General features: G+C 41.5%; 2 protein-coding genes and 2 pseudogenes across 5 annotated transcripts; 3 read left to right on the top strand and 1 right to left on the bottom strand.

The window, feature by feature from the left end:
* Nucleotides 1-25,686: 25,686 nt before the first annotated feature.
* BLOC1S6 (biogenesis of lysosomal organelles complex 1 subunit 6) lies at nt 25,687-64,115 on the bottom strand. 3 transcript variants are annotated; one of them, XM_087821723.1, is made up of 6 exons: nt 41,892-42,096; nt 41,642-41,665; nt 38,758-38,899; nt 30,521-30,608; nt 28,783-28,869; nt 25,687-28,371 (listed from the first exon to the last, which is right to left on the bottom strand). In XM_087821723.1, the coding sequence occupies exons 1-6, from the start codon at nt 41,971-41,973 to the stop codon at nt 28,252-28,254; spliced, it is 543 nt and encodes a 180-aa protein (XP_087677849.1). In that variant the 5' UTR covers nt 41,974-42,096; the 3' UTR covers nt 25,687-28,251. The 3 variants fall into 3 exon arrangements, with proteins under 3 accessions (XP_087677849.1, XP_016066792.1, XP_087677852.1); XM_016211306.2 differs by lacking the exons at nt 41,642-41,665; nt 41,892-42,096 and adding an exon at nt 64,082-64,115; XM_087821726.1 differs by lacking the exon at nt 41,642-41,665 and having other exon boundaries at nt 41,892-42,094.
* LOC107535752 (large ribosomal subunit protein uL15 pseudogene) lies at nt 48,732-49,179 on the top strand (annotated as a pseudogene).
* A 1,318-nt stretch (nt 64,116-65,433) lies between the features above and the next one.
* On the top strand, nt 65,434-66,842 carry LOC107536122 (large ribosomal subunit protein uL3m pseudogene; annotated as a pseudogene).
* A 22,895-nt stretch (nt 66,843-89,737) lies between these two features.
* On the top strand, nt 89,738-113,594 carry SLC30A4 (solute carrier family 30 member 4). 2 transcript variants are annotated; one of them, XM_016211331.2, is made up of 7 exons: nt 89,738-90,371; nt 97,644-97,790; nt 108,098-108,251; nt 109,660-109,861; nt 110,555-110,660; nt 111,452-111,586; nt 112,194-113,594. In XM_016211331.2, exons 1-7 carry the CDS (start codon nt 89,981-89,983, stop codon nt 112,346-112,348), a joined length of 1,290 nt encoding a protein of 429 aa, XP_016066817.1. In that variant the 5' UTR covers nt 89,738-89,980; the 3' UTR covers nt 112,349-113,594. The 2 variants fall into 2 exon arrangements, with proteins under 2 accessions (XP_016066817.1, XP_016066823.1); XM_016211337.2 differs by having other exon boundaries at nt 112,390-113,594.
* Nucleotides 113,595-144,179: the final 30,585 nt, after the last annotated feature.

Below are 144,179 nucleotides of genomic sequence, written 5' to 3' on the forward strand. Positions count from 1 at the left end.
CCCACTCCTAGCTTCTGTGAGGAGAGGCAGGCTGGAGACTGAATTCTATAAAAACTCCTGAACAACTAGATTCTGAAAGCTTCCAGGTTGGTGAACACATTGATGTACACACAGGGTGGGTGTCATCAAACACCTCTGGAGCTGTCTGTCCCACCCCACCCCCCAAACCTTGCCCTCTGCATTTCTTCCATTAGACCACTCCAGAGTTGCATTCTTTATAGTAAACTGGTTCATTAGTAAAGTGTTTTCCTGAGTTCCATGTGTCATTCTAGCAACTTATCAAACTTGAGGGGGTATCCTGGGAACCCCCAAATTCATAGTCAGCCAGGAAGAAGTGTGGGTCACCTGGGACCCCATTTGCAGCTGGCATCTATAATAGGGGCAGTGTTGTGGGACTGAGCCCTTTAACCTGTGGGGTCTGAAATAACTTTGGTAGTTAACATCAGAATTGAACTGAGTTGTTGGACACCAGTTGGTGTCAGAGAACTGGTTGATGTATAAAAACCCATACATTTGGTGTCAGAGGTGGTGTTTGAAAACATCACTCCGGAAACTAGGGAGTTCTGATATTGACCTAAACCAGATCAAAAAAATTGAAGAAAGCAACAATCACACAATCTTAACCAGAAGTTAAAAAAGACAAGGGCCAAACTTGACCCTGAAATCAACAAAAAAGAAACAAAAAACCTGTCAACAAAATAACTAAGGAGCATAAATTTAATATGATTTCCTAGTCTCCTTCGAAGGTAGCTTGAAACATATCTACTTGTTAGGTTAAGAAATAAGAATTAACTACCAAAGATACAGAAGAATGCAGCCACTTTACCTCTACATTCTTACAAAGTGAAATATACACACACTTTTTTAAAAAATTTGCCCGGCCGGGTGTGGCTCAGCGGTTGAGCATCAACCTAGGATCCAGGCGATTGGGGTTCAATTCCCGGTCAGGGCACAGGCCTGGGTTGCGGCTCAATCCCCAGTAGGGGGCATGCAGGAGGCAGCCGATCAATGACTCTCTCATCATTGATGTTTCTCTCTCTCTCCCTCTCCTTTGCTCTCTCTGAAATCAATAAAAATATATCTTTTAAAAAAATCAATAAATAAGACAAAAGTAAATTTCCTTTAACAAGAGGCACATACAACACATTTTATAATTAAATAATGTCATGCTTTTAAGTTAGATAAAAATTCAATTCATCCTGTCAATTGAGTGCTCCCTTCAAAGGATCAAAATAAATGCTGTGCTATAGCTGTAGTCTAACTGGAGAAGTAAAAGCCCTGCTGATTGAAAGATGAGGCAGCCTGCTGGGCGGCTCCTACTTACATCACTGGCCAACAGCTCCAGGCCCCGGTCTAGACAAGTCTTTGGGACTCCACAGCTTTCCACAGCCGGCCCTTCCCAGATAGTATAGATCCCCTGGGTCAAAGGCTCCCTAATTTTTTTTTTTTCCCCAGCTGTCACACCAACTTCATTTATTTATTTGGAATTATTTTATTTTTTTCAAACTTTATTGAGGTGGATGTGATTAAAAAAACTCTTTACTGTGTACAACATGATGTTTTGATATACGTATATATTCAGAAATGTTTACCACAATCAAGCTAATTAACATACCCATCACCTCACATAGCTACTTTTTTTTTTGAAAAAAAATTAAGATTTACTCTCCTAGCAAATTTCAAGTATACAATAAATACAGTACTGTTAACCACAGTGACTATACTATATGTTAGATCTCCAGAAACTATTCATCCTGCAATATCTGAAAATTTGTACATTATGACCAACATCTCCTCATTTCCCATACCACTTAGCCCCTGGTAACCACCATTCTACTCTCTGCTTTAAAGAGTTGAGCTTTTAAAGACCCTACATATGAGATCATATAGTATTTGTCTTTCTGTGTTTGGCTTACTTCACTTAATATAATCCTCTAGATTCATCCATGTTGTCACAAATGACAAGATTTCCTTCTTTTTAAAGGCTGGATAATATTCTACTGTGTGTATCTATCACCTTTTCTTTTATGAATTCATCTGTTGATCGGCACACTTAGATTGTTTTCATATGTTGGCTGTTTGAAACAATGCTGCAGTGAATATGAGAGTGCAGATACGTCTTTGAGATAGCTATTTTATTTCCTTTGGATATATACCCAGAAGTGGGATTGCTGGATCATATGGTAGTTCTAGTTTTAGTTTTTTGAGGAATATCTATACTGTTTTCTGTAGTGGCTGCACCAATTTACATTCCTACCAACAGTGAAAAGAGTTCCCTTTTGTTCACATTCTTGCCAATACTTATTTTAAGGGCTCCCTAATCTTAAGTCATGTCACACACTACCCACTGGGTGTCAGCTAGGACACCTGGCTTAGTTCAAATAGAGCTGGCCTCTAAGCAAGGATTATTCAGAGCCTTCTTAACGAAAGCTCCATCAGCCAGCAAGGAGTCAGCCTTTCAGCTATTTCTGCTCTTGAGAAAACAGTGGGTCTTTGTATGATACACAGTCATTTTATCCCAGTCCTACACCAACCTGGGCCCTCTTTGCTCTGGATTTTAATAACCACAAGTCTATCCTTTAACATACTATTTTTGTAGGAAACTTCCCAAATCAAACAGGAAAACAGCCAACAAACAGCCTCCCCATTCTTCCTATGCTGTTCCTCCCACCCAACCTCCTTGCCACCTGGCTTCCCTGGGCCAAACTTACTTGGAGCTTTTATGTCCCGATGGTCTGGATCCCTGTGGGATCCAGTCTCTGAGACAGCAGTGAGCCTGGTCTACACAGCATGGGTGTCCAGGTAGTGAGACTCCTGCAAGGCTCCTTCTCCTCCTCTAGTTCGTCACCCTTGGGGTTTCCAGGCCTATCTAATTAAATCAGCCCTATACTGATTTAAGATTAGGGAGCCTTTAACATAAGTATTGGCAAGTATCAACAGCAGTGGCTCTTAACCAAATTACCTTCAGAAGACAGAATTTGTAGAAAAAGGCAGGGAGAAACTGTCATAATAATAATAGCTAGTAAGGGAATGTTCACATCTTCATTTTACAGATGAGAAAATGGAGGCTTAGTGTAAGGTTAGAGAACTTGCCTAAGGTCACATCACTCATTTAGCAGCAGAGTTAATTTCAAATGGACCCCTCTATTGAGATCTCATAATGTTAGACCCCAGAGATAATTCCAGGAAAATGCCTACCAACTGAATTTTATTTCCATTTAAAGTAGCTTGATTAAGCCCCATGGAGTGGGGTGGAAGGGAGTATGTGGTATTAAATTTTAGCCTACTAAGTAAATTGAAAAGAAGAACATCTGGGGTGAAGGGAGTGTGGGGGCAAGGTACAATTATATCGATATAATTTTTTAAATACATACTGGAATTCTTACAGTTGAAACTGAGGCAAGTTGTAAGAAACTAAGAAAATCCCTGGCAAGTGGAATGAGGAAACTGAGACAAGCAGCTGAACAAACAGAAAGAGTGAGCAATTAGCAGCCAACTAAGAATCTATCCTTCCCTGACCAAAGATATCTAAGAGTTGGTAGTTTAAATGACCTTAGTCAGGGAGATAGATAGCAAAAAAAATCAGTTAAAGTCAGACTAACCCAAGATAGAGGTGAAACTAACCGGAGAACAAGCCCCCACTGGACACACATAAATTCCCAAGGATAGCTGACGACACCCACAACTCACTGGTAAGTTGGCCCCTGTCCACCCAGACCAGTGCTTTTTGCTTTTCTCACAGCAGCACCTGGCCCCTTTCTTTTTCTCTACCTGAATAAAACTCGCTTTGTTCTCACTCTGATTCAGCCTTGAAATCTTTCCTGGGCAAATCAAGAACCCGGAGGTGACCTGACATGCGAAAAGTCCTGGACCAGGCCTGGGCAGGGCCATCCCTGGACATGGAAAAGGTCTGGGAACAAAATGATTTGTCATTTGCTTCATAATACTACAGGAGGTGAAAATTGGTGGGGAGTGTAGATGGCACACAACTGACCATGAGTTGGTAATTTGAAGCCAACCGATATATGGGCATTCCTTTGGGTAGTCTGTCTACTGTTGCATGTACTGGAAAGTTTCCATAATAAAACAATGAATGAATGAAACAAAAATCAAAAAACGGTGTCAGAGTGGATACTGGCTTTGCTCTTTAGTCACTGAAATGTTAACGTCTGGGCATATTCCAAGTGAAATACAACTAATAGTAACACAATTATAATGACTTCCCTCTCACGTACATAGAGCTTTACAATTCACAGAACCCACACCAGAGCCCACACTGGAGTATTGATAACACTTTACAAATGGGGAAACTGAGGCTAGGAGAAGAAAGGTGATCTTCCAAAGGTTACACAATGAGTCAGCAGCCCAAATGCCCTTTGGAGCAGCAATGCACGCATTAGCAGGAGCTAGCAATTCAGAGGTGAAAAAGCTCCCAGGCTGGACCTTCTCCCAGCTCCTGATCTCCAGACGGCCTCTTTGCTGGGCCAGGCAGGACAGAAGAGTCCTTCTACACCAAGTGGCCCCACTAGCCATCTCCCAGAGAGGCAGGCTTCTAGGCAGAGGCAGGTCTAGGTTTTATGAGCACTGAAGCCTATACAATTTAGGGGCCCAAAATTAAAATTAGAAAATCAGATATAATAGTTAATATTAATTCTGAATGAGAAAATAAATCACAGTAAATATCTGAAGCCTTGGGGATTTGGGACTCTTTCTTCTGAGATCTCTTTTAGGCAATCTATCAGAAATACAAGCATAGAAATGCTTCCTGGTTACCACCTGGCTACCTCTCCCCTGCTGGAACACACCAGAACTCCATACACCCACAGGAGCCTGTACAAGAGGGAGGCCCTGAAAGAAACTAAATTTGCTTCTGAGTAAATCCACCTCTAGTACCTACAGCTCTCCTCTAGAGCACTCTGCCCACCCCTCTGGGACTAGCTGAACTAGTGGGTCCCTCCTTCTACCAATCCCAAGCTTTGCCAAACCCCCTCCCACTCCTGTCCAGCATAACATGGCTACTTTGGACAGTCTGAAGCTAGGTCCTGATTCCTATTGTAAAACTAGCTCATCATGGCCCACACTAGACTCCCATGTTCCAGGCCCCAGCTAGGTGCTTGAGGTAAAAATATCATCCCAATTTTACAACTGAAGAAAAGTCAGGCTGCAGGAGACCAGTTATATCCTCAAGGCCACACAGCCAATAAAGGACAAAACTGAGATAGATTCACCTGGAAGGGATGGAAGAGAGGGAGGGAGGGAACCAAAGCAAACATCACTTTCCCTGTTATATGGAGGACACACCTGCGAAATGACTCACATAATTATGGAGGCTGACAAGTCTTAAGCCAGCAGTCAAGCTAGAACAGCACCAATGGCGTGGTTTCAGTCCAAAGGTCAGCAGGTTCACATCCCAAGAAGAGCTGATATTTCAGTTCAATAGAAAAGGCAGGAGAAGAAAACCGATGTTCCAGCTCAAGGCAGTCAGGCCTAAAGAATTCATGGGAGGGTCTGCCTTTTTGTTCCATTCAGACTGTCAACTGACTGGATGAAGCTACACACGGTGGGGAGGGCAATCTGCTTTATGCAGACTACCAATCCCTCCAGAAACACCCTCATAGACACGCCAGAATATTGTTTGACCAAATGTCTGGGCAAACCAAGCTCAGTCAATTGACAAAAAAAAATTAACCAACATATCCTCTGACTTAAGCTATAAAAAGACAGGTCCAAATCTGGAAAAATCTCAGGAAAGAAACTGTTACTATGACTAATTCATACCACTTTGGGTGCCAAGAAAATGCCAAAGCATTGCTCCATAAATTCTATGGTTCCTTAACACGATCTCATCTTAGTCTGAAGTACATGCAAGTATGCAGTGAGATTCGTGGCATTTTTAATGGCACTGAATTAGACAATCGTTTTTTAGTTTTTAATTTTCGGTATTTTATGATTGACATTTTGGGGTTTTGTTAGTCCTAACAAAACTTCCATTCCCATGCAAATCAAAACTACAATGAGATACCACCTCACACCTGTTAGAATGACTATTATCCACAAGACAAGTAATAACAAGCATTGCAGAAGGTATGGAGTAAAGGGAGCCCTCGTTCACTGCTGGTGGGAATGTAGACTGGTACAGCCTCTATGGAAAACAGTATGGAAGTTCCTCAAAAAAATTAACAATAGTTGCCATATGACCCCGCAAGCTGCCTTCTGGAAATCTACATGAAAGTTTTGTAAACATTTATTCACAAAGATATATGCACCCCTATGTTCATTGCAGCATTATTCACGGTGGGCAAGACATGGTAACAACCAAAGTATCCTGCGATAGAGGGCTGGATAAAGAAGATGTGGTGCATGCACACAATGGAATCCTATCAGCCATAAGAAAACATGAAGTACTGCCATCTGTGGCAACATGGAAAGATCCTGAGAATATCCATATGATCGAAATAAGTCAGACAGAAAAAGTAAAGATCCATATTTCACTCATAGGTGGGATATAAAACTGAAAAGCAGCAAATGAACAAACAAACAAAGAAAAGCTCACAGACATTGACAACAGTACAATGAACACCAGAGGAAAAGGTAGGGGGGAGTAAAGGGTAAAGGGGGTCAAATATATGCCGACAGAAGGAGATTTGACTTGGGTGGTAAACATACAATGCAATATACGGACGATGGATTATAGAATTACACACTTGAAATCTATATAATTTTATAAATAAATATCACCCCAATAAAGTTAATTTTTTAAAAAATTTCTAAATAGAAGTTTAAAAAAAGCTGCCCCTCCCAGAACTAGCTAACTCCTAAAGACAGTAAACCACTTGTCTGGGAGCACATCTTTGATAAGTAAACCAGCCAACCCAGAGCCCATACGGGAGCCGCCTCCTCCATCTGGCCTTTACACACCAGAGGTCAATGTTCCTCTGCCCTAATCATCCCGGGCCAGACATCAGACAACGAGGGCAGCCCCCACCGCCACCCCAGAGCCCATGAAAATTATTCAAACTAGCCAATCCCAAACCTGGTCAGCCTGTTCCTCCTGCCTCACAGAAACCACAGATAGGTTTTTGTCCTTGCTTTCCCAAGTTCTCCTCCTCCTGACCAGCCTGGGTGCCTCCCCAGGTGGCCCTACATGGTGCCCCATGCGTTCTGTTCCCAGGTAGCTGTGAGGAAAAGCATCCTCCCTCGTGGCAGTCATCTCCTGGTGTGTTGGCCTCACCACGCCTGATTAAAACAAATCCCAGGTACATTTTAATACACCTACCTTAAAATGCATTCACTGACTGTTCAGATGGAAGATTTTACATGTTTAACATTTTTTTGCCCTGCTCTTCTCCTTACACATCCACTGAACTGTCAGGCGGCATTTTAAAAGCAATTTAATTACATATGCGTGTAGGATGTTATAATTACGTGGGTGAATGGGCCAAATTCTTGCAACCAAATAACACAGCTACAGTATGATTTTTAATGAAATTACTCTGAAAGAATGCAGCACCTTGCCTCCCTTGGTCACACTCGATCACCTGCTGTGCTGAAACTTCAGCTTCTCCACCAAGGGAAGTTCTCACCTTGATAAAGGGAAGTGTCACCAGCCAGGAGTGCTCAGAAAGGGGTTTGCGGAAAGTATCTTCTACAGGATATAAATATATGTGCAAATTCAGGTCTGTGCCTATACTGACCTCATCTCAATAATAGAGTGGCTAAATGTGCGGAACCAAAAATCAGGAAACATACTCTAAGCTACATTTTTATTTACAAATTTACTCCCTACACAGATGCAGATTACATTACGGTTAGTTACACTGCCCCTCCCAGGACTAGCTAACTTCTAAACATTTATTCACAAAGATATATGCTAAATGTGTAAGGATATCATTACGGAAAGGGCAGTTACAGGCAACCCGCAGGGCCACAATTCTACTATATGTAAGACTGTTTCCACAGTGCTCACTGAGTATCTACTACATACAAGGACCCGCGCTGATGCACAGAAATTTCCCACCCCCGTCCTGGCCCCATTCCCAGTCTATTAGGATTAGGTGCTAAGGGAAGGACAGCAGAGCTTCTCCGCTACTAATAACGGAGGTCAAGAGTAAGATGAGCCAAATTCAGGGGAAAGTTCTTCTAACATTAGAAGGTCTAATTTAAATATGAGAATGTTAAGGGTTTTTAGATGTTTGCACGTCGTTCTCTTTCTAGCTTGAGAGAAAATGTGTCCTAGAGCTTTTTCCTCCGCAATAGTTTTTTAAATAAATAAAATTCTACCTCCATTCACGTGTACACATCTGACATAAAAAGGTATTCAATAAATCCATCGATCTATTCATTTATGGTCTGAAAGTTTGTGTCCCCCCAAAAGTCATATGCTGAAATCCTAACCCCCAAAGGTGACGGGATTAGTAGGTGGGGCCTCTGGGAGGTGAGTAGGCCATGAGGATGGCGCCCTCATGAATGGAAGGTGTACTGTGTAAGGAGGGTCCAGAGAGATCCTGAGCCCGTTGTACTATGTGAGGACACAGGAAAGGCACCCGCTATCCACTGGGAAGCAGGCCCTCACCCAACCATGCTGGCACCTTGATCTTGGACTCCCAGCCTCCAGAATTGTGAGAAATAAACTTGTTTTTAAGCCACCCCATCTGTGGTATTTGTTCTAGCAGCCCCAAACTATAATTACTGAGATCCTTCACTGTGCTGGGTGCTGTGCTAGGTACTGGAGGAGGAAAAAAGCACAGTGCCAACTGTTTCCCAGAGATCCTTGCTGATAGGGCGGGAAGGCCCAGGGTAGGTTTGGGCAATGAAGTTCAACCAGATTTGACTGATGTTGTGAATAGACAAGAAGGAAATATCACAGACCAATTAGAAAGGGTCATGCTCTGGAACTGAAGCTCTATATTGAAAACTAAAGTGTTGATGCCCAGCCGGGTGTGGCTCAGCGGTTCAGCATCAACCTAGGATCCAGGCGATCAGGGTTTGATTCCCGGTCAGGGCACATGCCCAGGTTGCGGGCTGCAGCCGATCAATGACTCTCTCATCATTGATGTTTCTATCTCTCTCTCTCCCTCTCCTTTCCTCTCTCTGAAATCAATAAAGATATATTTAAAAAAAAAAAAAAAGAAAACTCAAAGTGTTGAGAAGTAATAGAACAGAGGGCAGCTTTGAGAAAATGAATCAAGTGTGAGGGAGCCAGTTAGGAGACTAAGGCAGTGGCCCAGGTGGAGTGGTTAGGACCTGGTTAGGTGCTGGCATTAGAAATACAAATAAAGATTCAGATAAGACAGAGGTAGGAAAAAGACAACGATTGGATGAGATGTAGGAAGGGCCCTTGGGAGGAAGTCAGTCAAAAGGTGACATCCAAGCAGCTGAAGAAATAGGAATTGTGTGGGCAGAAGCAGGACAGTGAAGGCCAGAGCCTGTCTGGGTTAGTTTGGGATGGTTAGGTTTAAGGTTTGAGAAGTAGAATCACCGAGAATGAGGATCACATAACTGCAGTCAAGGAGGAAGGCAGCCTAAGGCAGATGTCCACTGGGAAGAGGGAGAAATAAGACTGAAAAGGCTTAAGCAAGCAAAGTTTTGGTTTCAGGGCTTAATCGCAGATAATCATAATCCCACCAAGGGGCCACAAAGTAGCCACCTGCAGGCCAAATGCACACCAGGGCTATGCTTTGTTGGGTTCACGGTGTTCTCTTAAATTTTGAATTAGTGCCAACATTAAAAATTTTGGGTACCTCACCAAAAAAATTGCAGATTTGTGGCTTTTCTGACAACAATGGGCCCACATTTTCACGTCGACACTTGGCCAGAGCTGAGTAGTCACTGCCCACCTGGATCCTGCACGAGGATCTTGTTCACCCCAGCCCTACTTGGCCTGTCATTTATGTCACCTGCTCTGCCCTGGCACCCAGTTTGAGCTTGTGGACCCTACTAATGGCAGTGAGAGTCCCTGGCAGTTCTTAACAAAGCAGATGTCTTGGCAGACACCCTGGGGAAAGTTGCGAGTATGAACTGGAGCAATTCAGTTGAGTCGAGCATTTTTGAGTGTTTACTGTGTGCCACGCATTGTGCAAGGCAGGCACTGCCGGGCCTGTGATGAATGAGAAGAGCCTGTCTATTGTGTAATGGGAACAACCAGGAGCATGGTCTATTAAGTGGCTGTTTCAGAAATTCAGTCACCAGTGAGGGCTTAAGAGTAGACAACGAGAACAGAGACAAAGGTGTGAATACAAAACACATGCTGAAGGAATTTCTGTGACAAATTAACTCTAGGAGATAAAGAAGGAAAAATGTAAACTCTGACTTTGTTCCAGTGGGTATAATGGAGAGGCTGTAAGCAACGGTATTGGATTACTAAAGTGCAGTAAAGGTCCAAAGCTGGGTGGGAGGAGGGCCTGAAATGGAATGAGTGGCCTGTGAAGGAGTTATGCAGGCTGCACCCTTCCTCTTGGCACACCTCTTAAGTAATGGCAGTGCTATCACTGCCTGTGTGTTCAGGAACTGGATTGCTATTTTGTTAACAAATAAAGAAAATGAAGCTCTAGCCCGGTGGCTCAGGTGGCTGAGTGTTGTCCCATGCACCAGAAGGTTGCAGGTTCAATTCCCAGTCAGGGCACATGCCTAGGTTGCAGGCTTGATCCCCGGTCGGAGTATGTATGGGAAGCAAGTGGTCAATGTTTCTCTTTCACATCGATGTGTTTCTCTCCCTTTCCCTCTCCCTCCCTCTCTCCCTCCCTCTCTCTCCCCCCCCCTTCCTTTCTCTAAAATCAATAAACATATCCTCAGATGAGAATTTAAAAAAAAAAGGAAGGAAGGGGAACTTAAGAAAGAAAATGAAGCAATCTTCATTTAGTCCTGCAGAGTTCCAAGTTGGAACTCGACCTCCAAAGCTGTTTAAATATTATTAAGTAATTGTTTAAATAGTAAGTTGTGAAGCAAGGCTTTGGTAGTGGACCAGGAGCAAATCACCCAGGAAACAGAAACAATCCTATACAGCTCCCTGATGATTCAGGCTTTAGAGCCACACTGAGGTTCTTTAGTTCCCTAAAGGCAAAATGTAGGACTTTTCTTTAAAGTGTCACTGATTAAGGGTTGCTAATAAGGACTTGGCAATGAAACAGTGGCTTCCTTTGCTGCTAAGAAATTTCCTACAAGTGTCCCTAGCCTACACTCATTCTACAATCAGAAAGCCTTATAATGAGGAGGCACTGACAATTTCACTAAGCCATAAATTTGCTAAGCAGAAAATACAAATTATATTTACAGAAGGAAAATTCTTACATTGTGGCTCCAGAAGCAGTCAACTGGATTATTGCAAATGAAAGTTAAAGGTTTTGACTGAATTATATGCCTTGTTTTTCTGCTTGCTTTACCCAGTGGGAGCTTAACCACTCACATTCTAGTGTATAAAATCATCACAGTTTAGTTCCCCTTCAAATCCATCATTCACAGTTGGCCTCTACTCAAGTATACTGAAGGTTTCCTTTCAAGGTCTGCATATGCTTGTGTGTGCCCATCCCCAGATTATACACCACCACAAACTGCAGAGGGAGACCTGATGTGGAATTCATTTGCTCCCAGTCACATAGCAGGGATCAGCTTGGGCTTTGTCTCCGGAATGTGTTCAATGGTCACAATGAAATCACTCATCAGAATCAGGAGTGCTCGGTGGGATTCCCACTCAGAGCCTCAGATACAAGAATTCTCTAAAGGGTGGGACTTCATTATAAACAGGACTAGCCAACTAGTCAGGCATATTCCTTGAAATTCAGCATGTGAGGTCCTAACACAATGAGAAAAGACTTTTAATTATAAGGTATACATCTGGTGTTTGAAAATGATTGAAGAGATGCCACACTCAATCCTTTAAAGGTTAGGACAGAATGAGGTGTTGGCTAGGTAACAGGTGTGCCAGGTTTCCTAAGCACATGTCTTCCCCTTGTCTAACTAGTTCCCCATCCTGGTGAAGCTTTGTCTCAGGGTGTGGCAGGAATCAGGAGACCCAGGTTCATACCCCAGGTAGTGCCAAGTAAGGCTTGTCCATAACTGTTCAGGGGTATCCTTCCTTCATCAATAAAGGATTGGATTGAATGACTTCAAATGTCTCTTCCTTTTCTAAAACTCTGTGATCCTCTAAATGAGCAGAAAAGGGAACTAGAGGTTCACAAGCAGGTACTCAAATGGGAATACTTGTTCTACTAACAGACTGATCAGAGCTGTGAATCACTGCAGGGAAGAACGGCAAAGGTTCATAACCAGGCCTGCCCCCCCGTGTCTCTTCCTCTTCTTATACAGACACCAGTCATATTGGATTTGGGCCCCACCCTTATGATCTCATTTAACTTTAATTACCGTTTTAGGCCCTATCTCCAAACAGTCACATTCTAAGGTAATGGGGGTTAGGGCTTCAGCATATGAATTTTGAGGGGACACAATTTAGTCCATAACCAGTATTTGCCCTCCCAAAGTTATAAACATAGATAGCCCCCATGTGTTCTAAATTTCCTGTTCTTTACCAGGTTCTCTCTCCATCTTCCTGCCCTAGTGTAGCACTTTTACAATGTAAATCACAGGGATGACTAGCTGGACCTACTTTCCTTCTTCATTGCCATTCACATTTGTTGGATTACACAGACTTTTAAGGTTGGAAATTAAAAAGCAACTAATTGGCTTCAGGCTTCATCTGGGCAGCTTCTAGCAATTTACCCTCACCTATCCCATTTACCAAATCTTCAGGGTCAACAAGGAGTTATGTAGTAGGTGGTAGGGCAGGGAAAGGTGAAAGAAAAAGAAATGTGCATCTCTACCCAGAAATGTTTCATCATGGGTATGTCTCCATTCCACATAAGACATTTCCTGTGTTACAACATCTGGTATTAATAAGCCTAGACACAAGCGAGATGGAAGAGAAACTGTTCTGAAAGGACTCATTTTTATGTTGTCTGGCAGGACACCAGCCACAGACTCTTACACACAGACAGACCCATGAGCCCTAGTTGACACTGCAAGCACTTCAGCTCCAGATGTACTGTTTACACATTTGTTCAGTCAGGTGAAAAAAAAAAAAAAAAAAAAAAGCCCAAATCTTAAACTAAAACTACCAGCTCTCCCCTTGATGAATTTTGGTTTTTCAGATGTAGCCACAAGCAACCCTCTCCAATCCACATATTTATTCAAAAAATATTTATTGAGTGCATTCCATGTACCAGAATTGGAGATACAACGGTGATGGCCATGAGCCTGCAGTCCAGTGAAGGAGACAAGTTCTAATAAACAGTACTTACTTCACCTCTCTGTTAAAGGTGCAGTGCTGGGCACCTTAAATACGTGGTAAAGTGTGATTAGCTCCACTGTACAATGAAGGAGCAAAGCACAAAGAAGTTCAAAAGCCGAGGTCATACTGCTAGTCAATGCAAGTGTCCAGACCAGACCCATGTTACCTAACCCCCTGAGCAGTGCCCTTTCCACTACCAGGGAATCTTAACTTGGGGCCCATGAACTTGGATGGGGGGAAAAGAACCTTTACATCTTTATTTTCCACTAATCTCTAACTAAAATTTAACACTTTCTTCAGTTTTATATATATATATGTGTGTGTACACACACACACACACACATATATTACACACACCCCAATTATGTATATATACACAACAAACCACAGCTATTATTAGTTATGCCTATGACTTTGCAGTAGAAATCACAGGTGTTTTCTTATATTACAGGTGTTGCCTATATCTTGAAATACTGTTTATGCTCATAACTACTTAAAAATTATGGTAGCTATTAGATCCACTGCTACATCTTATTTAATGAATTATTTTAAAGGCATATATATTACTACATAATAAATTCTTTTAATATTGCCTTTACAATTCTGTGTCTTTTGCTTTATACCTTTAAAAGCATTGTCCTAAGAAGGGGTCCTTCGTCTTCCCAGACATGCCAAAGGGGTACACGGCACAAAAATGGGTCAGAACCCAGCTTATAGCAATGGGCAGCCCATACAAATCCAGCGCCTCTGCTCACTGTGTCTTTGAGCAAGAAGGGGGGGGGTGCGGGGGTTTATAACAGAGAGACGTAAACAGGAAAGAAAAGCCGCAACTCCTCCAGAGGCCCTTTCTCTCCTTTGCACCCACTCAGTCGCGCACTTGCCCTAGCTGCTGGGGCAGCTGCCGCCCACTCAGGGAGCGCCATCCGTCCCACGCGCCGTGCCGGCGGGTAAGTGTGTCCCTGCTGTGGGCAAGCGGGCAGGCGGGCTGACGTCAACCTCTGGCCCGCTGAGGCAGGGCACCCACCGCGCCGCCAGGTGCTGAGGGACCCAGCAAGAGGCGGCAGGTGCCCGAAACCCCCACACCCCACGACGGGACTCCGGCTTGTACCCGCCCCTAGCCGCGCAAGCCCTCCGAGCCCCAGGGCCCGACTCCCCCAGAAAAGAGCGCGAGCCCCAAGACCCGGGCTCCCGGCAGCAGAGAGCTGCGCGGACCGGGCGGGGAAGAAAAGTGTGAAGCGCGATGAAACGCGGGGCACAGGTCCGCGGAGCCCCAGCTGCGAGAGCGGAGTCGGGCCCGCAACCAGCCTCGGGGGTGCTTTCCGTCCCCGCCGGGCCCCCCGCCCCCGGCCCAGCGCCGGAGATCGGAGCCGGCGCCTCTTACCGGCGGCGAGCGGAGCCTCCGGCCACAGCGTCGGCGCTGCGAAAGCTGCGGCTCCCCGCCCGGGCTCGTGGCCTGGCCCCCGGCCCCGCCCGCTCGCCCGCCCGGCCCCCGGGGCGGAGGCTGGAGGCGGGGAGAACGAGGTTCCCCGCAGGAAAGGTGCCGAAAGGTCCCGCCGCTGCCCCGCCCGGCCCCGCAGCCCCGGCCCCGAGACCCAGCGCAGCCAGCGCCCGGGCTTTGTGAGCGCACAGAGGCGGGCAGAGGCGCCGCCCGCGGGCACACTCGCCCGGCCCCGGCCGCGCCCGGAGCGCCGCCCCGCGCCCTTGGCGGGACTGCAGAGGGCGCGGAGAACACCTGTCGCTTCCCACCGCGCCCTCCGGGAGGCCCCGAGCTGGGCAACTGGGAGGGGCAAAGGGGAGGCGGGCCGTGGGAAGAGGCCCTGCTGTTTGTGTCGGGGCCTCCACGGCGTCCCGCGCTCCTCGCCTGTTCCCACGACCGCTCAGGGAGACCGCGGTTCCCGCACGTCACAGATTAGACGGCCGGGGCTCTGCGAAGCGCGACGACTCGCCTTGGCAAGCGCGGGGTAAGGCTGGGTCCGGTGACTTTCAGCCGCTGCCCTTCATAGTGCTGCGTCCTACTTTCCTGGCTGGACTTGCAACTGGCTGCTCTTTCCAGCGGGTACAAAGTGTAAGTAAGTGGTTCTCCACAATATCAGATCCAACAGCCCCTTTTAATAATAAATACAGGGTGCCCCAAAAATCTTACTGCAACTTCGGATATGTTACAAGCTTTCCCCCAAAAAAGGCCTTGAAAGTATAATTATTTACATTCTTTTACATTTATTTTGTTTTGTGACATTTGAATAATTTTTTTAAAAATTTGTTACATTCAGCATTTTCTATCTTCAGTCAAAGGAACTAATTGCATCTATGATAAAATCACTATGAACACTCTAGCTACAAGTGCAGACTGTAGATTTTCACTGGCTACTCAGTTCCACCTACAGCACTGCTTCTGTTACATGATTTTCTGAAATGGAGAACAACTCTGGGAAAGCAGCTCTGAACAGAAAAAGGAACCCTCATTCACTGCTGGTGGGGATGTAAACAGGTACAGCCACTATGGAAAACAGTATGGAGGTTCCTCAAAGAATTAGCAATAGAGTTACCATATGACCCAGCAACCCCCTTCTTTTCTGGATATCTACTGGACAAATTTGAAGTTTTATTCACAAAGATATATGGCCAAGGCATGGAAACAACCAGTGTCCTTCAATAGAGGACTGGATAAAGAAGATGTGGTGCTTGTATACAATGGAATTCTACTCAGTCATAAGAAAAGATGAAATACTGCCATTTGTGACAACATGAATGGATCTTGAGAATATTAAGCTAAGTGAAGTAAGTCAGGAAAAGTCAAGAATCATATGATTTCACTCATATGTGGGATATAAAACTGAAACTTATAGACACAGACAACAGTATGGTGGTTACCAGAGGGAAAGGGGATGGGGGGGGGTAAAGGGTAAAGAGGATTATATACATGGTGATGGAAGGAGACCTGACTTTGGGTGGTGAACACACAATGCAATATACAGATGATGTATCACAGAATTGCACACTTGAAACCTATATCATTTTATTAACCAACATCACCCTAATCAATTTAATTTTAAAATTTTCTTAAAATAGCAAAAAATATATATGAAATTATGGTAGAAAAAAAGCAACTCTGAACAAAATAAGTATAATCTTCATTTTTCCAATAGATGAATTCCTGGAAATTTCACCCTATGCAAAATTGCATATATGTAATTATCTCAGCAAGAATGCAATTTATTTTACAAAAATATATATATTTTTTCATACTTGAATGTTGTGGCCAGAGGTGGAGACACCAGGAATCATGCAGGACTCATGACGATTGTTGTGTGGCACTGTCCACACCAGACAGGATGTTGGCATCCCTGGCTCCCACCATCTAAACGCCAACAGATTATGTTCCAATCATCTTAACAATAAAAAATGCCCCACCCCGCATCCCGGTCGTACAACCCCCCCCATCCCGGTTAAGAAGCCCTGGCTTACATGGGAAGACTGCAGGCAGGAGAATCACAGGAGACATGCGGCTTGCTGGATGGTTTGAAGTTGGTGGGGATGGAAGCAGATTCAGTTAAGAAACATGCCCTGAGCAGATCTCATATGTATTCATTCTGTTACCTCACCTAAGACCCCTCCTTCTCCTTTGAAGAGCAGGGACTGCAACATCAGCCAGCCTCCAAGGGAGCTGAGAGTTGACTCTCTCACTCATGCAGTGTTCTTTCATCTGATGGACATTCCCTGAGTCCCTGCCTGCTATGTATCAAGCAAGCCCTGTGCCTGCTACATGGTCATATACTGCTGACAAAATCAGACTTGGTCCCTACCCATGAAGGGCTTGCAAAGTTGTAAAAGTGTGCATGGGGAGACAGGAAACTAGGAGAAAGAATGGGAAGAGGGAGTGATGGGAGGAGTTGGCATGAAGAGGAACACACCCCAATTCAACAACATCCTAGAGAATGAAAAGCAAGCCAGCAGAGCTCTGGGCAGATGCACAGGCTAGTGAGCAAGAAGGCCCGGCAACAGGAACTGGGCGAGAATAGGGAATGAAATAGAGAAAGCGACCCTCTGAAAAACAGAAGGGCAGGTCCAGGAGGAAAAGCATGCCAAAGAAGCTGTTCCTGCAGGCATGCAACTTTTTTTTTAAGATTCTTTATTGATTTTTGAGAGAGAGGAAGGGAAAGGGAGAGAGAGAAACATCGATGTGAGAAAGAAACATAAATCGGCTGCCTCCTGCATACCCCCCACTTGGGATCAAGTCCTCAACCCAGGCATGTGCCCTGACGGGGAACTGAAATGGCAACCCTTCAGTGCACAGGGATGGTGCCCAACCAACTGAGCCACACAGCCAGGGCAGGTACACAACTTTAAATAGGACCCTATTTTGCCAAATCAGCAAGCCCCATCCCTATCCCTTCCCTGTAGCAAATTCTTCCCTGGGTAGGTAGAGGCGCAGCTCACCCCCGAGCCCTAGCAAACCCTCCCTAGCTCAGAGCAGCCCAGCCAAAGTGACACCAGCTTCTAAGGAGCTGCTGTGAGGCTTGTGGGGGAGCTGGAGATGGGTTCCTTCTACAGAGACCAAGCAGCACACAGTGTTCCTGCCAGACCACCAAGCAGTCCCAGAACCTCAGAGGGGGTGGGCAGACAGAGCAGTATTATGCCAGGTTTTTTCAAAGCAGTCCCCACACCTCCCAAATGTGCCATTTTTCCCACAGCCATCCTACACATCAAATAATAACAAAAATCGCTATTGGGCTACAGAGTAGCTAGAGTTTCCTCATCTGTTACATACAAGTTGGTTTTTAGACCAGAAGCACTAATGTACAGTGGTACCTCAGTTTTCAAACGTCTCCTTTGACAAACATTTCCATTTACAAATGCCATAAACCCAGAAGTGCGTGCTTCGGCTTGAACATGCCTTGGAAGTCGAACATGCCCCATGGCTTCCACCGAGGGCAGGATCCTGAGGCCCAGCTGTTGGCTGTGGATCCCTCAGTTTTCAAATGTTTCAGAACTCGAACGGTCTTCCGGAAAGGATTGCATTCGAAAACCGAGGGACGACTGTATATGGAGGTGCTTCACAAACTACAAAGGCTCTATATCAATCAGGGTTCTTGGTTGCAAGCAATAAATCAGCTCTGGATAACTTATATAGAAAAGAGACATTAAAGGCTCCCAGGGGTTCATTGAACCATCAAAATGATGGAGCAATGATGGCAGGAAAAGTGGAAAGAAATCAGAACAGCTCTGCAGAATCCAAAAGCAGAAAACACGACATCATCTTTTAGCAGAAGCCTGGCCACCTGCAGGATATTCCCATTGCCTTCACAAATGACTCTTGAAGGAGCAACAAAAATATAAAGGGAGTGAGAATTCAGGTCCTCGGTGGGAGTGTCCATTGACCAAACCTATGCCAAAGGCCAGCATCATGGCCGTCAGATCAGGGAGAGAACATACTGGGTCCCTCTGACTTCCACCAGGACGCCTGTGATGCCATTCCCTCCAATGGGGAAAAGGGTGGAATATCAGGCAGCTAAAACAAAAGCAAGATGTCTACTGTACACTGCAAAACTATAAGAACTTACTTTATATATAGTTTTCTACATGCACAAGCAAGGTAATATAATAACGAAAACTCTCAGTCCTACAGCAACAAAGAGCTCTGCTAAACACATGTATAAATATTAAGAGTGCCGAAAAGAGAGGGTGTGGCAGCCAGGCTCAGACTCTCTATCCAGAGGGGTCTCCTAGGAAGCAGGAAAAATCCTGAATCTGTAATCAAGTCTTTTTTCAGAAACTTAGTCTCAAACTTTTTGCCTAAATTTCCTCATCTATAAAAGAGATAAAATCTGTCCTCCTACCCCAAGGATGTGCTGAAAGAATAAACACTATGTCTTTCGGGCCACGAATACCTCAGAATATGTGTGGAATGATGAAGACCAAAGGTTATCTTTGTGTTGTACACTACCACTCTCAAAGAGAAAGTATTAACAGGCCTCAGTTAACTGCATCAGGAAAATGGGCATTTTTTTGGTAAGTACCTACCTCACAGGATCCTTATGAAAATTAAGTGAGTTAATACAAATTGATTGGTACTATACCTGGCATTGAGTAAGTACTCAGTAAATGGCAGGTAATAAGTGGTCATTACTAAAGTAACTACAGAATTATAGTTATTGTTGTTATCTAATGTTCAGGCAGCTGTTATACTAGATACTGAAGAGAAAGAAGTTCAATAAGTCTGCCAGACAAATGGAACAGTATGAATACTGGACCTGGTATATGAATATTTCATCCAGTTTCTCAAAGGTGGGAGCTGAGATGTGAAAAGCTAACTACTTCCTGTACAGGCAGATGTACTGCACTGCAAAGTGCCCCTTAGACATAAAACTGAACCTGAGAGTGGGAGCAATACTCCCGAGATGAAGCAAAAAGGGAGGGAGGACCCAATGTATCCTCCAGGGCAAATAAATGCTGCAGGTGTTCCTGGTGGTGCAAATGCACCACCAGGCTGTCCTGGGAAATGCTCCTGCCCAGAAGCCCAGCTATGCAACTTCATAGCCTCCCCGCGCCCCCTTCTGGATAGACTTTTCCTGTGTTTTCAAAACATGAATAGAAAAGAGACAAATGAACTAGTAGAACTGCCACCTGCTCCAGGGGTCAGGAAGGCCTTAAATCCCCACATTGTCCCCAACTCCTGAGTTTTTCATTGAATACTAGCCCTTCAGGTGTTTATCAAGTGTGTTATAAATTTACTGGATTTTTAACAGTCTTTCGAGGCAGTCTGTTTTAGCTCATTTTTGGTGCTTATTTCCTGTCGAGGAACCATGCTGTTGAACCCAACACACTTTTACTGGGTGAAAGACATAGTGCTAAGCCCTGGGAACAAGAAGATGGACAAGACATACCTGCCCTCAGTGGGTTTATACTGTTCTTGGAGAGACAGTTTGTCACATTATACATCACTTTATTAAAGGGAGTAATAAGTGCCCGACTGGTGTGTCTCAGTGGTTGAAAGTCTACCCATGAACCTGGAGGTCACAGTTTGATTCGCAGTCAGGGCACATTGCCCAGGTTTCAGGCTAGATCCCCAGTAGGAGGCACGTAGGAGGCAGCCGATCTATGACTCTCTCTCATCACTGATGCTTCTATCTCTCTCTCCCTCTCCCTTCCTCTCTCTGAAATCAATAAAAACATATTTTTAAAAAAATAAAATAAAGGGAGTAATAAGAAAAGGAACATAAAATACCAAAGGAACAGAGATTGGGAATGATGGGGCTTGCTGCTAGGATAAAGCAAGTGTGGGAAGGAGTATCTTGAAGGACCCAACACTGACAAAGAACCAACCATCAGCCCTTCCCACCCAGCTCTTGCTCTGGGTGGTGCAGTACAAAATGGGACCAAGGATCCCAAGGTCATGACCTACTCCCACACCCCTCCACTTGGATGCTCTGCTCTATGGGACTCCATACCTGTGAACCCAGATAGAAATGTTGGCAGAGGTTCTGCGGGCAGGAAAAGCAGAAAATACTCATTTACAGTCGGCCTCATGGTTATGTGACTCTCCTACCTCCTGTCCTAATAGAGTCTGAAAGAGCTGGACTTCTTAGATAACCAAGAGAATATCACTCTGATCCATTACACTGCTGATATAAAGCTGATTGGACAGGATGAGTAAGGGGGCTAGTATACTACAGGTCTAAGTAAAATGCATGCACTATACATGATGGGAATTCAACCCTATGAAGAGTCAGAAACAGGCCATTTCATTTACTATCGAGACCTCTGAAATTTTTCTGTTTGCCAGTTGACTCTTCTTTAGCTTTTCCCTGGACTTTTCCTTTTGAAATTCATAAAGGATTGAGCCTGATAAGGTTAAGCAGGCAGAAAATACCCAGACTTTAGAATTACCCGGCTCTTCCAAGACAGGTAGAAGAATGGCTCATTTTGTGACTTGTGAGAGCATAAAAACCACCTCTCATGGCACATATCCTGAGGTGGGTCTTTTGATCTTATATAATAGTCTTTCCAGAATGCCCACTTCCCTCAGCCTCTTTATTCCTTCCTGTACTGTTATCGGAGTGAAGAGAAGGAAGGTTGGGGGAAGCATCCTAAACTGCAGAGCAGAGCTTCAGCAAAGCCAAAGGGGAGTCCTTGAGCCAAGGTGGCCAGTTGGAAAAGTCCTGTGTCTCCCAGGAGGGGGCCACTGGCTAGGAGCAGCCTGTAGAAAGCATGCCTCAGTGCAAATGCATACATATCTCAGAGCACCACTGCCAAGCCCTTGGTCAGTTACAGTCCCTGTAGTTAGAGGAGTGTGAGACACATTCTCATTACCACGACAGGAGCTCAGAACAAAGTATAAAATTAAAACAGCCTTGCAGGAAGATCAAAGAGTTCTGGACTGTTATAAGACAACCTGTGTATAGCACCTGGCATGAAACAGATGCTCGACAGAACTGGGGCTCTGGATTTTAGGCTTGGAAATGAGCTAGAAGTAGCTCTGGGATTAGAAACCAGCCAGAGATGAGAATACTCTAAGCAATTGGACAAAACAAGGTGAAAAAAACAGCAAGCGATGAGAACAGGTGTGTGGCTGATAGCAGGGCTGCATCTGGATGCTGGTCACTGCTATTTCCCTCCTTGAATTCCTGGATTAGCAGGCATGGAAATAAACTCCTAAAGTAGCATCCTTATTAAATTAGATAATGCATATAAAACACTTTGAAAAATAAAACATGCCAGAGAAATCTAAAAGACAACAATAATGTTAGATGCTTATAGTTGTAATAAATAGAGGTTTGTTAAGGTTATCTCATAAATGGAGCAAGGAGAGGATGGAAGGATGGTATTGTGAAATATTTGTGGAAAACAGGAATCTTAGTCCAGTAATTAAATCCCATAGGAACCTAAGAAAAGCCCACCACCCAGGTGGCAAAGAGCCTTATAGAAGAAAATTGCTCAGGAACTAGCATCTTGGGGGTCCTGATGACTTTGTCTCCTTTCAGAAGCAGAAGTTCATGGATCCCTACTCCTGCCCACAACACTCAGGTTCTCTATTTGCTTCTGTGTGTTTTCTCACTTCTCCTTCAGTTACTAAAGGGCTGATTCTCTCTGAGTGAGTATTCTAATACCTCTTCCCAAGACAGTACTTAACTAAGCCACTGAGATTCCCTACAGTCCCCATGCAGGCAGAGTTTTTCCTGCCAGGCTAATTTTTCACCAATTAGACCGTAGATTGACTTCCCTGGGCCAGGTGCTCAACCCACATCCTACCAGCTAAGACCTAATGTGAATAAAAACAACTCCGGGGCCTTTGCCCTCAGCAGAATCTTTGGCCTGCAATATTTTTCTTAGATCATGGCCAATGATAGATGGCATGGTTCGAGAAGAAAAATAAATGAATGAAAGTAAAAAACCACAAGCCCAACATCAAACAGACTCAAAACGTTAGGAAAGTGTAGTTTTAAACCTTATCAAATGTTCCACACAAATCACTTTCAAACATATCACTGTTTAAACCAAAGTTCAGACCATACAGAAAATCCTGACTTACCTAAAAAAACGATATATAGTAGTTGAAGACGTCTAGACCAAACTACATCAAACTAATGAAGACAATACCAGAATCTGTAGAACTGGGGGGACAGAGTACCACCAGATGGCAGCGCTGTCCTGTCTATGCTTTATCAGGTTGTGTGCTCAGCTGCTGAGCTTCCTCTATAACTACACAACTCTTCCTTGACGCTACTGTATTTTAGAGGCCTGAACAGCACCTAGTTGATAGCGGTGTAAATCTAAACAGTAGGTGTGGCATCTATTTTTCTACAGTCCAGTATTAGCATTATTTCTGAGCTCACTTGATTCCCAAGATCTTGAGACTGGCTATCATTATTTTTTTAGTTGAACTGAATATGTCATTAGGCAAGGAAGCAGCGGCTTGGACTATCCAACAATTACAAGCTCCTAAGCCATGTTTGAATTGCAGGAATTTAATCTTTTTATTATAGTATTCCTTATCTAGCATTTGTGTAATCCCTTTTTTATTATAACTATTTTTAATATCTGTAGATCTCTCACCTATTATTTAATTTGACCTCAACTATGATGGTTAATTTTTTGTGGCAACTTGGCTAGACCATGGTACCTATATATTTGGTCAAATACCACTCTAAACTTCTTTTTCAGATGAGACTAAATTTAAATCAGTAGAATTTCAGTAAAGATTACCCTCCACAATGTGGATAGACCTCAATCAATTAGTTGAAAGCCTGAATAGAAAAAGCCCAAGGTCGCTGAGGAAGAAGGAATTCTGCCTCCAGACTGCCTGTGAACTCAAGGGGGCACATCAACTCTTCCCTGGGTCACCAACCTGCCAGCCTGCCCTAAAGATTCTGAAATTGTCAGCCCCCACAATCAGGTGAGCCAATTGCTTAATCAATCTTTTCTCTCTCTCCCCCCACCCCTCCCTCCCTCCCTCCCTCCCTCCCTCTCTCTCTCACACACACACACACCCTACTGGTTCTGCTTCTCTGGAGAACCCTGATTAACGCACCAACAAGAGGCCAGGCACTGCTGCATTGTGGAATAACAAGATGATTAAGAAACAGCTTGGTCTTGAGAGACATGTGAGCACACTACTGTAAATGCTAAGGCAAACGTAGTATTAAGTACTATGAGAATACAAGAAAAAGAACTTTGGGAGGTGGTTTGGAAAACCTAAGTGACAACTGAGTTGTAAAAAAATGCATACGTGTCCAACAGGAAGACATTACAGGATAAAGGGTCCTAATCAGTGGAAAACCCTGTGAGGAAAAACACACATGCACAAAGGGGCAAAATAAGCACCCACCCACCCCCACGTGGATGTGGCTTCGGGATGCTGCTGTATAACATCCAACATTTCTTAAGCTCTTATTGTTTTTTAAGGGCTTTTATATGGCTATCGTAACACCTCAAAACCTCATGAAGCCAGAAACACTTACCCCAACTTTATGGTTTAGGAAACCTAAGTACACAGGGTTTAAGCAAGTCCAAGGCCCCAGTCACACAGGAATATAAACCCGCAGTCTGGCTTCAGAGTCCAGTCCTAACCACATTACTAGGGCCGAATATCCTCTACAGATTTTAAACTTGATGATCGAAGCAGAGGCCAGGAAGCTTCAAGTCTATGTCCATGTTTGCGTTGCCTAGTACTCCCTGCACAGTGCTCACTGCAGTTTTGACAGTCTTCTCCAAAGTCCTAACGAAAGCAGGCCTAGCCCAGGAGAGCGGCACCCACACGCGCTCAGTTATTTTCAGCCCCATCCTTAGCCAGGCTGGAGCACTGCAGGCCGCCTGAAGCACATTAGGAATGCATTTCTGATCTAAACCGGAATGAAGTGACAGCACGGGACAATCTTATCCTAAAAATAGATGAATTTCATTAATTATTCTTTACGTGCCTATAAACCTCCCTTATTCGTGGTAAGCAAAAGATACACTACCTTTCCCTTCTACTTCACTCTTGCCTTTCCTTTTCTCTTTCTCAGTTGCCACCCCCATTCCACCCCAAATTTTACCTCTCCCCTCTTGGACTGCCCTGCCTGCACTGTGTATCTTTGGAATTTCTGTTTCCCATGTTTTTTAAACTAGTCATAACTGTCTCCCTTGACTTCTTCATTCTCATAGGCTCTGAAAATAAACTTAGTCCCACCCAAATGGCCTCATGCACACGAAAGAGCCAAAACAATACGAATAAGCTAGCAACAGAATAAATCTTAAACATCTGACCAATCAGGACAAAAATAATACCTGAACAAATATACAATACAGAAACTATCTTCTCCAAATAGGAAAACTTAGAAACTAAGTAACTTTTTAAAATATGTGCATGGTCCAGTTTGGAGGTTTAATCACTGAGTCACTGCTTTAGAGAAAATCATATATATGTGTGAATCTAATAAAAAGTAGCCCCAATCCTGGAAAACACATATATACAAAATTCTATGAAAAATTTATGAAAGTTCATGTCCCCTCCAAAGGCCATCCTCAGAAGTCCCTCCTCAGGGGTCCACGGACTCCCAAGTTAAAAAAAAAAAAATTACCTAAAATATTCTATTAGTTGGAATTCTCCATTATCTATAGGCTATAGATGCAGGGATCCTTATGAAGCACTTTCTACCAAACCACTAAAAGTAGTAGCTATTATTTTTATTCTCAAATTAAAACTTTATAAAGTTGGGTTATTTTAACTAGAATCTTTTCACAACACTTTCTACCACTTTTCTGAAAAAGATTTCAGGAGTCAACTAGTCATTCTGTGACACAAATTTCTGAGAACATTAAAAGGAAGGTGACGGGAGGAAAGCAAAGAGTGAAATGGTCGAAGTAATGTCCATAAAGGAAAGTATATAGTGCTGTGTACACACTAGTGCTTGAGCAAAGACACTGGATAATTCAGAGGCTTTTTATAATTAAATGCGTAAAAAGTAGACCTCATTTTACAAGCTCAAAATCAGACAAATGCATGAGGGTGTATAACTGTCACATTTATAAACTGTATCCACCCAAAAACTCACTGAGGACACAACCCATGTTACAGTCCACACATGCACATCTGCATGACGCCTCCTCCACAGTAAACCCAAAATCAACTCCCATCATCTCAGTTCAGTACATGGGAAACAGTTTCAAAACAAAGGCAATATTTTTCAACCAAAAAAACAAAGGCAATTTTTTTCAACCCAAGTACCAATTCATTATTTGTGCAAAAATACTGCAAGAGGGTTCTGTTCAGGTTTAGTCAGTAAGATATGTTTCTGTGCTACTGAAATACAGCTAAAGTTTTCCATTTTAATTACCCAGGTAACAGTACTTCTGATTTACAATTGACCTAAATATAGTAGATGCTATTTTTTAAAATTGCATTTTTTAAAATCTTCAAAAGTTTAAGAATACAATTCTAAAAGCATATGCGCCTTGTCATTCATTCAATAAACATGATTTATTTTAATACAGGTCACAAAAGTTCAACTAATTAACCAGATTTCTTTATTTCCTGCCGGTCTCCTTCAGTCTTAAACCTAACTTTATATCAAAAGCAGCAGTTCAGAATTTATTCATAAGGTTAATCCCACAAGTTACTGGGTGGGATTTTTAAACTACGTCACTCTTTATAAATATGAATCACTAAAAAAGTAGATCAGTATGAAGAACTCTTTAAAATTTGCATGGGCTCCGCCTTAGAACTAATGAGTAAGAATCTTCCTGAATGTTGGGTGTTTCTTTCCCAGGTGAATGATGATATGCAGTCAAGTGTGGGAGCCTCTGACCTAGACCGCTAGGCCAGTGGTTCTCAACTTTTAAGGTGCATGGAATCACTTGAGGAAACTATTTTTGATTGACAGTGGTGCAGGAACCAGCATTTAAATAATCATTGCAGCTGGTCCACAAGCCACTCTGAGAAAAAATGCACAGCTTTGTCAGATTATAAATGAGTACATTCAGCAATCCAAGCAACACTGTCCTGTGAGCACTAATGAATCCTGCCCTAGGCAGTTTTAGCTAGTATTTGAGGGCAACTGGTAGCGTTTTAAAATAAAATGTATTCTTAAACATAAGGTCAAAGTCAAGTGATCTGTGAGATGGTCATTCATTCATTAAAGAAGGAAAAGGCCTTCAAACAAACTATTTAAACCTTTAAAAGGACAAGTTCTTAGCCCGCAACTTAAATCTAATGCCTTCTCCATCATTAATTATCCTGATATATGACCAGAGGTATTGATTCCGGCTTATCAAAAATGTAATGTAGATTATAAAAGATATACATTCTAATCACACACCTTTACAGATTCTGTATAGTCTCTGTGTAACAGACTGGAGACCAGCTGGATATTAAAGAATACTAAAACAGTAAATAATATACTCTCAATTTTAAGCAATGAAACTTCACATTTTCCTCACATAAGTTTCTACTTATAGTACTGGGGGGAGGACATTTAGAAAACACTAACAGTATCATGCTGTCTCTTTTGTGAAGAAGCTATTTACCAATTTTCCACAATTCTTGTCATTATCTATAAAATTGATAGTTATCCATCATTTTACTTTAAGAATTTTTTAAAAGCATAAAAAAGGTAACCACATGTAGGACCACACAGCAAATCAGAAGACAGAACTAGTGATTAGACCTTCCATATGGAAAGTTGAGCTATCTTATCAGCTTGGCAACTGTACCTCAGAGTGCGACTACTCTTACTAAGTATTATAAATATTTAAGCATATTTGAGTGTGTGGCAGCTCTACCACCACCCCTGCCAAACTTTAGGAATAAGTACAATCTACTGTGAACCCAGAAGCTACATAAGAACTAAATAGCAACAGCGCTAGGAAGCAGACAGAGCGCATGGTTAGTGAAATCTACCTGGCATCTTAATCACTCGCCTGTATCTAAGATGCTATTATTTACTGTGTACACACCTTTCTGTCATGTTCTTCACAAAGGCTTATGCCACCTCTTTTCCAGATTAAACAGGTGGCATTTCTTCTTAACCAAGCAATGAAAAGGCAATGGCCAAACACCAGCATTGTCTTCCAAAAGAGGCAAGTCATTTCATAAAATAAGAAACTGAACTTAAATCCACAGTTATTAAGAAGCTAAAACACCAATACTAATTTTAACCACTAAAGTCTAGACTATTAAAAACCATCAAACCATTTTTCAGTTCATAAATGATTCAAGGTCAAAATAATGAATTTCTAAATTAAGGAAAACAGAAGTTGAAAAATTACCCATAAATATCCAACCAAGTACCATTTTGTCTTTTACTTAGGGGGGGCAAAAAAAACCTTCTTAAATGGCTAAAATGAACATAGAGACAGCACTCCTGGGGTAAGGATTTCAAATCAGGACACAATGGTATAAGGCACTACCTTAACTTCAGTCTACACTTAAGTTGTCCTAAATCCAGAGAACGTGGGAACAGGGGAAGGAAGAACACACAGACACATTCAACTGTTCATGTCCTTTTCGCCGGTTTGGCAGTCAGCTGCTTTTCTCTTTCAAATTCCTTCTCTCGCTGCTGCTCCCTTTCCAGCTCTTCTTTTTGCCTCTTCTGCTGCAGTTTAAGTGCTCTTTTCTAGGCCACAAATGCAAAAACCAAGAGAACAATCAAGGCTTACAGTTTAAAGGCAACAGTGCTTTGATTTGAGGTGATCGATACATACTAATAAATTTCATATTTAACTTTTATATTCATTCTGGGTAATTTAAGGTCTCCTTGGAACAAAGAAAAAATTGTTACTCTATTAAATGAGAATTGCAGTGACATATTCAGAGCATATGAGCTACTAGCCCAAACTATTTAGTAAAAAAGTCCAAAGTGGGGTTCAAAAGGATGTTTTAAAATAAAACAATAAAAAAGAAAACAATGTACCATGAATTGAGTATATTATTATATATGGATATATAAGAAGTCAGAAAATGAATACTGAAGAAAATAGACAAACCTCTACTTTTATAAAGGATGTAAAAGAACTTGCCAACTCACTTTTAATTTTGATGTCTTTTCGTGAAGCATCAACATTTCTTTTCTTATGTTCACCAACTTGGCATGATAGTGTTTAGCTTCTGCGAACTTGACATGGAAAAGTAAATGAACAGTGAAGTGAAAATAAACTGAACATTACAGTTCATTCTTCCTAAATTAGTCAAGTTTTTTAAAGCCTTAATTGCCTCTACAATTTAATTCCCAAATTTAAATTTTATTTAAACCATAAGTAGGATTTTGAAAACACCTGATTCAGTTCAGATTGATAAAAAAGTTACTAAACATAAAATAGACATTTACATTGTACACAGATAACACTCTGCTTTAAAAACATGCAATATAATCCTAAAATTCTGGTAAGACTACCCAATAATGCAATCAGTTTCATTTGAGAAAAGCAAAACACTCTCTACTGCCATTACAAGGGAGAGACCAACCCAGGACACATAGGATAGTTTAAGTGTCTTCCCATCAGGAAAAGACAAACTGTATCCAGAGAGCCCTGAGAAGGCTGTGGGCTCTGAAGTCAGACCAAGCAGAATAACCTCTGTAAAGACACTTGTCTTCCCAAGGAGTTAGAGGTGTAGACTTTCCATGCCAGCCAGAGAGGGCAGAAAAGGAAAAAAAGCACCTTGTGCTCAGGCAAGGTAACAGAGAAGACCAGGTTGACAAAAATGAGAGACGTGTCAGTAGAGAGAATAGCAGCCTTCATGCAGCTACACATAAAGTCATAGTTTGGTGAGCTCTAGAGCTTACAGGCCCTCTCTCTCTAGACCTTCCAGTTTTCAGTTTCTAAGTGATAATCAGAACCACTCTGGGGCTGAGACAAGCAAAAGAGGAAGGCTTAGTTTCTGTCCCTTCAGACAGAAGCAACAGTATTACACCTGCCTGGTTCATTTACCATGCATTCATTCAACAAATATGACTAAGTCAGTATAGCTTTGCCCACCTCCTTCAACAGAAGTGAGGAACTACAGCGCAGAAGCCTTTGTATTTACTACTACAGGCCTCTGCCTAATGCTAGAGAAGATGGACTTTCTTTTTTATTGTTATAAAAGGAAAACACTAGTAAGCCACACTTGTCCAATGAAAAGTCCATTTACTGAGGTACATGTGAAAGTCCAGAAAATCACGCAAACCAAGCTATTTGTAATGTTTATGGTGAAGAGAAAGGTAGTCCTAAGTTCCTTATTTTTGTCAATTCTAGTTTCTTAAAATAAAGAGTATCAGTTCCTTCTCATCAAAAAGCTATAGAGCTTCTGATGAAATTCAACTACTGTCATTTACACTGAAAACTTTAAAGGGTCCATAAAGGAACTCCAAAGGGTCTGTTTCAGCATTAATCTGGTGTAACGTTATGAAAATGCCATACAATTAATAAAATAAGAATTTTAAAAACCATGTATTTGATCAAAAGAGATGTACCTTCCTTAAGGGGAAAAACAGTATCCCAAAAGTTTCTTACTTTCAGTTCTCTTTTACAAAAATAAAGATCTTTTCCAGACGTTCATAAATAAGTTCTATTTCCTATCACAAGTTCAACATTTGAAAGATAACAATTCAAGACAAGGGAAGGTCCAGTAAAGTAAATCAAAGTTTCCTATTAAAAGACAAATTCAAACCTTTAAAAAAGTAGAGGGAAATATCCCAAACATACACAAGTACAAAGCTGGTAGGATAAACCTACCTATTTCTAAAATAAGATGTCGTTATGCCATGTCAATTAAATCATACTTACCAAAGCATTAATATCCAACATAGAATGACATTCTTTAAATTTTGAAATCTCTTGTTCCAGTGTGTCTAACAATACAACTTGGTTCTGTCTGAAACAGAAACACACAGCCAAAATAAGCATTGCATACCGTAAGTGTGGTTCATTAAAAGGAACCACATTAATCTTGGCTAATGGTAAAGGTAGAAATTAAATTAGAAATTGACTGATTCTCCAAGGTTTATTTGGTTTAGCATAATCATTTCCAAAATAATATTCCAAAGTCACATTCTGGTAACTAAATGTGTTTTTTATTCTTGCCTCAATTTCAGATTCCAGTAACTAAAATCACCAAATCATTTAAAATTACTTTATTACTTTTTTTTTGGCAACTTTCTGTATTATCCCCCAAAAAATTTTGAGGTAATACAGACTCGCCCGAGAAACTCAATGTTTTATATATACTAAAATTGTAAGAGTACCACAAAGGAATTAAGGAGCAGTGACCTTTTAGAGCTGGGGAAATGCAGGATTGAGGGATGACGAGCCTAACAGGACAAAAAGGAAGCAAGATGAAAAAGAGGCTACGAATCGCAAGATCTCCCTACCTATAATCAGTTGTGCAATCTTACAAATTTAGCTTACTTCTCTGGGCCTAAATTTCTTCATTTATAAAGCGAGAAGCTTAGACCAGATAATTTCGAAGGTTCCTCATAAAAATTCTGATTCAAAACCTTCTGCTAAGAAAGGAGCCACTTTCCTAATATACCTCTCTAGATCAATCAATACTAGGATCACGGGAATGTGACACTGAGGGGTCACCTAACTATTTTAAAGAATACCACTGACAAAAAAATATATGACACAATTTGCTTGCAAAACTATGCTAAACAGAGAACAATGATGAGAAAAAGAAATAACAATGAAGAGACCAAAGGTCAGTTACAGCACCTCCACCATCCAGCACTGAGTCTGTCACACCCCACAGGTCATAGGTTTGTCCCCTCAGCTCTGACTGGCGACCACAGAAAGCGAAATACAAAATGCGTGAGAGGAGAACCCAGCAAATCAATGATCCAAGATAAGCAGGAAAGCAAATCCAGACTGTTACAACTAGAAAATAATATAGAAAAATCAACAAAACCAAAAGTTGGTTCTTCAAAAGAGCAATAAAATCGATAAACCTCTAGCCAGACTAACAAAGAAAAAGAGAAGGTACAAATTACTAACATAATTTATGGAAGAGGAGTCATCACTACTGATCCCATGGACATTAAAAAGATAATAAAAGCCTGGCCAGGCGTGGCTCAGGGGTTGAGCATCTACCTAGGATCCAGGAGACTGCAGTTCGATTCCCGGAGGCTATGGATCAATGACGACTCTCTCATCATTGATGTCTCTCTCTCTCTCCCCCTTCCTCTCTCTGAAATCAATAAAGATTTCTTTTTAAAGACAATAAAGGAATACTTTCAACGACTCTATGTCTGCAAATTTGATAACTTAGATGAAAATGACTACTTCCTTGAAAGACGCAAACTACCAAAACTCACACAAGGAGAAACAGATCATCTTAGTAGGCCTATATTGAACGGTGAATGGCACCAGATGTTAGCTGTTGGTCCTTGAGTTTGGCTAAGAAAGAACTCAGAGCCAAGAACTCAAATACAAGCAGAAGTTTATTTAGAAAGTCACAGAGGTAGAAGTGACCTATAGAAGGGAGCCAGCTGGGCTGCGCAGACTCAGGAAACAAGTTACAGAGGCAAAAGAAGGGCCCGAAGAGCTTAGGTGACAGAAAGCAAGGTATTCTTGAGGGAAGATGGGGGTGGGGAAAGGCGCAGGCCTGCTCAAGAGACGGTGCAAACTGGGTCCTTTGTCTTATGGGTTTTTATGTGTTTCCTAAAGGCAAGAATCTTAGCGGAGGTCTCAGGGCAGGATCTCAGTAGAATATTCATCAGCTCTACAGGTGTGTCCTTTCAGGGCTGTGGTCTCCACTAATTGATCAGCACTAGGGTAGAGGGTCATTAGTCATTGCAGCTGATCCTGATGTCAGCCACTACATGGTTTTGCTGCTTTTCTGGGCGTGGAGCTGAATACAACTAAGGCCTAGATATTATCTCTAATTTGACCAAAACTCTATGTCTGTAGTCAACAAACCCGTGACTTTGTTCCTGATGTTGCACGTCAGAACCTCATTATCCTGAGGGCTTGATGCTCAAGAGTGGGGTTGTGCAAGGGCCTGTATGGGAGTTCTATGAAGCTATTCTCCCACTCCCTTGTTCCTCCTCTAAGGGGGTCTGCCACATGATTAGAGACATGCCAGGGGAGGAAAGGTCAGGGGAGGTTCCAAACCACATGACCTGCAATATGAAAGGTCAGGGGGTCCAAACTGCAAGACCAGTGATATGCTAGGGGAGGAAATTCGGTCACCCTGGGGGAGAGGTCCCACCCTATAATACTTGTTTTCCCCATTGCTAGGCACCCGGAGCTTTCTGCCCTGGTGACCTTCTGTACCTAGCCTATCGTTCCTACTCTGCTCATGTCTGTCTAACTGCCTACTACATCATATTTATTAGAGAAATTGAATAAATAAGTGATAACCTCCCAGAAATGAATGCACCAGGACCAGACAATTTCACTGGTGACTTCTGCCAAACATTTAAGAAATTATGCCAATTTTCCACAATCTCTTCCAAAAAAACAGAAGTAGAGGGAACATTTCCTATGAGGCCAACATTACTCTAAAACCAAAACCAGATAAAGACATTACAAGAAAGGAAAACCTAAAGACCACTGTATTTCATGAGCATAGATGCAAAAATCCTCAACAAGATACTGGCAATCAAATTTGACAGTGTATAAAAATAATTATATACCACAATCAAGTGAGATTTATTCTAAGTATGCAGAGCTGGTTCAATATTTGAAAAGAAGAAAGCTAAGGAAGAAAAATAAAGTATCTGATGAAGTCCAACACCATTCATTATTAAAAACACACTCAACAAACTAGGGAGAGGAAGTTCCTCAACCTGTTAAAGAACATCTAAAAAACTATAGCTAACATCACACTTGTGATAAGAAGCCAGATGTTTTCTCTCTAAGATCAGGAGCAAGGAAAAGATGTCCATTCTCACTACTCCTCTTCTGTCACAATGCAAGTCCTAGCTAATGCAGTAAGAAAAGGAAAGGAAATAAAAGGTACACAGATGAGAAAGGAGGAAATAAAACTATTTTTGTTCACAGATGACATGAATGCCTATGTGGAAAATCCCAAACAATCAACAGAAAATCTCCTGGAACTATTATGTCAGGATAGCAAGGTCTCAGGATGCAAGGTTAATATACAAAAGTCAGCTGCTTTCCTATATACCAGTAGTAAACAATAACCCCTCAGATGAAATACTTTGGTATAAATCTAACAAAATATGTACAGGATCTATATCTATATCTATATGTAAAAACTGCGAGACACTCAAGAAAGAAATTTTATTTATTTAATTTATTGATTTTTTTTTTTTTTTTCTTTTTGAGAGAGTGGGGAAGGGGGAGAGAGAGAGAAGAGAAATATCAATTTCCACTTACGCATTCATTGGTTGATTCTTGTATGTGCCCTGACTGGCAATCGAACCCGCAACCTTGGTGTATTAAGATGACACACTAACCAACTGAGCTACTCAGCCAGGGCCTCAAGAAAGAAATTTTTAAAAAGATATAAATAATGGAGAGATATGCCAAGCACATGGAATTAAAGTCTCAATATTAAGGCCCCGGCCAGGTAGTTCAGTTGGTTGGAGAGTCATCCTGACACACCAGGGTTGCCGTTTGATCCCTGGTGAGGGCACACATAACAATCAACCAATGAATGCATAAATAAGTGGAACAACAAATCGATGTTTTTCTCTCTCTCTCAATTTTTCAAAAGTCTTAACATTAAGGTATCAATTCCTCCCAACTTGATCTATAGATTCAATGCAATCCCAATTTAAATCCCAGTAAATTATTTTATAGGTACAATAAACTGATTCTAAAATTAACATGCAAAGGCAAAAACCTATAATAGCCAATGCACACTAAAGAACAAAGTTGGAAGACTTACACTACCCAATTTCAAGACTTATAAAACTGCAGAAATCATGACAGCATGGTACTGGTAAAAGAACACACTGATCAATGGAACAGTATACAAAGCTCTTAGACAAAACCATACTAAGATAATCAACTGCTCTTTTTAACAAAAGAGCTAAGGCAATGCAGTGGAGAAAGGACAGTCTATTCAACAAGTGGTAAGAGAACAACTGGACGTGTATGTGCAAAGGCATTAACCTAGACACAGACCTTATACCTTTCATAAGAATTAACTCAAAATGGATGATAGGTCTAAAACTCTGAAACTTGTAGAAGAAAACACAGGAGAAAATCTAGGTGACCTTGATATGGTGGTGAATTTTTACATGCAATACCAAAAGTATAATCCATTAAAGAAAAAACACTGATAAGTCATGCTCTGCAAAAGTCATTGTTAAGAGAATGAAAAGATAAGCCAAATACTTGGAGAAAATATTCACTAAACACAGAAAGACTTGTATCAAAGTAACCCAGCAGGCGCTGAGCATCAACCTATGATCCAGGAGATCATTGTTACATTCCTGGTCCGGGCACATGCCCAGGTTGCAGGCATGATCCCCACCATGGGGATCGTGCAGGAGGCAGCCGATCAATGACTCTCATCATTGATGTTTCTCTCTCTCTCTCCTTCTCCCTTCCACTCTCTGAAATCAATAAAAAAAATTTGTGTGTGTGTGTGTGTGTGTGTGTGTACAGTATACAAAGTAGTCTTAAAACACAATAAGAAAATAAAGAGTCCAATTTAAAAATGGACAAAACAGGAAAAAGAACGAAATCTTACCATTTGCAACAAGGATGAACCTACAGGGTATTATGCTAAGTGCAATAAGTCACACAGAGAAAGACAAATGATTTCACTTACATGTAGAATCTAAAGAATAAAATAAACAAACAAAACAGAAACAGACTCACAGATAGAACAAACTGATGGTTGCCAGATGGGAGGGGGGTTAGGGAGCTGGGTAAAAAAGTGAAGGAATTAAGAAGTACAAATTGGTAGTAACAAAACAGCCACAGATACGTAAATGAAAGCACAGAAAATATACTCAATAATATTGTAATAACTGTGTATGGTGTCAGGTGGGTACTAGACTTATAGGAGGGATCACTTCATAAATTATATAAATGTCTAACCACTATACCGTACACCTGAAATTAATATTGAATGTCAACTGTAATTAAGAAATAAAGAGAGAGAGAGAAAATAGTCACAGAGATGTAAAGTACAGCATAGGGAATAGAGTCAATAATATTGCAATAGTTATGTATGGTGTCAGATGAGTACTAGATTTATTGGGGTGATCAATTTATAAGGTATATAAATGTCTAATCACTATGTTGTACACCTAAAGCTAATGTAATGTTGTATCAACTGTAATTTAAAAATAAATTTTTAAAGAGATAAACATAATGTCCTGTAAACAAAACAAAAAAAAGAATGTAAAAAAAAATTTAAAAGATGAGCTACATAAACATCGGTTGTATAATCATGAACTTGTCTGATCTCTGTCCCAGGTTCCAGGCATGTCTATTCTGCAACGCTTGGAATTTCCCAAAGATAGGAGTATCTTTGTTATTCATGAGCCCCTTGGATCACGCCTGAGTTTATGCTATTGCAGTGACCTATGGTGGCCCCTAGAGCTTCAAGATGGGGCTGGTCATGACAGAAACATCAATCATGTGGTCAGAGGGTTAGATTTTTGAGCAATGTGATATCAGCCCATTGTCCAAAGAAGGGAAGGGGGCTAGAGACTGAGCTCAATTACATGGCCAATGATTCAATCAATTATGCCTACTTAATGAAACCCCATTAAAAACTCTGGGCACCAAAGCGAAGCAGAGCTTCCTGGTTGGTGAATATATCTGGGTAGGTGATGTGCCCTAATTTCACTAGGAGAGGGCACAGAAGCTCTGTATTTGGGATGCCCTCAGACCTTGCCTATGTGTTTCTTCACTTGGCTGGTCCTGATCTGTATTCTTTATAACAAAACTATAATTGTAACTACAGTCTTTCTTGATCCATAAGTCTAGACACTTTAGAAGAAGTTTCCAGAGAATATTTAGCTGCAATATAGGGGGCAAAATAATTGAATTTCCTTTCCCTTGAAGTTTTGTATAATCTGTGGTGATTCTGCTGGGCATGAATGCGAAGCCCTGATGCAATATCTAAAGAATGATCCTGAGAAAAAAAGCTATTTCCATGGAGAGTCCAAGTCTGTATTATCTCACGGGAGCTCCACTGAGATTACTCACAATTGCACCTCTCTGGCTACTTTTGGGGATTGGGATTCCAGAACCTCTTTTTTTCTTTCTTTCCAGTGTTTTTAAAACAACAAATACATATAAAAGACTATTCATAACCTTTCTTATATATACAGCTAAACTTTGTTCTTGGTCTTCCTGATCCATTGTTAGCTACAAAGTAAACTTAATTTCTGTCTACCACTACCTTTACCTTCCCTTCTGCAGGCCTGTTTCTATAATGGTAAAGTGGCTTAATGAAGATTAAACAGTTTGATGAGAGAGCCGGGACTAGGGCCTAGGAGCCTCTTAGTCTTCTGCATCTTTATTACTAGTGAAACTTGTGGAGAGATGGATGAAAGAGATAGCTACTGGAAAACATTTCTCTTTTTCCCTTCTTTGAAATTTGCTTATATTTCCTTAACACTCAAGATGTATAACTGCTTATTTATCATATTCAATTGTTAATTCCAACGCTACCTGTGTGATCTTTTTCAAGTTACTTAACCTCTCTGAACTTCATTTTCTTCCACTGTAAACAGGGATAATCTTAGATACTTCAAGTAGGTGCCAGGATTGAGATATGGTATATAAAGTGGTGGGCATGTAGTACATATAGTAATAAACTAGCTGATTTTACCATCATCACCATCATCATTGTATGTATGCCTAGGAAGTGGGGATATTCAAAACACTAAATTTTAGCCAATGTCCTCACCAATTAAACTCTGCAATTAATCCATGACTCCCAGCTTCCTGTTAGTAAGGTGTTACCCAGATGTTTTGCTTACAGTTTCTTACTTTCTGTCAGTCTGTCATACTTCATCCAAATTCCCCAGCAAAATCTTTTTTATTTTTTTGCCACAAGAATTGGTTGGTGTTAAAATGCAAGGCATAACACACACTAGGGGTAAAAAAAAACTCACTCAGAACTAGCAGAAAACCAGAATTTGCCAACTCCCTAACTACAGTACTTGTACCACATGTAGTAAAATATAGTACCACTTTTAGACTCATTTATCACCTTCAAATCCAAGGATTATAACATTACTTATTAATATTTATAAAATGGACATCGTTGTTGATTATTTCTCTCCTTTTGCCCTAATAAAGTCTTTTGAGATAAGTTTTCAAAGTGTAGGTCTAGAGAAGCAGCAGCCCAGAGCTATTTTAGAGATGAGCATCACAAAAAGAAAAATAGGCCATCCAGAGAGGTCCTGACCCTTCAGGAAGTAGAAACTCAGTCTGCTGTTTCTGGGTTCCAGGGAGCTGATAAAGTCGAGTCTATATCTTTGAATAGTGACTCCACTCTACAGGTTCCATTCTTCTTTATCCTGTTCCTCTCTTAACGGTTCCTCCAATCCTTTATTTAGCTAGTAGAGTCTGAAATGGACCTTCTAAAAATAGATACTTAAAGATTCCTGGCAACTCATGAACCAGCCATTGAATACAAATGTGACTCTTACGGAAGCAATTTTGCAACCTACTCAGAAACAGGTATATATCCATCCAGCAACATTCCCAATAGGCAATACTTTCATAAAATAATGCTAAGACACCAAAACTAATCAAAGTCTAGATAAGACTGAAGGGTACTTCTTAGAAGCCAAACACTCTAGAAGTATTCATTTCACTTTTTATATTTAGATTACTATGAACTCCTCCATTCCCATTTGCTATCACTAAAGATATAGAAATACTCAATTGTATAAAATGTTACAAAATAATATACCTCAACACAGTATATACTTATGCAGTAAATGATGACTCTACCAGAGGGGAATGAGTGCATCTCCTGAAACATTACAAAATATTATACCTTAATACAGTATATACTTATACAGTAAATAACTACACCAGAGGGGAAATGAGTGCATCTCAAGGTTTTGTTAGCTCACGTGAGTTCCTGGAGGGCTTGTTTTGATCTCTGCAGATCTGGCAGGTAGTGAGAAAGCAATCCTTCTGCCAGTTGCTCCACAGCTTTATCTTCTACAGTCAAGTCCTCTATTAACCCTTCATCTGGAGAAGTGTCACTTAAACCTGTCGCCAAGCAAAAATCAAATTTAGGAAGCTTTTAAGTTGACACAGGGATAAAAGAGTAGTAGGGAGGCAGGGAAGGAGGCTGGCAGTGGGGTTCAGAGCACATACACAGAGCAGTACAGGGATCCTTCCTTTCTCATCTTTTTTCCTTCCTTTCTCTTCTTTTTTTTAACTTACCTTCTGAGCATCCTCTAAAAAATGGATTATGAGCACTCAAAACATGTTTTTAAACTACTAGTATAACATAAAGTCTAGATTAAAAGAATATTAATGTATGCACAATTCTGTATGTTTATGTATTTTTTATGTCAGAGGATTTACAGATGTCAATGGATTATTAAAGGAGTCTGAGACCTAAAAGTGGGAAATAGTCACTGAATGAAAGCAAGAAATTCTTCTTTTCAAGAGCATGTAGATATATATATATATGTATATATATGTGTATGTGTGTATATATGTATGTTTTAAACACAATTCCTAAAAATATTTTCTTTCCTTTCTATGGAAGTAAAAATATGGGTCAACATTTATTTTTCATATAGCTTGATATATTATTTACACATAAACAGGGGGGCTGTTTTGTCATTTGTTAGGAGGAGAGAAATTTCCTATGAATTTCTCCTCTCTTGAGATCAACACCTTAATTTACTATAGAAAATAATGTATAATGCTTTGTGTGTAAATCTAGATGTGATGCCAAGAATTCTGCGTCACACTTTTCCTTTGAATAGTAGCAGTGTAAGCATTGTGACAGGCATTCAGAAATGTCTAAAATGAATACCTATCAATCACACAGCTTTCAAGAAACTGTCTTTGCATACCCATGCATAAACCCTGTTTTTATCACAGATGAAATATTACTTGTATTCCTGGAGGGCTTGTTTTGATCTCTGCAGATCTGGCAGGTCGTGAGAAAGCAATCCTTCTGCCAGTTGCTCCACAGCTCTTCTACAACTCTTCTCTTAAATATATATATATTTTATATATCTTTTCAAATTAACATATATAGACCTACTACATTTTTTTTAAGTGAACAGAATTCTAACATAGTTTAACCAGTTTTGTAATGTTTTGGACTGAATGTTTGCATCCCTGCCAAAATTCATGCTGAAGGCCTAACCTTCAATGCAATGGTATTTGGTGATGGGGTCTTTGGGAAGCAATCAGGTTTAAATGAGGTCATGAGGATGGGGGCCCCCATGATGAGCTTCTTGTCCTTAAAAGAAGAAAAACCAGAATTCTCTCCCTCCACCATGCGAAGACACAGTGAGAAAGGCAGCCGTCTGCAAGATCAGAAGACAGGCCTCACCAAGAACCTAATCTACCAGCACCCTGATCTAAGACTTTCCAGCCTCCAGATCTGTGAAGAATAAATGTCTGTTGTTTAAGCCACCCAGCCTATGGTACTTTGTTATAGCAGCCCGAGTAGACTAAAGAAACCTATGGATGACTACTTAGGATATTTTCACTATTTGCTATTTCAAACAATGTTGCAGAGAGCTTTCTTGCTTGTCTTTGCATATTCCTGTCACTGTTTTTATAGGACAAATTCTCAGAAACAGACTGATGGGACAAAAGATTTATGCATTTCTAATAGACACTGCAAGAGTGCCTTCCTAAGAGATGGCACCAATTTACACATACCAACAATCTGAGAGCTGCTATTTCCAAATGTGTAAGCAGGTGTGAAGACAGGAGTGGAAGGGATACCATACGGGAAAAGGAAGCAGCATGAGGCAAGGTGGGAATATAAACTGCTCTGGACAGAGAAGGTAGTTGGAGCATGGGACATAGGCTGTAGTGAGCTATAACATCCATGTGGCCAGCCTAGGAGGACCCTTGAGTGACAAGCTAACAGGTTGGGCTCTTTTAGTAAGTAGTTAGGAGCCAATTAAGGCTTCCCAGCAAGGATATGTCATGATTGGAGCTTTATCCTGGAGCACTGATGTGACAGCAGCGGGACAGTTGGGGGGGAAGAGTAAGAGACCAGGCAGACTAGCATTACAACTGCTGCTGTGAGGGTGAAAATACAAAGAGGAGTTGGAACTGTATAGCAGAATCCCGTAGATCAAATAGAGGTAGGAGGCAAGTGAGAGGAAAGATGTAATAAAGTTTCAAGTGAGAGTGCTTGGCACCATTAATAGGATCAGAGATCTACTTTTATTTATGTGCATGCTACATGTGAGATTAGTGCAAAAGAATCATGTCAAAGTATCCACCAAGCAGATGAAGGAGCAAGCTGAGGGGCCAAGCTGCACATATATACAAGGAAGTCCTATTTATAGAAGCAACTAATGAAGGTGGGAAGAGAGGGAGATCGTTGAGGAAAAGCATGACCAAGAAAGGACTGAGCACTGTGTTGGGGTTACCGCTATGTTTCTCAAACAAGAGGTCAAAGGAAAGATACATCCAAAGCCCTGCAGCCTTTCTTATCTAGGGTTCTCACTGGAACCACAGAGCACGAAACTGCTTTGAGTGACTACTTTCTCAGTCCTCCCAAGGACAGTGCAGAGAGTACCATTCTGGGTGCACAGCAAGTCAACCCAGTCCATTCAATGGATGCTTTAGGGCGTCAGGGCTTACATCTCTCTTGGAACTCGGGTACAGAGAGGCTGCGGGAGGAATGCGGTAATGCCAAGAAGGAAGACAGCATTTCATGAGGGAATGGTTAACAATACTGGGTGCATTAAGTCTCTAAATTACAAAGTGACCATCCCGACAAACTCATTCTTGACCACTAACCTGTAACAAATAGCCCACAAAGAGCTGGAGTCGCGTAAACGCAGAATGACTTCACCATCAGCTGCCTCCAACCGCTTCCCCCGGGCAGGCCTCGTTTCCCACCCGCTGGCAGGGCGGAGGGAGGGCCGGCGCGGTTCCCACCTCCGCGCCGCTCCGGGCCGCAGCCGCCTAAAGCAGCAGCCACCTCCCGGGGGCGGCCCGGGGGCCCGCGCACGCCCTCCCGGCCGCCCGCCCCGCCCACAGCACGTACCCGGCGCCGGCTCCCGGGTCCCCGGGCCGTCGGGTGGCCCGGCCAGGACCCCGTCCGACGGCGGCGGCCCGGGGACACTCATGTCCCTCCCGCTGGGAACAGGGAAGGGGCCGTTAAGTAGATGATCAGATACAGAAAAGAGGGACCGAACGCGTCCTGCGCCCAGCCCGACAGCTGCAGCGGTCGCACCCGGAAGTAACGGAAGCGGAAGTAGGCGGGCTCGGGGCACGTGACCGCGGGTCGGCACCGCCCCCAGCGCCGTCCGCCTCCAGTCTCCTCCACGGTCTCCACCCCAGTCGCTCCAGGGACTCGGCGCTGACGTTGAAGTCGGGTTGAGGTTGCGGGGTCTGTAGAGTCCGATGTGGGGGGCTCGCTGCAGGTCGACTGATGGGGGCGGGGACTGCGGACGGGAAGGAAAGAAGCGGGCGGGGACGGGAAGCGTCCGCTCCGGCTCTCGCGGGAGTTTTGTATCGAAGTGGGCGACAGTCGGGCGCAGTGCGCCGCGACCCGGCGCAGCTTTTCAGTTTTGCATCGGCCCGAAGGCAACACCTCAAGGCCCAGGACTGCGTGGCTCAGTGGCTGCGCGTGGGCCCATGAACCAGGAGGTCAGGTGGGTTCCTAGTCAGGGCACATGCCCGGGCTTCGGCTGGATCAGTGCAGGAGGCAGCCGATCAATGACTCTCGCATCGTTGATGTTTCTGCCTCTCCCTTTCTCTCTGAAATCAATAAAAAAAATATGTAAAAAAGAACAAGGCCCGCGTGCCTTCCCTGCGATTGGGACTATTAAAGAGTTCAGTGTTTAGCTGTCTGTGAGCTTCAGCCTTGCTAACTGGGGCACTGGCCAGGATTCCGGGCTCCCCTTGTTGATCGTAGGCGAATGATTTAAGGCCTGGGTTGCAGCATCTCCGGAACAGATTCAGCCGTGTTACTAGAAACTGCACTTGCTGAGATCCTGTGGGATGATGTCATAAATTTTGATGAAAAACACCTAGAAATAGGCAGAAGCAGCCTCACACCAAATAAAACCATCAGTTATGCTCTCCTACCTTAGACCCTCTCACCTGGACTGTAATAGTGGCCTCCTAATATTGCACCCCAAACTTGCCTGTCTAAACAGTTTTCTATGCTGCTGCTGATGCTCGCCAAAAAAAAAATGAGAATTTATGTCAAACCTCAGAAACTTGCACCTGCAACCCCACTGCCCTTAGCAGTGCATTCACACCCCTTCCTTTGGCTTCCTTCTGAGTAGTTATTCCTTACTACCTGTGGTAGGCAGAATAATGACCCCACCTCAAGATGTCCACACTCTTAATACTCAGAACCTGTTAATAATGTGTTAAATTTCACCGAAAGGGGTAATTTTAAGGTTGCAAGTCACCTCACCATAACATAAAATAGATTATCCTGGATTATTGAGTGGGCCCAATATAATCAATCATAAGAGCCTTCAAAACTTGGAAAAGGAGGCAGAAGAGGAGAGTCAGAAGGGTGATACGACTATGAAATTCGATTGGAGTTGCAACATTGCCGGCTTTGAAAATAGAGGAAGGGGGCCAGCGGCCAGGATTGTGGAGACCTCTAGAAGCTGGAACAAGCAAGAAAACGGATTTACCCCTAGAACCTCTAGAATGGAATTCAGCCCTGCTGACACCTTAATTCTGTCCCATTGTAACCTGTATTGGACTTCTGACCTACAGAATTATAAGATAATAAATTTGTATCACTTTAAGTTTGTGGCAATTTGTTACCACGGGAATAGGAAAATAATGCACTACCCTTCAAGCATCCTTTGTTCCATCCAACCATGGAATGTCTGCAGTGCTCTTGTTCATGCTTCAGCCTGGGATATTCTATTCAATATCCTATTCATCTTTCAAGGCTCAGCCTAAATAATACCTTTAATTTAAAATCATTCACAATTCTACCTCCCCCTTCAACTTTCAGGAATCAGAGTAATAACCTTTTCTCAATATAAAGCATTCTCCTGCTATTTAGCACTTAATCCACTCCTGGATTAGTTATTTCCCTTGACTTTCTCTATTAGATTGCAAACACCAAACAGAAACTGTTATTCACAAAGAACCATAAAAAGGTTCTCAATAAATGTTTGCTGAATGAAGTATTAATTTTTCAGCCCCAAATTCCAAGTATTGATAATATCCAAGTATTGATAATAACATCTTGTCCGAATCACACAAGATGGCACTTGATAAACTGCCTGGTATCCTTGACTGTTGTTATTTCCCAACTAGATACTAAGGCCCTTTAGCGTAGATGCATGTCCTATGGGTTGTCTGTGACCTCTTTAGCTCTTAACGTAGTATTGCGTATATTACTTGGATTTTAAAATACTGGTTATTTAAATTTAATGGATGAAATTAAACTGCCACACCCTGCCTATTTTTATCACCTTTCCCTCTCTTCTATTTTGCTTAAAAGAAAAATTCATGTTACAAAGTTTGATGAATGCTCTTTTTCAGGATTTTAACTTAATGTAACAAAAATTAATCAGATAAATAGGCAAGGAGGACTTTCTACCAGACCCATCTTGGTTTTCTCTTTCTCGTTTTCCTTTACTCCCACAGGTTTGAGCTCGATGCATCAGGTGCTTATTAAAGACCCTCCATGTTCCAGCCTCCATTGAGCAAGTGCTGTGCAGCTAACACTGCTTGTGACAGCTCAAAAACAAAAGGTTAGGATTTGATGCAAGGAAATAAACATGGTTCACTGAGTTATATATGTCTTTCAAAATGTCCTTTATTTCCCCACTGGTGTCTGTTTTACATACCAAAGTTATAATCCACTTCAAATAGCTGGGTACCTAAGATTGGACTAGGCACTGCAGAGTATAAAAGATGAGGTAAAAATTCTGGTTCAAGCCCACCAGGAATTTATATTATACCATTTATACATAGTAGAATCAGCATGGCAGTAAAGTGCTAAATTATGTGGAACAGACCTAGGGGACTGTAAAGGAAGTTAATGACATCATATCAGTTTCCTGTTGCTGCTGTAACAAATAACCACAAACTTGGTAGCTTAAAACAACATGGATTTGTTATCCTACAGTTTTGGGGTTCAGAAATCCAAAATCAGGCTCAGTGGACTGAAATCAAGGTGTCAGCAGGGATGGTTACTTCTGGAGATTCTGAAGGAGAATCTATTTCCATGCCTTTTCCAGCTTCTGGAGGCTGCCCACTTTACTTGGCTCATGGCTCATCTCATTGCCTTTTCTCCCTCTGCTACCATTGCCACATTGCCTCCTTCTTATAAGGACCCATGTGATTACATTGAGCCCACCTGCATAACCCAGGATAATCTCTCCATCTCAAGATCCTTAACTAAACCTGCAAAGTTCCTTTTGGCATGTAAGGTAACATTCACAGATTCTGGGGAATTGAAAGTGGACACCTTTGGGGAGGTGTATTCAGCCCACCACAGATGTGCAACTGTGTAGTGCACAAGCAAGAGTAACTAGAGAAATTTTAAAAACTTAAGAGAGGAAATAAACTATCTTTAAGGACAGGTCAAATGTAATATGCAGAGAAAAATTAGTAAAACTTTCCAACAGGAAGAACAGCATAAGTAGCAAAAGTATACTTCAGACTCAAGAACCTCAAGGTGCTAATTATCTTTTGGAGAAGACAAGAGTAACACAGATTAAGTGGCCAGTGAAAGAACTTACTGGAGAAAGGTGTTGTGACGTCTTTTAGATCAAAAGAGCTTAGGGCATGCCTGGCTGGGTGTGGCTCAGCAGTTGAGCATCGACCTAGGATCCAGGAGATCGCTGTTCGATTCCCGGTCAGGGCACATGCCTGGGTTGCAGGCTGGATCCCCAGTTGGGGATGTGCAGGAGGCAGCCGATCAATGACTCTGTCTTATCATTGATGTTTCTCTCCCCCTCTCCCTTCTTCTCTCTGAAATCAGTAAAGACATATTTAAAAAAAAAAAAAAAAAAAGAGGTTAGGACAAAAGATAACCCAAAATGTAGTCATACAGCTCTGAAGAAGTTAGCCCAAAGAAATGATATCCAGAAAGAATTAAACACTGTATATTCATAGCAAAAGGAAAATAAGTCCATTGGATTCCAAGGACCTTGAAATCCAAAAGAGGGAAAGCAAATAGAATGCAATAAATACACCAAAACCATTTATCCACCTTTCAGTTTTGCTATTTTCCTTAAAATTTCCTGTATCCTTTATTTTGACTAACCAGCACAGAGTAGGTAGGAGAGAGATTCAAGTAGAGAAAAAAATGTTAATACATAAATATTTTCTGTTCCCTTTTATTGACCAGGATGTCCTATATTTAGAATGTGCTAAGATTTGATAAAAGCTACTCCAAGTTTGGCCTACTTCTCTTACAGAACTGGATTCCCCCCTCCCCTTTACCTCTCTCCATTCTTTTCCAAAACCAAGAATAGAGATTGGGGACAAAAATATTTGAGTGAGAAGCATGTAGGGACCAGGAACTGCAGGGAGAGGGGATGGAAAAAGGTAAGGTACACTGAAGAAAGATGTTATAGCCCATGACCTTATGCTTCCAATGAATTAAAGTGTTCGAAATATGACACATTCATAGGGGGTGCTGTGCCTGCAAAAATAATAAAAAAGAAAGGAAGGGAACTGAAGGTAGAAAATCAGAGAAGTTTGGATACTAAAGAAAAACAGTTTATCATTTTTCCTATGGTTCACCAATCTGAAAATGATTCTCGAGCAATTTTATCCACTTATAGTTACGTGAAAAATATTCTTTCACATTAGCAAAACGCTAAAATACTTCCACCCAATGCAATTCTGCTACACTTACCATCATTTCTTCCTTGCCTTATATAAAAAAAGTACATGGAGTATTTCACCAACACATTCTCCTAAACCTTGCCACCAAAAACTTTGTGAAATATATGCAGGGGTCAAAAGCTGTAACTTTTGAAATTTTTCAATGGAATTTATTTTTTTACAGCTTTTGGTTCACAGCAAAATTGAGGAGAAGGTAGAGATTTCCTATAAAACTCCTACCCCCACACATGCACAGCCTCTCCCATTGCCAACATCCCTCACCAGAGTGATACACTTGATACAACTGATGAACCTGCACTGACACATCATAATCACCTAGTTACATTAGGGTTTGCTATTCATGTTGTACAATCTATGGGGCTGGACAAAGGTATAATGACAGGTATCCACCACTATAGTATCATAGAGAGTCATTTTAATGCTCTAAAAATAGCCTCCGTTCACTGCCTAATCACTGCTCCCTCTCCCCTAAACCCTGGAAATCACTGATCTTTCTACTCCATAGTTTTGCCTTTCCTCGAATATCATATACTTAGAATCATACTGTATGTAGCCCTGTCAGATTGGCTTTTTCACTTAGTAATATGCATTTAAGGTTCCTCTGTGTCATTTCATGGCTTGATGGTTGATTTCTTTTTGGCATGGAGGATTATTCCATTGTCTGAAGGTACCACAGTTTGAGTTACCCTCTCCCTACTGAAGGACATCTTAGCTGCTTCCAAGCTTTGGCAGTTATGAATAAATTATAAACATCCATGTACAAATTTCTGTGCAGAAATAATATTTCAACTCCTTTGGGTAAATACCAAGGAGCAAGATTATTGGATCATATGGCAAGACTAGGTTTAGTTTTGTAAGAAAACACCAAACTGTCTTCCAGTGGCTATGCAGTTTGCATTGCCACCAGCAATGAATGAAAGTCCCTTTTGCTCCACATGCTCACAAACTTTTGGTGGTGTCAGTACTCTGGATTTTGGCCTTCTAACAGGCGTGCAGTGGTATCCCATAGTTTCTTTAGTTTGTATTTCCTAATGACATATGATGCAGAACATCTTTTCATATGCTTATCTGTCATCTGTGTATCTTCTTCGGTGAGATGTCTGTTCAGATATTTTGTCCATATTTTAATCAAAGCATTTGTTTTCTTCTTGAGTTTTATGAGTTCTTTGCATATTTTGGATAACAGCCCTTTATCAGGTATGTCTTTTGCAAATATTTTCTTCAAGTCTGTGCCTTGTCTTCTCATTCTCTTGACAGAATTTTTAACATGAAAACTTGAAGGGAACCTAAAATAGTATGTGTCCATGAAAAGAGGGTAGGAACTCTAATCTCCCACAAAGGTGCCTGATTAGTTTTGAAATGTATATGTAGAGGACCTTTCTGAAGTTTGCAGCAGTGGAAATAGCCAAGTATTTGATGTCAAAAGACATGTTTCAGTAATAGCTAAGACATTTATTTACTAGTTAGGGTTTTTCGATTGCAAGTGAAGAAGTCCAAACCTACCTAAAGAAAACAAGGAATTTACTGCCCAGCTGGCATGGTTCAGCGGTTGAGCATCAATCAACCTAGGATCCAGGAGATCGCAGTTGGATTCCAGTCAGGGCACATGCCCAGGTTGTGAGCTTGATTTCCCAGTAGGGGGCGTGCAGGAGGCAGCTGATCAGTGACTCTTTCATCGTTAATGTTTCTCTCTCTCTCTCTCTCTCCCTCCCCCTTCCTCTCTGAAATCAATAAAAATATATTTTTTTTAAAAAGGAATTTACTGATTCCCTGAACTTGAAAATGCAAGAGTTGATCTGGTTTCAGGCATAGCTATACCCATTTCCTCAACTAAAATCTAATCTCTCTCCCTCCCTCCCTCCCTCTCTCTATCTGCCTCATTCTCTACTAGGCTTTCCCCTGTATTGGCTTCACTCTAGCAGCAATCTCTCTCTGGAAAGTAGCTCCAAGTTTTCGTGGTCCTTACAGCTCTCAAATGACTAGAATTCATTTATTTATCTCCTTAAAAATAAAAACTCGCTCTTGTACCTTGGCCACGGACATGCTATCCAGACTGAGGAAGACCCAGAAACTTCAGGGCCACGTGAGCCAGAGCCATGGCTGCATCGCAAGCACAGGAGACACTCAGGAAGCCAAGGTAATACTGGTGGCTTACATCATCACAGGATCAGCTTCGACAAATATCATCCAGGTCACTTTGGGAAAGCTGGTATAAGGCATTATTACCACTTAAAGAGGAACCAGAGCTTCTGCCCAACTGTCAACCTTGATAAACTATGGACCTTGGTCAATGAGTAGACCTGGGTAAATGCTGCCAAATACAAGACTGGAGCTGCTCCTGTCATTGATGTGGTGCAATTGGGCTACTACAGAGCGCTGGGGAAGGGAAAGCTCCCAAGGCAACCTGTCATTGTGAAGGCCAAGTTCTTCCGCAGAGAGCTGAGTAGAAGATTAAGGGCATTGGTGGGGCCTGTGTCCTGGTATCTTGAAGCTACGTGGAGGGGAGTTCATTAAAATATCCACAAGTCCACGCTAGCCAGCTTGCCACAGTGGCTAAAGCGCCGGCCTGCAGGCTGAGGTGTCCAGTGTTTGATTCCAGCCAGGGGCACGTACCTCAGTTGCAGGTTCAATCCCAGCCCGGTCACGCACTTGCAGGAGGCAACCAGTCAATGTGTCTCTCACTCTCTCTGTCTCACGTTCTCTCTCTCCCTCCCTTCCACTCTCTTTGAAAAGCGATGGAAAAAATATCCTCAGGTGAGGATTAAAAAAAAATGTCCAAAAATGAAAAATAATAAAAATAAAAATTCAAACTACTTGGATCACATGCCTACCTGAACACCAGTCTCTGCATCCAGGGGCTATGGAGGGTTCTGATGAACCAATGTGGGTCACATGTTAACACAGACAGGCAGTCTCTTCACTGGGAGTCCTCCTAGGAGTTATACTAAGGCACAGGGTAGTTTTTTAAAGGAAAATCAGAGTCCTGTTACCAAAAGGAGGAAGGAAATTGTTGCAACCAAAGAAACAGATGTCAACTGTATCAGTTACAAGATTTTAGTCAAGTCCCTTAATCTCTGTGAGCTGCTGTTTTTTCCATCAGTAAAAGAGGCATAAAACCAGACCCGTCAGTTGACATAGTTCTTGTGAGAATCAAACACTCGATAAAACTATGAAAAGGATCTGTAAGTTGTGAGGCACTATTGCAAACAATAGCAGCCCCTAAGTACTTCCTGTGTGCCAGAAGAAATATTATTTCTGTTATTAGTGCCTTGGTTACATACATTCACCAACCTCATTGGAATTTGAAGAGGTTCAGAACAGGCACTTTGGCATGTGAATTATTTTGAGCTGAAAGCAATCGAGATGAGGGTTCGTGAGAAACTTTTACCTCTCCCTTAAAGAATTTAAATTAGAGGCCTTGCCCATAAGAAGAGTTATCACCAGAAATAACTTTTTATGACCTATCTATAAGGCATGGCAAACTTCTTAATTATTGAATATCAGCTCTTCCTATCACTCTGGGAATGAATCTTCCTCCCCTCTGAAGGCCCAAGGTGCCTTACCTGATCCTTAGCTTGAAAACAACTGATTTTCCCTTTCTGTCCCAGAACCGCTCATGTATGTGGCATTCCCATATGTACACATGTAATTAAAAATTTGGTTATTTTCTCCAGTTAAACTGTCTCATGTAAATTTAAGTATTACAACAGACAGCAGAACCTCAAAAGGTAGAAGAAAGTTTATTTCTACCCCACAGTTTCTCTTTTTTTAAAAGTATGTTTTTATTGATTTGAGAGAGGAAGGGAGAGGGAGAAAGAAGCATTGATGTCTCTCATATACACCCTGACCAGGGCTCGAACCCAAAACCTGGGCGTGTGCCCTGACCAATAATTGAACCACCAACCCTCTGGTGCATGGAATGAAGCTCAACCAACTGAGCCACGCCAGCCAGGGATACAGTTCCTTAACTAGGCTTTAGATTTCTTAAATTTATTTTATTTTTTTTATTTCTTAAGTAGAGTTCCATGGTGAGATAAGAGAGACTAAATGGTTTAAAGAAATATCAGAGAGTTTGGAAATTACATGTTTTATTACAAACTCACTGTTTTCATACAAATCAGTGTCACACAATGAGGTTGTGTTTTAGGGGTAAAGCTCTACTGGCTAAGCTGGCAACTGAAGTTCCAGACTTGCAGAGTCAGAAGATCAAGTCCTGAAGTAGAGAGACCAACACCAACACCAAGGCTTTCTTTACCGTCACTACCACTGTCAATGTTTTCTTTTATGAGGGACAGGGGATGCAGAATGAGGTGAATTACTTTCTTCTTTTTTTAGTACTATAATGTCTGCCTCTCGATGTTATTCGTGAGTAAACAAATATTCATAACACTGAGCGTAATCCTTGGAAATATCATCAGTGCTTCTGGACTATTAGTAAAACTAGTGGTAAAAATTTTATTGATTCAAAAACGACATCTTTATATACTTTTTATTGAATTCAATGGGATTACATTGGTTAAATAGGTTTCATCTGTACATTGTACTGTGTGTTCACCTCCCACAGTCCAGCCTCCTTCCGTCACCCTTTATCCCCCCTTCTACCTGCCCCCACCCCTCCCCTCTGGTAATCACCATGCTGTTGTCTGTGTCAAGGAGGTTTTCGGGTTTTTTGCTTAATCCCTTCACCTATTTCACCCAGCCAGACCCCACCCCCTGAGAGCTGTCAGTCTGTTCTCTGTATCTATGAGTCTGTTTCTATTTTGTTAGTTTATTTCATTAGATTCCACATATAAGTGAAATCATGTGGTATTTGTCTTTATCTAACTGGCTTATTTCACTTAGTATAATACTCTCTAGGTCTATCTATCCCTGCTGTCACAAAAGGTAAGATTTCCTTCTTTTTCAAGGCTGCGTAGTACTCCATGGTGTAAATGTCCCACAGCATTTTTATTCACTCATCTATTGATGGACAGTTGGGCTGCTTCCAAATTTTGACTGTTGTAAATAATGCTGCAGTGAGCACAGGGTGCATATACTCTTTCAAATCAGTGTTTCAGGTGTCTTCAGATATATTCCCAGAAGTGGAATCTCTGGGTCATAAGGCAGTTCCATTTTTAAGTTTTTTAGTAAACTCCATACTGTTTTCCACAGTGGCTGAATCAATCTGCATTCCCACCAACAGTGAACGAAGGTTCCCTTTTCTCCACATCCTGGCCAACACTAGTAGTTTGGTGATTTATTAATAGTAGCCATTCTGACAGGTGAGAAGTGATCTCTCATTGTGGGTTTAATTTACATTTCTCTGATTATTAGTGACTTTTAGCATCTTTTCATAATTCTATTGGCCTTATGTATGTCCTCTTTGGAGAAGTGTCTATTCAGGTCCTCTGCCCATTTTTTAATTGGATTGTTGTGTTTTTGGTGTTGTTTGAAGAACTTTACTTCTTAAAATTCTTTTTTCATATGCTTATGGTGGTTCAAAAGACAATTTAAAAAAACACCTAAACCATAACATCCCAGTTTTCACAAAATTCATTTGTTAATCTTACTGTGTAGATATCAAAAAGGGCACCAACCATTATTGCTTTATTCTCTATGCAATACAAAAAGTGGGATTTTATTGACTATGTGCAGGATAAATCATTTCAGTCCTCAACTTTCCTTTTAGGATGAACTTATTTAAACTTGCTAGTTATATGAAGCATGCTTCATTCAAAATTGCTAAAAGTAGTACATGCATTAGCTTTCTAAAATAGTTCTTATTTCTTACTTAAAATATTCTCTTCAAAGTGTTTCCATTGCCAACTATAAATAATTTCCAAAGATTCTGCAGACCAGATGGTGAGAGAGAGATATAAAAACTCAATTTCTTTGTAATGTGATGAGGTCAATAGTACAGAGTTCAGAATCTCCAATTCCTTTTTCAATTTAAAAATTCCAGTGGATCAAGTCATTTTTAAATTATTGCCTTAGTCTTTGGCCTTCCTGTAAATTTCTTGTCAACATCCTTGCAATTATTTAATGAATGTACTCTGTCTTTAAAATTAATCATTAACTTACCTTCATCTTAAAGTATTTTTTCTAAACTGTTCATTTAATTTATTAGATGAAATAGCACATTTAAAAGCATTAATCTTATTAATAGCTATTAAAAACAAGACAACAGGCCCAGGAATATGACTCAGCTATCAAAAGAATAAAATCTTGCCATCTGCAACAACACAGATACACTGAGTGAAACAAGTCAGAGAGAAAGACAAATGCCATATGATTTCACTTATATGTGGAATCATAAAAAAGTAAACAAACACACAAAAACAAAGTCATAGTAGAACATCTTGACAGTTGCCAGATGGGAGGGGGCTTAGGTGAATGAACGGAAAAGGGGAAAGAATTAAGAAGTACAAATTGGTGGCTACAAAACAGTCATAGGGATGTAAAGTACAGCATAGGAGATACAGTGAATAATATTGTAATAACTATATATGGTGTCAGATGGGTACTAGATTTATTGGGGTGATCACTTTTTAAGTTATATAAATGCCCATCACTATGTTATATACTTGGAACTAATACAATATTGTATGTTAACTGTAATTGAAAAATAAAAAATTATTCAAAACAATTTTTTTAATTCTCAAAATGGAGTCACTTATGCTAAATTCCATGTCACCAAACAGAAGCTAAATTAGTTTCCACTCTCCCAGAAATGGAATCTTAAGCCAGCCAATCAGGAATCACTTGATCAGCACTAGTTAGGTAATCTGCCTGATAAACCTCTGCCATCCCCCTAAAGGAAAGTAACTTGGCAATAACCAACTCACTTTTTGGCCAGTATAAATTCCTTGTTCCTGCTTTCTTCTGCCTATAAAAGTCTTTCACTTTGTGCAGCTCCTTAGAATTCCTTTCTATCCGCTAGATTGGATGCTGCCTGATTTGAATTGATTTTTGCTGACATAAACTCTCAAAAATCTTATGCCTCCAAGGGAAAGCAGAGTGTGCCACCCCAAAATATGACTTTTTTTGGGGGGGGGGGTGTTGATTTTTTTAAAGCTGGTTGTTGTTTTTTTAAGCTGGTTATTTTTAAGAAATTAAAAACTCAGGAAAAATCTTTGACTTCCCCCTAACAACCTAAAAGAATTTATAGAGTACCTGCTCCAGGAACGGAGCTATCATCATAGATAACTATAGTTTAATATCAACTAGGTGTGATAGGCAGGGAGGAACCTAGCAAGGCCCATTTGATCAAAGTCCTCTCTGTGTCCCTTTGTTAAGGATGGTCCAGCAAACATTTATCAAACATTTGCTTTTCCATATCCATGTGAATTACCTTCCTGACCTTTGAAATCCCAACCACACCATCCACCTTTCTCCTTAGTTCAAGGTGACATATAAGCCTCAACTGCCAGATTTGTCCTGGGATCTCATATTCTTATGACACCATCATATGTATATACTTAATAAGTTTATTTTATCCTGTTAATCTGTCTCCTATCAATTTGATTGTTAGACTAGCCAGAAAAATTTAGAAGGGTAGAAGGAAAATAATTTTTCCTCTCCCACACCTGTTTTTAACACAGCTTAAGATTTCAGAATGGCATTTTCCCTTTTAAGGTTTTGGAAAAGTATTATCTATTCCCAGTGGGGAAAATAGGCCCCAATTTAATTTACTTAAAGAGATAAATATAACCTGTCTATATTTCATCATAAACCTACTGCAACTAATTCCTTACTGTCAGTGGCTACTGCAGGATTTTGCCAGTCCCAGTTGCCCTCAGACCCATTCCTCATCTTTTCCTGTTATGCTCCATCACAGGGGCTGTGTTCCCTGGCCCATGTCAGCCGGCTGCCAGCCGGGTTTGACCAATGGTGAGACTAGAGGCTAGGAGACTGGAAGGGGGAGAGTAAAGAAGAAAGCCTTCCATGTTACTCAGTAAATGGGTTGGAATGTGAAATGTGCTGCCTCCAGAACCCCCCAAAATCTATGAGGTGTGGTGCCTCCTTAGTGGTGGGAGGTACAAGTACAATAATTTTTCCCTTACTTTAGAGGGGAATGTCCCGGTATGCCCAGACCACTGGACCTCTAAAGACTTTGCCCATGTCATAGGCCACTGAATCTTCATAAGGTTTATCTCCCACCCTCTGGAGCACAGGTATCTTTTCAAAGCCACCAACATACTTGTTACTTCTTGCCTATCCAGTCTAATGAAGCCATAAATATAATAAGCCAACGTTATATTCTGCATCTTCAGGTGGTCCAGATCCCTTTTGGACTATATTATGCCAGAGGATGGAAAGTTAACATGGCCCTAAAACAACACAAAGGTATTCTGCTGTGTCCATCCCACAGGAATGCAAACTGCTTTCTATTCTCTGGTCTTATCAGGATAAAAAAGAATGCATTCATCGTATCAATAGCCTGTTCCAGAGACCATGGAAATCTCTGGCCAGGATACATATGGCACAGCAGACTTCACCTATTGGGCTCTGAATCTGAAAACTGACTCAGATACGGAAACTGGGCACGGCATCATGGATAGATGCCCTCAACCTCCTGCATCCATTCTCGATCTCTTTTTATTTTATAAATTAAGCAACACTCAAAACGCTTATTGGTTGTCCATACATATTGCCCCTTGACACAATCTCTTAGTCATCTTCATAGCTCTGTACGTGTCGGACTCCCTTGAGGGCCATTCTGCCTTTCTTCTTATAATATTACATTCACTTGGCTTCTGACTGTTTTAGTCCTACCACCTGGCCTCTGTTACTTTAAGATCCTATCGCCTCCACGACTATGGGGGAGCTCAGTCTTATGACAGCATAGCTCACCTCTGCAGCCCTGTCCTACAGAAGACAGTCACCACTAATAGGCACGATCCTTGAAGACAGGGACTCAATGATCCTGGTGCCCCTTTTACCATCACATTCCTTATTGTTTTGGTAAATGAGGCACTGCCGGAATTCTTCTGCAGAACATGGTCAGAAGGTAGATTTTTCAGCCCGGCCAGGCGTGGCTCAGCGGTTGAGCATCGACCTAGGATCAGGAGATCGAGGTTCGATTCCAGGTCAGGGCACATGTCCGGTTGAGGGCTCGATCTCCAATGACTCTCTCATCATTGATGTTTTTCTCCCTCTCTCCCTCTCCTTTCCTCTCTCTGAAATCAATAGATTTTTTTTTTTTAATTTTTTTAAAGATGGATTTTTCAGACATACAATATAAATGCTCCAAAGTCTACATTGTATCTGAGCCTTCTATCCTTTACTGCCTCCCAAAGCAGCATGAATGTTCCATTCCACCTTCCAAAGTTTTCTGCAGCTAGTTAACACTATTTCCCAGGGAGTTAAGTCCTGTGTTACAGAGAACACTCTCATATCCACGAATTCTTCTTTACTGAACATTGTATCTCAGCATCATCAATCAGGATCCTCAGGATCCAGTTCCATATATGCTCTCTCAGCTCCTGCCATTACCTGTTGGCTAGATCTTGCAGCTCCTTTAGCATAGGTCCATTTCTCCCTTTAGCAACTAAGGAAAGTGCTGGATTGTATCGTTACTTAACCCTAATAATTAGTCTGGTGGCCAGCAGGGGAGATGGAGGTTGATTATGGGGAGTGGGTGCATATTGTCTTACAAGGTAAAGGCCTCTACATTATCTTTAAGTCAAGGAGGATCATGGCCTTTAACAGGGAGGAGAGAGTTACTGCTTCAGGCCCAGGTCCAGGGGAATACAGGGATATAAGATTTTCAAGTTCATCAACCCAGATGAGATAGGCCCATCTCAAGTTCCAGGTTCCCAGCTCTTACTCTTTGGTGTAACAGACTTGGCATGGCTGGGAATTCACTGTTCCACGGAGTTTTGCTACTATTATAAAGTTCCGGACCTGATCTTCAACTTACCTGTCATCCAGCTGCCAGATTTGAGAGACCACTTAGTCTTGAGTTGGAGGCTAATTGCCCTCAGTATTTCTTTTTTTTTCCTCCAGTGCTTCAACAGCATGTAGCAAGAGCCATTTAATTCCGTAGTCCTTATAATTACTACTCTCCCAAGGTATTTTAAATACCTGAGTTATTACATTTTGCAGTACACCCCTTCTAATACAACCCTACTCCTGTTCAGCACTAGTGAAAGTTTTAACAATGGCCCAGCTGCCCCATGCCAGGCACCATCGCTACTCCACCTCCTACCAGTGATGGCATTCTTGTTGCTAGCCAGCCAGTGAGCTGTCACTGCTAGGACAGCATGGCATCAGCTTTTCTAGGTGGGATTCCCTAGAAAACAGATTATGAGGCAGAGATTTGTGAGCAGGAGGCCTATTGGAGGTTTCTGGAACAATACCTGTAAGAAAGTGAAGGAAGTAGGACTGGGTAGAAGGAAATACGTTGAACTGCTTAGGAGTTGCATCAGAGGCTTCAGCAGATCCCGTGGGGAGCTCTGGAGTTACAAGTGACTCTTTGAGTCATCTCAAATAGAAGCAAGGGACCAAGTTTTTGTACACCTGCATCAACTAACTATTGGAAGAGTTGTATCCTTGGGCCAATCGGTGTCCTTCATCAAGGATCTCAGCTCTATAATCCAACAGCCATCAACGTACCCTCCAGCTAGGAGAATTAGCACCCCTGGCTGAAGGAGGGATCTGGGCAGCACACTGCAAGATCTACTATAGTTAGATTCTGCTCACACTCTACAGGTTCATAAGCCAAGAGAAAAAAGAGAGGTATTGAAACAGAACAAAGAGAATAGACAACTGTTATATTCTTGAAGGGATTTGCTTCTAAAACAAGAATGCTGGAGGAAATAAGTTAATAATGAAAGAATAATTTTGATATTACAAGGAAGTAAACTGAGGTCATGTATGACTTCTTTGACATCCATGACCACACCCTCCCAGTGTCTCTTCCTCCCTATCTGGTCACTCCCTGGTTTCCTTCACTGACTCCTTTGCCATCTTCCCCTTCCCCACACCCTTACAGATGTGGCCTATGTTTCTTCCTCAGTCCTCTTCTCACTCTGTCTCTTAGATGTGGGTGACAAGCAGATCTACATCTCCAGCTCTCACCTCACTTCTGAGCTCCAAAATCTAATTTCCTGCTACCTGCTGGCCATCCCTTCCATCCCACTTCAAATTCAACATGTCCAAAACCAAATTCCTTAATATAGGATTCAAGGGCCATCACAATCTGGACCCTATCTAGTTAAGTTATTCCTCCTCTACAGTCACTAAAATTCTGCCTTTTCCACCAGTTATTTTCTGGATACATGTATATTTTTATGTCTTTGTGCCTTTACACATACTGTTCCTACCAGCAATGCACAAGGGTTCCAATTTCTCTACATTCTTGCCAACACTTGTATTTTTCTTTTTTTTTCTTTTTTAGTAATAGTTATCCTAATGAATATAAAGTGGTATCTCATTGTGTTTTTAATACGCATTTCCCTAATGATTAATCATGTTGAGCATTTTTCATTTGCTTATTGGCTATTTGTATATCTTCTATGGAGAAATGTTCAATTCCTTTGTCCATTTTTAATTGATTTTATTGTTGAGTTGTAGCTCTTTATATACTGATTATCAGTCCCTTATCAGATATATGATTTGCAAATATTTTCTCCCATTCCATGGGTTGCTTTTTTCACTATTGGTAAGTATCTCTTGATGCAAAAGTTTTAAATTCTGATGAAGTATTTTTTCTTTTGTTGCCTGTGTTTTAGTGCCATATCCAAGAAATCACTGCCAAATCCAATATCATGAAGATCTTCCCTTATGTTTTTTATAGCTTTAGCTCTTATGTTTAGGTCTTTGTTCCATAATGACTTGATTTTTATATATGGTGTAAAATAAGGGTCCAAATTTAGTTTTTTGCATATGGATATCCAGTTTTCCCAACACCACTTATTAAAAAGACTGCCCAGCCCAGTTGTTATGCCTAAGTGGTTGAGCATCAACCTGTGATCCAGGAGATCAAGGTTCAATTCCTGGTCAGGGCACACACCCCAGCTGCAGGCTTGACCCCCGGGGGGGGACGTGCATGAGGGAGCTAATGAATGGCTCTATCATCAGAGATGTTTCTATCTCTCTCTCTCCCTCTCCCTTCCTCTCTCTGAAATCAATAAAGATATATTAAAAAGAAAAGACTGCCCATTTCCCATTTAATAGTCTTGACACTCTTGTTGAAAATCATTTAACTATATATGTGAGAGTTTATTCCTGGGCTCTATTCTATTCCATTGGTCTATATATCTTGTCTTTGTGCCAGAACCAAACTGTTTTGATTACTGTAGTTTTGTAGTAAGTTTTGAAATTGGGAACTGTGAGTCCTCCAACTTTGTTCTTCTTTTTCAAGATTGTTTTGCCTATTCAGGGTCCCTCTATATACATTTTAGGATGGATTTTTCTATATCTGCAAAAATAGTTGAGGTTTTGATAGGGATCACATTGAATCTGCAGATCACTTTGGGTAGTGTTAACATCTTAAACAAGGAAACTTTTTGATGATGGATAAGTTCTGTATCTTGATTGTAATGATACACGAGTGATGCATTTTTTCAAAATTCTTAGAACTATATAGTTAAAATGAGTATATTTTATTGCATGTCAATTATACCTCAATAAATTGATTAAAAGCTTTTCAAAGATACCATAGACTGGGTGCTGGAGAAGGCTGTGTCAATGGACACAGAAGAAAAAATGGGACCCCAAGAAAAGCCTGTTCTGTTTAGCCAAAGGATCTGAGAAGGAACTGCCTAACAAGACAGAAAGCTGAACCCTGGGCTACAAGCCATTAGGCCTCTCCCTACAAAACCAACATAACTTATAGCCTCTCTTGATTTTTTTTTTTTAATATTGTATTCTCTGAACTTTTTCTAGCTTTTCAGCTACCTCTTCTAAGTCTGACCTAAGCCTTATTGTCTTCTCCTAATTATCAGTAGGCTTCAGCCTCACTTAAATGAAAGTAATAACCAGGTCCCCAAGTGATTATCCAACCATCAAAACCCATAAGCAGGCCCTGAATTACTCCTGCATCTTACATTTGCTCATGTAGTTCACTCAATACATGTAGTTCACTGAAGTACATTTCTCCATCTGTCAAAATCCTTGTTAACCTTCAAGTCTCAGCTGAAGGGCTCTCTTAAGCTTTCTCAAATATCCCAGTCAGAATAAATGCTCTTTCCTCTGTTCTGAGCTTGTTTCATTAGGTGCCCTGCACTAAAAGCCAAGATCCTTTGGCCTAGGAATTAAATCTCTATGCCCTAGATAAACTTGATGGATGAATGAATGAGTGATCTGGCCTTCAAATTATAGGAGATTCCTATAATATTATAGGACTCCTATAATTTTATAAAGCTCTTATAGCTTTAGGGGACACATTAACCGTGGGAGAAAAGTGTGGTCCATAAACCTGTGCACAGGGCTATGGGGGTGAGGGAGGCCCAAATGTACGTGCGTTAGGTATAGATCTCAAGGTATGTTCATAGAAGGAAACCTGGAGGTCTGGTGGGGAGGTGCTGGGTAGGTTTGTTGGTAAGGGTGTTGGAGGAATATGTGGAGATAAAAATAAAAGATTCAGAATGATTGATAGACAGGGAAACTGAGAGGGAGACGTAGCACAATGAGGAGCGACCATACCTGTGGGCAGTCCCGGCCTTTTGACCAGGCGGTGGTTTTCATTCCTGTGCCCATACCACCCCCATTCATACGTTCCTTAGCTATTTTTATTTTATCATTGCTTCATTCCATTGCTTCTTGAAGATTTCTTCATAAAATGAAAATACCCTTGGGAAGCATTTCGCTCTAATCAGTTAACATTTTAGCTACCAATTAAGCCAGTATGTAAATGCCAAATCTTAAAGGAAATGGAGTGTGGCAGTTCATTTTACAGGTCAGCTGGGCTAGACTGTAGGCCCAAGTTATTCAGTCAAAGACTCATTTAGGCGTTACAGTAAGGGTATTTTGAAGATGTGAATTAAATCCATAATCAATTGACTCTAAGTAAGTAAAAGAGATTATCCTAACTAATCTAGGTGGGACTGGGTCAATCATTAAAAGGTTTTCAGAGCAGAACTGAGGCTTCTCTGAAGAAGAAATTCCTCTGTGGATAACAGCTTCAGCTGGTGCCCAAGAGTCTCAGTCTGCCCTTTCTGATGGCCTACCCTGCCAGTGTGCCTCGCCGGCTGCCGCAACGTGTAAGCCCGTTCTGCGCAATAAATCACTTACCGCTTATCTCCTACTGGTTCTGTTTCTCTGGTTGAACCCTAACTAAGAGTTGGAGGCTAGGCAAGTAGAGGCCTGCATGAAGAAATAAAGGAAAGGGAGCAGTCAGCAAGCAGATGGGGGAGTTAATCTGACAATTCTGTGTAAGGCAGGCTTTATTTGGGAAGATAAGGGAAAGGCCAGAAAAGACAGGAGCCAGAGGACACAGAGTGCAGAGTAAAGAAAGGCAGAAGGGGTGCGGAGGCTGCGCCACAAACTCGCTCGGCAGCAGCAGCGTTAGTTATTGGCAGCGGTGGGAGCGCAGAGGGAGCGTTGACTTTCTGACGGATCCTAGTGTCTGCGGACTGCATGGAAGTTATTCCTCAGAACAGCACAAGCTCACTTTGGCTCCTTTGTGCATTTTTATTCTTTCGTGCAGAGAGGCAAACGCATATCTTTGCAACTAATGCTTCCAGATTCACCCACAGAGTTGAAGGCACCGGAGAAAAGAGCAGAGAGGGAATAGGTTCCTTGTATATCTAGAGTGTTTTTCCAAATACCATGCATGAATAATTCTCCAAAATTTTTCCAGAAACTAGGATGTATTCTTTTTTAAAAATATATATATATATCTTTATTGATTTCATAGAGAGGAAAGGAGAGGGATAGAGAGATAGAAACATCAACGATGAGAGAGTCATTGATCGGCTGCCTCCTGCACGCCCCCGACTGAGGATCGAGGCTACAACCCAGGCATGTGCCCTGACCGGGAATTGAACCCCAATCACCTGGATCCTGGGTCAAAGCTCAACTGCTGAGCCATGCACAGCTGGACTAGGATGTATTCTTAACTGTGTGTTTAAATAACCCAACAGCAAGAATATGACCTAAGGTAGGAAAAAATAGGATGTTTAGATAAATACACACTTAAATAAGCAAGTTAGTAAAAAGATGACAATGTATATGAGGTTTGACAAAAAGAAGAGAACCCCTGATCACTCTACGAAGGCATCTGCATGAGCATGATAAAACCAGGAATAAGTGAAAAGTTAGAGATGCAAAACTGGACAGAATTAAAACTGTACCTAAAATTAAAGGAATCAGCAATTGGGTGAGAAATATAAAACATAAGCTAGTAGGCTAGAATTTATCACGTAGAAATTACATTAAGCCCAGCCGGGCGTGGCTCAGCGGTTGAGCATCGACCTAGGATCCAGGCGCTCAGGGTTCAATTCCCGGTCAGGGCACATGCCCGGGTTGCAGGCTCGATACCCAGCTGGAGGCCTGTAGGATGCAGCCGATCAATGACTCTCTCATCGTTGATGTTTCTATCTCTCTATCCCTCTCCTTTCCCCTCTCTGAAATCAATAAAGATATATTAAAAAAAAAAATTTCGTGACTTTCAATTAGACACTGATTTCTTAGATGGGACACCAAACACAAGCAAAAAAAAGAAAAATTAGAATTCATCAAAATTAAATGAAAAACCTAACAATACCAAATGTTGGTGAGGATGAGGAGTGATCTTTTATACTTTTCTAATGAAGATATAAAATGATATAAGCACTTTAGAAAATGGTAGTTTCTTATCAAGCTAAACATAGATCTATCCCTTGACCCAGCAAATCCATTTCTAGGTATTTACCTAAGAGAAATGAAGAATACCTAGAAATATTCTTATGAAATTATTTTTGTGGAGAATGTTATTGACTCAGTAAGCCCCAGTGCAAGGAAGTCCCTCAGCAAGGTGACAGCAAGGAAGCTCTGGAGCTGCCTATTTGGGGGAGGTGTTAAAGCTAAGGGGTCCCTCTTTGGAAACCTTTGTCTTTATCCAGCTATCAAGAATGGTAGAAAGTTAGAATGGTTAAAAGGATTGTGTTCTTAAAAAGATAAACTGATATTTATTGAGCACTTAGTACATGACAGGCACTGTGTTACATAGTTAATCTCATTAATGCCCCATAGAAGTGAATATAATAGTAATATTGTCTTCATTTTACAAATGAAGCTCAGAGAGGCTAGCAGCTTGACCATGGTCACCCAAATAAATACATGAGTGTACATGGCATAGTTAAAAGGAGCAAGTCTGTCTCCTTTGTCTTTGTGTTTCCAATGTCTAGCACATATCAACTGTTTAAAGAATGAACAAACTAATGAATGGTGGAAGCACTTCACTGTGTGACCTCAGACAACATACCAGTATCTCTATTCTACACTAACTCTAATTTTTAAGACACAAATTTATAATTCAATGTTTGGTTTGGTTTTAAATGTAGACATTATACAGCTTTACCTTTGACAAGCCAGTGACATTTTTCTTTCAAAATTCCAAAATGCTAGCAGGACCCCTAAAATTAACTGACTAAAAATGAAACAAGCAAAAATGTAATAATTCCTTGGAGTCCATAGTAATTACTGTCCTACTTTATCTGCTGGGTAAAGGCACATGATGATAGTAGAGGCACTTAAAATACTAGCTGCTATAATAGATATGCTCTAGAATCTCTAAGTCTTAACTAATTAAATGTTTATTTCTCCTGCAACATCCAGTCCTATGGAGGTCAGCAGGTTGTAGGGGCTCTGCTTTACATGGTCAACCAGGGGCTCAGGATCCTTCTATTGTATGTCTGTGCCTTACTCCAGGTTCTCAGAGTTCTCTCCATTTACCAGATAGATTAGAAAAGAAAGTGAAGATTACTTGTACTTTTTATAGAACAAATATGGAAGTGGCACATATCACTTTTTTACATTTTATTGGCCAGACTCAGCCAGAAGGCCTCACCTAACTGCAAGCTGTATGCCCCAAGGAAGATGAGCGCAAGGATATTGAGAAGCGTGAACAGCCTTTGTGGAAACATCCAAAGTGAGGGAGGAGTGACTCTCAAAACCCAACAAAAGAGGGACATTAAGCCTATGACATCTAGACATCTAGAATATGATATAGTATAAATGGGCCACAACGAGATAAAAATATATGTATATTTATTGTTAATAATGGAATGATCATGATATTTTAATATCTAAAGTTCAGTGCAAAGAGAGAGAGAAAGGAGTAAAGGAAAATAAACTTAGTTCATAACTCTGCTTAATGTGAAATGAGGATAACAGGGGTCAATGGTTCCTGTTCTGGTTACTGACTGCTGTGTGACAAACTACCTCCAAACCATTGTATGAGTCATGAATATAAGCAGGACCCACCTGGAGAAATCTGTTCCATGAGGTATTAATGGAGGACACTTGGCATTCATCTGGCAGAGGGAGTGTCCTGGAAGGTCCAAGATGGTTTCATTCATACATCTAGCATCTTGGCTAGAAGACCAAGCTCAGTGGGAACTGTTGACTAGAGCATCTACACATGGCTTCTCTAGCATGGTGGCCTCCAGGTAGATGGACTTCTCACATAACATCAGGATTCCTGGAAAGTGGCTATACTTACATCAGACAAAATAGACTTCAAATAAAAACTATCAGAAAAGAAAAAGAAGGGCATTATATAATGAGGAAATGTCAATACACCAGGAAGATAGAACAATTATAAATATATGTGAACCGAACATCAGAGCACCTAATTATGTCAAGCAAACTGACAGAACTGAGGAAGAAAGAGAAGGCAATACAGTAATAGCAGAAGAGTTCAGTTCCCCATCTTCAATAACAGGACACCCAGATAGAAAATCAACAAGGAAACAGAACTTGAATAACACCAGAGATCAAATTGACCTAACAGACACACACAAAACATTTCACCCAACAGCAGCAGAATACACATTCTTCTAGGGACACACGGCTCTTTCTCCAGGAGAGATCACATGTTAGGTCACAAAACAAGACTTAGCAAGTTTAAGAAGACTGAAATCACATCAAGTATCTTTTCCAACCACAATGGAATAAAACTGGAAATCAACAATAAAGAAAAGCTGGAAAATTCACAAATATGTGGACATTAAATCAAAAAGGAAATTAGAAAGTACCTCAAGACAAACAAAAATGAAAACACAACATTCCAATACTTATTCTGAAGTCAATACTTAGTACTGAAGCAGTACTAAAAGGGCGATAAATGCCTACATTAAAAAAGAAGAAAGATCTCAAATAAACAACCAAATTTTATACCACAAAGCTAAAAAGAACAAACTCAGCCCAAAGTTAGCAAAAGGATATAAATAATTAAAGCAGAAATAAATGAAATAGAAATAGAAAAGCAATAGAAGAAATCAGCAAAACTAAGAGTAAGTACTTTAAAAAGATAAATAAAATTGGCAAACCCTTAGTTAGACTAAGTAAGGTAAAAAGAGAATACGCAAATAAAATCAGAAATGGAAGAAGAGATTTTACAATTGATGCCCCAGAAATAAATTTTTAAAAGATCATAAAAGGCTTCCATGAACACTTCCACACCAACAAACTAGAAGAAATAGATAAATTCCTAGAAACATACAACCTACCAACACTAAATCATGAAGAAATAGAAAGTCTGAACAGATCTATAACTAATATGGATATTGTGACAGTTACCAAAACTCTCCCAAGAAAAAAAACCCCACGATCAGATGGCTACACTGGTGAATTCTACCAAACATTTAAAGAAGAATTAATGTTGGCCTGGCCAGTGTGGCTCAGTTGGTTGAGCATAATCCCATCTTGTGCACTGAAAGGTCGCCAATTCGAGTCCCAGTCGGGGCACATAACTGGGTTGTGGGTTCAATCTCCGGTTGGGGTGCATGAGGGAGGCAACAAATGGATGTTTCTTTCTCACATGGATGTGTTTTTTTCCTCTCTCCCTTCCCCTCTCTCTAAAATCAATAAAAACATTTTAAAAAGAAGAATTAATGTCAATCCTTTTCAAATTCTTCCAAAAGATTAAAAAAGAGAGGACACTTCCAAACTCATATTACCCTGAAAACAAAAATACCACAAGAAAACAAAATGACAGGCCAATATCCCTGATGAATATAGGTGCAAAAACCCTCAACAAAATACTAGCAAACTGAATCCAGCAGCACACTGAAAAGATCACATACCATGATCAAGTGGGATTTATCCCTGTAGTGCAAGAATGGTTCAACATATGAAGATCAATTAATGTGATACAGCCGATTAACAGAATATAGAATAAAAATCACACGATCATCTCAATAGATGCAGAAAAGTCATTAGAGGAAATTCAACACCCTTTCATGATAAAACAAAAAAACTCTCAAAAAAGTAGGAACAGAAGGAAATTGCTTCAACATAATAAAGGCCAAGTATTTGGCAAGATTGTGGAGAAATTGGAATTCTTGCACAGTGTTGGTGGGAGTGCAAAAATGGTACAACAGCTATGGTAAACAGTATGGAATTTCCTCAAAAATTTTAAAATAGAACTATCATACGATCCAGCAATCCCACTTAATAGCTACATCTATATTGCAATTTGATCGAGAATGAATTGCCTCTCAGACAGACAGTTAAAATCTTTTATGTAACAGATAATGCTGCAATGAATCCAGGATTCCGCTTTAGGCTGCTCACTGTCCCCCAGGGCAGCCGGTGAATGTCACAGCAAAAAACTATTGGTAAAGGTTTTCAAGGAATCGTGAAAAGATAGGGACTTAAAGGCCAGCCTGCTACTTACGGTCAAATGAAAACTCAGGAGACCTGAAGCTATTTCCATCGGTGATGTTGCCAGAGTCTGGCCTGGAACTGAAATGCCTGGAAAAATGAGAAACAAAGATAGGACAGCATATGAACTGAGAGTGTGGACACAAAAAACAATATAATGTATGTAAACAGCTCCGTGCCCGGACATAAAATAGTTTAGTAACAATCAGAGATTCAAATCTGCCTGTATATAAGGATTTCTGTGAAAATTTACTATTCCTTATATGTTTTTCCTGATGGAGATGAAGAGGACCAACCAGAAGACTTTTATGATGAAAATATGGGTCAACCCAGAGTGCCTTCTATTACATCTGCCTAACTTCACTGGACATGGCAGAACCTCCCATATCCGGTGAACTTCGATGAGCCAAAACAGTAAGATAATCAGGAACTACATTCCACTTTCTTAGTCACAATAATACCACACTTGTCATCTCTGTCAAGGGCATAACTATATCACTCATCCTCTAACTGAATTTTGTTAGAAAAATGACCACTTATGCAAACCAACTAAGTAGATTAAATATGCCAAATTTAGATGGACTGGCAGTTTGCATATTAGCAAAATCTCTGTAATTTGTGTAGTTCATTATTTTTACAAAAAATTTCACAACTTATCTTAAGGTTGTATAAATTTAACTTCTTTCATTAAAAAAAAAAGGTAAGTTCTAGAGCTCTACTGTACAAGATTGTACCTATAGTCACCAATACTGTATCGTACACTCAAACCTGTGTCAAGAGGGTAAATCTCATGTTGTTTTCTTTGCACAATAAAATAAAACACAAAAATAACTGAAGAGCTTAAAGGATTCTAACAAGTATCAGGGTTAGTAAGGATCCCAAAGAGTGGGGAAGATACCTAGTTATTGGACTTGGGGATTTGAATCCCACATACAACTTGGTGACATTTGCTCAAAACCAAGCAGAGGAAGGAAACCTAACAGCATGAAAAGAGACGTGAAGCAGACTTTTGGTCAGCCCTGTGAGTTACGCAAGTGGAGCGATTCAATTCACAAACTTCCCTTTTGTAACAATACTGAGAAGCGAGTAGTGTCCTCCTGAAAGTCAGTGTAAGATCCTGACTTTTGTACATAAACAATACAATCACACTTGGCTCTTCCAAGGCAGAAAACAAAAGGGAAACACCCAAAATCATTCAGCTTTGAACTTGCAGAATAAATATTCCATACACATTCATATTTAAGTCATGCTCCTTGAAAAAAATCAAACTGTACAGAGGCATTGAAATATATAATAAATAATAGAAGTCTCTCTCCTCTCCACTTTGATATCACTTTGATATGTATCCTCCCAATTTGGTGTACACACATACTGACCTACCTACCTACACACACACACACACACACACACACACACACTTGAAATAAATGGTATTATCCTAACCATATCAAATCATTCTGCAATTTGTTTTTCTTACTTAAAATCTGTATAGCTACACCTCATTTTTTCTATTGCCTGCATGGTATTATATATGACTATTTAAGCAATCACCCATTGATGAATATTTTTTATATTATTTCTTTTCTTATATTTCAAAACTTTCTTAATTTATAAAAGTAATGCACGTTTTTAAAATTCAGACTGTACAGAAGTGTCTAAAATGAGAAACAAGTCTTCCACCACCCATGCCCACCAACTCCACCATTCCTACACCGATTACTCAGAGGTTTTATTAAGTTTCTGATTTAAGTTCTATTGCTGATTGCCACTGAAATTGTATGCAATGTATTTGTACCTCTTTTTCTTGATTGATCAACTATAGATGTTATCTTTTGACTCCTTATGGTAAAAAATTTTGAATTTCTGGTTTAAATTAATAAATTCAATATATGGATGAAAACAAAATATGGCATTTGGCTATTGAACAATCTCAGTCTGCTGCCAATAATGAGTCATCTTTTGTGGTTGCTATAAATAAGACTTTAGCTAGAGAAATATAGTTTAGCCCTGGCTGAGTGGCTCAGTTGGTTGGACTGTCATCCCATACACCAAAAGGTTGCAGGTTCAATTCCCAGTCAGGGCACATACCTAAGTTGCTGGTTAGATTCCCCTTCAGGGCACATACTGGAGGCAACCAATTGATGTTTCCCTCTCACATTGATGTTTCTTTCCCTTCCTTCCTCTCTCTCTAAAATCAATAATCATATCCTCAGGTGAGAATTTAAAAAAAATTTTTTAAAGAAATATAGTTTAGCCTGGATGGCGTGGCTCAGCGGTTGAGCATCAACCTATGATCCAGGAGATCACAGTTCGATTCCTGGTTAGGGCATGAGCCCAGATTTTGAGTTCGATCCCCAGCAGGGGGCAGCAGACCAGTGACTCTCATCATTGCATTGATGTTTCTATCTCTCTGAATTCAATAAAGACATATATATATATATATATATATATATATATATATATATATTAGTAAAAACTTGGATTTAGATACAGATAAACTCCACCAGGAAATGGAATACCTCAGTTGATATCACGGTCCTGCTGCCAACTAACTTTGTGACTGTAAACATATTACCTAACCACATGGTGCTCTAGTTTCTTATCTCTTCAAATAGAAATAATGACTATCTCACAGATCTGAAAGAGCATCAGATTAAATCATGCCTTTGAACACAATTAGTAAACCACAGAGGTCTCATTAGTGCCTTTCCTTTAGCTGTCTTTGTCATTCCTGGAGCTGGCCAGACAGTTGGACAAACAGGTTAAACCTCAAAGTCAGGAATCCTCATGGTACCCTGCTGCTTCTCAGGTTTCAACCCGTAAGAGATCTGATAGAATGGGGGTGCCAACAGGAGTGTTAGCTGAAGCAACAGTTCAGACGTCCTAAAGCAAAACCAGAAACTGGAAGCAGGAAAAACAGATGCTGGTTGCCACTGGCGGCAGCAACAGACAGCATCGCCCCACCCTGACTCGGGGCAGGCAGTGCGATGGGAGAAGCCCATGCATGGGTGTAAGTCTTTGAGACAGTCCCTGGAGCTGGATCTTGAGACAGAGGAGCAGAAGGAGAGAGAGGAGCTCCTGGCTACAGCCGGGATTATGTCAATGCCCTGGGTCACGACGACAGTCCAGGAGAACATACATGAGTCACACGGGAAAGCTCAAACCCAGAGCCGCCGGAGGCCTCACTCTGCTCTTTTGAAGAGAGCTTTCATTCTCTAAAAATGATCTCTCTGGTACTAACTCATCAGTAGACACATGAGGAAAGTCTGTCTGTAATTAATCTAAGCACGTCCGTAAGAATACGGCTGCTAGCGTCTCCTGTAAAGGATGGCACTTCACAGTTCTGGAGTGCACCTCCTCGCTGGGGGTCAGTAAGTAATAAGTGCATAGTCTGATTTTGTCAGACTATGGGCTTGATCTGGAGGCCTTGGGCTGAACAGGCTTTAACTGTGCTATGTGCTGGGTAATAGACAGTTGCATCTGAGACATGGCTGGATGGGGAGGGAACAAGTATGAGGTTCCCTTGAGATTTGAAATGAAAGAAGAAGCCATCCTCTGAGAGTGCTTCCAGCAAAAGTTAAATGCAAAGGAAGGAATCAGTTAACTGTTGGAGTAAAGTAGGAAGCCATGAATAAATGAAGAGTGTGGGGGTACTGAAAGAGTATTCTTAGGGAAGTGGGACTTTATTGGAGTTGCAATTTAGTAAGCAGAGATCAAATCAATTGCTTTTGGAGAAAGACGTGGAAACAGAAACAGGTGGTTCAGTCATTTTATATTGTTAATAGAACAGTAATCTTTTGTGTAACACATTGGTATGTTACAAAAATAATAGTAATCATAGCAATATAGTAGTGAGGTGATGCTCTGGATTTAGACACAGATCAAGTCCTACAAGAGCACTGGACTAGGAGTCAGAATATAGAGCTTTGATCCCGCCTAGGGCAGCTCAGAGAAAGCCAATGTCTTTGCAAACAAGTCTGAGGAATGGGAGCCCTGCCAAGTCCCACAAGATGTGGATCTCCTTGATAGAAATGACCCCAGAGCATGAAGCTATTAAGCCTGGAACCTATAGCTAACTACCCTTGGTAGGATTCCAGGTGTACCCGACACTCTTTAAATCAAATTAGCTTTCCAAGCTGAATTCCTGGTTAAGGTAACTTGAATATCCAGGCTACCTACTTAATTTCTCTTTATAAGTCATTGTCATTTTTCTTTATATTTTTAAATTTTATATTATGAAAAATTGCAAACACAGAGAAGTAGAGAAAATAGTATAATGAACATATTTATAACATATATAATGTATAATGAATAGTATAAAATACCCATTAACCAGAGTCAATCATTATCAAGATTTTCCCACACTAAAGATTTTGCCTCACTAAAAACTGAAATATTTTAAAGCAAGTTCTAGACCCAAATCATTTCATCCCCACTTACTTTTCTATGGGTCTCTAAAACATACCTACACTTTCTTACATACCTACAATATTCTGCTCTGTATGTATTAGTTTCTGTGAGCCAGGTTAATGGGAGATGAATGCATTCTCAGGGTGCCAACAAAATCAAGTTTCTCATTCTTGATGCGCAGGGAACTTGCTGAGGTCAATGTCACTGTGAGGACTCTTGGGTCACCAGGATCCCTCTGTCTGAACATGACTTTAATAACTGAACTACAATAATCCAGGTCCTCTCACTTCTCACATGCATAAGTCTACACACACCATGTACAAATGCACACACTGAGCACATACGAACACACATACAAAAGAAACTAAATGAAGTAAACCCCTTCTGCACAGGAAAACAGTCCGTCACTGTAGCAATTCTGGTCGGCTATTAAGATAAGCTACACAAAGAAACAAAATGCAAAGGTAACATCTATGCTGACTTGGAAAAGAGTAAAATGAGAACATCAGAAAGCTAGAAACGTATCAGCTTGTTGGGAAGGGAACTGGAAACCATATGTCAAAATTTGGCCAGTTCCACATTATCACTTCTTTTTTTTATCTTTATTGTTGAAAATATTAAAGATGTCCCCCTTTTTCCCCATTAACCCCTTCCACCCCACACCCACTCCCCACCCCAGGCCTTCACCACACTTGTCTGTGTCCATGGGTTATGCATACATGCATATAAATTCTTTGGTTAACTTCTCCCCACCCACTAACCCACCCCCACCTTCCCTCTGGGATTCATCAGTCTGTTCCATGCTTCTATATCACTGAAGCTATTTTGTTCATCGGTTTATGATGTTCGTTAGATTCCACCTATAAGCAAGATCATGTGATGTTTGTCTTTCTCTGTCTGGCTTATTTCACTTAGCATAATATTCTCCAGGTCCATCCATACTGTCCCAAAGGACAAGAGATCCTTCCTCTTTATAGCTGCATAGTATTCCACGGTGTAAATGTCCCACAGCTTTTTTATCCACTCATCTACTAATGGGCACTTGGGCTGTTTACAGATCTTCGCTATTATAAATTGTGCTGCTATGAGCATAGGGGTGCATATATTCTTCCTAATTAGTGTTTCAGGATTCTTAGGATATATTCCTAGAAGTGGGGTCACTGAGTCAAAAGGCAGTACCATTTTCAATTTTTTGAGGAACCTCCATACTGTCCTTTGCCCATTTTTTAATTGGTTTGTCTTCCTCTTGTTGAGTTGTATGAGTTCTTTGTACACTTTGGAAAATAGCCCTTTGTCAGATGAATCTTTGGCAAATATGTTCTCCTATACCGTGGGGTTCCTTTGAATTTCAAGGCTGATTTATTTTGCTGTGCAGAAGCTTTTTAGTTTAATGTAGTCCCATTTGTTTATTTCTTCTTTTGTTTCTCTTGCCCTATGAGATGTATTGATGAAAATTCCACTACATGAGATGTCTGTGGCTATTGCCTGTGGTTTCTTCTAGGATTTTTATGGTTTCACAACTTACATTTAAGTCTTTTATCCATTTTGAATGTATTCTTGTGTATGGAGTAGGTTGGTGATCTAGTTTCATTTTTTTGCCTATACCTGTCCAATGTTCCCAACACCACTTATTGAAGAGACTGTCTTTACTCCATTGTATGCTCTTGCCTCCTTTGTCAAATATTGACCATAATGGCATGGTTCAATTTCTGGAGTCTCTGTTCTATTCCATTGATCTATATGTCTGTTGTTGTACCAATACCAGGCTGTTTTGATTATAATGGCTTTGTAGTATAGTTTGATACCCAGTAAAGTGATCCCTCCAACTCTGTTCTTCTTTCTCAAGATGGCTGCAGCTATTCCAGGTCTTTTTTGGTTCCATATAAATTTCTAGCTCTGTGAAATATGCTGTTGGTATTTTCATAGGAAATACATTGAATCTATGGATTGCTCTGGGTAGTATGGACATTTTAATGATATTAATTCTTCCAATCCATGAGCATGGTATATTTTTCCACTTGTTTCATATCTTCCTCTTTCTTTTTTTCAGTGTCCTATAGTTTTCCAAGTACAGGTCTTTTACATCCTTGGTTAAGTTTATTCCTAGGTATCTTATTTTTTTAGTTGCAATGGTAAATGGTATTGTTTTTTCAGTTTCTCTTTCTGAGAGTTAATTGTTGGTGTATAAAAATGCCACTAATTTTTGGATGTTACTTTTGTATCCAGCTACCTTGCCAAAGTAATTTATCAAATCTAGTAGTACTTTGATGGAGTCTTTAGGGTTTTCTGTGTACAATATCATGTCATCTACAAATAATGACAGTTTTACTTCCTCCTTTCCAATTTGGATACCTTTTGTTTTCTTCCTGTCTGATGCCTGTGGCAAGGACTTCCAGTACTGTGTTGAATAGTGGTGAAAGTGGACAAACCTGACTTGTTTCTAAGGGAAGTGGTTGTAGTTTTTGACCATTGAGTATGATGTTGGCTGTAGGTTTGTCATATATCGCCTTTATTATGCTGAGCTATGTACCTCTATTCCAACTTTGCTGAGAGTTTTTATTAAAAATGGGTGCTGGATTTTGTTGAATACTTTTTCTGCATCTATTGATATGATCATATGATTTTTGTTCTTCATTTTGTTTATATGATGTATTACATTTATTGATTTGCTAATATTATACCAGCCTTGCATCCCCGGAATAAATCCCACTTGGTCATGGTGTATGAACTTTTTAATGTATTGCTAGATGCCGTTTCCTAATATTTTGTTGAGGATTTTAGCATCTATATTCATTGGGGATATTGGCCTGCAATTTTCTTTCTTTGTAGTGTCTTTATCTGGTTTGGGGATTAGGATAATCCCATAAAAAGAATTTGGAAGTCTTCCCTCCTCTTGTATTTTCTGGAATAGTTTGAGGAGAATAGGTGTTAATTCTTTGAATGTTTGGTAAAATTAGCCTGCAAATCCATCTGGTCCAGGACTTTTGTTTGCTGGGAGTTTTTTTTTATTACTGATTCAATTTCATTAGTTGTTATCAGCCTATCCAGGTTTTCTGATTCTTCTTGATTCAGCTTTGGAAGATTGTATGTTTCTAGGAATTGTGCATTTCACCCAGGTAGTCCAGTTTGTTGACATATAGTTGCTCATAGTATTTTCTTACGATCCTTTGTATTTCTGTTGAGTCAGTTGTTATATTGCCTCTTTTATCTCTGAATTTATTTATTTGTGTCCTCTCTCTTTGTTTCTTAAGTCTGGCTAAAAATGCATCCATCTTGTTTATCTTTTCAAAAAACTAGCTCTTGGTTTCATTGATCTTTTGTATTTTTTTTAATTTTTTTTTTAGTCTCTATGTCATTTATTTCTGCTCTGATCCTTACTATTTCCTTCCTCCTACTTACTTTGGGCTTTTCTTGTTCTCTAAGTCTTTAAGTTGTAAGGTTAGATAATTAGAAGTTTTTCTTGTTTTTTGAGGTAGGCCTGCAGTGCTATGAATTTCCCTCTCAGGACTGCTTTTATCATGTCCCATAGATTTGGGGTTATTGTGTGTCCATTTTTTTCCAAGAAGTTTTTTATTTCTTCCTTGATCTCTTTGGTAATCCATTCATTGTTTAATAACATATTATTTAGCCTCCATGTGTTTGAATGTTTTTTAGTGTTTTTATTATAGTTGATTTCTAATTTCATGTCATTGTGATCTGAGAAGATGCTTGATATGATTTCAATATTCTTGAACTTGTAGAGACTTGCTTTGTGTCCTAACATGTGGTCTTTCTTTGGGAATTTCCCATGTACACTTGAGAAGAATGTATATTCTGTATCTTTGGGGTGGAATGTTCTGTAAATGTCAATTAATTCCATCTGATCTAATGTGTCATTTAGGATCGCTGTATCCTTGTTGATTTTTTGTCTAGAAGATGTATCCAGTGATGTCAGTGGGGTGTTAAAGTCTCCTACTATGATTGTATTTCTGTCAAGCTCTCCCTTAAAGTCCTCCAAAAGTGTTTAAATAGATTTGGGTGCTCCTATATTGGGTACATATATGTTTATCAGAGTTATATCCTCTTGTTGGATCGATCTTTTTAGTATTATGTAGTGACCTTCACTGTCTCTCATTATGGTTTTCGTTTTGAAGTCTATTTTTTCAGATAGGAGTATTGCTACCCCTGCTTTTTTTTTTTTTCATTTCCATTTGCATGGAAAAATTTTTTCCATCCCTTCACTTTTATCCTGTGTGAGTCCATTGTTCTGAGGTGGGTCTCTTGTAGACAGCATATATTTGGGTCATGTTTTCTTATCCATTCAGCTATCCTATGTCTTTTGATTGGAGCATTTGTTTACATTTAAGGTTATTGTTGATACTTATCTATTGCCATTCTTTCTTTATGTCTGTGTTCCTCTCCTTTTCTACATTTCTTCTTCTTCTTCCACCAGCCCCTTTAGCATTTCTTGTTGTGCTGGTTTGGTAATAATGAACTCCTTTAGCCCTTTTTTGTCTGCGAAGCTCTTTATTTCACCTTCAATTTTACATTATAGCCTTGCTGGATAGAGTAGTCTTGGGTTCAGTCCCTTATTTTTCATTACTTTGAATACTCCATGCCACTCCCTTCTGGCCTGACGTGTTTCTATTGAGAAATCAGCTGTCAGTCTAATGGGTGCTTCCTTGTAGGTAACTTTCTATCTCTCTCTTGCTGCTTTTAAAATTCTTTCTTTATCTTTAATGTTTGCCATTTTAATTACAATGTGTCTAGGTGTGGGTCTTATTTGGTTCGTTTTGATTGGGACTCTCTTTGTTTCCTGAACTTGAGTGAATTTTTCCTTCACCAGGTTAGAGAGGTTTTCTGTCATTATTTCTTCAAACACATTCTTTAATCCTTTCTTGGATTCTTCTCCTTCTGGAACTGCTATGATGCAGATATTGTTATGTTTCATGTTGTCCCAAAGCTCCCTTAAACTGTCTTCCTGCTTTTATTTTATTTTATTTTATTTTATTTTATTTTTTAATATATCTTTATTGATTTCAGAGAGAGGAAAGGAGACGAAGAGAGAGAGATAGAAACATCAATGATGAGAGAGTCATTGATCAAGCCCACAACCTGGGCATGTGCCCTGACCAGGAATCGAACCTTGATCACCTGGATCCTAGGTCAACGCTCAACCGCTGAGCCATGCCCGGCCGGGCTGTCTTCCTGCTTTTAAATTGTTTTTTCCTAATTGCTGCTCTGATTGGGTGCTTTTTTCTACCCTGTCTTCTAATTCACTGATTCAGTCCTCAGCTTCTTCTAATCTACTGTTGATTCCTTCCAGTGAATTCTTTATTTCAGCTGTCATTCTTCATTTCCAATTGATAGTTATTAATTTGCTTGAGCAACCTTATAACCATTATTTTGAACTCTATATCTGATAAATTGCTTGCCTCCATTTCATCTAGTTCTTTTTCTGGCTATTTCTCCTTTTCTTTCATTTGGGTGTTGTTTCTTTGTCTCCCCATTTTATTGTGTTGGTTGTCCAGAGGTACCAGGTCAAGGCTGCAGGGAGTAAATAGGGCCTCCTTTCTGGGGAGTACCAGTAGTTAGCCAGGTCCTGGTGGCAGGACTATGTGTTTGGGAGGCATTGGGTCATGATGGCAGGGCCAGGTACAGTACGTGAAGGTTGTAGGCCAGGAAGGCAGGCAGGCCGGTCACTCTGCATGGAGGAGTCAGGAAGGCAGTCAGGCAGGCCTGACAGGTCATGTTGAGGAGGCACGGCAGGCAGGCCAGCAGGCAAGCTATGAGTGCCCCATAAAGGGGGTGGGCCAGGCCAGCAGGCAGGCAGGCCTTGCACCACATCAAGGAGACACAGCAGGCAGGCAGGGAGGCCGGGTGCACCGCGTTAAGGGGGCAGGCCAGGCAGGCAGGCATTGTGCACTTTGTCAGGAAGGCGCTGCTGGCCCAGAGGCAGGCAGGCAAGCAGGCAGGCAGGCAGGCAGGCCAGCAGCGGGACCCACTGAAGGTGGCAGTCAAGTGGGCCTACTGTGGGTGCTGCACCAGGGAGGCGCCACTGGCAGGGAGGCAGACTATGGGCTCCGCATCAGAGAGGTGCAAGCCTGTGCAAAAAGCAGCCAGGTAGGCTGTGTGGGCCAGATCTCTGAGGTGCTGTGCCCATCAGTGGCCTCGGGGCGCTGGGTCAGGCTGCTCCCCACAGCCACCTCCCAAGGAGGACCTTGAGGATCCTCCAAAGTGTGTGCTCTCCACTCTCAATCAGAGAGAAGCGCACACTGCAGCTGCGCAATTCTTCTGCCACAAACTCCTGCACCCCCAGGGAGCCCCCGCACTGACTGACGGGTGCCCCCCACACTCATACCCACGCACACACTCGCCCTCTCAGCCTCCGTCAGGTGCTGTCAGCTGCCATCTTGGAACCTCCCACATCATCACTTCTATTTCAGTGTATAAGGACCCATTAATCTTCCCCTGCCTTCCACATCACACCCAGTGTCCTCCTCCCGACCCGCAGGCCCAGGGCAGTGACTTCATAGGACGTCCTTCTCTTTTCCTTCCTTTCTCTCCATCTTCCATACCTACACACTCCCTCTTCAAACACCTCCTCCACTAACTCCCCAAAGTCCTAATTTTAAAAACTATGGACACATTTCTTTGACCTAACATGTGACCAGTACATAGCATAGTGTCTGCTATACAGCCTCTGCTATGGTCTTAAATGTTTCTGCCCCCCTTGAATTCACATGTTAGAATCCTAATGCCCAATGTGATGGCGTTTGAAGGTAGAGCCACTGGGAGGTGATTAGGTCCTGAGGGTGGAGCCGTCATAAATGGGACTAGTACCTTATAAAAAAGGCCCCAAAGAGCTCCCTAGTCCCTTCCACCACCTGAGGACACCAGTTTCTAATTGTGTAAATTTTAATAAATTGTTTTTAAAATTTCATTTATCCCACGTACACAATGGGGATAACAGTGTGTACTAGGCAGGGTTGGTATAAGGATTAAATTAAATAATGTATGTAAGGTTCCTAGCACAGTGCTTAATACATACTGAGCTCAAAATATTGTGATTTTTATTACACAATAATATTTATTATCATTAAGAAATCTCTGGAGGGAACCTGGGAAATTATGTTTACTTGTGAAATGGAAGGCTAAACACTTAACCAAATTAACTTCAGGGAAGGATGGCAAGTGGTATTGTTGTAGGAGGTGAGAGCGGCACCAGGTGTCTGACCTGGGTTCAGCAACCTCGGTACTCGAGTTCTGGCTAAGAAAAAAATTCAGAGCCAGGACTCCAACTTGCTAGAAAAGATTTATTGGTAAAGCAAAGAGAAAGTACATTCAAAGAGAAAATTTCAAGCAGGCAGCTCACAGAGCTTCCCTGGGGAGTGGGCTAGGGTTCCTTTTAACCCCTCAGAGTGGGGACTAACTGCTTTCCTCTTTAAACTGACCTATCAGGGCCTGTCCAGTCATCTTCTGTCCTTGTTTGGAGATTAGATGGGGCTTTCCTCCAGCCCCCTTGTTCTCTAAGGGTAGGGGTCTACCACATGACTAACCACATGCCAAGGGCAAAGAGATCAGGAGAATCTGAACTGCATGACCTGAGGTAGTCTAGGGTGGAGAGGGGGTCTTAGGGGCAAGGTCCTGAATAACAATACTTATCTCCCATACCTGCCATTCTAGGCTGGAGAGGGGGTTTCAGGGGTGAGGTCTCACATATTTCCAGTATCTGCTCTACCAGTTCTTTTTCATTGCTAGGTGTCCTGAATGTTCTGCCCTGGTGACCTTCTGTAACTGGTCCATTGTTCTTGCTTTGCTCATGTCTATTTAACTGCCTACCACAGTATCTTTAAGGAGGAAAAACTTGACAAATTAAATTTTGAGGAAGTAAGCAGCATGTAGATAAAAGGACACTGGTCAATATTATCAGCCTTGAGACCTTAAGAAAACCTTTGCTGGGTTTCCAAAGAAAGGTTGAAATAAAAGTTGCTTGAGATTGGAATGTTTTGTAAGGCAATAAGGAAACACAGTGGGTGGCACCTGTTGATTCCAGGCGAGAAAGAGAGCTAGGGGACAAAGTGACAGCTCCAGGGAAGGCAGCAAATGTATTCTGGATTTCTCTGAGGAAATGGTACTGTTCTCAGGAAGGTGGGGTGCTGTGTGCTTGAGGAATTTGGGCAAGCGGTGGTTAGGCGTCAGGTGGCCATGGAGTTGACGTCCATGAGAAGAAGTGGAAAGGGGAATTAACATTAATCTAACAAGCCATGTGCCAGGCACATTATCTCATTTAAGTCACCACAACCCAATTATAGTAGTTAGTGCTTTCATTTTACAGACAAGGAAAGTGAGGCTGAATGAGATTATGTAACTCGTCCAAGTTTGCTCTGCTAATAAGGGGAGGGAATTGTGATAGTAACTCCCCAGCCAGCAGACTGAGGTCTAGTGGTCCCAGTTACTCCATTCAATAAATGCCCACTGAGCATCTACTATGTGCCAGGCATAGGGCCAGGTGCAGGAGACACAGTGGTCAACAAAGATAGTCCCCTACTCTCATGGGACAAAGAGTCTAACAAGGGAGTTAGAGGCAGCCATCAGTCAAATAATTCCACTTATGAAGATAAAATTACAAAGTGAGACATGAGTACATGTATCAAATGGACTCCTCTAGATGTGGGGCATGATGGATGCCATGAGGAGTGGCTCTAGAATTTACCTGGAATTAACTAGGTAAAGGAGCAGTGAAGAAACACATTTCAAATGAGGCAACTACACATACAATGGTTGTGGTCAGAGCCCCGAACAATGCGAGTTCAGAGTGGCTACAGCTAAGGTACAGGAGAGGGTGAAGACAGTCAGGTTTCCATTCTGGAAGTCCAAGGTATTTTAAAAGCAGTCACTTTGGAGACTTGGGCAGTCACAAGCAGAGCCCTCTGGTGGGTTGTGGGGCCCCAGCTACACCCCACCTTTATGAGGACAACGGGCTGTCGAACTGTAGCTGCTTTAATAGTATGTCAGGAAGCAGGGATTCCTGGAAGCCAGTCAAGAGCCTCAAGCACCTATGCTAGGAGGGGGCTCACTAAGACGTGTGCTCGTGATCTGGAGAAGGGAGTATGCAGTAAAATCTGAACATGTCCAACTAATGATGGGCCTACATCAGGGTCAGCAAACTAGAGCCCTCAAGCCAAATCCAGCCTGTGCCTATTTTTGTACAGCCCACAGCTAAGAGTGCTTTTTACATTTTTCAATAGTTGGGGGGAAATCTAAAGGAGACTAACATGTGTGACACAGGAAAATTACACGAAATTCACATTTCAGGGTCTACAAATAAAGTTTTATGGAACACAGCTATATTTATTATTTACTATGTCTATGACTGCTTTCACAGTACAACAGCAGAGCTGAGTAACTGACTGACACCAGGGTATTGCTGTAAAACTGATACTATTATCTGGCCCTTTATAGAAAAAGCTTGCTGGGCTAGTCAGAAGAGCCTATAAATCTGACCACGTGGTGAGACAACTGACAAATGAGTGTTAGTGGGACTAAGTGCAAAGTAATGTACTTTGGAATAAAAATATCCAAACTATTTATAAAATGAAGACAGGGCTCTGAGCTGTGAGGTTACAACTCAGAACTAAGCACAACTAGGAGTTCTAAAGGCAGCTAGAGTGACACTAAGTGAACTTCGTGCCCAAGACTATAAAAATCAGTACACAACAGATGACATTGGTTATCTGCACACTTCACCTGATGGGGCCTAGGGAATTATTTCAGGAAGACTAGACTAAAATACAACTGAGAAGGCTATCTTATTTTGCACTTTCACTTAAAAACTACATACAGCTATAGATATCAACAGTCTGCATGTAACCCAGGGAAACTTAGTAATAAAAATTTAGAATCTGGGGTGTGTACACGCGACTCCTGAGGGATGGGATATCATCTAGACTTCGTCTTACCCAACACTATGGCTCCAGCGCCTAGTTTCATAACTGACTATGAAAAGCATTCAAATAATGTTTGTTGAAGAAAGAAGGAATGGGGACAGGGAAGGAGAAGGGGAAGAGAAGGCAGAAAGGGGAAGCAGGAAAAAGGGGGAGGAAGCAGAAGTGAAGGAGGAAGCTGGGCAGAATCTCCAGGGTGTGAAGGCTGATGGGAGTTAGCCAGACGCTGAGGGTGGGGGAGAGCAGAGGAGCAGGAGCACAAAAGGCCAGGACAAGCCATGAGGCCTGGAGCGATGTCATTTAAAACTCCCAGTCATCTTTGCTTTAGTTCTAAGGTAACTTGGTTTCTCATATCACTGGTCCTGGGAAGGGCATCCAGGGCAACAGGAAAGGGGCATGCCCCAGGATAATTAACATTATCAACCACACAGTCATTTACTCAGTCTCTAGGGGCAGTCTGGCCTACACTGATTTCCCCAGCCTGATCCTCAGGTGTAGTTTCTGTACTTGCAAAGCTATAGAACTCACCTGGGATCTCAGTGACTCTAATAGAATTGTGGCCTTCAGGGCCCTACCTGGGTGTGGCTGGCCTCCCTCTCAGACACCTCTGACCTCTTCCATTGCAATGGAATAGGAGTCACGTCCAGAGATGTCCCTGAGGACTCCCAGCCCAGTTTGCTGCAGGACCCAATAGGAACAAGGAATCTTTCCCAGAAAAGGTTCTCTTCCTGCCCAGCAAAGACTCAGCCAATATCAGGGTTCTAGAGTCTATTCTTGCTGAGACGTAAACTCATCCTAGTAAACTGAAAGTCTCATGTGCTGGAAACCCCTCTGTCCTAAGCAAACCAGGACAGCTGGTCACCTGCCAGACAGGTTCCTCACTTACAATGGGCCTCTTATCCTACTGTTGCCCAGACCTCACCTGGGTTTGCTCCTGACTTCCTGTTCCCTTGGGCCCACCACTCAGAATATTCAGAGCAGCTCCTTCTGGGTCAGGAAGGGGACAGCAAGGGCCAGGTGAGTCACTGAGAACAGGGTTAGGACCAGGAGAGATCAGAGACTGAGGAGGAATTCCTAAGGCAAGTCAGCTGGTAGAGTTGGATCAGTCTCCCATCTGCTATCTAGTGTGTTTCTGTGCATACAATGAGGGTTAACAGGAGCTGGTATCAGGTAAAACTTTCAACATTTACAATGTTTGGAGATAATGAAGATCCTCTAAAGGGAAAGGTGCCTTAAACCCTATTTGCAAGTGAGCAGAATGTGAATTATTAAAATATAAATAACAAAGGGGAGAGTAAAACTTTGTTGATCAGTAAAAAAAAAAACTGTAATAATTACAGTAATTTATATTTAACTACCATGGAGCATAGTGATTATGAGGCATTATTGTGTCAGGTAAATCTTAAACCAAGATCTTTATGATTAGGGGACTAAACATTAGTCAGGCATGTGTGCTCCAGTAGTAGGTTTTAAACCATTAAAGGTAATTTAGGTTGGCCTAGTCTTGAGATTTTTGCTTCAGGGAAAACAGGGAGCTAAATAGCTGGTGAACTTGTTACATTTGGTTCTTGGAGGACCAATATAAAGATACCTTTAAAAAAAAATTATTGCCGTCTTTATTTATGAAAGAATTTTGAGAAAAACTAAAAACACTGGAGATTTTAATCAAATTAATCCTCACAATAACCCCGGAAGGGAATTCTTACACAGTGGCCTTCATTGTTTAAAGCCACCAGTTGCTAGATGCCACACAAGAGTCACTTTGTCTGCAGTTGCTTCTCTGTCCTGGCTTAATTCATAAATGTTACAATGTTCTTTGAAATAAGTCTAGTATAGATATAAACTGACTATTAGTGTATTAATAATCTTCAATAATTATGAGACAAAATTACCTCACCACTAAGAATTTCTTAGAAATTACCTTACACACCAGTTTAAAGAAACAGATGTGTTTGTTAGAGGGAAATTTAAAATTATGGATTAACTCTCTATGATTAAAATATTTGCATATATTAATCCATGTTTATTTACAGGGCTCCTATTATGAGTACAATGTTAGGTGCTATAGACACAAAAAGTTTAGGATACAAATGAAGCAATCATAACAGTAATGTGTGTGCTGGTGATCTAGAGATCTAAATAAGTCACAACATGTCCTTAGTAAACCAAGGACTGTAGTTTAGCAGTCCTGAGAAGGGATAGATTCAAGTGGAGGATTCTTGAAGACCAGCATTTGCTCATACCCTTGCTTTGCAGTTTGGCATGGTCTTTAATAACTCTCTTTAGTAAAGTAGGTAAGGGAATGCTTTCACATACAAAATTTCTTTTTTCTAGTGTCCCTATGAAATAGGTAGGGCAAATATTTTCCCCTTTTACATACAAGAAAATGAGCTCAGCAATAGTATGCTGTTAGGAATCACAGTGACTGGATGGCAAAATTAGCAGCTGAACCAAGTTCTCTGAATTCTCATGTGGTGCTCTTGTCTATGATGAAGCATTCCCAAAGCCCCTCCAAAGATGCCTTCCACCTTCATCTTCAAGTTCCCCCGCCCAGCTACCATCTCCAGACTCCAGGGCTACTATGCTCAGTCCTTAAATCTGTCCCTCCTGGAACCACCTATTCCCTCTCTTTTTAGCCAGACATGGTTAGAGAAATCCATAGAAATGTTTACTTTTTTTGTTTGTTGGTTTATTTTGATTTTTCTTATCTTTTTTTAAATTATGATTTTCAATATTATTTTGTATTAGTCTCAGGTAGACAACATAGTGGTTAGACAATATGTTCCCTGTGATATTTCAAGTATCCACCTGGCACCATACATAGTTACTACAGTATTATTGACTATTTTCTCTATGCTGTACTTTATAACCCCATGACTATTTTGTAACTAACAATCTGTATCTCTTAATCCTTTCACCTTTTCACCCACTCCCCCCACTCCCTCCCCTTTGGCAACCATCAGTCTGCCTCTGTATCTATAAGTCTGTTTCCATTCCGATGGTTCATTTATTTTGTTCTTTAGATCCCACATATAAGTGAAATCATATAGTATTTGTCTTTCTCTGACCGACTTATTTCACTTAGCATAATACCCTGTAGGTCCACCCATGCTTTTGAAAATGGTAAAATTTCATTCTTTTTTATGACCAAGTAATATTCCACTGTATATATGTACCACAGTTTTTTTATCCACTCAGCTATTGATGGGCATGTTGGGTTGCTTCCATATCTTAGCTGTTGTAAATAACTCTGCAATGAACATAAGGATGCATATATTCTTTCAAATTAGTGTTTTGGGTTTCTTCTGATATATACCCAGAAGTGGAGCTGCTGAAGAAGGCAAGAACATACAACAGGGTAAAGACAGCCTAGTCAATAAGTGGTGTTGGGAAAACTGGATAGATACATGCAAAAAAATAAAACTAGACCACTTTCTTACACGATATATAAGAATAAACTCAAAATGGATTAAAGATTTAATTCTAGAAACAGGAGCCCACTGCACGGGAGAACATGTTTGCCAATGACACATCTGACAAAGGGTTCATATCCAAAATATATAAGGAATTCATACAACTTAACAAAAGGAAGACTAACAACCCAATTAAAAAATGGGCAAAGGACCTAAACAGACACTTCTCCAAAGAGGACATACAGATGAGCAAGAGACATATGAAAAAATGTTCAAAGTCACTAATCATCAGAAAAATGCAAATTAAAACTGCAATGAGGTATCAGTTCAAACCTGTTAGAATGGCTGCCATCAACGAATCAACGAACAAGTGCTGGCGAGGGTGTGAAGAAAACAGCACCCTAGTACACTGCTGGTGGGAATGCAGACTGGTGCAGCCACTATGGAAAACAGTATGGAGTTTCCTCAAAAAATTAAAAGTTGAACTGCCATTTGACCCAGTGATCCCACTTCTAGGACTATATCCTAAGAGACCTGAAACATCAATCAGAAAGAACTTATGCACCCCTATGTTCATAGCAGCGCAATTTACAATAAAATCTGGAAACAACCCAAGTGCCCATCAGTAGATGAATGGATAAAAAAGCTGTGGTACATTTACACCATGGAACACTACACAGCTGTAAAAAAGAAGGATCTCTTACCCTTTAGGACAGCATGGATGGAACTGGGGAGTATTATGCTAAGCAAAATAAGCCAGTCAGAGAAAGACAAATACCACATGGTTTTTTACTCATATGTGGAATATAATAAACAAAATAAACTGATGAACAAAATAGATCCAGAGACATAGAAGCATGGAACAGACTGAGGAATCTCAGAGGGAAGATGGGGGTGGGGGAGTGAGTGGGAAGAGATTAATCAAATAACTTATATGCTTATATGCATAACCTATGGACACAAGCATTGGTATGGGGAAGGCCTGGGGGTGGGGTGGGGGTGGGGTGGAGGGGATCAGTGGGGGAAAAAGGGGAAAATTTTAATACTTTCAACAATAAAGATAATTTTTTTTTAAAAAAGATTTAATTCTTCTAGAAGAAAACATTGGCAGTAAAATCTCTGACATTTCTCTCAGCGTTAACTTTTCTGATATATCTCCTTGGGCAAGGGAAACAAAAGGAAAAAAATAAATGGGACTATATCAAACTAAAAAGGTTTTGCACAGCAAAGAAAATCATCAACAAAATGAAAAGACAACCTACTGAGTGGAAGAATAGATATTAGCCAATGATACATCCAATAAGAGGTTAATGTCCAAAATTTATAAAGAACTCATACAGCTCAACACCAAAAAGCGTAACAATCCAATTAAAAAATGGGCAGAAGACCTAAATAGACAATTCTCCAAAGAAAACATACAGATCTCCAATAGACATATGAAAAGATGCTCCATGTTACTAATCATCACAGAAATGCAAATTAAAACCACAATGAGATATCATCCCACACCTGTCAGAATGGCTGCCATCAATAAATCAACAAACAACAAATGGTGGTGAGGGTGTGGAATTCTCAGGCACTGTTGGTGGGAATGCAGATTGTTGCAGCCACTACGGAAATCAATATGGAGGTTATAGAGTTATGGTTAAGAGCCTGAGCTCTGGAACCAAACTGATCTGGAACTGAGTTCCTGCTGTTTGCTTGCTGCACAACACTAGCCAACTTCCCTGAGACTCTGTGTCTTCATCTACTTAAAAAATAGTAATAGCTGGCTTTGACTGAGTCCATACTATTTACTAAGAACTATGTATGCTTTACATACATTATCTCCTTTAATCCTAACCATGGCCCTGTGAAGCAGGTGCTATTGTCACCATTTAATAGGTAAGAAAATTGAAGCACAAAGAGGCTAAACAGTCTGCCAGAGATCATATGACTGTAAATGATGAAGCCAGGATTCAAACACAAGTAGTCAGATTCTAAGACCCATGTTTTGAATCAGTTCTTCCTCATAGTGAGGCTGTATGGATTAAATGAGCTAATGTAAGTCCAGGCCCATGCCTAGTGCCTGGCACATAAACAAGCCTTAAGTAAATGTTAACTGTAGTATAATTTTTAGCACTGTCATTTGTTCCAAGAGATATCTGGGCCAGAAAATAGGTTTTGACACAGGATATTTTGCATTTATTACAGTTAATTGTCCTGAGGTATGTGTCACAGGCCTCTGCTATCACCTAAACAATCAGTGTATTATGGATTACATGGTTAAGAGATGGGCTAAATGGGTGGCAACTTTTTTCACTTGCCCATGCAAAAAAGCTCTTCATACTTGAAAGAAATATGAAGTCACTTATTTTTAAAATGCTGAGCAATAGCTAGCAGAACTACAGGCAGTACCCAGATTATGAAGTTATATTTCAAAAGTTCATTTGTTTATTGTTATAAACTTTGAGTAGACAGAAATAAGGTTGCAAATACTGGTTACATTCTAAGACTATTCGCAGAAGTGTATTTAGCCCATTTTAAAGCTCAATGATAAAAAATCATGCCCAGCATGGCCTGGCTCAGTGGTTGAGCATCAACCTAGGAGCCAGGAGATCACAGTTCGATTGCCAGTCAGGGCATATGCCAGAGTTGCAGGCTTGATCTCCAGTCTGGGGCATGCAGGAGGCAGACAATCAATGACTCTCTCATCATTGATGTTTCTCTCTCTCCCCCTCGCCATTCCTCTCTCTAAAATCAATAAAGATTTTTTTTTTTTTTTAAAATGCCACTAACCCAAGGGCAAGCCTAGGAACAAAAGTCCATGTGATTAAAGAGTAAGAAAAATATCTTTCCTGGTACAAAGGAAAGTTGATATAGAGTATATTAGTTATCTACTGCTATGTAACAAATTACCCCCAAAACTTACCATATTAAAACAACACACATTTATTATCTCACAGTCTCTGTGGGTCATCTGGGAGTGGCTTACCTGGGTAGTTATGCTCAGGATCTGCTCAGGGTGAGGTTTCAGTTAACATCACTCAGACTGCAGCCATATGAAGACTTAACTAGGGAGATCCACTTCCACATGGCTGTTGGGAAGAGGCCTCAGTTCTTCAGCACATGGACCTTTCCATGGGGCTGCCTGAGTTCCTGATGATGTGGTAGCTATGGCTTCCCCCAGTACAAGTGATCCTAGAGTGAGAACAAGGCGGCAGCTGCAATGCCTTTTATGACCTAGTCTTATAAGTCATACACTGTCACTCCTGCCAGATCCTCCTATTCATTATGGCCCATAAGTTATTCATTAAGAGCAGTCCTCGCTCAGTGGGAGGGGAAAGTAGGCTCCACCTCTTTGATGGGAAGCATATCACAGAACTTTGAATGTATCTTAAAATCACCCTGGAGTTTGTTGTCCTCCCATCACTCTCTTTAGGTACCCAGTTATACAAAATAGTTAAAATAAATTGGAATGCAGAACTTCCCAACAAAGTTTACTGTACTAAAAAAAAAAAATCTATGCTCTTCCCTCAACTTTTCTTGAAAACATATATCCCCTTTCTTTAAATAGATTCTCATTTGAAGAATTTATACTGAAGAGAGGGCTATCACACTCCTGGAATATGTGTCTCTCATTAGAATTTCATTTGTATCTCTCATTAGAATTTCAGGCATATAATAAACAAAAACAACACATAACCTACTCCCAAACCAGGTGGATTAAGATATTTGGAGTTAGAAAAGCAACCTTCAATAAGCTCTTTACCTACTGCTGGTACTGACCTACATGCCCTGGTTAATGAATACTCTGGGTCTTGGGAACCATGGGATCTCTGATCCAGGTTTCCTAACCTGACTCCCATTGCTGTAGCTCTGTAAGAATATTGTGGGCCTTCAAAAAAGTGAGGGACTGTCCTGGAATCCAAAAACAGTTGGTGCTCTTGAACCTGAGACACGGAAAACACGGAATCTTTGAAGGAAAATTACATTTCATATGACTTTTCACTGTATTTTTTGTAACATGAAATTTGGTGATCAATGTAGACTGTTGTCAAAATACAACATTTCTAAATACTGGATAAATAGGAGTTGGCACAATAATTCAACACCAAGTAGAAGCTCGGGGCTTGATCTCTACAATGATTTCTCCTGACAGTGTTGTGTTATTGTTTTAAATCTTGTTTGAGATTTAACCCCATATGATGAAGCCTAAGGGACTTACTCAAGAGAACTCATAGCCCAGCTGGTGTTGCTCAGCCACTGATCACTGACCTATGATCCAAGAGATTCCCATCAGGGAACATGACAGGTTTGCATTTGTGGGGCTCCACCCCCAGTAGGGAGTGTGCAGGAGGCAGCCTATCAATTACTCTCTCATCATTGATGTTTCTATTTTTCTCTCTCCCTCTCCATTCCTCTCTCTGAAATCAATAAAGATACATTTTTTTAAAAAAAAGAAAAAAAAGACATATACCCACAAAATTTTGCACATAAGTTTAAGACCTCCCAAATCCCTGAAACCCATCCAGGTGGTGGTGGTGGTGGTGGTGGTGGAGGGAATGGAGCAATTGCCATTCCATTAACACTTAGATCTAAATTTTAAATCTCTTCTCACTACTTAATGAACTTTAATTCGCTGTTGTTAAACAGAACCAAAGGCCAGAACAGATAGCTCTACTGGATTTTCTGTGCTTGGGTTTAGTCCATATTGTGAATATTTGGAGGCAAAAGGAACGTGGAGTGAGCACACAGAGAATAACACGTTTGATGAAAAAACAATAATATATATTAGGACACATAACTGCTGACGACCATAAGCCTTGCCCTCTGCAAGTTGACTGTGCAGCAAATTTTGCCAACTTGCTAGAGAGGCAGCAACTCAGGAGTGAAAAGCTGCCTGACTCCCCACTTAGCAAGAAAAGGCTACATTGGTTTTCCGCTGAGCACCCGCAACCAAGCTCCGACCCAAGGCTTTCCCGAGGCCCTCCTTAGGGAGAGCGAACTCACAGCCCGGGCGGGACCGCTCGCCTCTCCCCACGGAGCCCGCGGACCCGGGTCCCACCCACGTCTGTGTCACAGCGAGGGGACTGAGGGGGCCGTACCGGGCTGGGGCTTCACCGGCGAGGGTCCCCCGCGCAGAGGCGGGCGCGCGGGATCCAGCTGCCAAGACCCGGGCGGCCGCCCTGGCGACCAGCGCGCGCCCCCGCCCCGGCCCCCGCCCCGCCCCTGCGGGCGCCTCGGCCCTGCGCGTCCCCGCGTCGACCCCTCCCTCGCGCGCCTCCCCCCGAGGCCGCTCCGGCGCACGCGCGCGGTCTAGCGCAGGGCGGGGAGAGGCGGCGGCCTCAGGCGGCGGCTGCGAACCTGTCAGACCCACGGAGCCGGCCTGGAGCTGCGGGCGCGGCAGGCGAGATCGGCCCCGCTCCCCCGCGGCTCCGGGCTGAGCTGCGCGAGCCGGCCCCACCGAGCCGACCGGGGCGGGGAGATGAGCGGCGGCCCCTCCGCGGCGCCCAGATAGACGCGCCGCCCCCTCGCGGAGCCGCGGCGCCACGGCGCCTCCGAGCTGGCCCTGCGCCCCGCGCCGCCCGGGGCTTCGGAACTTGTGGGCTCTGATGGAGCGCCTTTAATATAGAGCGTGTTTCGTTTTCCACAGGATGGGCAGGCACGCGCGGCAGTGCCGTCGGGAACGGGCGCTCCAGTGAAGTGGGAGCCGCCGGCCGCCCGCCCGCAGCCAGCCGTCCGCGCGCCGCCGCGCAGCCCCTGCCATGGCCGGATCCGGCGCGTGGAAGCGCCTCAAATCGCTGCTGAGGAAGGATGATGCGCCTCTGTTTTTAAATGACACCAGCGCCTATGACTTCTCGGACGAGGCCGGGGATGAGGGGCTTTCTCGGTTTAACAAACTTCGAGTTGTGGTAGCCGATGATGGTTCTGAAACCCCAGAAAGGCCTGTTAACGGGGCGCACCCGGCCCTCCAGGCCGACGACGATTCCCTGCTGGACCAGGATTTACCTTTGACCAACAGTCAGCTGAGTCTGAAGGTGGACCCCTGTGACAACTGCAGCAAACGGAGAGAGCTGCTGAAGCAGAGAAAGGTGAAAACCAGACTGACCATTGCTGCCCTTCTGTACTTGCTTTTCATGATTGGAGAACTTGTAGGTGAGTTGTGTTGCCAACTCACTTGCCATTTCCATTTGTCAAGTTTTGGTTACACGGGATTTGAGGTTTAAACTTTCTTTTCGGGAAGCTTGTTCTTTATCAAGATACTGATCTCTTGTGATGTGAAAAGTCCACACAATTCCAAAGTGCAGATCAATCTAAGTACCACATAAATTTGTTTATCTTCATTGTATATAATGTAACTTCCTCTTAAAAAAAAAAAAAAAAAGATTGTGATAAAACACCAGGTTAATTTTTGCAACGTTTAAAATAGTAAATGATTCTAAAGTTACTGAGAATCACAAAATTGTACAGTCTGAAGGGACCTTACCGAGCACCTGCTCCACCTTCTTTTTCTCGTAGGGAATGGGAGGGCCCGGACAGGTTAAATAAGTTGTGAGGAAATTCACGCTGGTTCATGGAAGAGTCACACCTACAGTCCCAGTCTCTTGATTTTTTTTTCCTCTACCTTTGACTTACGTGGTCTCTTTATACTATTTCCTATTTGCACAATTAAATACTACCAACTAACCTGAAAGTTTTACTATAAGTAGGATCTGCAAGGAACCAGAAAATGGCTCCCCCAGGGTCTGTGAACTTGGTTTTCTTTTTTAATTATTTAAGTAATACATTCTTTGTTTAGAGATTATTTTCACAGTCACTTAGTGTAACTGCAAACTTGTCTTAGTGACCGTTTACAAAGTGACATTAAAGCAGGGAGACCCTTCTCTCATGTTGTCTCTTAATGATGAACCATGACGAGAACAGAGGTGACAGTCCAGATTTAAGGTGCTGGTTGGAGGTTAAGTGTAGGGAAATTACATATATTTCCTACCTCATTTCATACCATTCCTCCCCAGTGCTCGCTTCGGCTAAGCTGGCCACCTTTTCCCCCACAACTCACAAAGCTCTTTCTTGCCCTTAAGGCCTTCACACTGGCTGGTCCCCCTATCTCAGTGGCTTTCAAATTTTTTGACATCACTAGAGTAAGAAATACAATTAACATTGTGACTCATGTAGGTGTGCATCATACATATATATGTGTGTACACATACACATGTTGAAATATATGTATAACTGAAACAAAAGTGTTATTTCATGTGATGTTTTCTAATATTTTTCCACTTGTGGTTCCACCCCACGTAATCAATTTCATGGTCCACAAATAGAGCAGGGTCTGCAGTTTGAAAAACACTGCTTTATATGGATTGCCTCTTCCCAAATCTTCTCTTGGCAGGTTTCTTGTTTTTCGTGTATTATCTCAAAAGATACTGCTGAGAGACCTTTGTAACTAAAGTAAACCTTCCTTCTCCCCTGTTCCCTCCTCAACTTGAAAAGCCCTCAACATCTGAAATTATATTTACTGTATATTTTCTTGTTTAATATTTTGCCTTTCTCCACTGAATTCCCAGCACCTAGAACAATGATTGGCACAGAATAGACACTGATTAATTTTTTGTTGAATTAATGTTTATTGTGTTAAAGAATTATAAGTGCTTAGGCTGTGAAGAAATTAAAAGACAGGAGTGAAGCTGTGGCCAGATAGGCATGGTGTCAGCAAACTAAGATTCAATGACTTGCTCAAATTCACATGACTGAAATATTGAGTCAGTCAGACTTAGTGATTTTTGAAGTTAATATTTAGTATTTGAAGTTAAAATCACACTAATCACAATTTTCCCATGTAAAATTAATTTAGAGTTTATTTTGCCTAAATAAAAATTATTAAGATATAATTGTCCTGACCAGTTTTGAAATCTCTCATTTGGCAAATGTTTTGTGAAGGCCACAATAAGTATTTCCTTTCAAATACTGACTTTATTTTCAAATATGAAAATTTTTGTTAAATAATACAGCAATAGTAGTACTTAGGATAGGCATTAACAGTATTCTTCAGAATGTTATATAGAATTAAATTATGCATAGTACAGCATTTATTAAAGTATCAAAAGCACTTAGAAATAAAGCATTTTTTTGTAAGCATGAAGTAATTTTAAAAATGAAGTAATTGAAAGATCTGAAAGAGGAGATGATTTTGAATCTTGGCTTTGCCACTAACTTATTCTGAGACCTTAAACTCTTCCTTCCACTCAGCAAGTATTTTTTTGAATACTTACTATATGGCAGGCACTGTGCTATTTGTTCTGGATATACAATGGAGAATAGATCCTTACTTCCTGAAGCATTTAATCTAATGGAGGACACAGATGTTAACTAAATAAACACACAAGAAAATTTAAAATTCAAATGGTCTTAAATGCTAAGAAGAAAAAGAACAAGGAACTATAAGAAAACAGAGTAACCAGTGAGACATAGTTTATGTATGAGCCAGGTTAAAAAAAAAAAAAAAAAAAAGAAGAATAGGAGTTATTCTAGCAAATGGAGTGGAGGAGTTTTCCAAGTGAAGGGAACAGCATTTACAAAGGTCCTAAAATGGACCTTTAATAAGGACCTAAAAAGAAGGCCAGTTTGGCTGCAATGTTAGTAAACAAGAGGGAAAAACGCAGGGGGACCAGATCAGGCAGTTCCTGATAGACCGAATCAAATGAGTTTAGTTTTTAATTTTAAATACAATGGGAAGCCAGTAAAGGCTTTTAAGCAGAGTGTGATGTGATGGAATGATGGGATTTACCTTTTAAATGGTTATATGCTCTGGCTCTTATTTGGAGAAGGGATTGGAGGGTGCAGAACAGAAGCAACTAAACTATTGCAGAGGTCCAGACAAGATGATTATGGCTTGGACTAAAGTGGATGGAGAAAAGTGTACTTACTGATTGAGAAACATTCTAGCAGTAACATTGACAAACTTGGCTAGTGGTTTGGATGTGGGGGTTGATGGGAGAGCAGTGTTAGGAATGCTGCTGAAATTTCTCACCCAAGCAGCTGAGTGTATGGAAATGTATGTTAATTATAAAACAGGGAGGAAATACAGAGCAGGATTTACACATGGTTGTTTTGTGTGTTTTTAATCCTCACCTGTGGGTATTTTTTCACTGCTTTTCAGAGAGAGTGGAAGGAAGAGAGAGAGAGAGAGAGAGAGAAACATCGATGTGAGCGAAACATGGGTTGGTTGCTTCCCACATGCACCCCTGACTGGGCTGGGGATCAAGCCTGCAACTGAGATATGTGCCCTTGGCCGGAATCTAACCTGGGACCCTTCAGTCCCCAGCCCGACACTTGAACCACTGAGCCAAACTGGCCAGGGCTAGACATGGTTGTTTTAAACATGTTATCATATGTATGTGAAATGGCCAACTAAATATGTCTAGTGAGCAAATGAGTCTGTAGTTTAGAAGAAAGGTCAATAGAGTATGTAATGCCATGGGAATGGGAAAAAATCACCTAAGAGCCCAAGCCTAGAGGACTCCAACTTTAGAAGTCAGGCAGAAGGCAAACAGGTATCCCAGAATCCAAGAAAAGAGAGCATTTCAAAGTGGCAATAAATAAGTTGAAGCTGCAAGAGGTCCAATAAGATCAGAACTAAAAATATCCTTGAGGTTTAGTAACAGAGTTATTGATTACTTTAACAACTGCACTTTTATTGGAAGTGAAAAAGATTAAAAACTGAATGTGCCCAGCCGGGCGTAGCTCAGTGGTTGAGCGTTGAGCTGGGATCCAGGCGATCAGGGTTCAGTTCCCGACCAGGGCACATGCCCGGGTTGTAGGCTCGATCAATTACTCTCTCATCATTGATGTTTCTATCTCTCTCTCTCCCTCTCCTTTCCTCTCTCTGAAATCAATAAAAATATATTTTAAAAAACAAAAACAAAAACTGAATGCAAACAGACCTCCAGGTAAAGATGGCAAATGAACTCATGCATCTAATTGTACCCTCTCCTGCAGCCTCTCTTAAACTACAGTAAAGGGATATTCACACAAATGTGGAAAACTGGAGAGGAGACAATAGCAAACCAAATTTGGGAAACTAGATAGGAAACTGATAAAGGAGGTAACTGACTTAATAGACCCAAGAAAGCCATCTCCTAAGCAAGCAGTAGGTAAAGCCAAGAACCAGCCTAATGTATCAGAAACACCTAGAGAACTTGCTCAAACACAAATTGCTGGGCCAGAGTTTCTAATTAAGTAGTTCTGGGATCAGGCCTGTGAATTTGCAATTCTAACAAATTCCCAGGAGCTGCTGATACTACTGCTAGTCTGGGAACCACTGTTGAAAACCACTGTACTAGAGAATCCTAAGTAGGCCCAGAATTGGTTGCACCAGATACGCCTAGAAGTGTGGCTGAAAAGGAAGGCTAAAATAAGAAAATCTAGTTAAAACCTGAATAAAACCTTATTCACAGAGATAAGATCATGTATCATTGAAACAAGAACAGGATGCTTTATAAAATAAATTCGGGATAAAAAAATAAAAAATCTTTTAAACAATAAAAACATTTTGTAAAAAATTTTAACTCCACAGAAAAGTTAGAAGATAAGCTAAGGTAATCTCTGACAGAGTAGAGCAAAAAAGTAGAAATAGATAATAGGAGAAAAAAGGCAAGAAAATTAGTATATTAGTCCAAACTCCAAGTAATAGGAGTTTGAAGAACAGAGAATGCAGAAGGAAAGAGATCAGCAACATACAGTAGTCCACCCTTATCCACGATTTAGCTTTCCATGGTTTCAGTTACCTGTGGTCAACCATAGTCCAAAAATATTAAATGGAAAATTCTAGAAATAAACAATTCATAAGTTTTCAATTATGCACTGTTCTGAGTAGCACGATGAAATCTCATGCTACTGTCTGTCCTGCTGCATCTACCCAAGACGTGAATCATCCCTTTGTCCAGTGTATCCACTACCCATCCCGATAGTCAGTAGCCTTCTTGATTGTGATATCACAGTGCTTATGTTATCCTTACTTTACTTAATAATGGCCCCAAAATGCAAGAGTTGTGAGGCTGACAATTCAGATATGCCATAGAGAAGCCATAAACTTTATCATAGGTATGTATGTATAGGAACAAAGTATATAGAGGGTTCAGTACTATCCACAGTTTCCAGCATCCCCTGGGGTTCTTGGGATATATCCCCTTCAGACAAGGGGTATTGCCATAGTTCAAGAAATGTCCCCAGAACTGAAGGGTATACATTTCCAGATTAAAAGAGTCAACAAAAGCCCAGCACATTGGGTACATCTTTGTGAAATTTCAGAACACGGGGAACACATTGTTATCTATTGCCTCTGAATGTTTTTGCACAGGGCAGAGCTCCAAGTTAAGTCAAATAAAAACAGCCTGGCAAATATGGTCTTCCAGGGAGCCATGAGACAGGTCAAATAAAAAGAGTGCTTGGGGTATGGGGCTTGTAAGGAGCTCCAGCTTCTATCCTTTGCAGTGGCTGCCATGCTGAGGTTTTCACTGTGATTGCTGCTTATTGGTTTTCAAGGTTACCAAAAAGCTGGAGAGGGGCAGATGGGTATAAGGCAAATTAAAATACCACGGAGCTCACTATTCTTACCAAGATTCAGCTATTTCCCTTGAATAAATGCTACCTGTAACAGCCTTTGGTTAATTTCCAGAGTTCCAAATAAGCTGACTTGAATAATTTTTGCCCATATTCTTATTGTTTTTATGGAGATGATTTTCAAAGGTCCTTACTCTGCTATTTTTGCTGATGATCACCAACATGTGGCTCTAAATTTAGGTTAAATAAAGTTAAAGAAAATAAATTCAGGCCTGGCTGGGCATGGCTCAGCTGTTGAGCATCGAACTAGGATCCAGTTGATCAGAGTTTGATTCCCAGTCAGGGCACATGCCTGGGTTGCGGGCTCGATCCCCAGTCGGAGGCGTGCAGGAGGTAGCCGATCAATAACTCTCTCATCATTGATATTTCTATCTCTCTCTCTCCCTCTCCTTTCCTCTCTCTGAAATCAATAAAGATATATTTAAAAAATAAGAAGAAGAAAATAAATTCAGTTCCCCAGTTGCTCTAGCCATATTTTAAATGCTGAAAAGCCACAGATGACTAGTGGCTACTCTTTTGGACAGTACAGATAGAACATTTCCATCATCTCAGAAAGTTCTATTGGACAATGTGGCATTAAGATATCATCCTCATTTTATAGATAAGTAAACTGAGGCTCAAAAATGTGAAGTAACTTACTCAGAGTTTCTGAGATTCCAAAGCCCCATGTTATTAACTACCAAGCTGTATTTTCTCTCAGTGATTTCCAGATTTTTCATGCCAGGGAATACATTTTTTCAAAATGATATTTGTGTAGAGCATACTGGAGTAAATGAACTTGACTACAAGATCACCAGCCCCAGTCCTGCTGTTCTTGGCTCTGCACACCCATCCTAGGAATCGGGGGATCAGCAGCTCAGCACACTAGTATGTCAGGACACCCTGATCATGAAGGTCCACTATGCATTATAATAGTGACTCTCAAAGTATGGTTCCAAGACCAGAAGCATCAGAATCTCCCAGGAACATGTTAGAAATGTAAATTCTCAGGCCCCATCCAGACCTACTTAGAGATTCTGAGAGTGGGATCAAGCAATCTGCAGTTTAACAAAACTTCCAAATGATTCTTATACACATAAAGTTTGAATACTCTGTATTATATTATAAAAAGCTTATTCAATGAGTGGTGCTAGGAAAATTATATAATCATAATGGAGCAACATGTATGTACACACACACATATGAAACTGTGTGTGTGTGTGTGTGTGTGTGTGTGTGCACGCAATTATATAAAATGTCTGGAAAATCAATATAAAATTTTAAATGTATTAACTACCTAAATACCACCTTTTATCCCTCTGTTAGGAGACATTGCTGTGTACACTCAAATGAATCAGTTATTTTTATCTTCTGTTTTGAACTAATTTACATTTTATTAGTTTCTTCAGTTTAATTTTATGTTCAAACCCTCCCAAACAAGTGAATGCCTACCTTTTCTTGAGTTTTATGATATTAGGTATTGTGGTTATTAATTTCACTAATAGTAGAATTGGTTGGTTGAGTAAAAGCTGCAGTGCTAAAACACAAAATTTCTCTTTATGTGTTAACCCCCAGTTTAGTGGTTCTTAACTTTTTCAAGATCATTGACTCCTCAGAGAATCTGTTCATAGAAGTAGACATTCTCACTAGAAAAATATATGCATATTTAATGTTTTGCATAATATTTCAGGTACCTTGATTTGATTGTAATAGGATGAAGATTTAGTTAGAAGTTCATGGTTTGTAGGATGTTATGTATTTTTTGCTTTATTACTTCCATTTGTTATTTTAATTAACTTCTTCCTTCCCTCTTATCCTTACTTCCAGGTGGATACATTGCAAATAGCCTGGCAATCATGACCGATGCGCTTCATATGTTAACTGACCTGAGTGCTATCATACTGACCCTGCTAGCTTTGTGGCTGTCTTCAAAGTCACCCACCAAAAAATTCACCTTTGGATTTCATCGCTTGGGTAGGTAATTGGGAGTTTTTTCTAGTTTATAAAATTTTATGGTTAAAACAACAATGAACTATAACCTTTGATTAACTGAAATCTTTCTGGTGATAAGCCTGTTGAAACAGATGAACAAAGCAAATGAAAATAGGTGATTTATTCAGATACATATCTTCTCATATACTGAAGTTCAGCCCAGTCAGCTAATCAATTTGTACATATAAAATTATATGGTAATCATTAATTTTTAAATGTTTTCCCTATGTCCTGAAGATGTTAACAGAAAAAAGCTTAACTTCAGTTTATTAAATCAAGCAAAACCACATGAGTTTAATTCATTAATAAGGATTAGCTTTTTTCTTTCACTTTAGGTTATTTCAACCGAGGCTACTGTAGCTCAGATTTTAAGCATTACTGTAATACATATAACATATACTGTGTGGCTGACCTTCATTAAGGCCATTATATCAACATAATTCTGTAAATGCTGACAAAGAGTCAGTCTCCCTGAACCTTCTCCCAAGCCCATCTGTGCATCTCCTTGTAAAATCTAGTTTTAGCAAGAACATTGCCTAAGCCAATTTAACAGAACCTCCTACTCTCAATATCCAGTGGGTTATCCTTCAGGTGATGTCTCATCACCCTGGCCTGTCTTCAGCAAGAATTCTGTTAGGTCAGCTTAACCAGAATCCCCTTTACTCCTAATGTTTCCTGTTAGTAATTTTCCATCCACAGACTCCCACCCTGCTTCTTGGCTATAAATTCCCACTTGTCCGTGCAGTATTCAGAGTTGAGCCCAGACTCTCTCCTCCACTGCAAAATTCCATTGCAGTGGTCCCTATACCTATCTCAATAGCTTCCCCCCTTGAATAAAGTCTTCTTTACCATGTTTTAACAAGTGTCATTGATTTTTTCTTTTCAACAATGAACACATTTTATTTTCCTATTTTTAACAAATATTAATATTTAATTAAGAGAGGTTAAAGTCATATGTAATCATATACAACTATGCTTCTTGCTGTGTTACTGTTTTTATTTTTTTTGCTTATTTTTAAAATACATATAAAATAATTGTCTTAACTATTATATGAAGTGCCATATGACCCATGTCATTTCCTCAGAACCCAAAAGTTGACATTTAGGTGAATGCAAAACCTGTCTTAAAGAACCAGAATTATCATATTGTCCTTTTATTTTGTGGAGACACTGTCACTCTTGGCTAATACATTGATCAGTTCCTCCCCTTCTTTGTTAATTTTTGGCCTAATATTAACAGTATCTAGCTATCCAAGCCATCAGGTTGGGAAATTATCTGACATCTGCACTCAGCACTCTCAACTGCTGTAGAAGAGAGCTAAAGCCCTGAGTGAGGTTTTTCTGTTATTTTTTAAACCACTATATAATGCATTTAGATGTGTTCCTAAAAGAAACCCCACTACCTTCCAACATATTATACCATACATTCATTTGTTAATTGGGTTGGGGTTTTTTAACAACTTTAAAATTACTTTCAAACTTCTGGCCTGGTGGCTTGGTTGATTGGAGCATCTATCTGTGCACCACAAAAGGTTGTGGGTTCAGTTCCCAGTAGGGGCACATACCTAGATTGCAAGTTTGATCCCTGGTTGGGCACACACGTACGGGAGACAGCCAATCTGTTTCTCTCTCACATCTACGTTTCTCTCTCTGTCTCCCGTCCCCTCTCTCTTAAAAAATTATTTTCAAACTTTACTGTGATTTAAACACCTGCAATTTAATTTAGATCTAAAACATAGCATCCTGGAATGGGGATTTTTACCCTCTAGCACTATTTGAGAGAGTACATTTCATGTAGTTCTGTGGTTCTTAACCTCTTTTAGGATATAGGCCCCTTGGAACTCTAATGAAGTCAGCAGCACTCTACCCCAGAAACATGCAGTGACAGAACATAGAAAGTCCTACATATAAGTTAAAAAGCAATAATCATGAAAATTCTATTAAATATCAAAGAAGTACTTAGTATTTATCTAGATAGTCACTTTGTTTCTTCATAGATGATAAGCATTCTGAAAAGATGAGAGAAAATAGAATTGACTGGTCCTATTGTGTCTCTGAAAATTCCTACAGAAAGTCAAGATCTTTCCCTTTCCTTGAAAGTACTAAGTTTAACATGGTGGATTAGATATTAGCATTTGACTACTGTCTCGCCTCAGAGTCCATTGAAATAAAAAGTACCAAAACAGCAGAGAGAAGCCAATGTTGGGTCACTAATAAACAAGAAATTTCAAGAAAACTTTGGAAGTTAGAAGGTACATGGGAGTGGGTTGAAGGAAAAAAGTCAAGAAGCTATTAATCGAATTGTTGCATATGCAGGCTGAGTAAATACAATGTGAAAATGGTGAAACAGTTAATTTAGTATAGCTTGTGATCCTCAAACCACTTGTGTCTGGGGTAAGTTAAACCAATTTCCAAACTGGGAATAGGGGTATTTTTGAAATTTGGAGATTAAAATATTTGGGACTTGAAAACATTTATCTGTAATTCTGAAACTATGGTCATGTTCACAGACTAGGCTATACAAATTTATTTGATCCATAACATAGCTGGGTGGTACAGCCTGACTTATAGATCCTTTTGACAAATTAACAAATTAGTCAGAAAGGAGTTTATTCTTCATCTCAGGGGCCTGTCCTATTTGTTTGTTTGGGTAGTTACCACTTTTAGAGTTTTGTGTTTTAATTGTCTTTTGTTCAGATCTGAGATCTGCAGTTTTAGTAGCTATATCACCTTTTGGTGAATGATTTAACTTCTCTATGAGTTTCTTCTGGAAAACTAGGATGATAATACTTATATTGCAGAATTGAAGAAAACATAAGGCAAGGTGGTAAGGTATAAGTACCTAACAGGGTACCTGGCACAGGGTAAATTTCCAGTAAATGTTAGTTTCAGTCATCTTTTCCTTCCCTCTTCTACCTGCCAGTGTAGCATACTACCCAGATTTTTTATATCTCTCAACCCATGCTCCTAGATTGCCTGCCTTCCCTTCTCCCCGTAATCAGACTTCTTATTCCCTCAGCATAACTGTCTCAGCTAGGTAGGAAAAAAGATGATTCAAGCTGATGATTAATGTCTTTAAAAATATATATGTGTGTGTGTGTGTGTGTGTGTGTGTCTTTATTGATTTCAGAGAGAGGAAGGGGGAGAGAGAGAGAGAGAAAGAAACATCAATGATGAGACAGTCATTGACCGGTTGCCTCCTGCATGCCCCCAACCAAGGATTGAGTCCACAGCCCGGGCATGTGCCCTGACTGGGAATCGAACTGCGATCTCCTGGATCATAGGTCGCGATGCTCAACCACTGAGCCACGCCAGCCAGACCAACCTGATGATTAAATAACTATTTTAAAAGATTTGCTTTTTGGTAACATTTTTGGCAATATGACAAAATTTATTTTAGCGAAAATCATTCAGTCAAGATGAGAAAAAGGTAGTTTGGGATTTGAAGGGTAAGCCCAAGGGGCTATTCCAGGAATTAGTACCGGTCTCTTGGTACTTTCCCTTCCTTCATGTGAACTCAAAGACTGTGTAAACTCATTCAGGTGTTTCTTTTTCTTTTCCTTTCTCTTCTCTTTCTCCATTCCTTTCAGTGAGCTACAGTGGCTGCTCTTTTGTGGGAAGAGGGAGAGTGGGGTAGAAACCATATGTGAGTTATTTTTAAATGCCTGGGTTTATTTGACTGTGGGTATTCCATCTTGTTCTGGAAGTTACTAAAACTTAGAACTTAATGAAGCCACGCTGTGAAAGCAATTCCACAAATCCTTAGGAGGAATGGCACTCTCTCTCAGACCAAGGGGATATGCTATTCTAAACAGAACATTCTCCTTGCCTGGCTCAGCGATTGAGCATCGACCTAGGGTCCAGGAGATCCCAGTTCAATTCTTGGTCAGGGCACACGCCTGGGTTGTGGGCTCGATCCCCAGTTGGGGCGTGCAGGAGGAAGCTGATCAGTGACGACCCTCTCATCATTGATGTTTCTATCTCTCTCTCTCCCCCTTCCTCTCTCTGAAATCAATAAAGATATACGTTAAACAATTAAAAAACGGAACATCCCCTTGCTTGCTTTTATCCTTGTCTGTGGATTATGAGTAGAATTGACTTCATTCATATGGTTTTTCTTTCAGTTCTTGGGCTGGAGAGGCTGGGTGAATTACATAAAGATAGTGATCATGTGAAAGGACTGTAGTAAGCAGAGTTGTTGGTATTTGAAATAAAAAGCGAGATACTCACTTTGGTAATGCAGGTCATCAGCCTAGGTTAGTGGCAAAATGACAGTGCAGGAGTCTTTTGTATCAGTATGTAGTGCTACTGAGCAAAGATGCTGGCTAACCTGGCTGAATGATTGTTGTCCTGGGGTAGGTATATGTTTATAATGCTAATTCTGCGTAGTTTGTTATTTTATTCCCTGATGCTAAAGGAGCAGAAAGTATCCAGCTAAAAAATATCTTCCCCCATACATGCAGCCAAAGAAATCTCTTCTTTCTAGTTAGTGATTAATTTTAACAACTTCCTCTCTCCCCCGACATGAGTTATGCCTACTCATTATTTATATCTCAGTGAGAATTAATTCATATCGTATGAACATCTATAGGAAAAGAATTGGTACTTCCTAGAATTCAGTTTTTATTGAGGCAGAAGAAGACATGAGTGAGGTAGCCAGTGTTGGATAGCCAAAAGTCAACTTGGAGTATTGGGGGAAACCCCGGGTATGGATAGAGGGAGTGGTGAGAAGGCAGAAAATAAGAGATTACTTAGAATGGAAGGTAAGAGAATCCAAAGACAAACTTTGTAATTTAGCTTGACATTCTGGTGGCACAAGTGGGCCACTGAAAATCCTATATGTTGCCTTTAGCCTGAGTGCCGTTGGCTTGTCTGTGGCTGAATTGAAATACAAGTATTAGTTTGGAAGTCCTAGGCAAATCCAGTACAGCTCACTGATATTTCTTCTATTTCCTTTCTACTTTCTATTGGGAGAAGGTAGGAAAGAGAAATAGCATAAAAGGCAGTGGAGGAGAGACTATATCTCCACTTCCCTTCCCTATTAATTCTTATAGACATCTGAAGTGTCTTTAGATGTGTTCTATCTGTAGGTCTTTGAGACAATAGCAAGACAGGTTTTATATAATTTAAGGGAAATATATTCATTATCACAGTGTCAGCGACGTTAACAGTGATGGAAGGTCAGTACACCTAGGCAGCACGCACACAAAAGCAAATGTGCTTGAACTGAGCATGGTTTTCCGTAGTTGAAGCAGAGTTTTCCCTGCTCACTGAATAGGCCCTCAGTAGTTACCTGTTCACTGAGTAAATAATAGTATAGTGTGGGGAGACAGGCAGTAAACATGCACGCAAACACAACATAATCATAAATGGTATTAAATGCTACAGGGAGAAAGAATGAGGTATCTGATGTAGAATAATGAAAGAGGCCAGAGAAGAACTCAGTATTTTTCATATGAACCTTGAAAACCTCTAGTTTTGGTAATTTATAGATGTGTTAAAATGTACAGTAAACATCTTTTATATTTTATAGTACCAGCAAAACTTGATAATCATTTATGTTTTCCCCTGTTTACTTTTCTCTCTTACCGTTGTGCATTCAAACCAAAACTGTTTATTCACACTGTGTGTGAAATTCATGGCGTATGTTAGTTTCTATTAGATCATTGACCACAAACATTTGTTTGTATTTCAGCTGAATAAAAAGACCCAAGGGATGTTATAACAAAGAGCACACATTCACTTATCTTACTCCCTCCTCCATGCTCATTCAGCCAAGTGAAGTGATTTAATTATTCGTGCATAAAGTAGCAAATTATGTTAGAACTACTCTAAGAATAGGTTTTCTAGAATTTCCATAAAAATCTGAAGAGTTTTTCATTTTTGCTGAATTTCCATTTAGTCAAATTTACCTAAAGCTAACAGGGTAGTAACTTCCACAGAAATCTAGGGTTTCAGTTGTGTGAGTTCCTGAGTCTCCTTTAGAAACTGAAAAGTCTGTATATGTTATGCACTCCTTTTATCTTGAAAAACTTTATTGTATGTTATATGACCAGAGACCAACCAGAGCAAGAATGAGAAGATAGAGCAAGTCATAATTTCATTGTTGATTGAAAGTTTCCCTCTCTGTTAAATGTTGTAGGGGGGAAAGCATCTTGCCTATGTTTATCTGCATTCCATCATGTTAAACATACTAGGAAAAAATGTTAAACACTAATTAGTCCTATTCATATTTCACCAAAGTTTCATTTATTCACAATGAAAGAGCTTTTTGTTCCTTTTATCAGAATAAATCGTCATATTACTACTATTAGGATTTTTAGCTATATAGTAGTATATGTGCCTTATACTTCTCAATTATAATCCTCAGTCCTAAAAATCTACTTAAAATTTTGTGTGTTTTTTTTCCTTTTGCATTTATCAATTTTCTGGCTAGAAGACATTTTTATAGGTAATTAGAATAAAAAATAACAGATGAATGTCTTTGCCTTTCACCAAGGGAACTAGATGTGAGGCACATTCCTTATGAATTGCTGGAAAAGGGATATCATTGATAGCAGTATCTTAATATATTGTTTGGGAATTTCTAGAAATTAGCTGAATTCCATTACTCTTAACTGTGGACAGTCATTGGGATCCTTTTTATGCTACTCTCTTGGGTGAAAACTGTGTTGTAGAAGACTGCACTTTCAGCTCCTAGTCAGCTAGGAATCCTGCTTGCCAAAGAACTCAGTTTATGCTGTAGTGTGACTTTCATTTTACTGTATTTTGAAGGTGGTTTTGCTGTATCTGTGAGTTCACAAAAAGGGAATTTTAAGTGTTTAGGTAAATTATCACTGGGATTGTGGACTTACCAGATTTAGACCATGCATTCCACACATGTCCAATTTCTCTGAAATATTATATGATGCCCAATATGTCTGAAATATTGCACGGGACTAGTTATACTAAAATATTATGTTTTTTTATCTGAAATGCAAATTTAACTGGGCATCCAGCATTTTATCTGACATACCTACTAAGGTAACTGTTGAGAGTGAAATGGGGCACTTTTAATAATTATGCCAGGCCAGAGGCATAAATTGGGACTATCCTGGGAAACTGGAAAAAGTATGGTCAACCTAATAATAGAGGCTTTTTAAGTATTTTAAATTATTGATTATATGTAGTCATAAGCAATCACATCTCTGTCATTAATGTAAATGTGTATTGCTTTGTAATTTCATATTTAAAAATTTGATTGAGGCACCTTAAAAACTATGGTGGCCTAATCGCTAGTTCAACCTTGACGTTTTCTTATTTTGGAAGAGTTTGAGAAGGATTGGTATTTTTATTTTTTAGTATTGAAATTTTTTAAATACCAGTTTTAAAGAGAATTAAAGTTCTTTTTTGTGAGTAAAATGAGGCTACCACTAGTACATGAAATTTTACACTTTAAAATTTTTAAATTATTTCTTCTTTATGTTATTTATGTATTTTACCATCAGCAGTTATAACTTAAGACAAGAAATTCATGTTTTCTGTCTTGTGTTTGGCTTAATTCTTCTCTTTTAACCTATTTTTGTTTTGGGGTATTTAATAAATACAGTATTCTCCCCTTATCCACAAGGAATATAGTCCAAGACCCCCAGTGGGTACTTAAAACTGTGGATAGTATCTAACCCTATATATACTGTGCTATTTCCTTTACATATATACCTAAGATAAAGTTTAATTTATAAATTAGGCATGGTAAGAGATTACAACAATAAATAATGAAGTAGAAAAATTATAACAATATGCTATAATAAAAGTTATATGAATGTGGTCCGTCTCTGTCTGATAACAGATCTGATAACAGAGGACTACTGAGTGACTGTCAGGGAGCGTATACAGCGTGGAGACGCTATACAAAGGAATGATTCACGTCTTAGGTGGGACAGAGTGGGCAGTGCAAGATTTCATCATGGTACTCAGAATGGTACACAATTTAAAACTTATGAATTGTTTGTACCTGGAATTTTTCATTTAATGTTTTCGTACCGAGGTTGTCTATAACTGAAACCACAGAAAATGAAACTGCAGATAATGGGGACTACAGTAGCCTATTATTCATATTTAGCTTAACCTTCTTATTTTGTATGCAGTTGTATAGCCTTTTATCTTACCTTGTTCAGCCTAACTTCGTTCTAAAAATTTATCCACAAATATTTGAGTACCTGTTACATGCCAGTATATTGTTATAATTTTCCTACTCAGCAGTGGTCTGCTGAGTGCTGTAGTGAATGTGGCATGGGCTGTAACTTGGTCGTCTCCTCAAGGAGCTTCAAGTCTGGGCTATGGGTGTCTCTCCACAGCTTTGTGTATTTCAGTTGGTCTTTTCTCTGCTTCTTCAGCCCTGTATCTCTTTTGAAGTATGATGATTATTATTAGTATGTCAGGAATAGGTGTACCATGGTTTTGAATAGTAATTGTGGTTTTTTTGTCTTATTCCAACATTTGTTCTGTTAATTTACTAAATTTTATTGGAGTTTCATCTAAATTAATGATACATCTTCAGGAAACTTCTAGATCATTTTTCTGTATTATAAGTTATAGGTTGGAATAAAAGTGTATCAAAGTCTGATATACTTGAACTGCCTGGAACCTTCGAGCAATGAGTTGACCCAGATAACAATTTTCCAGATTCTTTTATGTTTTAACACTTAACAGGATTAATGTCTGGTGTCTCTAGGAAACATTTTCTTTAAAAGTATTTTCTTGTTTTGTGTGTTAACCACTTGTTTTATATAATAATGTTAGTTAATTATTTTAATATATATTTCACATTGCCTATTTTTGGTTATTTTGAAAAGATACAAAATTATTTCTACTTTATACTCACATGGTAGAAAATTTATATGGTATGAAAGCTTATATAGTGCAAAGCCATTTCTGTCTCCTCACCCATGCTCCTCATAACCAGTTTTTTTATCAGTACTTTGTACATCCTTCCTGGTACTGCATGTACAGGTCATTATTTATATACTTTTTTCTTTTACACAAATGTTAACACCATACACAGTTATGTACTTTGCTTTTTTCACATAACACTGTATTTTGGGCATTATTCCTTATCAAAACATAGAGTCTTATTTATTTTTTTACAGCTGTATAGTATTCCCGTGTTATAAGGCCTCTACTAATCACTTTTTTATTGTTTTCAATGATTTGCTATTATATGAAATACCTTGCTTGAGAAATACCTTCATAACATACCTCATTTTACACATGTGCAACTCAGCTGGCATGAGTATATGTCATTCCTAGAAGAGGATTTCCTGGGTCAGAGTACACTCATGAATACTTGCGTGCATAAAATGTGTTTGTTTTTATTTAGTCTAAAGGTAATATGTGTTTGTGCTTCAAAACTTACAACATTTCAAATATTACCAAAAAGAATAAAATGAAAAGTAGATTATCCAAACTCCCACTTCCCAGATGTAACACTTTCTTGTCTATCTATCTTGTAGTTATCAATTTGCCTATTTTTTTCTTCTTTGTACATAAACGGTTGTATTTTATCCCATTGCATATATATACCATCATTTGTCCATTAAGTTCCTTATTGGTGAACATTTAATATGTCCCCAGATCTTTTTTGATGCTACTGACAAAGCTGCAGTGAAAAACCTTGCAGATATCTTTGCATACATATGGATGTGTTTCAATCAGATAGATTCCTAGAATCAAGGAATACATGCATTTTTAATTTTGATTAGTGTTGCTAACTGCTCTCCAAAGAATAGTTCCATTTGATCCTTCCACTAGTATATCCTTGCTGACTTGGCTATTATCAAACTTTTTAATCTTTACCAATTTAGTAAGGGTCAAAGAGAAATCTTATTCTTATTGGAATTTCTCGTATAGTCGTGTTTATTACAAACATTTTTTCCTCAGTTTTTCATTTTATACCATGTGTATGGTCTATGAATATGCATAATTTGACCCTAAAGTGATGAAGGGAGGGTGGTGAATGGTGGGAGTGAGTTATTGGGGGATTCAGATCAAACTACTAAATCCTTTTAAAATAAAAAAATATATAGTATACCTGAAACTAATATAATATGTCAGTTATACTTCAGTTTTTAAAAAATGGTCTTTGTCAAACTAAAAAAATTTTTTAAGAAAAACATAACAAATGATATAGTACTCTTATCTTCTTAGAGGAAAGGAGATCCAAATAAATAAAAGATTGTATGGTACTGAGTTTGTATGAGGTGTAATAACCATACTACTAATACATTTGTTTTTTATATTTTTCCCTCCAGAGGTTTTGTCAGCTATGATTAGTGTGCTGTTGGTTTATATACTAATGGGATTCCTCCTATATGAAGCTGTCCAAAGAACTATCCATATGAAATATGAAATAAATGGAGATATAATGCTTATTACCGCAGCTGTTGGAGTTGCAGTTAACGTAATGTAAGCTCTATTTAAAAAATTTTTTTCAATAGGCTTTACTTTTTAGAGCATTTTTAGGTTCACAGCGAAACTGAGAGGAAGGTACAGAGATTTCCCATATACTTCCTGCCCCCACATGTGCACAACCTCCCCCATTATCAGCATCCTTCACCAGAGTGGTATGTTGTTACAATTGATGAACCTACATTTTCATCATAATCACCCAAAGTCCATAGTTTATCTTAAAGTTCACTCCTGGTGGTGTACGTTAATGGGTTTGGACAAATGTATAGTGACATGTATCCACCATTATGGTAGCATACACTCTATATTGTTTTCACAATATTCTCAAATACTATGAATTTACATTCGATAATATGTGGTGCTATTTTAACATATTTATAAATTATATAGTACATCAGATTTTCTTATAAATGCTAATAAAACACTTGGAATTATAAATTCCTCATTAGTTTGCTCAGGTATACTGAAGTTTGACTAACAATCAAGAATTTAAATAGGACAACGTGTTTTTTACTTTAATTTTTATAATACTTCTATGTTGAGATTTTAACTACCAACTTTTTTCCTAAAAACTATGAAATTTTTAAGTTATATACTTAATCATTTGGATCAGGGGTCAGCAAACTTTTTCTGTAAAGGGCTAGATAGTAAATATTTAGGCTTTTAGAGCCATACAGTCTTTTGCAGCTACTTAGAAAGCAGCCACATTCAATATGTACACAAATGAGCATGGCTGTGTTCCAGTAAAACTTTATTTACAAAAACAGGCTGTGGGCCAAATATGGTCTACAGACCATGGTTTGCCTGTCCATCTAGTGGTTTCTATTTGTACTTAGAATAAAATCAAAAGTCCTTACCATGGCCTTTTTAATAAGATCCTTTGTACTTTCCAACTCATTTCCTAACACTCTTGCTCACTTTACTCTAGCTACAATGGCTGCCTTGCTTTTTTTAAGCACATAGAGTACATTTGCACCAGAGCCTTTGCCCTGGTATTCCTTCTGCCTAGAACACTTTTCCACCACAGCTTGCCTCCTGACTTCATTCCAGTCTCTGCTCTCATGAAATATCTGAGGCCTTCTCTGACCACTCTCCCCATCACTCTCCATCCCCTAGCAATGCTTTACTTTTCTTCAAAGCATTCTCATCACCTAGCAGTATACTAGGTATTTATTTGTTTACTTCTCTGCCTTCCCTACTAGAACATAAGCTCTAGGGGGATAGGGATCTGTCGGTCTTAGTTACTCTTTTGACCCCAGCACCTAAAATAGTACCTGCATAATAAGTGCTCAAATATTTAGTAAATGAATGAGTTCCATGTTGCCTCATTCAGGTCTGATTAGTCACATGTATTTTTATCAATAGTGTTAGGAATAATAATAATGTTTTCTTTTATTTTTAACAGAATGGGGTTTCTGTTGAACCAGTCTGGTCACCATCACGCCCATTCCCACTCCCTGCCTTCAAATTCTTCTACCACAAGTCCTGGGTGTGGACACAACCATGGGCAGGATAGCTTGGCAGTGAGAGCTGCGTTTGTGCATGCTTTGGGGGATTTGGTACAAAGTGTTGGTGTGCTAATAGCTGCCTACATCATACGATTCAAGGTACTATGATTGCTAATTTTTCTATTTTAAAATATATTTAATTTCAACATTAAAACTAAAACTGATTGTTTTTATCAGTATACTGGCCACCAGTGCCACTCCTGTTCATTTTGCACTTATGAGGCCTAACTGAGCCACCAGTCTATATAACTCTTTTGTTAGCACTGAACACAATAGTATCACATCACGAGGTAACTTATCTGTAGCTGGCTTTGGTAGTGCCTTCACTGGAGAAATTGATTTTAAGCCTTATCATTTAACTGCCAGGTGCTGGAATCTGCATGTAGTAAAATCCAGAAACCTGGGTTCTAGTGTTGGCTCTGCCATTAGTGCTTTGACCTTGAGCAAGTCCCTTAACTCTAAATTTGAGTCCCCTCCTCTTAAATAGGAGGGGCTTAAATCCAACTGGTGACTGCTAAAACTGCTGCTCTGACATCTGTGGTTCTGGATGGGGGATTTAGAGAAGGTGCGGACGAAAATAGCAGAACCAACCGGAACCTTCTGGAAATGGGTCCCGTGAGGAAAGGCATTTAAGCAGTCTAGGGAAGAGTTTCTCAGTGGCAGGGTCCAGGTTTTAAAGCTATTCTGCAGTCCTGCTAAAGAACAGGGGACAGAGCATACCTTAGTTTGCTTTACAGTCTGTTTTATGTCTGTCAGTATCTAATCACACAGTTTTGATCTATCACCTCACAGCCAGAATACAAGATTGCCGATCCCATCTGTACATACGTATTTTCATTACTTGTGGCTTTTACAACATTTCGCATCATATGGGACACAGTAGTTATAATGCTAGAAGGTAAGATCTCACTCATATTCCATTTGTGGCTGCATTACTTCCCTAAGTGAAGTTGGGGGTCTTGGGGATACACAGTGGGAAGGAGCCATGTCTTGTCTTTTTTTTACTGACACTTATTAGGCTACAGTAACACCACCTTACCTGTGCATAAGGTGTGAGAATCCATGCACTCCCTCCCATCTGTCACCCATTTGGTTCTTATAATAGCTGAGAAAAGTAGGTAAGGCAGACATCAGCATCCCCGTTGGCCAACAAGGAAACTGAGGCTTATTAGGGTAGCCTAACGTCATTACAGCCGAGCTGCGAATCAGCTGTGGCGCTAGGACAAGAATGCAGCTTTTGATTCTTAATACAAGTATGTTTAGTGGCTTATTTATTAATTTCTTAATTTCAGTTTAACTTGCTACTTTGTTATGTTTTCAGCATCCCTGCCTTACTAATGTTACATAAGCATGTAAATATAAGTTCTCGACAGTAGGTTAGCCATCACTGGATGTTCCTTTCTTTTTGTCTGTTCCAGCTTATTTGTTAAATGAAGTATCCTGGGTTGATTAACATTCCTTTTTATTGAGAGTGAACATTGTTAAAGTGTTTATTAACCTTTTGTGTATATCCTGCTATATGTTTGCATGGTTTATCTTAAATTATTAATATATTTTAAAGTGTTCATTTAAAATGAATTTAGCAAAGCCAGTTGGTTGTTTTTTTAAAGTCCTACCAGTAATGTATAACTTCCCCCCCCACCCCCCCAGATAAACTTTACTTATAAATGATATGTTCTGAACTAATAGGTGTACCAAGGCATTTGAATGTTGACTATATCAGAGAAGCCTTGATGAAAATAGAAGATGTTCATTCAGTGGAAGACTTAAATGTCTGGTCTCTCACTTCAGGAAAACCCATGGCCATTGCACACATACAGCTAAGTATGTCGCTGACGGTAAACACTGGGGTTGGTGGGCTTCTCTCTTTGGGATTCAATATCTGTGCTTACAATTAAGTAGGAAGACTTTTCTGCTGGAAAGATTTGTTTTCAGGGAGGTGTGGGCTCTTTAAAAGGTGAGTTGCAGGTCAATATTTATAGCAGAGCAATAATTTTTATCTCTCTGAAATGAGATGTTACATGTAGATTTTTGCCTTCAGATTAAAGGCATTATTTGCCATGCTTTTTCTACATAAGAAAAGCTAGAGCCTATGTTTATTTCTTTAAATCATTTCACAGATTGATGCTTTTTATTTTATTTTTTATCAAAATAGTACATGCATGTGGTTTATTAAAAAAAGAACAAAAGATGAAAGACTTGTAACTGATATCTAGATTTTTCTCTAGCTGAGAGTGGACTGGAGAGAGTGCGTAACGAGAACCGATCTGGCTTTGCAAACTGACACATCTCTCTAACAGAACAGCTTCGAGAGGGTAGAAATCAGACTAGCAAAAATATGTTCACAGTCTCCTAAGGTTTTCTTCCCTGTGTCTTATTCACAAATGTGTAATGTACAACAAATAGTAACGATATTTTCTTGACATTGCAGTTCCTGGAAGTTCATCTAAATGGGAGGAAGTGCAGTCCAAAGCCAAGCATTTGTTACTGAACACATTTGGCATGTATAAATGTACTATTCAGCTTCAGAGTTATAGGCAGGAAGTGGACAGAACTTGTGCAAACTGCCAGAGTGCCAGTTCCTAATTTTAGATGCTTGGGGGACTACTGCCCTATCTACCCTGCAGGTCACAGACTTGAGAGCAATAAATGCACACCCGAGTGAGAGAGTGGAATTCCTGACAGCTGTGCCACATCACACACCGGTCTTGCAGCCAGCCTGAGAGTGCTAGTTTTTGTCGAGTGGTAAAATGAGACTTCACCATGATTTCACATGAAGATGTTTCCAAAACACTGTTTACAGAACGAGACATGACTCTACAGATACCTCAGAGAAGACAATCCAAGACCATACTTCATGGATCACAACAGAGTATGTGTAATGCAGGAAGCATCAAGAGTTCTGTATTTGCATTTCAAAATCCTTTTTAAAGCCCATTTTATATCAAGCCAGTGCTGGAAGCTGATTTTTTTTAAACATAATCTTGACACCCAGCTTCTGGAATTTGACACTCAGCTCTCTTTTTACAGAAATTATTTCTCAACAGGTTTCAGAAAGTACTAGTAATTACCAGAGTGGAATAAGCATGTTTTCCTAAGTGTTTCAGAAATGGTTTATTTCATAACTAAGTCTTAATGGTATTATTATAGGTTATAAACAACTTTTTCCATGTGTTACAGGGTTTTGAATCTCAAAGTTAACACTTTTGGTTATTTGTAATCTTATCAGAACCAAATCTTTACATATTGTGGTCAGTCATTAAATTGCTTAGGAAATATTTTCTGTATTATTCTGAATGGCAGAAGTTAATCTTAAACTGAAATTCCTACATGATAATTTAAACAAAATATGGGAGCAAGGATGGGGTGTGGAGTTTCAGATTTAAGTCGTCCTGAAATCACTTTTATTGCTCATGGAATTTATCTTTACTTAAGAATGGCAAGAGTCTGCAAAATGTAAACAATGATGCTCTGTCCTGTTAAGAACTGCCTTATGTTTTGTACAGAAAGTTTGCTTGGTACCTTGCTTCCTGCCTCCATACCAGCTCATCCGTGTGTGCCTTTCAGGGTAGAGCTCTGGAGGGCTAATGTTCAGTTTGTAACTCCCACCTCTCACATGAAGATTAACTACATTTCTCCAGAGAGACTGTCTGTTTGATGATATGGGTTAGGAGCTCTCCACAGACTCCAGAAACCCTAAGATACAATTTTGATGTTTTCCAATAATACCATAGCAGATGCTGAAAGGAGTTAGGGGAAGATGTTAACCTCAGCAGACAAAAATTTTAAGGGTTTTTGACCGTGTGTGTGTGTGTGTGAGAGAGAGAGTGTGAGTGTGTGTGTGTGTGTGTGTTTAAATCACTGGAATAGGATGGACATTAAATTTGTGAGGTAGGGAGGTTAAGCATAAAAGTTTCCAAACAGAAGGCAACCTAACTGGTAACAGTTGTATTAAAGAGGCAACTGTGAATATGCTGGTTTGGGATCATCTTTATGCGGATTAGGAGTGCATTTTCAGCAAAGGATCAGACGAAAGTAACATGTACCAGACAGGCTGTGAGATGAAATCCTAGATAGGCGGGCACATGACTTAAAATATAAGGGAAGAATATGAAACAGATTTCATCTTTCTACCAAGTACCTCACTATAAGTAAAGCTAAAATAAAACCTGGATTTACCTGAAAGATTGTGAAGAGTTGATGGGATCCAACAAAGAGGTAGATGAGGGAGGGTTAATGGTACCTAATAAAGCCCAGTGTAACAAACTTGAAAATTTTATGGAATCCTTACCGTGAATCCATTTAAAATTATTTGAATTTTTCAAAAATTTCAAGAGCACATAAATTGTTTAAACCAGAATACTCTTTTTTATTGTGTATTGTCCTATATTTAAAAAAAAACCTCTTAAATGTAGAAGGCAAGTGAGACTAAATGAGAGGCACGTCAGTGCGCACCTGGGCATTCGTGTACTGTGTGCACCTAGCAGAGGAAGGAGAGGAGATGCGTTGTGTGATAATGGATTTTCCCATATTTGCAGTTGTTTCCCACATCCACTGAGCTTCTTTCCTGTAAAGTTTCCTTTATCTTATATAGGTATGTCTAACTTTTCACATCAAACTGTTCCTTGAAAAGTTATTGGGTAAAACAGCCTGAAATCCATTTGAGAATTGAAAAGAATCCTTTTGTAAAATGCAGAAACAATGACAACTTTTGTAAACCCTAATTATTATGTTCTGTTTCAAATTAGGTACACCTGAAGTTTTCTGTGCTTTGTTTTGTTTTTGTGGCAAGAACTACAGATTTTGTACTTTTACTCTACTGGGTCTGTGAGATTTGATAATTGATAGATTTAACTCTTTGTAACTTGACAAAACCCACAGAGAAGGATGTGAACTTAGCATATGTGAGCGGGGACTGCCCAACTTCTGACACAGAACACGTGGTCTGTGCTTCACCCCCTGAGCCACAACCACCAGGTACACCGCTCAGCCGGCCCTCAGAGAAAGAGCAGTCCATTGTCCTGTGAGAAGCAGCTGAGCCTGGATAAACACCTGCCATTGTTCACTTTGCACTGGGAAAACACATCATTACCTAAAAACTGGGCAGTTTTTCAGTGCAACGTGTTTTCATTAACATTGCAAATAATCATTTAGCTGTGTACATAAACCTGTGTTTCACAAGTCTGGCCAGACTAGCCTTTTGATTTATTTTAGGAAAAGGCGTATTGTTTCGTTAATGACCGTGCTGCCTTAGAAATACAATGTGGGGAATGCGGCTGAATGAGGCATATTTCAGAGAGCTTTGAAATGCAGAACCAGAAGTGACTGTAATTCACACATACATTTTCCATTAGCTCTGCCTGTGTAACTGGAGCCCAGATTTTCACTACTTGCAGCTCCCATCAGTATTATTTGCCAGCTCACTGGAGTTCTTATTGTTGTTTCTTTTTCAACTCTGGATGCTATATTTCCATTTTCTAAAATGAAGTTTTCTGTTCTTAGGAGTCTCTGTGTTCTGGTTCTGTCTGTTGAACCCAGAGGTCCTCACTAACAGTGTTTATCTTTGGTAGAATTTTCCCAGAATAGACATAGACATGAGCTTCCCTTTCCTCTTAATGTGAGGAGAAAACCATCTTTCAGAGACAAAGCACCACTTTAAAGGTGTTTCCAAGTAAGAAAAACCGTTTTTCAACAGCTGATTATTCTGATCAATAGAAACAGACTACACTGTGCAGCCACAAGCAAAGGCCATTGGCTAATAAGCCACGGGGCTGTGCTTCTCACATCCACTCCCACTACTGTAGAAGAGAGAATCGTTCACTTCTGAAACAAGCACAGTAGCTAAGTTTATTTTCTTTAGGCATTTATATTAATTGGTTCATCATAAGGAGTAAGATGTTCTTACAGAATCTGAGCCCCTTCGATACAAGGTTTTAGGCAATTCTTCTGTTGACTGTGCCTGACATATAGTAAATTTAAAGTTACAGACTGTGTTCCTAGGTACAAGATCAGTTCATTTGATTCAATTTGTCTTTGAACCATGTTTAGCTCATGAGCCATTTGGGTGTTAGTCACAAACAAATGTGGCACCTCGCTATGCTGCGTTGAGGGCAGGCAAGTCTGATCTCCAAGTACCTGATTAAGCTTAATACCTTTATAACCAAAGTACCATTTGCAAACCCTAACTACAATCTGTTATGTGAATCGCCAGCAGAGCTTCAGACTTGTCTTACAGATCACCAAGCAGGGACACTGTTTGTGGTGTTGGTAGGAGCACAGAAGTTGGAGAGAACTTGTAGGAGTTCCTCTTGTTGAACTGTGCGTGTGCACTCCGGCCAGCCTGTCACTGAATTCTGGCTGAAAACGGGGCTAACCTGTCCTTCTAGCCATACTGTGAGGACCACCAAACAGTTTCTGGTTTTCAGTAAGACTGGAAAACATTTATGGGGACTTTCTCTGACCATGTCAGTTTCAATACTGCAATTGCATATTTTCTGAAATAACTGCGACAGAAAATTGGGATGTGCCACTGTGTCCGCCCTACACCTGGAAGATACTGTACATCCGGAAAGTTTGTGCTTCTCTAAATAAGCATCTGTTGCTAAGTAAGCCATATCACAGGTTAAGAAATTGTAGACACTTTTCCATATGCCCCTTCAGAAACCAGTATTTTGCATATGATTGGTTTTAGAACGATTTCGAAGCTGGTGTTTTTGTCCATGTAATTTAAAATCAAAGTATAGTATATGTGCTGTATTTGCAATTTTTAAATTGTAATTTCCTATACATTTATTAAATAAAGTATTGTTTTGCCATGTGCTTTATTAAAAAGGAAAATGTACAGTTCCTTAAATTTCTGGGGGTTTTATTACATAATAGTAGTAGGCCTTAAAACATAATCATCTTGCCCTGGCCGATGTTGCTCAGTGGTAAGAACATCGGCCCACACACTGAAGGATCTCAGGTTCGATTCCCAGTCAAGGGCAAGTAACTGGGTTGCAGGTTCGATCCTGGTCCTGGTTGGGGCTTGTGCGGGAGGCAACCAGTCGATGTTTCTCTCTCACATTGATGTGTCCACTCTTAAAAATAAAATAAAAAAATCAATGGAAAATATATCCTTGGGTGAGGGTTAACCAAAAAAACCCACAAAAAAAGCCCAAAAACATAATCTTCTTAAAAAGGAAAGCACTGGAAAATAAATGATAACCTATCTAGTTTTATAATCTCAGATTGTAATGCCCTCTTAGATGTTTAAGAAATAAGCCTGAAAAAATCTTTCCAATAGGATAAAAAGAGATATTAAAAGAACCTTCATCTTTTTATTTTATATCAGCCACTTTTAATGTCCCTCCAGCCCCAGCAACAATGGCAGAAAGGAAAGAAAGAAGCCCCTTTACAGGAAAGAGTGCTGACCCCTGCCGTTCCCTGTTGTACCACTTAAGGCTATGGCGGCACATACGGATCCAGCAAGCCCTTCCAGGGCCCACTGAGAAGCTGCTGAGACTGCTCCATCTGAGGCTGCCTGAGTCACCAAAGGCTCTTTTCTCCCCTTGACCTATTTTCTTGTCTTTATCCCCATTGGAGCTTGGAGCAGAAATACAGGAAAAGAGTAGCAAGTTTCAAATATTACCTGTGTACCATATGCTTTATCCAATGTTCACTAGCAAAGCAGTTTTCTACCCAGAACACTGTGATCACCAGGATGATTTAACAATACTTCAGCTTCATTCACTTGATTTAATTTTTCACTAACGTTATGACAAAAATGAAATTAAAATGTATGTATGTCGAGGTCCTTATGTAGTTTGTGCCAACTGAAAGCTCACAAATGAAAAACAACATTTTATCTGCTAAATAAGATGAAAATTGGTTGTGAGGTTTTTAAAATAATGTTTTTAAAAGTTTTCCAGTTACCTAGGGAAAGAATCAACTTTTTTTGAAAATGGTAATAAAGTATTAGATAAGTTATACTAGTAAATAAAGAGATGTTACATATTGTTTATTTACCTAGCTATGTTTCTATTTTGATGTGTCATTTTTTTGTTTCATGTCAGGTGCTAAAATAAATTCTAATTTGGGGAAACAGCCTCAAAAGCTCTTATCTATGCTAAACTTTCGGCTTTATTTAATATATTAGTAGGATTATGGTTTTGGTTATAATCCAGTTCCAACTGTGACCTATTATAATTGTTACAAGCTATAAAACAAACTAGACTATAAATAGGAAGTATGAAGCCTTATGACTAACTCTCATCTCTACATTAATCATGTGTTTAAGATTAGGAGGCTTAAAAATCCAGCCGCAATGAAATGTCACCAAAGATCTCATTTTCAGGCAGCATTCTGCTTTAAGGCTCTCATGTGACTTTTAAAGAACATAAACTGTAAAGTTTGGCCTGTGAGTATTACCCAATAAACATGAAGATTATATACTATAAGTTACCAAAGGTCTTTCATGTCATCTGTCCTCGACTTTTCAAAAACTTGTTCTGGTTAGACTTTCAAATTCCTACTGTTTGTGTTTCACTTGCCAATTTCTGCATATGGGTTTGTGGTTTTGGTTTGTTTTGGGTTTTTTTAACACTTTTATTCACTTTAACAAAATGCTGACACTATGGGGGGGGGAATGTGTGGGGATTGGTCTTTCTCCCCAACATATATTGAGCTTTTTCTTGGTAGGAAAGTAGGATTTTTTTTTTAAGTAGGAAATTTTTGGAGATATCATGAAAGCAAGGCCAGTCCTAGGACAAGACAGACACCTCGGTTCCCTGGACGGTCCTGGGACTGAGTATCTGACCCCACCCTCCCGTGTCATCTTTGCCCCACTTTGTTCCCAGAGGAAACGTGCCCACACGGAAATGGTTACAGGGATATTTGCCTCTGAACAGTGATCACAGTGATGTTTGCCTGCAGTCAAGGCACAAAGAAGTGTAATGAAGACATTTCCTGGCCCTCCGTCCGTTAGCCTGTCACACTCCCCTGTGGACGCTAGGGGGCAAAGCCCAGTCCTAACAGGCTCTGTGGGAGTTTCGGCATAATCGGAACACAAGCTTGTTTCAGAATTTTTTCCAAAGTCCAGGATTTTTTAAACCCCTAAGAAAAAATATTATAGAATTTATAATGTTTAGCCACATATATATATATATATTTGATTTTAGAATCATTCTCATCTTTAAGATAACCATGGTATTGAAATTGGGACATCTCAAAAAGTTGGTTCAGTGATTGGAAATGGTTTTCTCTAAAATGGACATAGACTGCTTCCATATGTCATCGATTTTATTCAACCAAGAATTGATCTCTGGTACAAAGAACTCATACTACTCAGCAAGAGGAGGACAGACAACCCAATTAAGAAATTGGCAAAGGATCTGAATAGACACTTCTCCAAAGAGGATATACAGATAAGCAAGAGGCACAGGAGAAAATGCTCAACGTCGCTAATCATCAGAGAGACGCAAATTAAAACCACAATGAGGTATCACTTCACGCCTGTGAGAATGGCTGCCATCAACAAATCAACAAACAACTTGTGCTGGGGAAGATGTGGAGAAAGGGGAACCCTAGTACACTGCTGGTGGGAATGCAGACTGGGGCAGCCACTATGGAAAACAGTATGGGGACTCCTCAAAAAATTAAAAATGGAGCTGCCTTTTGACCCAGCAATCCCACTTCTAGGAATATATCCTAAGAATCCTAAAAACACTAATCAGAAAGAATAAATGCACCCCTATGCTCATAGCAGCACAGTTTACAATAGCCAAGATCTGGAAACAGCCCAAGTTCCCAGCAATAGATGAGTGGATTAAAAAGCTGTGGGACATTCACACCATGGAGTACTACGCAGCTGTAAAGAAGAAGGACCTTGTACCCTTTGGAACAGCATGGATGGACCTGGAGAAAATTATGCTAAGTGAAATAAGCCAGACAGCGAAAGACAAATATCACATGATCTCACTTATATGTGGAATCTAAACAACTTAATAAATAGATAAACAGAATAGATTCAATGACATGGAAGCATGGACCAGACTGACGAATGTCAGAGGGATGGAGGAGGGCGGGTGGGTGGAGGGGGAGAGAGTAACCAAAGAATTTATATGCATATATGCACAACCCAAGGATGTGGACAATGGTGGCGAGGGGGACTGGGCGGGGGGGGGGGGGGACAGGGTAGAATGGGTCATTGGGGAGAAAAAGGGAGGGACATCTGTAATATTTTAAACAAAAATAAAATTAAAAAAAAAAATTGATCTCTGAAGGCCACCTCCCTCCCAGTGAACATGTTATGGAATGAATCACAAAATTCCTATGTATTTTTTATTTTATTTATATATATATAATTTATTCATTTTTCAGTTACAGTTGACATGCAATATTATATTCCTTTGTATTTTTTAAATTAAATGGGAAGTGAAACTATTATGTTTGGGGGGAACATCTTGGGCTATACCCTCAACCCTACAGACAGAAGATCACACTCCCATTAGAGGCGGCTTGAGAAACTGGCCTATAGGATAAAACCCATCATCTTGGTAACGACATACAAAATCCTCCTGCTCTGGTGACTGCTTACTTCTCCACCCACAGTTCCATCCTCGCCACCACCATTATCCTGCCTCCCCTGTGTGAGCCATGCCAAACAACAGTCAACTTTTGGTTTACGGGGCAAATAATAATTTTAACATTTATTGAGCCCTTACTGCATTTCCGACACTGTGCTGTGCACTTTATATGTATCATTTAATCTCATGATAGTACTTTGAAGAACATTATAATCTTCATTTTGCAAATGAAGAAACAGACCAGGAGGAGTTAAATGACTTGACCAAGTCATACAGGCAGAGTTGTATAGCAGGAATAGAAGGTCACAGAAAACTCTTAAATATAGTTAGCAAAACTAGTAAACATGCTAATACAAAAGGGAATCAATGTAGGCTAATGCAGTTAAAATCACAACCAAGTTTTAGATAATAGATGTGTAAAAGTAATGGAAGTATAGTAGTTTAGGAGCACTCAACTTTATATAATTGCATGCGTGCTTGGTGCAAAAGTAGCCAAAAGTTTACTGCTTCTTAATCGAGGCACTAGAATGGTACTCTGGATTTCACTGCCTCCACTTGACCAGACTATCTCCCCTAAGGTCACTGGTGCTCTTCTAAAGGCCCCTGAACAGGTTTCAGTTATTATCCCAATGGTGATAATTCAAGGGGGGAAAATAGTCAAAACAAGATGTTGGCATAGGGAAAGAATTCTCAGGACGAAGAAAGAGAGGCAGACCCGTAAGGGGAAGAATCTGAAACATGTAGAGATATTTTCCAGCCCACACCTGCTTTTCTCCTTTCCTAAGTTTCAATCTTCTTTCCACAATCTTGCCTGAACTCACCTATAGGAATCCCAATTTAGCTTTCCACCTTTAACTTTTTCATTTTACAACTGAAGTGTTACATGTATTTTTAAGTGCTCAAAAGATATCAAAGATAAGTTAATATAACATAAACATAACCACCCAGGTCAAAAAATATAACACCCAGAAGGCCTTCCCATGGCAGGTCCCATCTCTGCCTCCAGATAGTGCTGAACAATTTTTCAATGTTGTATCAATTTGTGCTCCCACCAGCAGTATATAAAAGTACCCGTTGCCTGACATTTGTACCAACTTGGCATTGTCAGTCTTTTCATCTTAATCATTCTAGAGTATGTGGTGGTTCCTCCTTGTGGTTTAAATTTGCATTCCCCTGATGCAAATGAAAGTGAAGCGAAAGGACTCCCCCTGGTGGCAGGGTCTGAATTACCTGAGAGTTTTGTTCAGACCATGTCGGCTATACCTGGGCGGTTCTCCACCTCTTTTCCTCCCCTGAGTCTCTAAGAATAAAAAGTTGACCATCTTTCACAAATTTATTGTCCATAGTATATCCTCTATTACGTAGTCCCCTTTAAGTCTCCTTGCTCATTTTTCTGTTGAGTTTTTATGTTAACTTGTAAAATTTCTTTAGCTTTTGACACAGACCCTTTGTTAGTTACACGTGTTGCACACACCTTTCCCAACTTGAACTTTAAAATCAATTCAGGGCGGCGGCGTAGGGAACAGCTGCCCCCGCCGCCTCCGCAACCACATCAAAATTACAGCTAAAATACAGAACCACCATCACTCAGAGCCTCCTGAAATCTGGCTGAACAGAAGCCCCACAACCAGGGAACTGAAGAAGCACCGAGACCGGGAGGAGGGGCGGAGACGCGGGCGGATCCGGGCTGAATCGCAGAGACAGGGCCGTGGGCCCACATCTGATGCCACCCGGGTAAACCCGGGAGGGAATCTCGGCGGTGGGGGTTTCCTGGAGAAGCGAGAGGTCCCAGCCCCACAGCAGGCCCCCAGCCCAGGGCTCCAGGGCCAGGAAGAGATGTCCCCACAACTCGGGGCTGTGAAACCAGCGGGACTGTCCCTGAGGGTCACGGAGGCTGCGGGAGCCCCAGCAACTCCTCTTAAAGACCCTCCCACAGACTCACTCGGACGCTCCCTCTGAGCCCAGCGCCGGGCAGCAGCCTGAAAGGACCTGGGACACTCGGGGAGGAACTAACCTGCCTGGAATCCGGGCGAGAGCTGGAGGGGCAGCTTCCTCCCAGGCAGAAGGGCCGGCAGAGGCCATGGCTCCTTTGGCGAGTCCTCCCCGCACACAGCCGGCAGGCAGGCGCCATATTTGAATCGCCAGCACCTGACTCTCACCTTTGGCCCCGCCCCGGGATTCCCGGAGGCCCCGCCCCTGCCCACCTGCAGCTCATCAGGCCATTTCCAGGGGCTTTTCTGTGCAAAGGGCCTCTCGAGCCTCATGCTTAGGCCTTTCCTAAAATCTCTCAAACAAGCAGCAGCGTGCCTCATACGGCTTGGTAAGTGGCCCAGGCCTGGCACTAGCGGCAGCCTGCATTGGCTCATAGCTGGGCCTCTCCTGGACACCTCCAAGCCCAGCACAAGTAGCAGCCAACTATGGTTTGCTGTGCAGCTCATGCTGGGTGGCCCTGGGCAAGGCACTGGCACAGGCTGACTTTGTACCTCCCCGGAGGCCCCAGAGACAGTGCACCTGGTGCTCAGACTCGACAATGCTGGATTACAACCCTACCACATCCACGAGTGACACTCAAGGGGCGCACTTGGTGAACACCAAAGCTCCACTGAAGTAAATCCTGATCTATAGGGGTGTCTCCAGCACAGCAGCTCTTTGACTGTAGTTGCAGCTGGTCCTCACAGCTGCTTGTCTGGGGGTCAATTCCTCCCAGGGACACCAACAGCAACCAAGGCTCAATTACAACAGGACAGTGCACACAGCCCACACAGGGGACCACCTAGAAGGCCCAGCTCAGGTGACTGGGGAGGCTGAGACACTGGACCCTACAGGACACTTACTACACAAAGCCACTCTACAAATTCCAGGAGACATGGCAGCTCTACCTAATACATAGAAACAAACACCTGGAAGCAGCCAAAATGCAGAGGCAAAGAAACATGTCACAAAGGAAAGAACAGAAGAAATCTCTAGAAAAGAAACTAAATGAAATGGATCCAAGCAAGCTAACAGATAGAGAGTTCAGAATTTTGTTTATAAGGGTGCTCAAGCATATTAGTGAGAGTATTACAAAAACAACAGAAAATCGATGACATAATAAAATACCAATTTGAAATGAAGGCTACAGGAACTGAAATGAAGAATAATTTACAGGGAGTCAACAGTAGAGTAGAGGACTCTGAGAATCAAATCAGCAATTTGGGACATGAGGAAACAAAAAACACTCAACCAGAGGAGCAAAAAGAAAGAAGAATCCAGAAATATGAAGATAGTATAAGGAGCCTCTGAGACAACTTCAAGCGGACCAACATTTGTATTATTGGGGTGTGAGAAAGAGAAGAAAGAGACCAAGAAATTGAAAACCTACTTGAAAAAAAAATAATTACAGAAAACTTCCCCTACCTGGGGAAAGAAATAGACTTACAAGTCCAGGAAGCACAGAGGGTCCCAAACAAGAGGAACCCAAAGAGGCCCACAGCAAGACACATCATCATTAAAATGCCAAAGGATAAGACAAAGAGAGAATCTTAAAAGCAGCAAGAGAAAAGCAATTAGTTACCTACAAGGGAGCACCCACACGACTGTCAGCTGATTTCTCAAAAGAAACTCTGCAGGCCAGAAGGGAGTGGCAAGAAATATTCAAAGTGATGAAAAACATGGAACTACCACCAAGATTGCTCTACCCAGCAAAGCTATCACTTAGAATTGAAGGTCAGATGAAGAGCTTCACAGATAAGAAAAAGCTAAAGGAGTTCATCACCACCAGACCAGCACTACAGGAAAAGTTGAAGGGTCTTCTTTAAGAAGAAGCTAATGAACAAAAGAATCTGACGAACTAAATAGATCCAGAAACATTGATGCAGGCAACAGACGATCATATCTCAGAGGAAAGAGGGAGGGGGGCTGGAGGGTGGGAAGAGATTAACCAAAGAAGTTATATGCACATATGCATAACCCAGGGACACAGTCAATAACGGGGTGAAGACCTGGGGAAGGGGTGGGAGCAAACTGGAGGGGGTCAATTGGGGGGGAAAAATGAGACACCTGTAATACTCTCAACAATAAAGATAAAATAAAATAAATTCATTTTCACCTGTACAAACAAGCAACTCAAATCAAGTTCAATTTTGTCATACTCAGAAGTGACCGGCAGATGGCGCCATAGCCTTGCTCCTAAACCATAATACCGGTTTTGCCTGTATTTCCCCTCAATCTCCCAAAATATTTTGCAAATAAGCAATGTTAAGAATGAGAAACCAAACCTGAAGCCTTTATACAGCTAGATGGAATACAGATAGAACTAGGTTTCTTGGTGGGAACAACACATCAATCTTTTTTGCTCAGAACGGAGGAGTGAAAGGTCTTTACCTCAAGGCAGGAAAACCAGGTGAGGCTCTAGGAAGGCAGGTGGGGCCCCGAGCAGAATCCATGGAAATTCCCTGTGCGAGTAACTTGCTGGGCGACTGAAGAAATGTGTAACTACCATACATGTGGGCAAAAGGCAGGTTCCCCCTAGCACGGGGTCTGTAAGGAGAGCAGAACAGGCGTTTGGTCAGGGGTTATAAGTATTTTCCCACCTCCTTTCCTTTATTCCTATTTTCGGTTTTGTTTTCATTCCTTATATTTTGTGATTGCTTAAACCTGACATGGTGAGCCTCGGAAACCTAGTGGGAAACCAGCCCCACTTGCTGGGATGGACAAATGGTGTTTGTAGGTGAACATGTTTGAATCCTGAGGCCTGGTAAGTGACCAGCAGCCTGCCTCTCTCTGCCTCTGCTTGAAACCAAGAGTCCTTGACCTAAGTTGTTTCAGTTCCTGAGCCCTAAGGTGGAATGACTCCCCCTGGCCACTTTCCCATGTCCCGAGACAGAGGGACACTGGAACAAACCTCAGAGCTGTCCTTAAGACATGAAGAAATAATTTATTACTCTTACCTCACCTCCTCAATCAGCTCCCAGCAAGACCCCAAACCCCTAACCCATGGTGTCTTGTGATTTTGCCTTTATAATCTACCCTTATAACCTACACACCATCTGGGAGGTCGGGCTTTTGAGCATCGGCTTCCCATTCTCCTGGATGGTACCATTTGTAATAAAATAACCAATATTTCTCCATTGCAATTCTCATTGTCTAGCATTTGGCTCTGCTAGGGCTGGGTGGACAAACTCTGTTTTGTGTACAAAAATAACAACTACGAAGGGCCTCAGCCCTGAGTGGACTTTCCAGCCCCCGGTTCAGCGACCCCTGTCTGCTGGGCCTCTGCAGGTTGTCTGAGCAGTGGCCTGGACTGATTGCTGCAGGGTTTCATTGCTCACCTCTGACCAGGCGCGGCTGACAGCAGTGCTTTCATGTTTAAGTGAGAGAAATGGGGTTCTTGGTTTAGGAGACGTCTACTGCTAAGTAACCTCATGGGTGATAACCCCAGGGACACCCCAGTATTACTTTTGGTTGGGTCCTTGAGGGACTCATTTAACTTGGTTTGGGGCGCCCCCTGTTGGCTGTATTAGGGAAAGGACCTTGAGAGGTTACAGTTAGCAACTAGAATTGATTACTTAAAGTGTATGCTATTTGTCAAGTCTGTGTCTCAGCCCAACCGTGAAATTTTGTTTTTAACTTGAAGTCAGTTTTTAATTTGGTCTGGATCTGGCAAATTAAATCTAGAAGTATTGCATGTTTGGGGAAGGAGGAACATGTGAATCTGAGTGAGTGAGATGTTGTTTATAGATGTTATTTGTTTTACAACATGCAAAGCTTTGGTCATCTGAGCAAAATCTTAAATTAGTTCATCTGCCAGAAACATAACCTGAATCCAGTTTTTCCTCTGGGTTTGGCATCATACCTGGGACACAAAAGCTGGTGATTTAAAATGAAAACTATGGCCCAGCCGGGCGTGGCTCAGCTGTTGAGCCTTGACCTAGGATCCAGGCAATCGGGGTTCGATTCCCAGTCAGGGCACATGCCCGGTTTGCTGGCTCACAGCTGATCATTGACTCTCTCATCATTGATGTTTCTATCCCTCTCTCTCCCTCTCTCCCTTCCTCTCTCTGAAATCAATAAAGATACATTTTAAAAAATAAATAAATAAAATGAAAACTATGAGACCTCTGTTTATGCTTATCTGTATGTTTATGTATGTCTACGAATGTATGTTCCAGATATGGCATATTTCTACTGCTGAATGGTAATGTTAATTTGTGATATTAAATTGGCTTAAACAAGCAAGTGCTTATATGAGAATTCTCAAAAACAGAACAGACTAACCCAAATGCTATTCAGAATCACATGATTTGGTAAAATACTTGCTATTAAAGCTGGATCTGAGTTTGGTTTCATTAAATAGGCATATATTTAAAATCATCAGCACTAAATAATACTTTTATTTTACCGGGTTTTATTAGGCAAATAAGTTCATGTTATCTCTGTTGCAAAATAAGTCAGCAAGAAAAATAACTTAGTATGGTAAAATTTTTATAAGTAATCTGAATTTAATTGTTAGGAGCAAGTAAATGAATGTAAATGGGATTAAAACATGTTTTAGGTTAACTCTCTAGTAATAATTATATTGTATGTGTACTTAAATGTTTTTTTAAATCTCTGGTAACTTGAAACTTTAGAATTTTATTAAATGATAGGTTAAATATTTTTGACTATCTAGATATTTCCAAATAACCTGAAAAACTGAAACATTAATTGCTAGATAAGTGTAAGTTTACCTACTTTCGACCTCTTATTACAGAGAGACTGAAAGGTAAATTTACATCTGTTAACAAAAACATTTTGTGCTTTGCCAGTAAAAGAACACGTGTTTCTAATGGTTATGAAATAGATTCATAGATTTACTATTCTAAGGAACGCTGATTATTTGCATTTTAGTTGTCAGTAAAAATTAAGGTTCTAAGGGTTACGAATTATAACTAATATGGAAGGAAATGATGTGTGTTTTCAGTGAAGGAAGGTACAGTGTATGGAAATACATTTTTGAAGAAATTGAGAGAAAGTGGTTTGTCCTAAAATAAGGTTGGTTATTTCTGCATGAGTACGAAAAGACAAACTAAGAAGACCTAGGAAAGTTGTGGAAGGTTTGTGGAAAAGGAGTTCTGAGACTGGAATTTTCTGTATGGTCCAGCTGGATAAGATTAAAATAAATTTAATAGAGTAAGTTAACTTAAGCACCTATAGTAAGCAAATACAGAATTGGAGTTTGGTTGTTTCACACTGTCAAAAGGACAAAGTTTTCTTATATTGCTCTGCTCCAGATAGGATATTACGAGCTGTTTTCTACCTAGAAAGCAAGGACTCTGTATTTTATGAAAACAGCTTTGTGTCTTACAGGGTCTTAATCAGGTACTTGATTACTTAAGAAAACTATCTTCTCAATCCTAAGAACTAAAGTTTTGATAATAATAGGTAACCTGTATTTATGTCTCACATCTTTTACTTCCACTTTGAATAAATAGATAATTTAATATTGTTTTATAATGACATGTAATCCTTTGGTCAAGCATGTTTGGCAAACTTCCCAGGGTCGGAATGTAAATTATTTTAACCTGGAAATGGCTTCGGGTTGGTTATTCCAGTAGGCCCGGGAATGCCTCCAAGATGTGATTTCTTTCTCTTTATAAAAGAGAAAAATTAAACTAATTAGGCCTGTTTGATACACTAAAATTCATGGGAAGCTTTGTCAAATAAAGAAATAATTATGCTCTATTTGTATGCATATATTCTTTTCTTTTTTTTTTTAATGGGTCTTGACCAGCATTTATTAAAAATGACAAAAGTCTCAAATAGACTGTAATAGAATAGAAAACCTCAGGTTTAACATATATAGTAAGGCACTGTTTCGTAAAACCCACATACTTGGGGACTGAATCTTGATGTTAAATGTATGTCTTACTGTGAGTCATTATCAAGAATGTTTGAAAGTCACTGATTTAGTCTGTACCTTCCGAGGGGCAGAATGTCCCCTTTGGATCTATTCAATTGGGCTCTCTTGGGGGACCTCCTATCTATCTATTCCTATCGGGAGACAAAGATAGGGTCACTTGGAACAAACTTGTCCCAGTTTCTTAAACACTTTCCATACTGCAAAGTCGAAGATCTAATTCTAAATCTCCAGTGGCTATTCAGATAAATTCCAATGACCAGCAATATTTCTGAAAAACAATTAACATTTCCATTTTGAAAAAGGGAGGAAAAATATGCACACAAAATGAAGCTTCAAATGACTCCAAGAAAGTCTGGGGCCAGTGAAAAGTTCTCTGACCCAGCTATGTTTCCCTACAAATGAATCACGCAGGTACAGAGCCAACGCATCTGAGTCATGAAACACACCCTGTGTCATATCCTTGTCTTCTTTTCCTTGACACAGGGACTTTCCCTAAAAATTCTTTCTGAATTTTCCTCATTTTCTCTTCTAATTCAGTCAGTTTCTTGCCAGTTTCTCTCCTCTTTGATTTTTTCCTTTACAATAGTTCCTTCTTATCCGCGGTTTTGCTTTCTGTGGTCTCAGCTACCCATGGTCAACTGCATTCTCCAGGGAACTCTGGCCTATTGAAAACACTGATCCCTAAAGCCACTGGTGAAATATCTTGAATTAGTTCAAATTTACCTTGCAGGTTGACTCTGCAGACAGGAGGCTGACTAGCAGCTGGGGACCTCTTGTTGGATGTTCCATGAAGGTTTGTCAGTAGAGTGAAGTTGTTTCTCACACTTCTCAAGCTGGCGAGAACCTGGGCAAAAGGTGTTACAATCAAGTCATCGCCGTGTTGCTCGCTAGGAAGCGAAGAGTTTCTCGACATCGCCTTCGGGGACAGGTCAGAGTCGCTGTCCGATCTGTAGAGAAAGGACTCTCTGCGCCGGCTGTGCCCGGGGAAGGTGGCATGAAGGACCAACCCCGAGGAAGGGCTGGCCTGGGGGTCCAGCGGGCTCCGACCTGGGGAAGGGCCATTCTCCACATCAAAGCTGCTGGAACCCGGGGAGAGCTGGAGGGCGGCTTCCTCCCGGGCCGAAGGGCTGGCGGAGGCCATGGCTCCTCTGGCGAGTCCTCCCCGCACAGCCGGAGGGCAAGCGCCATGTTTGAATCTCTCTCTTTTTTTTTTTTTTAATCCTCACTTGAGGATATTTTTTCCATTGCTTATCAGAGAGAGTGGGGGTGGGGGGATGGAGAGAGAGAGAGAAACATTGACGTGAGAGAGACACACACTGACTGGTTGCCTCCTGCACACACCCCTGCCAGGGCCGGGGATCGAGCCTGCAACCCAGGTATGATGTGCCCTTGTCCAGAATCAAACCCAGGACCCTTCAGTCCTTGGGACAACCCTCTAACCACTGAGCCAAACCGGCCAGGGATGTATGCATAGATTCTTATTACTAAATGAATTTTCAAGAGATTGTAATCTCTAAGCGTCTGCAAAGTATGTTTCATCTTCAGAAAGATAGAGAGGACTCTGACTTATTCCAAAATACAGGGCTCTGAGATAAACTTTTGGATCATACCTTTAAAATGGGTAGAGATTTATAGCGCTCTACATAATAACTGTATTCATGAAATGCTGGCGAGTGATCCAGATAAACAAAAATTGATTATATGACAATGACTGAACTGGTATGATTATAATTTTTATGAATTTTTCTTTAAAATTTGCTGATTTTTTTAGATCTTTTGTTTTCCAGATAAAAGGAAACTTGTTTCTCTTAAACTACTATGACTTAGCAATTTGGTAAATTTTACCTTTGTAAACAGAATCAAAACATTTTTTTGATCTTCCTACTTGATCCCTCCAAAATTCAGAAACTCTTTTTTAATTTTATTTTTCAATTACAGTTTGCATTCAACACCACTTTGTCTCAGGTGCACAGCACAGCAGATAGACACTCATATACTCTATAGAGTGTTCTGGCTTTTCTGACCTTGAGAGGCCTGTTAAGTTTAACCTGAATATTCCTTATGAAAGAGTCCAGCAAAGCAGAGTTAAAAGTACCATATGGTTAATTAATATTCTTTTTTAAAATATATTTTTATTGATTTCAGAGACAGGAAGGAAGAGGGAGAGAGAGAGAGAGAAAGGGAGAGAGAGGGAACCATCAATGATGAGTCATTGATTGGCTGCCTCCTGCACGCCCCCTGCTGGGGATCGAGCCCAAAACCCGGGCATGTGCCCTGACTGGGAATCAAACCGGGATCTCCTGCATCTTAGGTCGGTGCTCAACCTCTGAGCCATGCCAGCCAGGCATTATTCCTGCTGGACTTATACAAATAATCAGGCCAAGTTTATTGAAACTAGACTTATTTTGCAAATAAATGAGTCTTGATTTGGCTATCTTTGGTAAAAATAGGGCTGATTCCAGAGAGAAAAATTATGTTTCAATTGAAACTATAATACATCTTTGTGGATTTCAGATTCTAGTGTTGTCCATTGTCTTTTGAGTTTTGCTTTGTTTTCTGCTTGTAAACTAGACTGGATCCTGAATTCTCCCAGTTTCTTCCACTATCTGCCTATGACTCTCCACACGTTTCCAAGTTTTCTCTCATCCTTTGACTAGGAATCACTGAGAACTAAAACTGCCTTCTCCCAAAGCCATGCAAGCTAAAGATGGACAACTTGATATAAAATTCAGAAAACTGCCACAACAGCTCATTCTTAAAGAATCTCGGTGACTGTTGCTGTGTAAGTCACGCAGGCAGTTCACCTCAGCACCTGATAACACCATCAGAGACATTTCCAACTACAAAAGATCCTTCTGGCTTTACATCGAAAAATCCCAAATGACAGCCTCACAAGCTCAGAAGCCGGATTATAATTTACTCTGATCACTAACCTTTGTTTTTCCCTTGTTATCGCTCATTAAATACCTGATATTATCAAATGTAACCTGGATTGTCAGCTGTTTGGCCCATCCTGCTGCTCAAGCTCTAGGATTCCAACAGACCGCCTGAGAGTCAGAGGCATGTGGGTCCTCAGACAATAGGCCTGCCTTGGATTACTAGCTGGCAAAGCAGGGAGTCTGTGCAGTAGCTAACAGGACACGCCGCACCTACACTGATGTCTCTGGGAGTGGAGACTCGGCTGAACAGAACCAAGCAGAAGGCTGCTGAGCTACAGGTTGCGAGAAAGGCCCGCAGACGGCCTGGATTCCTCAGTGCCTTCTGGAACGGGAGGCCCATTTCGTGGGTTATTACAGGGATGCGTTACAATGATAATCCTTACCATGTTATGTTTTATAACTGTTAGAGGCTGTATGTTTTTGACCAAATATCTCACCTTTAGGACTAAAAGCAGGGATCCCAGGGAAAAAGCAAACATTGTGGTAGAGCAGAGTACTCAAGGTAAACTAGGAACTAAAGGTATTTTCCACTGAATGTAAGGCAGCTTCATTCCTCTAATCCCATACTCTGCCCCTTTTTGGCAGGAAGTGGCCAGAGTGGTCTTTGCCCCTTCCCCCATGAGACCAAGGAATGGTCAAAGGAAAGGGAGGGATTGAAACCAAGGGTCCTTATGACTTTGATTAAATTCAGTTTTAAATCCTAGCTCTAGAAATCACACCCCTCCCTCCCTGCCCTCCCCGCCCCCTCTCTGACATGTATGTGCCAGAAACCTAGACTTGACCTCAGATGATCAACAACCCTGAGGCATCAGAATACAGTAACCCGGGAACCTGGGCCTGACTAATGGTCACATGGTCTGAACCTCTGGCAGACTAAAGATAACATCTTGACCTAAATTATGTTTCAGTTTGTGAGTCCTAAGGTGGAATAACCCCCATGAGACCAGACGGAGAGACACAGAAACAGACCTCAGCGCTGTCCTCAAGACCTGAAGATATGATTTATCACCTCTGACCAATCAGCTAACCCGGCACAACCCTGAACCCCTAACCCAGAGTGTCTTGTGATTTTGCCCTATATGATCTGTAGTCTACAAACCATGGGGGAGTTTGGGCTTTTGAGCACTAGCTTCCTGTTCTCCTGGATGGTGCCATTCATAATAAAATAGGCAATATTTCTGCACTGCATTTCTCAGTGTCTAAAGTGTGGCTCTGCCAGTGCCGGGTGGACGAACTCTTTCTGTTCTGTAGCAGACTCAGAGTGGATGCCCCCCCGAGCTGACCCTCCACCAAGATGGTTCATCTTCCTTCCCCCTCCCCAGCCCCCCTCCCCACTAAATGAGGGGATGAGTGAGTGGATGGATGGATGGATGGATGGATGGATGGATGGATGGATGGATGGATGGATGGATGGATGGGTGAGTGACAAGGCCCTAGCCTTCCCAAGCTTGGAAATCAGAGCACATAAACCCCACATTCAAAGGAAGACCCCTAGGGAGAACTCAGATGTACTATAGTTAAAGGTAGCAACGCCAGGAGGGATCTGGGAGGGGGCCTGGTGTGATGGGTTAGCATGTGATCAGCTGTGATTAGCAGCAAGGTGAAGGACCCTTTAGTTGAAGGAAAGACGTAAACCAGGGCCTGAGGCATATTTGGAATGTGGGAAGAAGGTGACCTTTACCATGGTCATTGGCAGGAACATCAAGCCAGGATTTCACTGCTGTGGGCCACCACCTCTGATGTCCTCAAGACCTAGCACAAAGGCTGCTCATTTAGAATGTGTCAAATGAACTTACTGGTAATTTTAATTCTCACTGTTCAGAAATGACCCTAGGTTGAGTTGTCCCCCTGAAGCTCTCTCTTGTCCCACATGCATTCAGACCCAGCCCTACCCCCAACTCCTCGTGGAAATAAAGGCTCTGAAGGAGGCTCCTTGTGTTTTCTTCCTGGGGATGACTGGGTAAGCCTGCGCTCTGAGCAATGTGGAAGTGCCATCCCTCAGCGGGTTTCACACCTTCAAAAGGCAAAGACATTGCACCACTAGAGCTTCCTGGCTCTGGGGGTGCTGGGGAGGGGCCCACAGGCTGGGGCCTGGGCACAGGAAAGCACATGTCTGTGGGGTGGGAGGTGGTCTGACTACAAGTGGTGATGCTGAGGCTTGCTGCCCCTCACCTGCCACCCAAACTGACAGTGCCCAAGCCTGGGTACTGTTGTCCCCTAAACTCGGGGCGTGGAGTCTCCCCCTTTTCTCCTGGCCCAGGCGGTGGTTTGCTGGAGCCAGCTCGTACTGCTTGTAAGAGCTAATTGTTAATTTTTCAGGAATTTCGCAAGTCAGTTACTGAACAACCATTGTTTTAAAATTTAAATTGTTAAACCTTGCAAGAAAACAAGTTACATTTTTTAAAAGCAATAAATACTCAAAACTCATCACTTCCTAATTTTTCTTTTTTTTTTCTTCTTACTACATTTTGTAATTATACAGGTCTTGAGGCTGCCTGCGCCTGCTGAGTCTGTGGGGAGGAAATGCCCAGCGCTCTGCACACAGCTCTTCCCAGTGCTGAGGCCAGTGACCCATCACTGGCCTCCTGAAAGTGGTCACAGTGGGAAAATTTACACCACAGAGATCAATAAATGCTACCAATCAGGGCTTTTTGCCCCAAGTGCCTGTTATACATTGCACCTCACCCAGCAACGAAACCCTCCCCCCAGGCACGGCAGGAGGAGCCTGGCTCACACTCGGGTGGGCAGAACTATCTGGAGGAATTGGGGAGAAAAGCCGGGTGTGGAGGGCAGCCGGGGTAACGAGCAGAAAGGAAATAAATGAAGTGACTGCGCTGCAGGAGGCCAGCTTTGTGAAGACACAGGGGGAAACCACTGAATGTTTCATTTTTGGGGCCACAAAAGGGAAGTGCGCCCAGCACGGCAGTTGAAGCTCTAAAGCTGGTGGCTCTCCCTGATGGCAGAGATGGGATAACAAGGAGGCTGGGGGACCAGAGAGGAAGCCGCGCACCGTCTTGAGGGATCCTCAATCCTCCCTGACTCTCTTCTGCCCCCCTTTAAAAGTTCTTTCCTCTGGGGCATCCAGCCCTCCCCTCCACATCCTGCCACACACTCGCCCTGCGTCTTCTCACTCCCCGCTAAGGGTTCCAGAAACTTCTGCTGGCGACACACCCATTTCTCTCTGGAGCTGGATGTCCCACAGGTCCCAGACTTATCACCCAGCCCTCCAAACCCGCAGCTCCCTCAGGCTCCCACCCCCGGGAGAGGCAGGGGAGAGGCAGAGCTGAGCCGGCTGGGAGGCCTCCGGGTGCAGCAGCCTCACGGCTCAGGGAGCCCCTGCCTCGCCTCCCAGCCCTCCTGCTCCCACCCCCCTCCCAGGCCTCTGACCACTGCTCCTCAAACGTAAATGATTTTTCTCTTTTATGTGCCCCGTGTTTTGAAAGATACCTATGACACTGCATTTATTAAATAATAATATCACCCACCCTTGAAGTTTTATATCCAATTTTCAGTCAGAATTTCATCCATTAAGCCCACACTGAGCAGTTGCTACGTGCGGGGGCACTGTGCTGGGCAGGAGGGATACAAAGGTGACTAGGGGCCGGCCCTGGCCCTCAGGGCTCTCGCCCTCTAGGGGACAGTCAGACAAAGAGCGAGTGAACCGAAACAATGCCCCAAGGCAAGGACCACGACGAATGTGCACTCGGTCCTACAGGACCTTGGAGGTAAACCTGCCAAACCGGAACCCTCGGCACCCTCCTTGCGCCTCAGTCTTCCTCACTCCTTACGTCCACTCACTCCCTGGACCCCAGGAGCCTGTCTCCTTAAACTCCCAAATCTGTGCCGTACTCCCATCTCCACAGTCAAGGCTTGAGTTCAGGTCACCACCCTCTGCTACCTGGACTCTCTAAATCCAATCATCCTGCATGGCAAAGCCAAAAAGGGGTCCCAAGCACAGAACCGACCAAGACATCCCCTTACTTGAAACCTTCAGTGGTTCCCTGTTGTCCTTAGGATAACCCCCAAACTCATTAGCTTGGCTCACAGCCCTTTCTGACTGAACTCTCATCAACACAAGAATCGTTTCTCATTTACTTGCACGCTTCTCACCAGTTTAATGGAACGCTTACTAAGTGCTAGGCATTGTGCGGGTCCTGGAGTCCTGCAGAGAACATAAGGCACACCGTTCCCTCTCCTGGACCATGTGCTCTAGCAGAGGGTTCATATATTACATACTTATGCAAATGATTATTTGATGAGTGCAAAAGGAACATTTCCTTGTCAGCTCCCTGCTTCGACCACAATCACCTCTTCGCCACACCTGCCTCCCAGCCCTGCCTGGACTGTTCCCTCTCCCGAGCTGCCCTCCAGGTCTCAGCTTGTGGGTTCTCTCCTCCTGGGAGTCTCCCCAGAACCTCCTGGATGATTACATGGGATCCTGCTCGCCCCGCTGTGAGCTGTGAGAGCGCAGAGACAGGCCATGCCCTCCAGGCCTAGCACAGGACTTGGTGCTGTGAGCCTTCAGTAAATGTTGTGTGAATGACTGCTAGGTCCTCTTAATCCATGTGTGAGCATTTGCATTTTTAAAAAAATTAATTATAAAATTATTTACGTTGATCTCACTCAGAAAAGGCTGGAGCTGAGAACTATGTCTTCAGACAGGGATGCTGGTGAACTGAGGGCTTTCAGGTGACTGCGACTAGAGTGTGTGGAGGGGACAGTCTCCAGGTCGCTGGGGTATGGTTTGGTTGCCAAGGTGAGGTGGACCCGGCTGCCCCACATCTTTGCTGGGGCTGCCATCTTTCCTCCAGGCCCTCGACCCAGAGCCCTGGCTGACCTCCCAACCACCTGCCCCCTGGAGCCAGTATCTGCCCCTGAACTTGGTTCCTGTGGGCTACACATTGCTGGGGAGATAGGTGCAGCACCCCCAAGGGGTGCGTCCTAGGGCAGCCTTGCCAAGGAATCTGGGATTCTCTCCCCTGGGTCCGGGGGAACTCCACTCCCCCAGCTCCCATGGGCCACAAACCTCACAGGTAGCAGGTGGCTGCCTGGGCCTGTGGCTGGGGCCAGGTCTATGAGCGGCAGAGGTTGGGTAGGGAGGCAGCCGGGTCACCCACCTCCTCTCAAAAGCCACCTGTCCCATTTAAAAGAGGCTTTGTTCTGTCTGGGAGACCCCACCCTCAGCAGCTTATCCACAAAATCCCACACTGCTGCCCTGAGCTTCCTCTCTCCTTGGAATCATAGAGTTGGAAGATCACCTGGTCCACCCCCTTCATTTTACAGCTGATGAAACTGGGCCCCTGAGTGGAATCAAGCGCCCAAGTACCAGTCATGCTTTCAAATAAACAGAAAAGGCCAGTCTCCTGACTCAGTCAGTTAAGCCCTGCTGCCCGCCTGTTTCTCTTAAACTGCCTCAACTTTTCCAGCTGGTTTACACCGGAAAGTTATGCGTCCAACAAATGAACTCACTGGAATCACTGCCATCCCCACCTCCGCCCTCCTCCACACCCACTCCCATTCATCTGCCCTTCTGACCCAGAGGTGGGGACAAAGCTAGACCCAACCTGACGGGCCTCTCCCAGGCAGGGACCAGAAGGACAGCACCGCGACAGGCGTCAGGACTCACCTGGGTAAGGAGTGTCTGCCAGGCCAGCCTCAAAGAAGGAAACCACGCACAGGTGTGCTCTGTTTACCTTCCTGGCTCACAAACAAGACTGGATTCTAGAACATGGCTGATAGGATAAAGCCCCAACCTTTTAGCCCAGCCCTCAAGCCTCTCCCATTCTGGCCAAAACCTGGCTGCCCAGCCTCATCTCCTGCCACTCTGGACCCCACACTCTTTCCTGCCACATCACCCCATCCTCAGATTGTGCGACACCCTCTGGGTCTCTCCAGCTTCGTAGGTGCTGTTCCCTCTGCCTCAAATGCTCTTCCCTGCTTCTCCATACAAGCAGCTCCTCCTCATTTTTAAGAATAATCTCAAAGTCATCTTCCATCCTCTGCGAATGTTTCCTTCCCTTCCTCCCTTTCCTTCCTCCCCTCCTCCTCCTCAGTGTGCCCAAAGTGCTTCTGTGCCCACTTCATAGCATAATAAAAAAATACAAGGTCATGGATCTGTGTCCCCACTAGACCTCACTCAGCTCCTCAATGACAGCAGTTCTGTCTTTATCTTCAGATTCTTAGAGCCCAGGACACGATAGACACTCAAAAATAAAAAAGGAATAAATTGCTAAGTGAAATCAATACATGGACTCTGAATTTATTCTAGAGCTAAATTAAGAGCAAGTCTTAACATTACACAAGGATCCCCTTCCAATTCATTTATTCAACAAATATTTGAGTGCCGCTATATGCAAGGCACTGTATACACACAGTCCTGGGGACTCAGAGCTGGAGCAGATACAAGGGGTCTACGTTTTGGAGGCACAGACAAGGCAACAAAGAATACAAGTTAGAAGGGAATGTCCAGCACTGACTGACCAGAGCTGTTACAAGCAGATCGTTGCATTTAATCCTACATGGGCCTACAAGGTAAGCACTTTCATTATTGTTCTCACTTTACAGATAAGGAAACTGATGCTTTTAGAAGTGGAGAGACTTGCGATGGCACTAGTAATAGAGGCAGGATTCGAATCCAGACCCCACATGCCCAAACAGAAAGATCTGCTACGGGTGTACCTTGTTTTACTGTGTTTTACAATTTTTTACAAATTGAACGCAAGACCCTCCACCAACAAAAGGATTACAGCTTGCTTTATTGTGACGCTTGCTTTATTGTGGTGGTCTAGGATCGAACCCGCAGTACCAGGTATACCTGTGTAAGGGTTTTATTTTCTTAATTAGTGGCCTTCAACATTGTCTGCAAACACCTGGAAAGCTTAAAAATCACTGACGCGCCCTAGCCAGTTTGGCTCAATGGTTAGAGCGTCAGCCCTTGGACTGAAGAGTCCTGGGTTCGATTCTGGTGAAGGGCATGTACCTCGGTTGCAGGCTTGATGCCTGGCCCTGGTCAAGGCACATGTAGGAGGCAACCAATTTATGTGTCTCTCTCACATCAATGTTTTTCTCTCTCCTTTCCACTCTCTCTGAAAAGCAATGGAAAAAATATCTTCCATGAGGATTAAAAAAAAAAAAAATCACTGACGCCCACCCAGGTCCCGCCCCAGAGATTCTGATGTAATTGGTCGGGGCGCAGCCCAAGCACCAGGGCTTCTAGTGCGCAGCCAGGGCTGAGAACCTGCTGAAACCAGGGAGTCCGGTGTCGTGTGTGTGAGGTGGGACCCACCTGCAGCCCACACCCCCCTGGCTGGGGCAGGGTCCTGTTTGTGGAGTTCTCCTATCCCCTTAGGAGGGGCTCCTGACAGTGTGGGCAGGGCTGCACTTCCTCCCTCTAATTCTCTGGATATCTTACCAGCTGTGGCCTTCCTGTGGCCTTGCAGTTGCCAAAGACACCTTCCTGGGGAAATTCCACGGTTCACCACACAGGGGGGCCTGGGCTCTCCAGGACGCCCCAGCTTTCAATAGGAAGCAGCCAGGCTCTCTGGGTCACAGTGAAGACAGCTGATGTGAGGATCCTGGGTGAGCAGTTTGTGGGCTGTGTACCTGCTGCGAACCCAAAGGGACTGGCGACAAATCACCCCTCCCTCCACCCCCAGATCCCCGCAGGCAGCTCCGCGGAGTGGAGCCAGCAGAGCAGGACGCAGGCTCCTGGCTCCACCATCTGACTGCTGCCCTGGCCCCTGCGCACTTGCGGGCTCCGCGAGACAGTGAGAATCCCCAGAGCCAGCGGAGCCACACTACGTGGCTGCAGCCTGCAAGGTTGGGTTTCCCCGTCTCAGGCCCAGCCAGTGACTCAGGCATGGTACTGAAAGCAGACAGTGACTTCAGCTCCCTTGCCCACTGAGGAGCATGACCTCTCAGGAGCACAGAGCCCAGGGCCCAGTGGGACAGTAGGCAGTGTGGTGTACGTGTGTGGGGTACGCAGGACACTTCCCCCACTAGCTGATGCCCTGAGCTTCCTATATCTCACAGAGGTGTTGTATCATTTCACTGAGTCTTCCCAGCTTTTCGGATGCAGAGCTCGAGGCTTCTCCAGATCACACAGTCCCTCAGTCAGCAGAGCGAGGTGTCCGGGGTGAATGGACCTGCATGGCCATCTCCGAGATCTCTTCCTCCTGCCAAAATTCCTGCCTCTCAAATACTGAGAGTAGACGGTTCACAAACCGGCTGAGCCGTCACTGAGGGTGGCCACATCTGTTCCTCTAATCTGGGGGTTGGGATGTGTACTGAGGCCATGTGAGAAGCAGTTTCCTTTACAGCAGGGGTGGGGAACATCCGGCCCATCTGATCTGGCCCTGCCAAGGCCTTACCAAAGAGAAGCAGTTCCAGCCATCACATTAGGGGTGAGTTAATTGTTTGACCAAATATAGCAAGCTAATCTTTAAGCTGATAATTTTATATGGCCCTCAAATGATGTTATAAATATCCACATGACTCTTGGCAGAAAAAGGGTTACCCACCCCTGCTTTACGGGAGAACCAGTAAGACTCCAGAGCTGCCACAGCAGAGGGTGGTTCTGGCGCCCAGACTGTATTTATGTTGAAGGGCAGAGACCCTCTTTTCTTTACCTTCGTATAAGCCCCTTCCCCATATTACCTGCGTAGTACATGACAGATGCTCCCTCAATGTTTTCTGAATAATTAAACCCAGTGATGAGTCTTTTGCAAAGGCTCACGTCATACTGACCACTGGCACACTTAACCTCTAGGTTTTTAAGTTTTCATTAATCCAACAAATATATATATACTATAGACCAGGTACATGCTAGCTGCTAGCAATCCAACCATGAGCAGGAAAAGAGCTTCTCAGGGAGCTCCAGTTGTGTGGGAGGAGAAATTAATTTCCAAATACACATAAAACAACACTGATAAGGTGATAGAGAGGACCACAGGACTCTGCAAGTACACGCAAGAGGGCCTCTGTGAGGAGGCTTGAAAATCCAGAGTTTGCCTAGCAAGGAGCCCGGTGCAACTTTGCCTGATTGAGTAATTTAAGGTCCCGAAGAGCTGGAGGAAAACCCACATCTCCTGACCGCCCAGTTCAGAATGCCAAGCTCAACAAACCTTTAGGTGTAAGTTTTCCAGTCAATAGGAAAGAGAACTTATTTTTTTATGCAAAGCAGCTTAAACTGAAACTGACCTCGCCCCCGGGCCTCTGAACTGGTTTTCAGGGAGGGAGGGAGGGAGCAGGCTTTCCAGGAGCTGCAGAGACAGGCACACCCAGATTGCCCAACACCACAGGGCCCTGCAGCCCGGCACCTCCCAGGCCCCTTCCTTCCCTGACCATGGGCCCTGAGAGGATGCTCTCCTCAGTGCCAGCTCCTCGGTGGTCAAAGACCCACAGAGGACAACCCTCCAGTGAACCTTCCCTCGTGTCAGTGCAGGGCGAGGTCAAGGGGAAGGACTGGAGGAGGGACCCTCAGATCAGCCAGAGGCAGCACACACACGAAGCTGTCAACAGTGAGGAAATGGTGGCTCGTGACTGGCCCCCCTGAGGCTTTGCCTCTCAGCTGCCCTCTCCCCTTTCCAGGGCTCTTAGCTCATAATAATCCCCTGGCCCTGGGAGCTATTTCCCTAACCCCGGCTTTTTTCTGCTCCGCTCTCCTCTCTCTCTCCTGACTGGCTTCTTTCCATCTCTACTCCCTCAATAACTCGGGGTGCCAGTGGCCCTATGACTGCCTCTCGCCCCGACATCTCCCCTCAGGTATGTGCCTCTGACTGTACCCCTTGTCTATCACTTCAACCTCCTGAGATAGTGGCTGACCCAGTGAAATCTTCCCAAGCGGGGCCTTGTGGGGCCTTGTGGAGCCTTTGAGGAGGGGCCTGAAAACACGGCAGGTCCTTTAAGGTCTGACCTCGTCTCCTTCTCACCCTCTCTCCTTCCCCCTGGTCAAACTGTTCTTCCTTTTGGATGTAAAGAAGGCTCCCTGCTACATCATCACAAATTCTTCCCAACTCCACGGCTTAGAACATAAACTCTGTGCTCGCTTTCCCAAGCTCTGTCCTCCAAAGAAAACCCCTTTCTCTCCCAAGGGGCCGCACACATGCGCACTGCCTTTCAGGCTATGGTTTCAGCTGAGGACCTGAAGCCTCTACCTGGAAACTTCTTTGTTCTAGGCATTCTCAAGCTTTAGCCATGCATCATAACCTGAAGATGTTATGTTCACACACACACAGAATGCTGTCTCCCCACGCCCCGTTCAGGTGCAGTAGGCTGGGGTGCAGTCCCAGGCTGACGCGGCCAGTGCGCCCGTGGGCACCTGGAGTGGGGCCGCTCCTGCACCTCGGGCCCCGCCCTGAGGCAGCGAATGCTCCTGGCCCCGAAGCTGGAGGGGAGGAGGGCAACGAGGAAATAATGCAGGAATGAAATCTCTCTGCGAAAATATTTCAAAACATTAACCTACCTCCCAGGTTTGCCCCTGAGAAGATGAAACCCTCTTTTGTAAAACAAGGTTCTGAAATGTTAGGAAACTTGCCCAGGTCCCCCAGCTCTGGACTGGAGTCAGGTGCTGACCTGTCCACCTGCTCCCGGCCCACTGTGTCAACTGGGAAACTGAATTAATGTAAGATTTGATCAGCACTGGCAGAACCACTGCCATCTGTCCCCGCATAAGTGGAGACAGTGAAATGACATGTTCCCAAGTGCCCATGATCTACCTGCACACCTGATAATCCACCGCGCTGCAGGTGAGGGAGCTGGTCGGTGTGACCGGGCTGGCAGCCAGGCAGCCTGGCCAGCAGAGGCACCCCCCCCCCCCCCCCCGTGCCCTGGAGGGATTTACTGCAGGCGGAATCTTGTTGCTATGGTAACTGCCTCCCTCCGTGGGTGGCATCACTAGGTAAACCCAGTGTCTGGACTCTGCTTCTTGTTCTTTGCACAACAAACCTACTTACTACTGTCACCACGCTGGCAGACTGAGCTACCAGCCCTAGCCCAGCTGGCCTTGTTCGTGTGTTTCTTACCATCTTTAGCAACCTCCAATTTCCTGTTTTTGGAAAATAAATCAGATGTAATCTGTAAGGATAGAGGGTTACTTCATATGGTGGGGGCAAATTATGCCAGCCAGTTATTTCTTGAGGTTATTTCTTCAGAAAATGCGGAGCAGATTCTTTTTCTTTCCTTTTCCTTTTGCAATATAATTCACATGCCATAAAATTCACCCCCTTTAAGTATATAGTTCAGCCCAGCTGGTGTGGCTCAGTTGGCTGAGTGCCGTCCCATGCACCAAGAGGCCACCGGTTTGACTCCCAGTCAGGGAACATGCCCGGGTTGCACGCTCGATCCCCAGTAGGTGTTAGGAGGGTTTACCTATGGCCTGTTTTACTCACTAAGCTTTATTTAACAGCTTTCGTCCAAGCATATTTTTCTCCATAGCTTGGGGCCATTGACGCAAGCAAGCCCATCTGCAAGAAAAGATAGGGCAGACCATTCTGTTTGACCAAGGCTGCACCTGCAAAACATCCTGTTATCCTCCAAGACATCCTGTTATTCTGACAATTCTTTGTGGCCAGCAGATGCAACACTGGCCCCACATTGTACCCTACCCTTAGGCCCTGTAAAAGAAAGCTTAACTCCACTTTCGGGGCTCACACCGTACTGTTGGGCTCAGCCCACTGTGAGAGGATGCTTCAATAAAATTTTCTAAAACCTCTCGGAGTGCTTCTTGGCCTGGTTCCTTTCAGCATCGACCTAACAGTAGGGGGCATGCAACTCTCTCTCTCTTCCCCCCCTTCCCCCCCTCCCTGCCTTCCTCTCTCTCTCTCAAAAAAAAGTATACAGTTCAGTGGTTTTTAATTCAAGAAGTAAGTGATACCACGAGAGGAACTTCTGGGGCGACAGAAATGCTCAGTAGCTTCTCTTGCAGGACGGTTTAATGGGTGCACAGTCATTATCAAACCTCTTCTAACTGAAAAATTAAGACCTGTTCCTTTTATTATAGTATATAAACTATACCTCAATTAAAACATAACTTACAAGTAAATGGTACCACTTCAATAAAATCTGAAGCAATTACAACTTGAGGGTCACTCAGCGGTTGAGCCAGTGAACTTGTCCAAACTAACAAGCAAATAATAGGTCCCCTTGGCCTTGTTATCTGAGTCCACTTCTCATCCATGTCGACAGGGAGATGTGGAACAGCGCAGGCGCTGTACAATGACACGGCGGGTCAGCGGGGCCCTCACACACCGGCAGATAGTATGAACTCACGGTGACACACAACTGAGGAAAACCCATGCACATCACTTGATGTGAATACAAAAAAGTGGAGTTTAATTTTCTGAACAGTATGCCCACTCTCCATATAAGTGATATTTTATTACATATGTTATTATAGAACTCATGCCAGGTGAATGAGCAATAGTTATAAAATTTGCAATTTTCCTTAATCTTACTCTAATTTTCCTTTTCTAATTTTCCTTTTCTAATTTTCCTTTTACTGCACTCAGGCAAATGATACAGTAAACCACCACCAAAACAAAAACAAGAAGCCTTAGTTTCTAGAAATTCTATAATTACCGGAGGCAGCTTTCTAAGCATGGGGAAAAGACATTATGAGGAACAATCTCATAGAAGAACAAATTCCATTCCTCTCACAATCTTAGGTACAACCTTCACCCTCCTTCCTCGTTCAAACCACATACCTTCACTTCTGAACGTGAAACTATATGCAGTGTGCTTGTGTGAATATAGTGATTTCTAAAATGCAGATACGTTTATATTACATGTTGGTTGTATAATTATGTCTTTCCTGGAGTGAGATCACCTGTGTGGGCATACGTGTAGGGGTTCTTACGTTTCGCTAGGGGTGTCTCTGTAGGTGAGAGTGAACGTAAGATGCATTTATCTATGGGTGTGTTCGTGGTCGTGCAAAAGTTTATAATTGGGGTGTTGTCAACCAAAGGTGGACCGGTCACCAGAAGTAGGTATGTGTGAATTTCAAACAGGTAATGTTCCCACTCATAGCAGAAAATAAT

Source organism: Miniopterus natalensis, chromosome 1 (genome assembly GCF_054644295.1).
Source record: "Miniopterus natalensis isolate mMinNat1 chromosome 1, mMinNat1.hap1, whole genome shotgun sequence".
Lineage (NCBI taxonomy): Eukaryota > Metazoa > Chordata > Mammalia > Chiroptera > Miniopteridae > Miniopterus > Miniopterus natalensis.

Bases quoted from the DNA above. Each gene is read 5' to 3' on its own strand.
- BLOC1S6 (XM_087821723.1), bottom strand. From the start codon at position 41,973: ATGAGTGTCCCCGGGCCGCCGCCGTCGGACGGGGTCCTGGCCGGGCCA. The intron at 38,900-41,641 runs GTTAGTGGTCAA...GCTTGGCGACAG, and splicing joins TTGTGGGCTATTTGTTACAG to GTTTAAGTGACACTTCTCCA. The intron at 28,372-28,782 runs GTGAGTTGGCAA...TTTGTGGCCTAG, and splicing joins AAAAGACATCAAAATTAAAA to AAAAGAGCACTTAAACTGCA.
- SLC30A4 (XM_016211331.2), top strand. From the start codon at position 89,981: ATGGCCGGATCCGGCGCGTGGAAGCGCCTCAAATCGCTGCTGAGGAAG. The intron at 90,372-97,643 runs GTGAGTTGTGTT...CCTTACTTCCAG, and splicing joins CATGATTGGAGAACTTGTAG to GTGGATACATTGCAAATAGC. The intron at 97,791-108,097 runs GTAGGTAATTGG...TTTTCCCTCCAG, and splicing joins CTTTGGATTTCATCGCTTGG to AGGTTTTGTCAGCTATGATT.